This window comes from Rattus rattus, chromosome 14, assembly GCF_011064425.1.
Source record: "Rattus rattus isolate New Zealand chromosome 14, Rrattus_CSIRO_v1, whole genome shotgun sequence".
Classification (NCBI taxonomy): domain Eukaryota; kingdom Metazoa; phylum Chordata; class Mammalia; order Rodentia; family Muridae; genus Rattus; species Rattus rattus.
In genome coordinates, this window is record NC_046167.1 from 45,627,029 (window position 1) to 45,771,207 (window position 144,179).

Here is a 144,179-nt window from a genome sequence, read left to right on the forward strand (position 1 = left end):
TAGAGAGAGATGAGGGAGGGGAAAGAGTAAAAGAAAGAAAAGAGAATTAATCCCTATATGAATATACAAAAGTATATACGATATAGCTCACGAGTAGACTGTATATTGTATCATCTAGGTTCCTGCGTGTATATTCCATAATCTTAACACAGAAATCTACATTACTAAAATATGCACAACCCTTTTTGTGTATGTCTGTTTCAGATATATACATATGCATATACATGACAGATATTTTGTATGGGATATATACACACAATTCATTTTCCTACAGGGACAATTTTGCTTTCTAAATTTTTTCTGTATATGTGTATGTTCTTTATCTTAAAATATCCAAAGTGACAAAAGTTTACAACCCAGGATGTTCACTTGTCTCCTATCATACTACTGGCATGGTCCATACACAGCTCAGATACAAGTCTTTCCATTGATTTTTTTCACACTCCATTGATTCTAGGAGAATGTAAAACAATGATAGAGACGAAGACAATTACAGCCACCTTATTGCTGGAAATAATATCAATAAAATGTGGAGGTCAGTCTGGTTCATCTGTGTTTCTGCCAGAGCAGATGAAACATCAGAAGGAAAGGAAGAAGATTCTGTTCCACTTGTATAGCCATAGCTACAGGGCTTGTTGAGTTTCAAGCAGAGGTGTGTGAAGGCTGGAAGCAGCCTGTAGTCTCTTAATTTGGGTGGCTTTGCCTTCCTACTACTTGTCCATTTTCATGTCAACACCTGCAATTTTAACTATCACTTTCAAGTGATTGTCAGGTGCCCCCCCAACCCCTGTGTTATATGTATATATGTTTGTGCATTTATTAATGTGTATATACTCATTGTTCCAGCTGTTCATGCCTGTGTTTGTGTATAGGCTAGAGTTCTCCATCAAGTGCCTTCCTCTATCACTTTCATTATGTATATGGAGGCTCTCCCCCACCAAGTCTGGAGTTGGGTTAGCTCTAGTGACAGGCTAGTGAGCCTTGGGGATCCACCTGATTTCAGACCCATAGCTCCAGAGTTGCAGATGCTCTGTTATTCTAAGAGTTCATTTATATCCACAGGAAAGGACCTCTGCCAGCACAAGTCAAGATTTTTATTCCTGGCTTAAGGAATGTCTAGAATGAAACTCTGTCCTATATGAAATTCTAAAGTATTATCTGGTATCTTGCATCAAACAGAGTCAATCTTGGAACTTTTTGGTTAGTTTGGTCCTTCGATTTCTTCCACTCTGGGTGTTATGATTTCAGTGCAGGATTTGGCATTACCCACTGCATGGCTTACTTTGTCTACTGCTTCAAAACTGAAATATTCATTCCATCCTAGTATAGTTCCAACTTATTAGTTTTCTCTAAATCATCTTTTCCATGAAATTAAAACGTAAGTGAAATTATTCCTTATTAATATATTTTTATTACCTTTCCCTAATTAGTTTCTTGATATTCTATTGCCAGGTGATGAGAGCAGTATATTCTTGAATTCATCAGGAATCAAACAGAAATAATGAAACAGCTATCCTTCGACACTCACACCTTTGGCATTTAGATGCCATTCCTCAAAAACTTTACAGCTCTTCCCAATTCCTTAGAGACAAATGGTTCTGTAACATGACCTGGCAGTTATTGTTCTAGAAAGGTAGAAGGCATTTAAATAAGGATGGTATTCAAATAGCACCCATACCAGTCTTTTACACAGAGCTTTTGTTCTATGTATTATCTATCTATCTATCTATCTATCTATCTATCTATCTATCTATCTATCTATCTATCTATCATGTATCTTTCTATCATTTATTTATTTATTTATTTATTTGTGTTTGTGTGTGTGTGTGTGTGTGTGTGTGCATATGCATGTGACCACAGATGGTAAGGCATGTTACATATGACATGCATATGATAGAGGAAAATCCAAAAGAACATGTTACCTCCTTCCACCATATGGGAAAAAAGGATAGAAGCCAGGATGTCAGGCTTAGTGGCAAGTGCTTTAACCTGCTGAGACAGCTTTTTGGTTGTCAATATATCTTTCCCTTATTTGTAGTCTTGTAATAACTTTCAAGCTGAAGACTATGTCTTGTTATGGAATGGGAAAATACCTACAAGCTCCGTCTTTTCAGAATAATTTGTAATACTTTGGTGATGTCCTTAGTACCTCCTCTCTGCTCTAAGCAGGAAACACAAGCAACTTTTATTTGCCCTTGGTATTTAGTGTGTTCCTTAAGTATTTTCTTCTAGACATTGATCAGCCTTTCCTGTGCCATTGTGCGCATGTCTGCAATCTCTTTCCAGTCATGGATTCTTCCATACATCACATTCTGGTGAGAAGAAATTTCCCAGTTAATCCAACTAATATTACAATGAGGGTGTGGCTAATTTAAGCTTAAAACTAAACCAGGGCCCTGTTGTTGTTTGCCTTGGAGTTCTCTCTATTTTGATGTTAATTCTGCTCCCAGAAGGATGACTGCCAAGGAGTGCATACTCAGGACTCAGGTGTCCTTATCAGAAACTCCCATTTAATTTGTAAAATAAAGGCAAGAGCGGGAGATTTGGGCAGGGGGAAGACAAGTTGGGAGAGAGGAAGAGGAGGAAAGAGTGGAGTCATCAGAGAAGGAGAAGCTGAGACCTGGCATAGAAAAGGTGCAAGTGATGAGGGAGTTGAGAGCTGGGAATAGCACAGTGTAGTGGCGGATCTGCCTAATCTAGGCGCCAGCTTGTATTCCTATTAATTGAGTTGCGTTTTCTTTGTGCGGGCCGATTCGGGTTGGAGAGGTTACTGCAACATGGCCCTAGATCTTCTTTTTTTCAATTTGATTTTTATGAAATGGACAATTAATATCATTTCCTGAGCACTTGAAACCAATGTAATCAGGACAGAAACAACCTTTTTCTTTGTCCAGTACAACTTACTCCCTAGTAACATTTATTCTGGTTAATGGCACCGCAGTTGAACAACTTGTCCAAGGCAGGAACCCAGGGAGGCTTTGGACTTGCTTTCCCCTAAGGCTCTGCATACAATCACTAGGCAAATCCTGTCAGTTGGATTTCATTGATGCTCAGTTCCATCTCTTCCTCTGTACTCTCACTGCTATGAGATCAGTTCAAGTTTACTGCATTCACTGACTTTGAGAATCAATGTCATTTCCTAAATGTCCTAGTGAATTTCTAATAACTCCATCTTTAACTTCTCTTCCATATTGTAGTTATCCTAATCTGCCAGTATCCTTATACACATGAACCCTCACACTGGTCACAATCTACAAATCGCTTCTCACTGAACTCTGACTATGTCCACATTCTTATCAGAGCCTGCTTGACCTTGTTTTATTCAATTTTAGAACGTCAAAGCTCTCTGTGTTCTGCCACCACATCCCATCCTTTTAAATTTGCTTTAATCCCTATTTGCCTTAGTCTATAACATCCTAGTGCATTCCCCTGTTCTCTTTAGATTGTTTTGGTGATTGTTCATAGTTGAATTAGGTTCTTCTCCATTTGGGCAATAATGGCCCAGGAAGATGTTTTTATCTGACACTTATCAAACTCTAAACTCTATGACAAGTATTTATCTTCTGGGAAAGCTAGCAAATAATTAAAGGTATGTCTACGGTTTGATCATATCTAAATCTGTTCTTCATGTTCTTGTTCCAGAAAATTAGGCAGATCAAAGGTCCGCTCTCATGAAGTTACATCTTAATTCCTACAAAACATGGGTGTATTATTGTTTCAAGCAAAGGGAATTACAGTTCCTGAGGAGGTTAAACTTGTTCATCACTTGATTGGAAGGAAGGGCAGTTTGTGTCATATTATGTGATGTGTACCTATGGTAACCCTAATGTTGTTAATGGTAGAGGTAGGTAGAAGATCAAACTACTGCCATGTAGAAAGAGCTGAGCTTGCCCTTGCTGGCTTAGAACAGGGAAGAAAATTCTAGAAGCCCAAGACAGCAGGTGGGGTCGGACTAGAACTAGATAAATAGAAGACAGACATCTTTCTTCTAGGCTCTCTCTCTCGAGAATGCTCTAGGATGAGTTGTTCTTGCCAGTGAGGCCTGTGTTATATTCTGTCCCTTAGAACTCTGAGGCAAGAAATACAGGTTATTTGAGGTCACTAACTTTGTGGCAGTTTGATAAAGCATCCACACAAAGTGACTAAAACTAGTATATAAACTTTAAGAACAAACAAAATACAGAGTGGCTTGAGTGGGACTTTTAGCCTAACTTGATAATTTTTTTAAGTCCCATAAGGCATACAAATAGACTAATGGCTAAAACAAGTATAAGTAATAAAGCATTCCAACAGTGAATATAACTTTACTTAGTTAAGAAATACCATTTTTTAAGGCAGATAGACTGTGCTCTTATGCAAATGTTGTTTCACACAAACAGCAAATCTGCATTTCAGAGAAAGTCAATTCATTTCATAGGTTTTTTCCAATTCGATCTTTTTCCAATATGGTTTTCAACATGGCTGACAATGGAGTCCCATTCTCTCAATGGGGGGCACTTATTCTAAGAGGAGTTTTAAGTGGGCAAGACATGCCTAAGGTTTCTAGAGAGGAAAGTGTTTGCTTTCCTTGAGGCTAAGGATTTAATTTATCTTTTAGTTTCTCAATAACTTTATGGAACCAAGGCCTGAGGTAGAGAAGAGGAGAAGTGATTGCATCTGGTGAAATGGACAAATAATGATGGAAGTAAGAAATCGCGTTAAAATGGTGGATGTGCTGCCGAAGGCAGGCCTGATATAATTATAGTAAAATACTACTTCTCACATATAGCTCTGAAGTAGAAAGCACAGCAACTTACCTCCCCTTAATTAGCTGTATTTAGTATTTTTTATGGCCACTGAACATAGTACTTGATTACCATATATTAGCATATAATTTGCATATGCTCCTCAAGGTATTTGGTTTTATTGCTATTACCTTTTGTGGACCTATCCCAGTAATGACTCTAATGGAATGCAAAGAGGAGATTTCTGACTCAATTTGCTTATAATCTTGAGAGTTGTACAATGGAAAACTTCTGGATTGAAATATAAAATCCTTCAAAAAACATCCCTTTTCCTTATTAAGGTGCTCAGTTGGCCTAGGTCCTTACTGGGAAGGTCCTAATGAGAATATTTCCTTTCATTCTGGCCTCAATAAAACATTTCGTAAGTTAGGCTTGAGGTATAAATCATTTCATGTTTATTTAAAAGAAAGTTGCACACACAATTTAATGACTCTTAATCAGTCTATCAGCAGCAAAAGGCCCAGAGAAAGAAAACTAACAGCTGCAGCTAAAAAGTTTGGGGAAAGATCAGAGGTCAGTGCCTGCATCTGCATTTGTTCAGAGACAGAGGAAAAGGAAAGGGCCCCCTATGTAGACAGTCAGCACTATTTTAAGATGTGCTGCTATTGGCTTAATTACCAGTGTCCCTTTTGCTCTGGGGTACTACAGTGGACTGTAAATCAATACCTAAGGTCACATGGTTCGAATCACAAGAAAACTCACACCTTGTGGGAGCATTTGGTTTGGTCTGCCCTCCTTTCCATCTTTAGTGTGCAACATCAGAGAGATAGAAGGGTAGAGCCTTTCCAGAGGAACCAGAGCACAACTTGAGTAGAACGCAGATTTTTGGACTCCAGGGAACTCTGCAACAGGGGTCAAAGCTCAAATCTTTGTTTAGATTGTCTGCTGTTTCGTTGATTCATTCTTTAAATTTTTATACTCAGTGCTGAAGTTTAATTACAGAAATATTTTCTTTTTGCCAAATTGAATGATTCAAAAGAAAACTTTTGGCTGCATGTGCAATTACAAACTAATTTCAATCACTAATATTCATTTTTCTGTCAACATGCTTTAAAAGTTTCTCTTTCAAACTTTCTAAAGTAGGGGATGTTGGTTCTGATTCTTATAAATGGTTGCTAGTTTTTATTGGGGACTGGTTTTGTAGACATACAGAGATAATACTTGGAAGAGTTAAAATATAAAATTTGAGAACAGGTATTTCAGAAAAAAATAGGGTTCAACTAGCTTACTTAATGTTTCAAAGAATAAGAAATTATTTCTGGTTTTCTTTTTTATTTCCTGCACAGGGACTGTATAGAAAGTAGTGCTGAGGAGTGGTTTGGAGAGCAGTTTAGCTGGGTCTTCACAGGACAGCTCTATCAACTATGGTTTCCCCAGTTAGTAATTAGGCCTTCATGGGTGTGACTTACCAGACAGCCAGGAGACTGTGGTCTTAAGACAAATTTAATAATTATACTGATTTTTACAGAGGAAAAGTGAACCTCATAATAGAGATAACACCTTTAAGTATTGATGTCTTGAGGCTTGCCCTATGCTCTTAAATTATCTTTCCTGCTTTACTGTCTTATACATATTGAAATAGGTTTTGGAAGAAGGAAGGGCTATAATACATACATGAAAATAGATACACACACACACACACACACACACACACACACATGCACATACACGGAGGCACCATAAATAATTGCTAAAATTCTCTCTTTTTACTTGATTTTTTTCTTTATAGTTAAAAAGTTTTAGGGCTGAGGACATAGTTCAGTCACAGCATTTGTACAAATCTCTGTGACAGGTACAAAACCCTATTTTTATTCCTCAGTAACATAATTAATAATAATAATAATAATAATAATAATAATAATATCATCATCTGACATACTTCAGAGCTCATTCATTCTGTCCAACTTGCTTCACTTCACTTGCTGAGTTTGATTCTTTTAGAAAGTACTTCTCTCTGAAAGTCTGTAGTAGAAGGGTCTTCTTACTATGAATAAATACCACACGATCATTATTCTACACGGCCATATAATTTTGAACATGAACGTCCCTTAATAGTCATCTAGTTTTGTGAGGAATGGGGGAATGGACATAACTATTGCAACAAGAGCTCTGTTGAAAGGACTATGGCAACTTAGTATCCAATTTCTTTGTAGAGAAATTTTCCAATAATTAAGAGACACTGTTCAATATCTTGCTGTAGGGCGGCAAGTATTTATGTACCTAATTATCTCTACAAAGGTTCCCACTGATAGTGCAAATTCTATACCCTTCTCAGACTGGACAGAAGGAGATTTTGCCTGAATGAAGTGCAGCGGACGAGTAGCAGTGGACGTTTTCCTGGACTCCATCAACAGAGAAATGTGAAATTGAATGATGAGATTCTTTGGATGTTCTCTTATCAAAATGGGAAAAGCTTTTTATCCTTTTGCCACAGTGATGAACACACATATTACTGTAGCCATTCAGACGGTAAAGCACAAGTCACAATAGAGAGCAGCGGCTTCCCTCAGAATGGAAGTTAGGCTGCCCTGGCTCCTCATGCTAACCTTGCCCTTGGGGACCCATTGAGCATATGTGCATTCCATCAGCCAGTCTGTCACCACATAATGGCTCTCCGGGGTTTCCACATTACCCAATTTCAAAGCTGAAAAGATGCTCATAATTGGTTATGTTGACCTTAGACAAGAGCAGCTCATGCTTTTGAAGATTCTCTCACATATAGAATTGAAATAGAGGTACATTCCAGAAACAGGATTATACTTGAGGAGTAAAGCCCATTGCTCTTTAATTTGTTTTGCTTCTAGTAGTCTGTTACTCAAAACAAAAATAATTTTAATTATAAAACCTTTCAGCAGAAAGCCTCAAACTTCTTTCTAAACTAATGTTTTTATAAGCCTTCATATCATACAGAATTACTATTTTTATGTTGTTTATAGTAAAATTAATAAATATTAATGTAATGAAGTATAGTGATGTAACAGACTCAGTATTATGAATAGAAAATTTTACTAAGAAGTACAGGTATAAACCTAATGACATGCATTTTGAAAATATCTGTTGAGAATTAGGGGCAAGATCCCTTTTGCTATTATATAGAAATCATTTTAAAAAATTTATGATAAGATCTCTTACCTGTTTTTGCAAAGATGGAAGGAAATACTGTTAACACAGGTTACACAGGTATAATTAAAAAGGAGCAAAAGGACTGACTAGGCTGCATCTGATTTCTAAGTGGCAAAACCAGAGACAATTTGAGATTCTCAAGATTGCATTATAAAGCATGGAAGTTCGCATTTATGCACAGTGTCAAGCAGGTGGCCTGAGAGGACACAAAGATGGAATGGATTGTAATGGGAAGCACACCAAGACCCTAGGGCTTCTGAATGAGAGCTAAATCAGAAATGAATTGAAATTCAAGTGAGTGCTAGTGGGACCATGCACAGTGTCCTCTTTCTTCCAGTACCTGGACAGATGACATCAAAGGAGCAGCTTGCCCAATCAACTGTACATTTTACAAGTTAACAAGCTTGCTGTGTCCTTTCTGAAATAATTTCTATTGCTCTTAAGCTGGATGTTATTTAATAAAAAACCTGAATGGCACAAAAGAAAAGTTGAGTGTCATGATTCTCCTTTTATGGAAATCAATACACAATGCTATGTTTATTTAGTGATGAACTTCTGTTGGTCATTTCATTCCAACTGAAGCATACACATGAAACATAAGTGGTCTAGAAATGGAACACCTTTCCAGGACTTTGTTTGTTTTTAAATTTGTCATCAATTCACCAAGTGACTTTGAGCACTGTGTTCATTCTCTTAATTCAGTTTGACTCAAATGTGTCTAAGCATCCTGCTTCCAAGTTGAAGAAAACTGTTCCTTGTAGCTTTTGTGTTTCCTCTACTTTGGAATCTTGTTTAATATACACTCCATGTTCTTCAAATAAAAATAATAGTGGAAATGGACAAATGTCAAGTCATCCATTTGTTAAGTGCCTTCCAAATCTCTGCTTGGCATCGAACAATAGTAGTAGGGAGAAGATGAATTCATGGTCCAGGCCATGTCTAAGCCCAAAGTAAGGAAATGGATAAAGCCTTCTCACACTCTTAGCACCATGTGTAGTACTTGCATTGAGAATCCAGCAAGCTGTTAAACAAGAGCTTGAACTGCACCCTGATTTCCTCCACCAAACCATCAACTATGTCACTTTGCAAGTCAATGGACAAAACTTAGTCTCATTCCTCAGCAGAACAGAAACCATAGCAGTAGCTAGCTCACAGAACTGTCATAACTTAAGTGACTTAATTTAGATAAAGCATTTAGAGCCAGAGGAGGCAAACAATGTTCAGTACATAAATAGAAAAGAGTATCAGTATAATCAAACTGATGAGTGTAAAACTTTTAGAGATTTATTGAGGGATATATAATGGGTTTTTAATGATAGCATAAAGAAAGTTTATCTTCAGTACTGTTGCAAAAAAGTAAATGTAATGAAATCTTTATTTTCTGAGTTTTGTGCTGGTTCTGCTGCCAAACTCTTGATTTATAGTCTTGATCCCAGAATGTCACAATGTGACTGTATTTGAAGTCAGAGCATTTGGAGAGACATTTGATGTTCAAGCAAGGTTGTTAAGATGAGCAGTAACACAATCCAACTGACAAACATAAACAGGTGACACTTAGAAGCAGGAACATGGATACATAAAGTGAAACACATTAGATATACTGGTACACAGCATCAGCACCAAAAGAAGCTTCGGTTGGAGCATATCATCCTCAAGCTAAAGACAGAGGCCTTATGAAAAATCAAACCTGTCAACTCATTGATCCTAGAATTCTATTCTTAGGAACTGTGAGAAATAAATATCTGTTACAGGAGTCATCTCTCAAATATTTTGTTAGGGAAACTCATGGAGACAAATATAGAATATATATGGTATGCAATAAAAACATTAGTTCTTATAACAGTAGTTTTAAAATGTACGTATTTTATTATCTATATTAGTCATATTTTGTTATTTTTGTGATCAAATACCTGACAAAACAACTTAATGAAGCCAAAGTTGATTTTGGCTTATAATTCAAAGGAGTTTACTTTATCACAGGACTTCTGAGGGTGAGGCAGTTGGTCACTTTGCACACACACAGTTAGGAAACAGAGAAAAAGGAAAACTACCCAGCTCACTTTGCTCCTTTTATTTACTGTAGACCCCTGCTCATGAGGTATTGCTATCTATATCTAAAACAAGTCTTACGCATCAATCTTGAGACCCATCACCGAATATCCAGAGTTTTGTCTTTTAGGGAAATTCTAGATCTTGTCAACTTGACAATCACTATTAAATCTCACAATAACTTACTTTGTCTGATCATATATTTTGTAAAATTAGTTTTGACAATACAGAGAATAGATCACAGAATGAAGAACTTTGAAATAAGTAGAGTGTAATATAAAAAGTTGATTCCCTGTTTTAACTTGTATTGGATATGGATGATAAACCTTATCATCCATGTATTTCTGGGTATAATACACATACCAGGAAAAGGTTTGATCTGATATATCAATAGTCAATAGTTAGTTATCCACCCTCAAATGGAAACAATAACTAAGACGCAAGTTCATTCACGCTTAAAGTACCAAAATAATTCACTTTCTTCCTAGACATCTGACCTAGAATCATCCACATTGAGACTTTCAAACACACAGTATGATTTAACATCGAAATCAGAGCCTCCTATGCTGTACAAGCTCAGCAAATACTCATGAGCTAATTTGATACGCTTGATTAATTATGCCTCAGATAATAAGTTTTATAAGCCCGATACACATGATTTCACTGAATGTAATGAATTCTAATTTTGAGTCAGGTCTATATAGGGACAGTTAGGAAGTGAAATAATATTTATGATGGTTCCAGGCACTGTGCTAAATACTTCTTTATGTCACCTTACTTAGTTCATTTGACACAGATTTATTCCCACACTCAGTACCACATACAAATTTGTATTTAATTCCCACAACTGTGTGACAGAGAATATAAAAATGAGGATTAACTTTACCTGACGAATAAAATCTTTGAGTCCAAAGGTTAATCCATATTAAGCTGTAGTTTTCCTTCATTTCCTGAAGACCTCTGTAGTTCCTTAAATAAGAACTGGTGGAAAACATGGAGACAGCCTCCAATCACAGTACCTGCCGGGAGTGCCTATTCTGTAGTGAGCATGCCCTCTATAAATGGGAATCCTGCTGTCTAACATCATAGTGCTGTCTATTTGGATTCTATATGTTGATTATCTCATTCATACTTTCATCTTTTCCCAGACTCTATGTTGCAATTAATATTAAATCAAAATGGACACCATCCCAAGCTATTGCTGGCTCTGGTGGGGTAGTTTCACCTCAATTAGCAAAAGGTCTTCACCCAACTCATTATGTTTCCAATTCCCAATCCTCCTTGCCACTGGCTACGCTCTAGGCCTTGCAGTGATCTCACCATCTCTCTGGTTCCCAAGGCAGGCCGCTGCCACACCAGTTCCTTACAGAGTTCGCCCATTTCACTGCTCTCTTGCCGCGGATTCTGCTCGCATTCCCAGCATCTACCCCCTGCAGTTATAGTCACAACTTTCAGTATCCCGTTAAAATCAAAACTCAATGGGCTTGTAATTTACTTTTCAGATTTATATCAGTAAATTCTCACTTCACAAAATGTCCGCACAATAAACCCACAACCAATTGATAATGATATAAACTGCCCACCTACATTAGATGAGTTGTCTTGTAATAATCCATTCCTTATAGGATTTTCATAGCTACCTGTGGCCATTTAAGGCCACACAGATCTAGGTTGTCCTTCTCTGCCTCCATCTTGGTTCTTCTCCTTTTTCCTCTCTTTGTCCTCTCTCCAAAATTCTGTGCCAGCTTTACTTTTTCACTGTCCACTCACAGGTCTTGCCTTACCTGCTGCCTGCCTTCATAAGCATATAGACAAGAGTGCACCTCTATTTTGACCCCATACTTTGTTTTGCTCTTGTGTCCTGCCAAGGTTAGTTCACACAGACTCAACTGTACTCACTAGAGTTCCCCGGCTCTTGGGAACCTGATGAACCACCCTCATCTGGACATCCAGTCCCCAGATTCAGTGCTTTTCCCAGTGGTTTCCTAGAATTGTACACTGGTACATATGGTACACAGTGGTTCCTTATTTTTACATGTTATATTTACATGTTTGAAATTCTTATATAACAACAATTTTGATTTACTTAGAAAAAAACTTAGAAGGAATAGAAAATGTTTTATTTTAAACTTTTAATAATTTTAGGTTTTATTAATTTTTTCATACAATATACTCTGATCATAGGTTCCCTCTCCCAACTCTTCCTAAATCTTCTCCACTGCCCCACCTACCCAAATCTACACTCTTTCTTGTTCTCTCTTTTTATAAAACATACAGGCGAAAAAGAAAAACAGTATAAACAAACTAGATTAGGGCACGAAATTAACAAAGAGAGTAAAAAAGGAGCCAATGTAAATGCATAGGAAATATGTGCAAAGGCAGGACAGACATACCACACACACACACACGCACACACACACACACACACACACACACACACACACACACACACACACACACACACACACACACACACACCTCCAAAACACTCTTGAGTTTGTTTTGTGTTAGCCATCTACTAACACAACAAGACATGGGGTCACCAATAAGTGTGGAAATATACCCAGTGAGGCTTTATTATAGAACCGTAAGTTTTACCTTTGTAAGCAAAGTCAGTTAAAGACAGCTTCTTGGTTAGGGCTGGAAACTCATGTCCTCTCTTCCCCATCTCAGCTGTGGGACCTGATCTAGTTTGAACCTATGCAGGTTTTATACAAGTTACCATAGTCTCTTTGAGTCCATACATGTGTCACACCAGTTTTTCCAGAAGACATTTTTTTTTTTCCCTAGTATCATCAATCCTCCTATGGCTCTTAAAATACTTCTATTTTCTCTTCCTCAAAGTTGACTAGGCCCTGAGGGAGGGATTGATATAGCTATAGCATTAAGGACTGAATATTCCAAGGTTCTCACTTTGTGTCCATCTTCCATTTATGGGTCTCTGGATTTGTTATATCTACTGCAGGAGTGTCTTGGTTAGGGTTTTTCTTTTTCTTTTTTTTTTTTTTTTTTTTTTATTAACTTGAGTATTTCTTATATACATTTCCTGAGTGTTATTCTCTTTTCCCAGTTTCCGCAAACATCCCCCTCCCCCTCCCCCTTCCTTCTATGGGTATTCTCCTCCCCATCCTCCCCCCATTACCGCCCTCCCTCCCAACAGTCTACGTTCACTTGGGGTTCAGTCTTGGCAGGACCAAGGGCTTCCCCTTCCACTGGTGCTCTTACTAGGCCATTCATTGCTACCTACGAGGTCAGAGTCCAGGGTCAGTCCATGTATAGTCTTTAGGTAGTGGCTTAGTCCCTGGAAGCTCTGGTTGCTTGGCATTGTTGTACATATGGGGTTTCGAGCCCTTTCAAGCTCTTCCAGTTCTTTCTCTGATTCCTTCAACGGGGGTCCTATTCTCAGTTCAGAGGTTTGCTGCTGGCATTCGCCTCTGTATTTGCTGTATTCTGGCTGTGTCTCTCAGGAGCGATCTACATCTGGCTCCTGTCGGTCTGCACTTCTTTGCTTCATCCATCTTGTCTAATTGGGTGGCTGTTTATGTATGGGCCACATGTGTGGGGCAGGCTCTGAATGGGTGTTCCTTCAGTCTCTGTTTTAATATTTGCCTCTCTCTTCCCCTGCCAAGGGTATTCTTGTTCCCTTTTTTAAAGAAGGAGTGAAGCCTTCACATTTTGATCATCCGCCTTGAGTTTCATTTGTTCTAGGCATCTAGGGTAATTCAAGCATTTGGGCTAATAGCCACTTATCAATGAGTGCATACCATGTATGTCTTTCTGTGATTGGGTTAGCTCACTCAGGATGATATTTTCCAGTTCCAACCATTTGCCTATGAATTTATAAAGTCATTGTTTTTGATAGCTGAGTAATATTCCATTGTGTAGATGTACCACATTTTCTGTATCCATTCCTCTGTTGAAGGGCATCTGGGTTCTTTCCAGCTTCTGGCTATTATAAATAAGGCTGCAAATGAACATAGTGGAGCACGTGTCTTTTTATATGTTGGGGCATCTTTTGGGTATATGCCCAAGAGGTATAGCTGGATCCTCAGGCAGTTCAATGTCCAATTTTCTGAGGAACCTCCAGACTGATTTCCAGAATGGTTGTACCAGTCTGCAACCCCACCAACAATGGAGGAGTGTTCCTCTTTTCTCCACATCCTCGCCAGCATTTGCTGTCACCTGAGTTTTTGATCTTAGCCATTCTCACTGGTGAGGTGAAATCTCAGGGTTGTTTTGATTTGCATTTCCTTTATGACTAAAGATGTTGAACATTTCTTTAGGTGTTTCTCAGCCATTCGCATTCCTCAGCTGTGAATTGTTTGTTTAGCTCTGAACCCCATTTTTTAATAGGGTTATTTGTCTCCCTGCGGTCTAACTTCTTGAGTTCTTTGTATATTTTGGATATAAGGCCTCTATCTGTTGTAGGATTGGTAAAGATCTTTTCCCAATCTTTTGGTTGCTGTTTTGTCCTAACCACAGTGTCCTTTTGCCTTACAGAAGCTTTGCAGTTTTAAGGAGATCCCATTTGTCGATTCTTGATCTTAGAGCATAAGCCATTGGTGTTTTGTTCAGGAAATTTTTTCCAGTGCCCATGTGTTCCAGATGCTTCCTAGTTTTTTCTTCTATTAGTTTGAGTGTGTCTGGTTTGATGTGGAGGTCCTTGATCCACTTGGACTTAAGCTTTGTACAGGGTGATAAGCATGGATCGATCTGCATTCTTCTACATGTTGACCTCCAGTTGAACCAGCACCATTTGCTGAAAATGCTATCTTTTTCCATTGGATGGTTTTGGCTCCTTTGTCAAAAATCAAGTGACCATAGGTGTGTGGGTTCATTTCTGGGTCTTCAATTCTGTTCCATTGGTCTATCTGTCTGTCTCTGTACCAATACCATGCAGTTTTTATCACTATTGCTCTGTAATACTGCTTGAGTTAAGGGATAGTGATTCCCCCTTAAGTGCTTTTATTGTTGAGGATAGTTTTAGCTATCCTGGGTTTTTTGTTATTCCAGATGAATTTGCAAATTGTACTGTCTAACTCTTTGAAGAATTGGATTGGTATTTTGATGGGGATTGCATTGAATTTGTAGATCGCTTTTGGTAAAATGGCCATTTTTACTATATTAATCCTGCCAATCTATGAGCATGGGAGATCTTTCCATCTTCTGAGGTCTTCTTCAATTTCTTTCTTCAGTGTCTTGAAGTTCTTATTGTACAAATCTTTTACTTGCTTGTTTAAAGTCACACCGAGTTACTTTATATTATTTGGGTCTATTATGAAGGGTGTCATTTCCCTAATTTCTTTTCTCGGCTTGTTTTCTTTGTGTAGAGGAAGGCTACTGATTTATTTGAGTTAATTTTATACCCAGCCACTTTGCTGAAGTGTTTATCAGCTTTAGTAGTTCTCTGGTGGAACTTTTGGGATCACTTAAATATACTATCATATCATCTGCAAATAGTGATATTTTGACTTCTTTTCTGATCTGTATCCCTTGACCTCCTTTTTGTTGTCTGATTGCTCTGGCTAGAACTTCAAGAACTATATTGAATAAGTAGGAGAGAGGGGCAGCCTTGTTCAGTCCCTGATTTTAGTGGGATTGCTTCAAGTTTCTCCATTTATTTAATGTTAAGGAGCTGGTTTGCTGTATATGGCTTTTTACTATGTTTAGGTATGGGCCTTGAATTCTATTCTTTCCAGGACTTTTATCATGAAGGGGTGTTGAATTTTGTCAAATGCTTTCTCAGCATCTAATGAAATGATCATGTGGTTTTGTTCTTTTCAGTTTGTTTATATAATGGATCACGTTGATGGTTTCTGATATTAAACCATCCCTGCATGCCTGGGATGAAGCCTACTTGATCATGGTGGATGATTGTTTTGATGTGCTCTTGGATTCGGTTTGCCAGAATTTTATTGAGTATTTTTAAGCATCGATGTCCATAAGGGAAATTGGTCTGAAGTTCTCTTTTCTTTTGTTGGGTCTTTGTGTGGTTTAGGTATAAGAGTAATTGTGGCTTCATAGAAGGAATTCGGTAGTGCTCCATCTGTTTCAATTTTGTGGAATAGTTTGGATAATATTGGTATGAGGTCTTCTATGAAGGTCTGATAGAATTCTGCACTAAACCCGTCTGGACCTGGGCTTTTTTTGCTTGGGAGACCTTTAATGACTGCTTCTATTTCCTTAGGAGTTATGGGGTTGTTTAACTGGTTTATCTGTACCTGATTTAACTTCGGTACCTGGTATCTGTCTAGGAAATTGTCCATTTCCTGTAGATTTTCAAGTTTTGTTGAATATAGGCTTTTATAGTAAGATCTGATGATTTTTTGAATTTCCTCTGAATCTGTAGTTATGTCTCCCTTTTCATTTCTGATTTTGTTAATTTGGACACACTCTCTGTTTCCTCTCGTTAGTCTGGCTAAGGGTTTATCTATCTTGTTGATTTTCTCAAAGAACCAACTTTTGGTTCTGTTGATTTTTTCTATGGTCCTTTTTGTTTCTACTTGGTTGATTTCAGCTCTGAGTTTTATTATTTCCTGTCTTCTACTCCTCCTGGGTGTATTTGCTTCTTTTTGTTCTAGAGCTTTTAGGTGTGCTGTCAAGCTGCTGACATATGCTCGTTCCTGTTTCTTTCTGCAGGCACTCAGCGCTATGAGTTTTCCTCTTAGCACAGCTTTCATTGTGTCCCATAAGTTTGGGTACGTTGTACCTTCATTTTCATTAAATTCTAAAAAGTTTTTAACTTCTTTCTTTATTTCTTCCTTGACCAGGTTATCATTGAGTAGAGCATTGTTCAATTTCCATGTATATGTGGGCATTCTTCCCTTATTGTTATTGAAGACCAGTTTTAGGCCGTGGTGGTCCGATAGCACGCATGGGATTATTTCTATCTTTCTGTACCTGTTGAGGCCCATTTTTTGACCAATTATATGGTCAGTTTTGGAGAAAGTACCATGAGGAGCTGAGAAGAAGGTATATCCTTTTGCTTTAGGATAGAATGTTCTATAAATATCCGTTAAGTCCATTTGGCACATGACTTCTCTTAGTCTGTTTACGCCTCTGTTTAATTTCTGTTTCCATGATCTGTCCATTGATGAGAGTGGGTGTTGAAATCTCCTACTATTATTGTGTGAGGTAATGTGTGTTTTGAGCTTTAGTAAGGTTTCTTTTGATGTATGTAGGTGCCCTTGTATTTGGGGCATAGATATTTAGATTGAGAGTTCATCTTGGTGGATTTTTCCTTCGATGAATATGAAGTGTCCTTCCTTATCTTTTTTTGATGACTTTTAGTTGAAAATTGATTTTATTTGATATTAGAATGGCTACACCAGCTTGCTTCTTCCGACCATATGCTTGGAAAGTTGTTTTCTAGCCTTTCACTCTGAGGTAGTGTCTATCTTTGTCTCTGAGGTGTGTTTCCCGTAGGCAGCAGAATGCAGGGTCCTCGTTGCATATCCAGTCTGTTAATCTATGTCTTTTATTGGGGAGTTGAGGCCATTGATGTTGAGAGATATTAAGAATAGTGATTATTGCTTCCTGTTATATTCATATTTGATGTGAGGTTATGTTTGTGTGCTTTTTTTCTCTTTTGTTTTGTTGCCAAGACGATTAGTTTTTGCTTCTTCTAGGGCATAGCTTGCCTCCTTATGTTGGGCTTTACCATTTATTATCCTTTGTAGTGCTGGATTTGTAGAAAGATATTGTGTAAATTTGGTTTTGTCATGGAATATCTTGGTTTCTCCATCTATGTTAATTGAGAGTTTTGCAGGATATAGTAACCTGGGCTGGCATTTGTGTTCTCTTAGGGTTGTATGACATCAGTCCAGGATCTTCTGGCTTCATAGTTTCTGGGAAAAGTCTGGTGTGATTCTGATAGGTCTGCCTTTATATGTTACTTGACCTTTTTCCCTACTGCTTTTAATATTCTTTTTTCTTTATTTTTTGCTTTTTTGTGTTTTGACTATTATGTGACGGAGGTGTTTCTTTTCTGGTCCAATCTATTTGGAGTTCTGTAGGCTTTTTGTATGCTTATAGGTATCACTTTTTTTAGGTTAGGGAAGTTTTCTTCTATGATTTTGTTGAAGATATTTACTGGTCCTTTGTTCTGGGAGTCTTCATTCTCTTCTATACCTATTATCCTTAGTTTTGATCTTCTCATTGAGTCCTGGATTTCCTGTATGTTTTGGACCAGTAGCTTTTTCTGCTTTACATTATCTTTGACAGTTGAGTCAATGATTTCTATGGAATCTTCTCCTCCTGAGATTCTCTCTTCCATCTCTTGTATTCTGTTGGTGAAGCTTGTATCTACAGCTCCTTGTCTCTTCTTTTGGTTTTCTATATCCAGGGTTGTTTCCATGTGTTCTTTCTTGATTGCTTCTATTTTCATGTTTAATTCCTTCAACTGTTTGATTGTGTTTTCCTGGAATTCTTTCAGGGATTTTTGTGACTCCTCTCTATGGGCTTCTACTTGTTTATTTATGTTTTTTGGAATTCTTTCAGGCATTTTTACATTCCTCTCTGTAGGCTTCTACTTGTTCTCTAAGGAGTTATTCACGCTTTCTTGAAGTCCTCCAGCATCATGATCAAATATGATTTTGAAACTAGATCTTGCTTTTCTGGTGTGTTTGGATATTCCATGTTTGTTTTGATGGGAGAATTGGGTCTCGATGGTGCCATGTAGTCTTGGTTTCTGTTGCTTGGGTTCCTGCGCTTGCCTCTCCCCCCGCCATCAGATTATCTCTAGTGTTACTTTGTTCTGCTATTTCTGACAGTGGCTAGACTGTCCTATAAGCCTGTGTGTCAGGAGTGCTGTAGACCTGTTTTCCTGTTTTCTTTCAGCCTGTTATGGGGACAGAGTGTTCTGCTTTCGGGCGTGTAGTTTTTCCTCTCTACAGGTCTTCAGCTGTTCCTGTGGGCCTGTGTCTTGAGTTCACCGGGCAGGTCACTTGCAGCAGAAAAGTTGGTCTTACCTGTTGTCCCGAGGCTCAAGTTTGCTCGCGGGGTGCTGCCCACGAGCTCTCTGCGACGGCAGCAACCAGGAAGATCTGCACCGCCGTTTCAGGGAGCTTCAGTGCACCAGGGTTCCAGATGGCGTTTGGTGTTTTCCTCTGGAATCAGTAATGTGTGCAGAGTGCAGTCTCTTCTGGTTTCCCCTTGGTTAGGGTTTTATTGCTGTAAAGAGACAGCATGACCAAGAAAAGTCTTATGAAGACAAAGATTTAGTTGGGGTGGCTTATAGTTTAAGAAGTTTGGTCCATTATCATCATGGCAGAAGCTTGACTACATCCAAGGAAGACATGGTACTAGAGGAGCTAAGAGTTCTCCACTTTGATGTTAAAGCAATTATGAAGAGAATCTTCCACACTGGGTAGAGCTTGAGAACTGGGAGACCCCAGAGCCCATTCCCACAGTGACACACTTCCTCCAGCAAGGCATACTTACTCCAATAAGGCCACACCTCCTAACAGTGCCACTCCCTATGGGCCAAGCATTCAAACACATGAATCTAGGGGGACCAAACATTCAAATCACCAAAGGAGAACGTTTCTCTGATACTGGTTGAGAGTAACCTATGAGCACAGCTGTCAGTTAGTAGGAGTCCTTTTATTGCTATAATCTGTTATAAGAACAGGAGTGTTTGATTTTCCAGTATGTCCATGAACTATCTAGTCTCCAGTTCTTGGCTTCCTCAGTAGTACCATACATGGGCTCCATCTCATGAAATGGGCCTTTAGTCCATTCAGATAGTGGTTGATAACTTGCATATTTTTGTTATGATTGCACCAGTGTATCATGCAAACAGGACACCATATTCAGAAGTTTTATAGCTAGATACTGCTTACTGTTTTCTTGTAGTAGCATACAGGATAAATTCTAGTACCATGAACACTAATCAGTAAGGGTGAAGGTTCGAGATAGGCATGAGCTCAGCTTCTCTGTTCAGTGAGTTCTGTAGTCGTTGTCTTCAGCAACAGGATCTTACCATCAGTATGTGGAAAACATCATGTTTTTTACTTTTCCTTGTATAAATAATGTTATTAAAATATACGCAAGTTGAATGCAGTAAAATTTAAGTCCTGTAATTTAGATAATCAATATGATTGGAATATATTTGATTTGAATTAAAATGTCAAAATTAGTGATTTTTCTTGAGTCTAATAAACATATAATACAATTATAATATTAATAAGCTACAAAATGATTTGGTACAGGAAAGAAAAACCTATAATTTTCCTCTGTTCAGTGAATTCTGGGGGCCAAAACAAGAAACATTCTTGGTAGGGCCACCATACTGCACCAATATTATAATATAATAAGCTTTTAGAGTATGTGTCATTTTCTCATTCATCTTTCACCCATGAAACTGTATGAGAATATATAAATATTCCTAGTGTACATTTCAGAAAATAATATTAAAATTCTTTGAGACACCTCTGTGTTATCCAAACACTCTTGGGTATAAAGCCTGTTCTACAGCATGGTGACCTTACCAAGATTTTTATTTACCAATTTGGCCTCCAGAGTTCACTGAACAGAGGAAACTTAAATGTTTTTCTTCCCTGTGGAAAACTATTATGCCGCTCACCAATGAGATGGTGGGGATGACAGGGCTCCTGCTTGCAAATAAGCAGTTTGGTTTTATTGAGTTCTTCAAAGCAAACCCTTACGAGTGTTCCCAGGACTTGTTAGCTACGTGTTTAACTCTCCATTTGGCAAAGTCATGCACAGGTCATTGGACATAGTTGTTCCCAAGAAACTGAGCCTTATAATATTCCATATGATATGGAACACCTTTCTAGGGCACTGTTACCTATCTGTCTTAGATAAGCTGGAAATTTAAAAGGATAAGTCATCCTCTACTAAGGTTTCCTTTAGGAAAAACTACTGCATGAGACATGATTAAAGAGTTTATGTCACTTATTTGAAATTGAAATTTAAGTGGATTTTTTTCCCTTCTAAAACTCTGCCCACTATAAGCTTGAAAATGGTTATTTGAAAGTAAGGATACAAAAAGTCTATTTTAGGTTTACTGGTTCTATTCATCTAGCTTTACATTTTTAAGAGAAACTCCTCCTCTGATTTTGTAACTGGTGTCTTCATTCCCCTTTTCCCTTTCAATCAAGCATACTATCTACTAATGAATCTACTAATGAACTCATTTTCCTGACTGTTTTACTTTGCACATGGCTGAAAGAATAATCTTGTAAAAATTAGTCTTCAAGGAAGTAGACTCTCATCTGCTGAGCCTCTCTTACATCCACACTGATTTTTTCAGCAGCAGTGTCCTTAGGAATGCTTTGATGGCAAAGAAGAGCCCATGACAGAATTGTGCCTATCTGAATGCTCACACAAAAACGTACCTACATATTTGAGGCCCAAAATTCCTTTGTAATAGGTCTTGGAAAGCATGACTTAAAAGGGGGAGCACTTCACATACTAAATACTGACAGCAATAAACTCCCTGGGGAAAATGACAGACAATTGCAGAGACTTTTTAATTTTATTTTAATTGTTCCATGTTTTTGGAATTTTATTCAAGCCTTATGATTTACTGACATTTTAATAAAGTGGATAATAGGATTATCATTGATACTTCAGGCAGAATACTGGAAGGCCTAAAAAGAGGAACCAGATACAAATTAACTTCAAGTTAGAGACCTTTTGAAGACCCTGGGTATATTTTGGGGATTTTTACTTTCTTTATGTTTCTATCCCTGAAAAAATATGAATCTGCTATAAGAAGACATGTGTGATAATATAGAATCATCATGTGCAGTATGTCATTCAGTACTATGGAAAACAGTGCACTACTCATACAAAATTATTTCATAAGATGGCTCAGTAGTTAAGAACATTTATGTTCTTGCAGAGGTCAGGGTTTTAGATCCAGAACTCACATGATGGCTCACAACAGCCTAAAACTCAAGCTTCAGAGCATCCAAAACAGTCTCTGACCTCTGTAGGTTGCTACACACATGAGGTACATATGCATACACTCATGTTTATACATGCATACTCACATGCATATGCATATAAAATTTTAACATACATTCATTTTATGTATTTCTCAAACCCATTTTAATTTTTCAATAAATAAAACCATAAGGACAACAACTTCCTAACTAAAGGTATATAGCTATTTATATTTTCTCATTGCTTTGGTCAATATTCTTCCCCTTTTAAAACAACAGGGCATATACTTGAAGTGGTGGTACACACACTAAATTTCAGTACATGGGAGGCAGAGGTAGGGGATTTCTATCAATTGCAGTTGAACTTGTTCTACATAGAAAGTTTTATGATAGTCAGGGTTATGTAATGAGATCCTGCCTCAAAAAATATATTAAAAATAATTATTTAAAATAACAAGTTGAAATTGAGGGGGCCACCCATGTATTGTTGTTTCTTTCCTATAGTTCTAGACTCCTGGTTTACATACAAAGCTGAAAAGGTAGCAGGCACAACTTGTGTGTGCAAGTTCCAGATCTTGTTTTGCTTCTATTCCCTTCTCTGAAAAGTTGTCTGCTCGTGAGACATCCGCTTACCTATTCCTATATTGATTACTGAGATACTCAATTCAAATGTGTGGATATAACCTGGCAAATAAGGAGTAGATCAACACTACTTACTAGAGGAAGCTTTAAACTGAAAACAGAAGGGAGTAGTGAAGGAGCACCCATGTGATTGTAGAGGCAAAAATATGTCTGAAATAGAAAGCTTACAGCCTAAGAGGAATTTTAAATTAAGTGGTCATTTTAAAATTTCAACATAGTCCCATAGAGCAAGCATATAGACTCAATAATTTAGTATTTAATTCTTATTTCTTTTAAAGTTAATATTAATTGAGAATTTATACAATGTATTTTGAACCTATCCAATCCCCTGAACTTCCCTGCCCAAACATCACCCTTTGAACCTTCCCACTCCTTCCCACCCAACTTTGAGTTTTTCCCCAAACCCTCTTTTCCCATTGAGTCTACTGTGTGTTGCCACGCTAATCTTTTGGTTGAGGATTTCTCTAATGTGTCGTCGGTGTACAAGGTATTACACCATTATAAAAATACTGATTCTCTCTTAGCAGCTATCAAATGATAACAGCTCCTCAGCTTACCGTAGGCTTACATATTCACCTCTCCTCCTCCATTCTGGGATATGGCCTGGCTGACGCTTTCTTGTGCATGATGTCATGATCGCTGTGAGTTTATGTATGCATCTTCTATGTTGTGTCTGCAAAACTGTTTTTTGAAGTTATTTACCACTCTGACACTAAACAATCTTTCTGCCCCATCTTCTGCAATGATTCCTGAACCTTGGGGTGAAAGGTGCCATGTAAATACTCTATTTAGGGTTGGGAACTCCACAACTTTCTATTTACTGTGCATTGAGCAGTTGAGTGTTTCTGTGTTTTCATCTACTGCAATGAAAAGCGTCTCTAATATCACTAATGATAGGTGAGAAATGCTGTGATCTCTATGCATAGCAACAAGTCTTATTTGTATTTCTTCCTATGCTAAGCAAACAGGCTTACCCTCCTCCTCCGCATAACAATTGGAACTCTTCCCTGAATGAAGCAAGGTTTCTAGTTGTGTATTTTACAATGTTGTGCCTCTGTTAGCCAGGGATCAACCAGAGGAACAGCATGGTAAGTGACGTGTGCTAATTAGCTCATGTGATGGGGTTCTGGCTCAACAAGTCTGAAATATATACAGCAAGCCATCAAAAAAGTCTTTTGTGTTTTTAAATTTTTATTTCTTAATTTTATTCTGATTAGTAAATAAAGCGTGCATCCATTTAAGGGACACAGTGTGATGTTTTGATATATGCTTACAATGTGAGATAATTAGATCAGCTTAACTATCGAATTCATTACCTGCTATTTTTACCTTTAACTTTTTTATTATTTGAAATTAAAATACAATTATATCATTTTCCCTTCTTTCACTACTCATACTTCAATTATATACTCCCTCTTCTCTCTCAAATTCCTGGCCTCTTTTTTCTTTAGTTTCCGTACAACCTTCTCAGTGTGAGTGGTGATTAAAGTGTATGACTTCAGGACTGACCACCTGGTATTAGGTAACTAATTGATGGACTCTTTCTTGAGGAAGACTATTTCTCTCCCTCTTACCATTTCTCAGTTACCATTAGTCATTGCTTAGGTTTGGAGCCCTATGAGATTCCCTCCTTGTATCTCGGACTATCTATCCATACCACCACTGTTTACGTAGCCACATTGTTGATACTTCATGGGTGAACCTTCACTCTCATTCTCACAGCAGACGTCTGTTTCTATGGCTCTTACACTGGTTCTGTAAGCCAGGTGCAGAAGGTATGTGATACAGATCTATCAGTTGGGGTTGGGCATCAGATCACATTTTCTCCATGTTTTGATCATATATGCTTTTTTTTTACAATGGTCTCAATCTGTTGCAAAGAGAACTTTCCTTGTTGATAATTGAAAGCTATGCTGACCTGTGAGTATAAGGAAAAGTGTTGAGAATGAATTGAGAATTATGCTCATTTATTAAAGTGTCTGTTGTAGGTTCTGCTCTAAGATCCATGACTGTATGAGCCCTGGAGAGTTAGCTAGATTTCCAGTGTCAAGCATGATTTCCCTCTTGTGGAGCAGGCCTTATACCCAATTAAGGAAGTTTTGGTTCATCCAAGGTATGAGCAACCTTCATGGCAATATCCTATGATAGTTGTTACAATCCACAGGTGTCATAGCTGGGAAGACTCTTGGTTGCTTTTCTCCCTTATAAGCTTTCATAGCAACTTCTGGTAAAATAAAACTCTTGGACCAGAGGCTGTTAGCTGAGATCCAGCTACGATCTTGTATCAATAGTGCATGGTGTCTTCAGCAATAGGGATTTGTTTTCAACCTCTGGGAAACTACAAAGGGCAAGACGAATAGATTCTCATGTTTTGGGAGTCTCTTGGTAACTTCTAACCAACAATTTGTAAAGAGGATTTACTTTCCTGAAATTTTTATTTATTTTTTTCTGTATCTAATAGTCTATGGCTCTTGAGGAAAGCATTGATAGCCTAGACAGTTTTGTTTAACTATTTTGTGTGTGTGTGTATATGGAGAGAGAGGGGGTAGGTACAGCAAATAATTGTAGTTTTAGGAAAATAGTATTCCTGATGACTTTTTAAAAATGTTCTTACTGTTGTATTACATTCCTCCCTCCTCCTTTTGTATTGGCCTCCCTTCCCACTCCCAGTTACCACCCCCATCTTCTCATTTAGACCTCTTAAATTACATTTATCATGCTACCTTCTATTACTCACCCACTTGGTCCCATTTTCTGTTTCTAATTCAGATTATATACTCACATCTGAAGATTAGGAGCCACAGATAATAAAGGACATGCATACAGCATTTGTCTTCCTAGTTAGATCAGTCAATGTGATATTTTCTAGTTGCATCCATTTGGCTAGATACTTCTATATTCTATTTTCTTACTCATGGCGTATATTACTACTTTTCCACTTATTAGTTAAAAACCATTTATGCTCTGTCCATCTCTGAGGTATTATGAATAGCAATGAATATGACTGAGCAGGTGTCTGTGGAGTGAATTGTTCAGTTCTTTGGGCGTATGCTAACGAATAGCATACTAGGTTGGTTTTATGGTCAACTTATTTGGGGTCTTTTCGGGGTTCCCCACACTGATTTCTAGAGTGGTTGCACCAGTTGTCAATACCACCATGAATGAATGAAGTTTTCCTTTTCTCCACCTCCTTCATAGCATTTGTTGTTGGTTACTTTGTAGATCTTCACCATTCTGTCTGGGGTAAAATGAAATCTAAGAGTTGCTTTGATTTGCATTCCCATAATTGCTAGGGATGATGTACACTTTTGAGGTAGTTCTCAGTCATTTTTATTTCATTTTTTGAGAACTCTCTCCTTAGTTCCATAGCCCAGTTTTTGAACATTTAATTTGAAATTTTACTCTGTTTGTATATTCTATTAATTCTAGGTAATAAATTGAATGATATGGAAGTCAACAGAATGGGAGAGACTCGTTGCAAGGTAAGCATCTGACAGAATATTACTGTTTCTTTGCTGGTCCAGAAATTTGGTGCTTTATGAATTAACCACTTATCAATTGTTAGCTTTAATTCTTGGTCAAATAGAGGCCTTTTCAGAAAGCCCGTTTCTATACCTACAGCTCAAAGGGTACTACTACCTATGTTTCATCTGGAAGTTTCCGTATTGCAGGTTTCACATTTAAGTCTTTGTTCCATGGAGTTAGTTTTTTTGCAAAGTGATAAACATTGATCTAATTTTATTCTTCTACATGTGAATGCCCAATTTTCTTTGCATTGATTCATGAAGATGCTTTTGTTTCACATCTTTGTTAAGTATACAATATTGTTACATGCCCTCATGTTTGGGCCTTGCATTTTGCTTCATTGGCGTAAGTGTTTTTTTTTTTTTTTTCTTCAATTTTCTGCTATTTCCTCTACTTTGCTCATATAATATGCCTGGAGGTATGGGATGGTTACTCCTCCAAAATTGCTTTTGCTCTTATTACTGTTTGGGAATACTTTGGCTATATGGGGGTGTTTTGAGGTTCCATATGAATTTGGGGATGTGTATTCTTTTTCATTGAAGAATGAGATAGATAGTTTGATCAGTATTGAATTGAATTCATAAGTGACTTTTGATGAAACGTTCATTTATACAATATTAAATGTTCAAATCCTAGAGCATTCTACATTTTCTAATATTTATCTTTATATTAGAGATTTAAAGTTTTTATGTAGAGGTCTTTCACTCTTACCTCCAAGGTTAGTTTTATGCTTAGATATTTTATTTTCGTTGAAGCTGTTGTAAATTTGTACCTGGCCATCATCATTTTCCCTATGTGTTTATATTTGTTTTATAGAAGAGCTATTGATTTTTGTAAGTTGGTGTTGTATCCTAACTCTTTGATGAAAACGTTGTTTGTTTCTAGGATTTTTCTGATATAATTTATTAGGTATCTCATATACCATACAATCTAGACATATGGATAATTTGACTTCATTTCCTATGCAATTCTCTTTATCTCTCTTTTCTTATGCTTCATGTACAATAATGAGAAAGGGTGTTACTGGACAGCCTATCCTAGTCCCAATTTCAAGGAGATTGCTTCCAGCTTTTCTGCATTTAGAACAATGTTGGTTGTAGATTTTTTATATTCCTTTCATTATATTGAACAATGGCCCCTGTAGACATGTTATTAGGATTTTATTATGAATAAACGTTGGATTTTTCACATCTGTTGAGGTGATCATGTTACTTTTGCCTAAATATTCACTATATGATTTATTATATTTATTGATTTGTGTATGTTGAGCCATCTCTGCAGTAAAGCCAATTTTGTCATAGAAGATTAAATTGGTCATAGAGAATAATCTTTTTTATGTATCTCTATACTTAGTTCGCAAATATTTTATTGAAGATTTTTAAATTTGTACTGATAAGGGATAATGACCAATAGTCTTCATTTTTGTTATAGCTTAACTTGTTTTGGATATTCGGATTATACTGACTTCATGGACAACTTATGAGAGTGCTTATTTTGTTACTTTGTTATTTTTTCCTTTCTTTCTGTTTTCTTTTTCTTTCAATTTTAAAGCAATTAACTGTAGAGCTTCTTTGAAAATCTGGTAGAACTGTGGTAGGCATCCATATGGGCCTAAACTTTGTTTTACTTGGAAGCCCTTTTTATTACTATTTCAATTTCCTCATTTTTTACAGGTATGCTCAGATAATTAATCTTTCCTCGGTTTCATTTTTATTGGTTTGAAGGAACCTAGAAATTTGCTAATTTCTTTTAGTTTTTCAATAGAATAGAGAATGGGTTTTTATGTTATCTTCTTATAATATACTGAATTTCTTTAATGTCTATTGTGATATACCATATTCTTTTCCATTTACCTTTTATATATGTATAGTTTGTTTTACCTACATGTTTACCTGTGCATAACTTGTGCACATAATGCTTTAAAGGCCTGAAAACAGTATCAGATCCCTTAATATTGGAGTTAAAGAGGGTTGTGAGGCACCATGTATATTCTAGGAATTAATCCTTGGTTCACCAGTGCTCTGCTGAGGTATCTGTCTTGTCCTCTTCTTTATCATTTTTTTTGTTGTGTGGTAGAACTTTTAGAATCTAGTATTCCAGCAATTTTTAATCACATGAAGTATCATGATTCATTGCATGATTCTGAACAGCCAGCTACTATTCCTCTGTGTGACTTAAACATTGTCCCTGTGACCCTTACCAACCCATCTTCCATCCATCCCCAGTTCTTGACCCTTGCACACAAATACCCTCTTTTTTAGGAAAGTTTGTTCACTTCTTATCAGACCCACTAGAAAAATCTAGAGTTATCTTTATTATTGACAACCCACTGATTAGGGACACTTAGGTTTTCAAGGAATCTGCACACCAGAGCTCAGATTTGATGTTTAGTTGAATGACTGGACATTGCAACTTCGCAATGATAGCACATAAAAAAGACCATGGAACCACATGCATACCAGGAAATGTTGTGAGAACTTTATATACTTACTCATTTAAACCTCATGAGAAATTCTTCAGGAACTGAAGCATGGGATAACATGATAAACTGAACTTTACACTTAACCTTTAGTCTGGATCCAGGACTAGGCATGCCTCAATCATGACATCACTGATTCTCACTTTTCAGTGAAAGTCTGAAATGTTCCATGTTGATTATACCAAAGGGAAATTTTCTTTTCTTACCACAGTTTCTCAGACTGTAGTATGCTTAGTCTTTTGGTTGGTGTGCTATTTTCCTTTAAGGCTATGATAATCCTGGGAGAGAAATTGTTAATTGCTTCTTAGAATAACTAACAAAAAAAGTACTGGTTTTATATTGTCCCAGTTATCTTTCATTGTCAGCCAGACACAACATAGTGTCACTTGGATTTTGAGTGCAGGATGGTCATCTAGTGGCATTAATTTCATCCCATAGGAAGGGCAAAGAATTTCACAGTCTGGAAAAAGAACACATAAAGAGGAAACAAAGGTATCAGAAAAGTTTAGTGACAGTTGAAGAGAGATGGTCCACTGAGAGAAATAAGTGGCAATCATGTGACTACAAACTCAGATAACTCAAAGGGGTCTTTCCCAGAGAGGGAAAGTAAAAAGATACAAATGGTGTGAGCTGGGACTAGAGAAACATAAATCACAGAGAAAATAAAGAGGGAAAACTGGCAAGCTTTATTAGAATAAATAGTCCCCATCAAGGGGATGGGAAGGGTAGCAGAGGGGAGAGTTCACACATGAGTTCTTGTCAGACTTTGTATAGGTCTCTGAGTATCCTGCTTTCAGACTTTCTCTCCTTCCCCCTGATTGGTCCCACCAGCCAGCAATTAGAAATTTGTAACTTTTAGTGACTGAAATGTCTAAGAGATGAAACATCCTCACAAGGCGACAGAGAACACAACCGCAAAAGCAAAGAGAAGCCCTCCTTAATGAAGTCAACCCTGGTTTTCCAGATGGCCCAAGTTTCACTGACCCTCCTTTACTAGTGTCATTTCAGAAGAAAGCCTAAATTGCCTGAGGCAGGGTATGGGTATGTCTGTAGGGGGATTTTTTTTCAATCTGGGACCAATGTAGGAATATCTACTCTAAACTTGGGAGGCTTTGCCTCATAGGAGGTGGTTATAAGGGCATAAAGAAGCTATCTAATTACCAGCCTGTGAGAAGCCAGCAGGTAGTGGTCCTCCATGTGCTTTTATTTGTTTGTTTTTCTTGTTTTGCTTTGTGTTGTTTTGTTGTTTTTCTTTTTTTTTTTTTTTTTTTTTTTTTTTTTTTGTTCTTTCTTTAAGATTTTCTACCCTAATTTTTTTGAACATTTGGGTTTGACCTGGAACTGTAAGTTAAATAAATCCTTTTTTCCTCTAAGTTCCCTTTAAGTAGAGTGCTTATAACATCTGAAAGAAAACTCACGCCATATGTAGTAAGAACAGATGTTTTATTTCATTGACAGCACCTGTACTTCTAATCTACTTGCAGCTGGGCTTTAGAATGTTCTAGGTGTGGGACAATGGGGATTTTATAATCTAACAGAAGTAGCTGTAGATTAATCCTCCTTCTTAAAGCAATGTTTTGTTTGATACAGATAATGCTTTATCTCAATGATGGGGAATCAAATTGGAGAGAGCAATAGATTAAGATCTGCTTAAAAACAAAATATAAATATAAAAGATCACCAGAATGCAAGCTCATAAAAGTCTGGAAATCATTGAGACACTTAATTATGTTTTACATTTTTTCCCCAAAAGTAATCACAGAGAAGAAACTCTTCTCAGGACTTCTGTGCTCTATAGAAAATGGGGCTTTTGGATAGGAAACCAGGAAGGGGAACAACCTTTGAAACATAAGTAAAGAAATATATAATAAAAAATTAAAAAAAAATGTTAAGGTCAGCCAGACATCTCATTTTTATTTTCCCAATCTGCCTGATGGGTCGCCATGTCTGTATTACAGGTCTTACTGATCATCAGAAACCCAGAAGGAAGGGACCTAGCAGGCAAATGCTGCTATATGTGCTTTCCTACCAAAGGGATCTGTCCTGCACCATGCTAAGTTCACTTCTACTCAAATTGTGCATCTTCCTGCTGTCCTGATCCTGGGGTACACACAGAATGCAGTCGAGTGATTGCAGTGTGTTACCCTCACTTCAAATTGTCCATGGGAACACTTGTATCCCCAGCATTAAATCCTCCCAGAACATCTCATTCTCCAGATTATTACTGCTTTAAGAGTTGGAAGGATAAAATAAAACAGCTCTGTGTAATCCATATAGGATTACTTGCAATATTCCCTCTTCTTACCAGTGTTGACTTACTGATGTTACAGGCATGGACACTATGCCCGGCTGATTTTGCTGGTTTTTAAAATGGACTTTGCAGCAAGCTTTATAATTCTGCTCTTTATTCTTATATTTCAGATCTACCTGGGTGTTGTTTGAATGGATGCTGAGAGGAAGAAATGTTATCTGATCTTTTCCCTAATGAGAAACTTATCAAGCCCTCTCCACTTGTACAATCAGCTACTTGTTTCTAGGAGTGAATAATCCCAGCGGAGAGTCCTAGTCCTTTTTCCAACTGCTCCTTTATCTTACTGGCGTTCTTTCTGTCCATGATGATTGTAACTAGGGCAGCTTTTTAGAAACTCTTGATGTTTTTTCCTTAAGCATTCTGACAAAGAGAGTGCAGCCTAGAATCCTAATTGAAATGGTAGAATTTAAGCCTGAGTTATGAAAGAATTTCCACTGTCATGATAATATATTGCCCTTTTTTGTTTGTTTTTGTTTCTGTTTCTGTATTTTTGTTGTTGTTGTTGTTATTGTTTAAAGGATTTCCAGGTTTCTCTGAGAGTAAACATTAGTATCTTTGTTATGGATATGATTCTATATACTTCTAAATTGTTTTATTTAAAATAATGCTTCCTTGTTCTTGTAGCGACTTTAGATTAAATAGAATCTACAAAGTTGTATGAAGACCTACTATGTCCCACCTCCTGAACAGTAATATTTTGTGTGTCTAGAGAATCATGTGGTCAACAGGAATTTGACACCGACTTATCTGGAGGACTGTAGCCAGGGTCTGAAGATGACTCAGCAGGAAAAGATACCTTCTGCCAAGCCTAGTGATCTGAGTTCAAATTCAAGAACCCAGATGGTAGAAAGGAGAAAATCAACTCCTGCATGTTGTTTCAACCTCCACACGGAAGATGTTATACCCACTACTAATACATAAATCAGTTTTATAAAGGCTATCATTAGATTTTTACATGTTTTTCATGTACTCATTTCAAGTATAAGTGTGGTTACCTCCAGGCAACTCTACTACAGAGCCAAGGAAGTGCCACCTCAGCGAAGAGGAAGTGCTATCTTTTGTCACCAAGAAGATCCTTGAGTAACATATAGGGCTGTACAGCTAACTATTATATCAGCCCCACTAACCACCATATTACTCTGTCACATGATTTTGTCATTTTATGACAGTTACTGATTATTGCATGCGAGTATCTTTGTGTTCTTTTTCCACTCAGCCTAACTTAACTACCTCATGATCTGTATACGTTATTGTGTGCATTGATATGTATTTTTTTATTCTGAATATTATTCCAAAGCAAGGATGTGGTGTCTTTATTTAACCATTCACTCATTGCGGAACAAGTCGATTGCCTCAATTTTGGAACTATTGTGAAAACAGTCATAGGACAGCGTTCTTTGTAAACAAATGTTTCATCAATGAGGGTGAAATCACCCAGAGGTGCAATTGTGTGTCTCATAGTAGAGCAGATATAGTTTTGTAAGAATTGTCATGCTCATTTTTGGAGCTATTGTCCATTTTATATTGAAGTCGGCAAGGCGGAAGAATCCCACTGCTTCCACATCCAGTTTCAGTGCTGGCTATTTTCAGTACTATCATCTTTTCTGTCCATACTGGTGTATCACTATGCAGTTACCTCCCATTTCTCTAATGAAAGGATACTTTTAAAAAAGCAGACAAAGAAGAAAAGGTAAGGAAGATGCACAATGTATCAAGGAAGATTAAATAATTATATAGTGTGTGCAATATACTGTGTGTGCAAGTTATATTTGATGGTGACATGCACATAGGTGATCATGCACATCTGCACATGTGTGTAGATGTCTTAACTTGGCAGTAGGTATCTTCTTCAAGTATTTCTCTACTTTTTTCTATTTCTATTTTATGAGGAATTCATATATGGCCATATTTACATTAGTTCCCTCTATCTGTACCATCCTTAATACAATGTGTTCCTCCAGTTCCTTCTAAAATTTATGACCTATGATTCTTTAATTATTACTTTTATACATATTATAAATTATTGGTAATTATTAAGCATTATTAATTATACATGTATTATTATATTATTAATTATACAAGTGCACAAATACACAAATATTTATAAATATAACTTACTGAGTTCATTTAGTGTTGTTCAGGTGGATGCACATTTTTAGCTGCTTGCTTGGGACTGCATAACCTATTATGAGGCTCGACTATGGAGAACACTGATTCTCCCTCTCTCAGAAATGGCTTGCAACTATTCATCTAGGTGTTCGGCCTTATGAGATCCCTTCCATCCGTGTTGATCTGTCCATTGACGTTGTCATTTTTTCAAATCTTGTTTACAAGCTGGACATTACTCTTGTTTACATTTCTCCTTTGAAAGCTTGCATAGCTCCTTAAGGAATTGTGGGAGCTAGTTCTTACATGTGAACAGAAGTGGTAAGGAAATTGGAATTGAACTTTAAATCCCCTCCTTGAGAATTATGGCTGAAGAAGCAAAAGCAAACTTCTTTATAATGTTTCATAATGCTCAAATAAGGTATGCAAGCTTCAGGAGGAGAAAATATAGATTTTATTTTAGTATTATATTTATTTTATTTTGAGATGGGGTTTCTTACTCAACCTTCAGCTCATTGATTTGACTAGACTATAGGGCCACTAAGATCCAACAGTCTGCTTATCTCAATCCCCTAAACAGGACCTTGGATTTAATTCCCAGCATCTAAAGAAAAAAGTAAGATCTAAAGATATAGTCTTTATGTTAAGATGACTGCCATTAGTAAGGTATACATGTATTCTTTCTATCTCAAGGTGCTGACTGGATATTAACTTGGTCCCTAAATAAAAAGAAAGAGCCAGGTACTTGGATTCTAAATTTTTCTAGATGATACCTCAAACTATCTTTAACTCCTTGCAGAGGACAAAGGGTTACAGCTCATGGAATCACCACATCTATTTTCCACTAACCTAGGAGCACACATTCCCTAATATTTTCTAGATCTACAAGCTTTTTGACTGGTCACTCTCTGAGTTTGAATTAGGGGTGGATAGATATTTGAGCAGTACATTGTAATTTTTATGGCATATTATATAATATTCCTTCATGACAGAGGTAAGAATGTAGGAAATGGGTGTTGTTAGAGTCTGCACAGAGCAGAGAAACAGTAGATGCTAGTTTAGTGCCACATAGAGGTAGAACCTGTTTGCAGGTGGCAATCAGGAAATACAGTTAGTGATATGATTTAGATCTAAATATTTAGATAGTATGTTTAATTAAAGAGTTGTCTAAAATGTATAGATTTCTTTAGTCTGGAATCTTTGAGTGAAGCACAACTAACTCATGCCATCACATCTTTAAGATATTTTGGCATCTTAAATAATTTGATTTTCGCCTACTGTGGAATACTTAGACTATATCTTAGAACATGACTTTCTTTAGACATTTATGACTACTATTTTTTAAATAAATCATTCCATTCATTTGCATCTCAAATTATATACCACTTTCCAGTTATTTTTCTTCAACCCCCATCTCATATCTGCCCTCTCCCCTTCCCCTTTCTCTCTATGGGGTGCTCCTCCCTATCCTCTCCCACTTCACCTCTCTAGCATCCCTTTATGCTACTGTATCTATTTTATCAGTTCAGATGAGTAGGGTCATGATGCACTTGATCTGTTGTCGTATGTTGTGAGTCTCCACAAACTCAAACCTAGCCATTTGCATGAAAACAGCATGGAATGCAATCCCCGGTTCCTCTCCAGCTTTTGTCTCACAACCACATCTAGCAGCATAGCTATTCAAAGCCAGCAATTGAATTCAGTTCTATTTCCCACCAACTCTAGATCCCCTTGATTTTTTCTTTATTGTTTAAAAACATATTGTGTAGATGATTGAGCTGTGGACAGGATTTCCAAAGTTTGTGTATGGGTTTTGTGAAGAGGAAAGTCTAAATGTGTGGTCATTTGTCTACTGCTTATCATTCTCTTTGGAAAACAGTGGGAAACCATTCTTTGAATGATCCTTACAATCTTACCCTCATTTCCTCTTTTATGTTTGGTGAACATACCATGTCATCCAATTTGGGTACATAGGTGATTTTAATTTTACTCATAGTCAGAAACGGCCTCAATAGCAGCTTTGGGAACTGATCAGGTAAATCAAATGCAATATGTAATTCGATGAAGTTTATGTTGTAGATTATCAGTAGCAGTATGCTCCATTTCATTTAGTTCCTTGGTCCTCTCTTTGGCAACATTTACATAGTTTTGCCACCTGGTTTCGTAAAAATCAAGTCCAATGTAGCCCACATAGAAGGAAAACAGCTGAAAATTGTATTTTGATACTTTCTGTCAAATGATACCTGATCTCAGAATGATCACAGTGTGGTTTTTAAATCTGTCTTGCAAGGAGGCTATCATCATGATTGGTTGACCTCATTAAAAGGTCACCTGGATCTGACATACCGGAAAATTATGTCCATTGTATCACATGTTATATCCATAAAAACTATAATTTGAATTTCTTAATACTGTTTTTTTAAATGTTTCTGGTGACAAACTCACAAGAACTTATTTTTATAATCCATGCTGTATAGCACTCAGTTATTCCTACTCCTGTAGGATGCCCTCCACTATTTATCGTACCAAACTTCCACTGAAATTCTAACACTAGCATCCCTTCATTCTAACCTCTTCCTTTTATAATGTCATGTATATAATAGTTAGTACTTTGTTATATATATATCTGTAGTTCCGACTTGTGTGACTTTTCCTGAACCTTAAATGAATAATGTTTGTAGCTTGCCCTTCTACAATAAATAATCTGCCATCAAATAATTTCAAAAATTAGGCCGAGTTAAATTTTGGGAGCAAACACCTGAGCATAAGTACACATAAATAGATACACTGTATAATCTATGTGCAAGAACATAGTAGGAATCTGGAATGTCATAGCTACCATTGGTCTATACATGGCTCTGACATAAGCAATTATAAATATAAGATCATCTTATTCTTAGAACAATACCAAGAGAGCCAAGGCTATTACTATTCCTATTTTATTTAATAAGATTTGGAGTAACCAGATAACCAAGCAATTTGTTCAACATTTCAAAATTTAGGTAAGAAAGGGTGGCATAAGGAAATAGGATTCAAGCTTAGATACCTGTACTCAGAACCCCTGTCGATTAGCTTGTGTTGGAGTCATGACTACAACCAGGGTTGTGCAAAATCAGAGTTTCAAAGACATTCCTTTACCATCCTGATTTCCACAAATTCTATCTACTCACCTCCTACTTGTCCTTACATATACTATATATTCCTGACACAGTGGTGTAACTAGATGGACACCACAGGTACAATGGACCTTCACACATGTACTGCTTCTCACAGTGAATGGAATTCCAGATACTATACATAAATACAAAACTTTTACCAACTGCTTAATTACTATATTACTAAGACTTGTTTTACTTAATGACTATATTACTAAGACTCAATGTCTCTCTCTCATTGTTTAAGACCTACACAGCAATGAGCCAGTAGGAACATGGCATGTGATTCACCAGCCATAACTTGCATGCATTGTTCTGGTGAAGGGAGCTTCTTCCTGCTTAGATCAAATAACCCATCTTCCTTCATTGTATTTGAGAATATAATTATGTTTTGTGCATCTGCAACCATGAGGCGTTCAATGAAAACAAGTTATTTTCCTAGTAACAAGGGGAACTATGACACCGCACTTTCATTCTATTTCTGACTTTAACCAATCAAAAATCATTTAGTGTAGGTGAAGTTGCAATGAGTTAAAATGCAAAAATTATTTGGATACAAAACTAAAGGCTTTTATTTGATCATATTAGGCATGGATTTTACATGCTCCGAAACCTTTTATGGAATGTGTATTGTGGTTTTTCTTCATGATTTTCTTTTCTCAAAAATAGTTTTATTATAAATGTTAGCCCGAGTGAAATCGAAAAAATAATGACTCCTGGTGGTTTATCATATGGGCCTTTCCTCAGTTTTATGTCTCAACATTGAAAAACTTATGATGGATGAGTTTCCTCCCATTGAATATAACACAATCTGAAAGTATGTGAAGTTAGGAGTTTGCTCATAGCCTCCTTCTGCCTAACTTCTCTCCCATAATCTGGCCAGTAATGATGAAATTGCACAGATCTTTGCCTTTAAAACAGAAGACTGACACTATCTTTGATGATGCATTGTACACTATTACATATTTAAGACAAATTAGGCCAGAATCAAAGACTAACAGTGAAGAATGCTTGCTGTTCTTCCAGAGGACCTGGCTTTGGATCCCAACATCCATATTAGAAGACTCACACCTGCCTGTAACTCCCGTTCCAGGGGATCTGACACTCTCTTCAGGACTCTATAGGTACCTGTACCTATGTATGTGTGTGTGTGCAATGCACATGCCCCTGTATATATGTATGCATATATATAAACACAAGCACACACATACATATAAATAAAAATATAACTTACTTTAAATTTCTAAAACAGAAAGTCAATGAAATGTCTCACCAGATAAAAGTAGCTTTCCCAAGAATGACAATTGGGCTTAACTTCAAGACCCATGTGATAGAGAAATATGACTTCAATAAGTTGTCCTTTGATCTTAATACGCATGTGCCTAAATCACAGGCATGCTACACACACACACACACACACACACACACACACACACACACACACACACGGTAATGAAAACTAAAATAAATATATTTATTTTTTTAAATGTCCTACTAAGTCCAAGGGATAATTTAAGACATTATTGTGATCTTGCTAATTTTCATTCTATTTTTACTCATGCATATTCCCTAGATTTTGCTTTTGAAGAAATATGCTAATTGGATATCAAGGTTTATCATTTTTAAATTGCAACACATGAATTTAAAAGAAATTTGCAATGATCCTATTCTCGTATTTTAGTGTGTCAATGATGCTCATAATAAACTTGGTTACACTTTTCAGGGAATATAGTAACATAATAAAGAGCCTAACCACATGCAAATTCTTAGAAAGAGAGTTAGAATGAACTCATTTACTTTGCTGAGACAAATGCCATGGAAAAACATCAACTTGTTCTCAGATAATAAAACTTCATATACTAAAAGCCTAGAAAAATGAAAAGTATGAAGAAGCCTCACATTTGTAAAATAGATGAGAAATATCAGCTAAAGCAAAGAAATTACACTAGACGCCATTGTGAAAGACCAAGTTATTATAGTGGACCCAGAAGCAGTTTGTAATAATTAGATTCAAATATATTTATAGAGACATTTAGCATCTAAAAGACTATGAGGGCATATAAAGACAATATTTCCTCCTGTATGACTCTCTGGTAAATAAATGTCCCAGTATAGGAAGAGCATCAGAAACTAACATTTGAGCAGGGTTGAGGTTTTTCTTTCTTTACACCAAAACAATTTTTTTGCAAGATCCATTTTGAATTATTCTACTGTTTGAAACTGTATCCTGTCTCTAAAAGAACATCTGGTGTCAAATGAGCCTTAATTTAAATGATTATCACAGTATTTTTTCTTTCATCTGTTGTTTTATTTTTCTTTGTTTTGAACCAGATCTCTTTTTAACACAGGTTAAACTTGGACCAGTCACCTTGTTCCCTCCACTATCACACCCCCACCACTATGTGTCAAGATTACAGGTATACAGGGGCTCCTTTTGTGTGTAGATTTTCTGAGAGTTTTCCAAAAGCTAAATATTTATCATTTTATATTGCTGAATAATATTATACTGGGTATGGGTTAAGAATTTTCATTATCGTCCCGTGGGGGAGGGCCCAGGAGTGGCAGGACCTCTGCACCTGAGACACCGCCGAAACCTGAAGGGACAGACCCGATAAACAGTTCTCTGCACCCAAATCCCATGGGAGGGAGAGCTAAAACTTCAGAGAGGCAGACACGCCTGGGAAACCAGAAGAGACTGCACTCTGCACACATCTCTGACGCCAGAGGAAAACACCAAACACCATCTGGAACCCTGGTGCACAGAGGCTCGCGGAAAGGGCGGGGCAGACCTTCCTGGTTGCTGCCACTGCGGAGAGCTCGTAGGCAGCACCCCATGAGCAAACTTGAGCCTCGGGACCACAGGTAAGACCAAATTTCTGCTGCAAGTGACCTGCCTGGTGAACACAAGACACAGGCCCACAGGAACAGCTGAAGACCTGTAGATAGGAAAAACTACACGCCCGAAAGCAGAACACTCTGTTCCCATAACTGGCTGAAAGAAAACAGGAAAACAGGTCTACAGCACTCCTGACACACAGGCTTATAAGGGCAGTCTAGCCACTATCAGAAATAGCAGAACAAAGTAACACCAGAGATAATCTGATGGCGAGAGGCAAGCACAGGAATCCAAGCAACAGAAACCAAGACTACATGGCATCATTGGAGCCCAATTCTCCCACCAAAGCAAACACGGAATATCCAAACACACCAGAAAAGCAAGATCTAGTTTCAAAGTCATACTTGATCATGATGCTAAAGGACTTCAAGAAAGACGTGAAGAACTCCCTTAGAGAACAAGTAGAAGCCTACAGAGAGGAATCGTAAAAATCCCTGAAAGAATTCCAGGAAAACATAAATAAACAAGTAGATGCCCATAGAGAGGAGTCACAAAAATCCCTGAAAGAATTCCAGGAAAACACAATCAAACAGTTGAAGGAATTAAAAATGGAAATAGAAGTAATCAAGAAAGAACACATGGAAACAACCCTGGATATAGAAAACCAAAAGAAGAGACAAGGAGCTCTAGATACGAGCTTCACCAACAGAATACAAGAGATGGAAGAGAGAATCTCAGGAGCAGAAGATTCCATAGAAATCATTGACTCAACTGTCAAAGATAATGTAAAAGCGGAAAAAGCTACTGGTCCAAAACATACAGGAAATCCAGGACTCAATGAGAAGATCAAACCTAAGGATAATAGGTATAGAAGAGAGTGAAGACTCCCAGCTCAAAGGACCAGTAAATATCTTCAACAAAATCATAGAAGAAAACTTCCCTAATCTAAAAAAGAGATACCCATAGGCATACAAGAAACCTACAGAACTCCAAATAGATTGGACCAGAAATAAAACACCTCCCGTCACATAATAGTCAAAACACCAAACGCACAAAATAAAGAAAGAATATTAAAAGCAGTAGGGGAAAAAGGTCAAGTAACGTAGCGACGCGGCCATATCAGCTTTGCATCAGACTTCTCACCAGAGACTATGAAAGCCAGATGATCCTGGACTGATGTCATACAGACCCTAAGAGAAAACAAATGCCAGCCCAGGTTACTGTATCCTGCAAAACTCTCAATTAACATAGATGGAGAAACCAAGATATTCCATGACAAAACCAAATTTACACAATATCTTTCTACAAATCCAGCACTACAAAGGATAATAAATGGTAAAGCCCAACATAAGGAGGCAAGCTATGCCCTAGAAGAAGCAAGAAACTAATCGTCTTGGCAACAAAACAAAGAGAAGAAAAGCACACAAACATAACCTCACACCCAAATATGAATATAACAGGAAGCAATAATCACTATTCCTTAATATCTCTCAACATCAATGGCCTCAACTCCCCAATAAAAAGACATAGATTAACAAACTGGATATGCAACGAGGACCCTGCATTCTGCTGCCTACAGGAAACACACCTCAGAGACAAAGACAGACACTACCTCAGAGTGAAAGGCTGGAAAACAACTTTCCAAGCAAATGGTGGGAAGAAGCAAGCTGGAGTAGCCATTCTAATATCAAATAAAATCAATTTTCAACTAAAAGTCATCAAAAAAGATAAGGAAGGACACTTCATATAAATCAAAGGAAAACTCCACCCAGATGAACTCTCAATCCTAAATATCTATGCCCCAAATACAAGGGCACCTACATACGTAAAAGAAACCTTAGTAAAGCTCAAAACACACATTGCACCTCACACAATAATAGTAGGAGACTTCAACTCCCCACTCTCATCAATGCAGAGATCATGGAAACAGAAATTAAACAGAGACGTAGACAGACTAAGAGAAGTCATGAGCCAAATGGACTTAACAGATATTTATAGAACATTTTATCCTAAAGCAAAAGGTTATACCTTCTTCTCAGCTCCTCATGGTACTTTCTCCAAAATTTACCATATAATTGGTCAAAAAACAGGCCTCAACAGATACAGAAAGATAGAAATAATCCCATGCGTGCTATCGGACCACCACGGCCTAAAACTGGTCTTCAATAACAATAAGGGAAGAATGCCCACATATACGTGGAAACTGAACAATGCTCTACTCAATGATAACCTGGTCAAGGAAGAAATAAAGAAAGAAATTAAAAACTTTTTAGAATTTAATGAAAATGAAGGTACAACATACCCAAACTTATGGGACACAATGAAAGCTGTGCTAAGAGGAAAACTCATAGTGCTGAGTGCCTGCAGAAAGAAACAGGAAAGAGCATATGTCAGCAGCTTGACAGCACACCTAAAATCTCTAGAACAAAAAGAAGCAAATACACCCAGGAGGAGTAGAAGGCAGGAAATAATCAAACTCAGAGCTGAAATCAACCGAGTAGAAACAAAAAGGACCATAGAAAGAATCAACAGAACCAAAAGTTGGTTCTTTGAGAAAATCAACAAGATAGATAAACCCTTAGCCAAACTAACGAGAGGACACAGTGTATCCAAATTAACAAAATCAGAAATGAAAAGGGAGACATAACTACAGATTCAGAGGAAATTCAAAAAATCATCAGATCTTACTATAAAAGCCTACATTCAACAAACCTTGAAAATCTTCAGGAAATGGACAATTTCCTAGACAGATACCAGGTACCGAAGTTAAATCAGGAACAGATAAACCAGTTAAACAACCCCATAACTCCTAAGGAAAAAAAGCAGTCATTAAAGGTCTCCCAACCAAAAAGAGCCCAGGTCCAGACGGGTTTAGTGCAGAATTCTATCAGACCTTCCTAGAAGACCTCATACCAATACTATCCAAACTATTCCACAAAATTGAAACAGATGGAGCACTACCGAAATCCTTCTATGAAGCCACAATTACTCTTATACCTAAACCACACAAAGACCCAATAAAAAAAGAGAACTTCAGACCAATTTTCCTTATGAATATCGACGCAAAAATACTCAATAAAATTCTGGCAAACCGAATCCAAGAGCACATCAAAACAATCATCCACCATGATCAAGTAGGCTTCATCCCAGGCATGCAGGGATGGTTTAATATATGGAAAACCACCAACGTGATCCATCATATAAACAAACTGAAAGAACAAAACCACATGATCATTTCATTAGATGCTGAGAAAGCATTTGACAAAATTCAACACCCCTTCATGATAAAAGTCCTGGAAGGAATAGGAATTCAAGGCCCATACCTAAACATAGTAAAAACCATATACAGCAAACCAGTTGCTAACATTAAACTAAATGGAGAGAAACTTGAAGCAATCCCACTAAAATCAGGGACTAGACAAGGCTGCCCACTCTCTCCCTACTTATTCAATATAGTTCTTGAACTTCTAGCCAGAGCAATCAGACAACAAAAGGAGATAAAAGGGATAAAGATTGGAAGAGGAAGATGTCAAAATATCACTATTTGCAGATGATATCATAGTATATTTAAGTGATCCCAAAAGTTCCACCAGAGAACTACTAAAGCTGATAAACAACTTCAGCAAAGTGGCTGGGTATAAAATTAACTCAAATAAATCAGTAGCCTTCCTCTACACCAAAGAGAAACAAGCCGAGAAAGAAATTAGGGAAACGACACCCTTCATAATAGACCCAAATAATATAAAGTACCTCGGTGTGACTTTAACCAAGCAAGTAAAAGATTTGAAAGATTTGTACAATAAGAACTTCATGACTCTGAAGAAAAAAATTGAAGAAGTCCTCAGAAGATGGAAAGATCTCCCATGCTCATGAATTGGCAGGATTAATATAGTAAAAATGGCCATTTTACCAAAAACGATCTACAGATTCAATGCAATCCCCATCAAAATACCAATCCAATTCTTCATAGAGTTAGACAGAACAATTTGCAAATTCATCTGAAATAACAAAAAACTCAGAATAGCTAAAACTATCCTCAACAATAAAAGGACTTCAGGGGGAATCACTATCCCTGTACTCAAGCAGTATTACAGAGCAATAGTGATAAAAAACTGCATGGTATTGGTACAGAGACAGACAGATAGACCAATGGAACAGAATTGAAGACCCAGAAATGAACCCACACACCTATGGTCACTTGATTTTTGACAAAGGAGCCAAAACCATCAAATGGAAAAAAGATAGCATACTTAGCAAATGGTGTTGGTTCAACTGGAGGTCAACATGTAGAAGAATGCAGATCGGTCCATGGTTATCACCCTGCACAAAGCTTAAGTCCAAGTGGATCAAGGACCTCCACATCAAACCAGATACACTCAAACTAATAGAAGAAAAACTAGGGAAGCATCTGGAACACATGGGCACTGGAAAAAATTTCCTGAACAAAACACCAATGGCTTATGCTCTAAGATCAAGAATTGACAAATGGGATCTCATAAAACTGCAAAGCTTCTGTAAGGCAAAGGACACTGTGGTTAGGACAAAATGGCAACCAACAGACTGGGAAAAGATCTTTACCAATCCTACAACAGATAGAGGCCTTATATCCAAAATATACAAAGAACTCAAGAAGTTAGACCGCAGGGAGAAAAATAACTCTATTAAAAAATGGGGTTCAGAGCTAAACAAAGATTTCACAGCTGAGGAATGCCGAATGGCTGAGAAACACCTAAAGAAATGTTCAACATCTTTAGTCATAAGGAAATGCAAATCAAAACAACCTGAGATTTCACCTCACACCAGTGAGAATGGCTAAGATCAAAAACTCAGGTGACAGCAAATGCTGGCGAGGATGTGGAGAAAGAGGAACACTCCTCCATTGTTGGTGGGGTTGCAGACTGCTACAACCATTCTGGAAATCAGTCTGGAGGATGCTCAGAAAATTGGACATTGAACTGCCTGAGGATCCAGCTATACCTCTCTTGGCATATACCCAAAAGATGCCCCAACATATAAAAAGACACGTGCTCCACTATGTTCATCGCAGCCTTATTTATAATAGCCAGAAGCTGGAAAGAACCCAGATGCCCTTCAACAGAGGAATGGATACAGAAAATGTGGTACATCTACACAATGGAATATTACTCAGCTATCAAAAACAACGACTTTATGAAATTCGTTGAGCAAATGGTTGGACCTGGAAAATATCATCCTGAGTGAGCTAACCCAATCACAGAAAGACATACATGGTATGCACTCACTGATAAGTGGCTATTAGCCCAAATGCTTGAATTACCCTAGTTGCCTAGAACAAATGAAACTCAAGACGGATGATCAAAATGTGAAGGCTTCACTCCTTCTTTAAAAGGGGAACAAGAATACCCTTGGCAGGGAATAGAGAGGCAAAGATTAAAACAGACACAGAAGAACACCCATTCAGAGCCTGCCCCACATGTGGCCCATGCATATACAGCCATCCAATTAGACAAGATGGATGAAGCAAAGAAGTGCAGGCGGACAGGAGCCGGATGTAGATCTCTCCTGAGAGACACAGCCAGAATACAGCAAACACAGAGGCGTATGCCAGCAGCAAACCACTGAATTGAAAATAGGATCCCCGTTGAAGGAATCAGAGAAAGAACAGGAAGAGCTTGAAGGGGCTCAGAGACCCCATATGAACAACAATGCCAAGCAACCAGAGCTTCCAGGGACTAAGCCACTACCTAAAGACTATACATGGACTGACCCTGGACTCTGACCTCATAGGTAGCAATGAATATCCTAGTAAGAGCACCAGTGGAAGGGGAAGCCCTGGGTCCCTAAGACTGAACCCCAGTGAAATAGATTGTTGGGGGGGGGGCGGCAATGGGGGAGGATGGGGAGGGAGCACCTATAAAGAAGGGGAGGGGGGGGGATGTTTGCCCGGAAACCGGAAAAGGGAATAACACTCAAATGTATATAAAATACTGACACCCGGATCCCGGCCCGCAGCAGCTCTCTGCTCCCAGAACCCGTGGGAGACATACCTTACCGCCTGGTCAGGTGGGCACTCCTGAGGCTGCAGAGCGGAAGAGACCACCAACACTGCCCACCCCTGCCCACATCCCTGACCCAAGAGGAAACTCTACAAGGCCTCTAGGTTCCTGTGGGGGAGGGCCCAGGAGCAGCAGGAGCCCTGCCGGAGACACCGCCGGAACCTGAAGGAAACAGACTGGATAAACAGTTCTCTGCACCCAAATCCCGTGGGAGGGAGAGCTAAACCTTCAGAGAGGCAGACACGCCTGCGAAACCAGAAGAGACTGCTCTCTGCACACATTACTGATTCCAGAGGAAAATACCGGAGGCCATCTGGAACCCTGGTGCACGGAGGCCCCCGGAAGAGGCGGCGCAGATCTTCCTGGTTGCTGCCACCGCGGAGAGCCCGTGGGCAGAACCCCTCGAGCGAACTTGAGCCTCGGGACCACAGGTAAGACTAACTTATCTGCTGCAAGTGACCTGCCTGGTGAACTCAAGGCACAGGTCCACAAGAACAGCTGAAAACCTGTAGAAAGGAAAAACTACAGGCCCGAAAGCAGAACACTCTGTCCCCATAACTGACTGAAAGAGAGGAAAACAGGTCTACAGCACTCCTGACACACAGGCCTATAGGACAGTTTAGCCACTGTCAGAAATAGCAGAACAAAGTAACACTAGAGATAATTTGATGGCGAGAGGCAAGCGCAGGAACCCAAGCAACAGAAACCAAGACTACATGGCACCATCGGAGCCCAATTCTCCCATCAAAACAAACATGGAATATCCAAACACACCAGAAAAGCAAGATCTAGATTCAAAATCATATTTGACCATGATGCTGGAGAACTTCAAGAAAGACATGATGAACTACCTTAGAGAACAAGTAGAAGCCTACAGAGAGGAATCGCAAAAATGCCTGAAAGAATTCCAGGAAAACATAAATAAACAAGTAGAAGCCCATAGAGAGGAGACACAAAAATCCCTGAAAGAATTCCAGGAAAACACAATCAAACAGTGGAAGGAATTAAAAATGGAAATAGAAGCAATCAAGAAAGAACACAAGGAAACAACCCTGGATATAGAAAACCAAAAGAAGAGACAAGGAGCTGTAGATACAAGCTTTACCAACAGAATACAAGAGATGGAAGAGAGAATCTCAGGAGCAGAAGATTCCATAGAAATCATTGACTCAACTGTCAAAGATAATGTAAAGCGGAAAAAGCTACTGGTCCAAAACATACAGGAAATCCAGGACTCAATGAGAAGATAAAACCTAAGGATAATAGGTATAGAAGAGAGTGAAGACTCCCAGCTCAAAGGACCAGTAAATATCTTCAACAAAATCATAGAAGAAAAATTCCCTAACCTAAAAAAAGAGATACCCATAGGCATAAAAGAAGCCTACAGAACTCCAAATAGATTGGACCAGAAAAAAAACACCTCCGTCACATAATAGTCAAAACACCAAACGCACAAAATAAAGAAAAAGAATATTAAAAGCAGTAAGGGAAAAAGGTCAAGTAACATATAAAGGCAGACCTATCAGAATCACACCAGACTTTTCGCCAGAAACTATGAAGGCCAGAAGATCCTGGACTGATGTCATACAGACCCTAAGAGAACACAAATGCCAGCCCAGGCTACTGTATCCTGCAAAACTCTCAATAAACATAGATGGAGAAACCAAGATATTCCATGACAAAACCAAATTTACACAATATCTTTCTACAAATCCAGCGCTACAAAGGATAATAAATGGTAAAGCCCAACATAAGGAGGCAAGCTATACCCAAGAAGAGGCAAGAAACTAATCGTCTTGGCAACAAAACAAAGAGAAGAAAAGCACACAAACATAACACATCCAAGTATGAATATAACAGGAAGCAATAATCACTATTCCTTAATATCTCTCAACATCAATGGCCTCAACTCCCCAATAAAAAGACATAGATTAACAAACTGGATACGCAACGAGGACCCTGCATTCTGCTGCCTACAGGAAACACACCTCAGAGACAAAAACAGACACTACCTCAGAGTGAAAGGCTGGAAAACAACTTTCCAGGCAAATGGTCAGAAGAAGCAAGCTGGAGTAGCCATTCTAATATCAAATAAAGTCAATTTTCAACTAAAAGTCATCAAAAAAGATAAGGAAGGACACTTTATATTTATCAAAGGAAAAATCCACCAAGATGAACTCTCAATCCTAAATATCTATGCCCCAAATACAAGGGCACCTACATACGTAAAAGAAACCTTACTAAAGCTCAAAACACATATTGCACCTCACACAATAATAGTAGGAGACTTCAACACCCCACTCTCATCAATGGACAGATCATGGAAACAGAAATTAAACAGAGACGTAGACAGACTAAGAGAAGTCATGAGCCAAATGGACTTAACGGATATTTATAGAACGTTCTACCCTAATGCAAAAGGATATACCTTCTTCTCAGCTCCTCATGGTACTTTCTCCAAAATTGACCATATAATTGGTCAAAAAACGGGCCTCAACAGGTACAGAAAGATAGAAATAATCCCATGCGTGCTATCGGACCACCACGGCCTAAAGCTGGTCTTCAATAACAATAAGGGAAGAATGCCCACATATACGTGGAAATTGAACAATGCTCTACTCAATGATAACCTGGTCAAGGAAGAAATAAAGAAAGAAATTAAAAACTTTTTAGAATTTAATGAAAATGAAGGTACAACATACCCAAACTTATGGGACACGATGAAAGCTGTGCTAAGAGGAAAACTCATAGCGCTGAGTGCCTTCAGAAAGAAACAGGAAAGAGCATATGTCAGCAGCTTGAAAGCACACCTAAAAGCTCTAGAACAAAAAGAAGCAAATACACCCAGGAGGAGTAGAAGGCAGGAAATAATCAAACTCAGAGCTGAAATCAACCAAGTAGAAACAAAAAGGACCATAGAAAGAATCAACAGAACCAAAAGTTGGTTCTTTGAGAAAATCAACAAGATAGATAAACCCTTAGCCAGACTAACGAGAGGACACAGAGAGTGTGTCCAAATTAACAAAATCAGAAATGAAAAGGGAGACATAACTACAGATTCAGAGGAAATTCAAAAAATCATCAGATCTTACTATAAGAGCCTATACTCAACAAAACTTGAAAATCTGCAGGAAATGGACAATTTCCTAGACAGATACCAGGTACCAAAGTTAAATCAGGAACAGATAAACCAGTTAAACAACCCCATAACTCCTAAGGAAATAGAAGCAGTCATTAAAGGTCTCCCAACCAAAAAGAGCCCAGGTCCAGACGGGTTTAGTGCAGAATTCTATCAGACCTTCATAGAAGACCTCGTACCAATATTATCCAAACTATTCCACAAAATTGAACCAGATGGAGCACTACCAACTCCTTCTATGAAGCCACAATTACTCTTATACCTAAACCACACAAAGACCCAAAAAGAAAGAGAACTTCAGACCAATTTCCCTTATGAACATCGACGCCTTAAAATACTCAACAAAATTCTGGCAAACCCGAATCCAAGAGCACATCAAAACAATCATCCACCATGATCAAGTAGGCTTCATCCCAGGCATGCAGGGATGGTTTAATATCTGAAAACCATCAACGTGATCCATTATATAAACAAACTGAAAGAACAAAACCACATGATCATTTCATTAGATGCTGAGAAAGCATTTGACAAAATTCAACACCCCTTCATGATAAAAGTCCTGGAAAGAATAGGAATCCAAGGCCCATACCTAAACATAGTAAAAAGCCATATACAACAAACCAGTGGCTAACATTAAACTAAATGGAGAGAAACTTGAAGCAATCCCACTAAAATCAGGGACTAGACAAGGCTGCCCACTCTCTCCCTACTTATTCAATATAGTTCTTGAAGTTCTAGCCAGAGCAATCAGACAACAAAAAGGAGGTCAAGGGGATACAGATCAAAAAGAAGAAGTCAAAATATCACTATTTGCAGATGATATGATAGTATATTTAAGTGATCCCAAAAGTACCACCAGAGAACTACTAAAGCTGATAAACAACTTCAGCAAAGTGGCTGGGTATAAAATTAACTCAAATAAATCAGTAGCCTTCCTCTACACCAAAGAGAAACAAGCAGAGAAAGAAATTAGGGAAACGACACCCTTCATAATAGACCCAAATAATAGAAAATACCTTGGTGTGACTTTAACCAAGCAAGTAAAAGATCTGTACAATAAGAACTTCAAGACACTGAAGAAAGAAATTGAAGAAGTCCTCAGAAGATGGAAAGATCTCCCATGCTCATGGATTGGCAGGATTAATATAGTAAAAATGGCCATTTTACCAAAAGCGATCTACAGATTCAATGCAATCCCCATCAAAATACCAATCCAATTCTTCAAAGAGTTAGACAGAACAATTTGCAAATTCATCTGAAATAACAAAAAACCCAGGATAGCTAAAACTATGCTCAACAATAAAAGGACTTCTGGGGGAATCGCTATCCCTGAACTCAAGCAGTATTACAGAGCAATTGTGATAAAAACTGCATGGTATTGGTATAGAGACAGACAGATAGACCAATGGAATAGAATTGAAGACCCAGAAATGAACCCACACACCTATGGTCACTTGATTTTTGACAAAGAAGCAAAACCATCCAATGGAAAAAAGATAGCATTTTCAGCAAATGGTGCTGGTTCAACTGGAGGTCAACATGTAGAAGAATGCAGATCGATCCATGCTTATCACCCTGTACAAAGCTTAAGTCCAAGTGGATCAAGGACCTCCACATCAAACCAGACACACTCAAACTAATAGAAGAAAAACTAGGGAAGCATCTGGAACACATGGGCACTGGAAAAAATTTCCTGAACAAAACACCAATGGCTTATGCTCTAAGATCAAGAATCGACAAATGGGATCTCATAAAACTACAAAAGCTTCTGTAAGGCAAAGGACACTGTGGTCAGGACAAACGGCAACCAACAGATTGGGAAAAGATCTTTACCAATCCTACAACAGATAGAGGCCTTATATCCAAAATATACAAAGAACTCAAAAAGTTAGACCACAGGATAACAAATAACCCTATTAAAAAATGGGGTTCAGAGCTAAACAAAAGAATTCACAGCTGAGGAATGCCGAATGGCTGAGAAACACCTAAAGAAATGTTCAACATCTTTAGTCATCAGGAAATGCAAATCAAAACAACCCTGAGATTTCACCTCACACCAGTGAGAATGGCTAAGATCAAAAACTCAGGTGACAGCAAATGCTGGCGAGGATCTTGCGGAGAAAGAGAACACTCCTCCATTTTGGTGGGGTTGCAGACTGGTACAACCATTCTGGAAATCAGTCTGGAGGTTTCTCAGAAAATTGGACATTGAACTGCCTGAGGATCCAGCTATACCTCTCTTGGGCATATACCCAAAAGATGCCCCAACATATAAAAAGACACGTGCTCCACTATGTTCATCGTAGCCTTATTTATAATAGTCAGAAGCTGGAAAGAACCCAGATGCCCTTCAACAGAGGAATGGATACAGAAAATGTGGTACATCTACACAATGGAATATTACTCAGCTATCAAAAACAACAACTTTATGAAATTCGTAGGCAAATGGTTGGACCTGGAAAATATCATCCTGAGTGAGCTAACCCAATCACAGAAAGACATACATGGTATGCACTCACTGATAAGTGGCTATTAGCCCAAATGCTTGAATTACCCTAGTTGCCTAGAACAAATGAAACTCAAGACGGATGATCAAAATGTGAAGGCTTCACTCCTTCTTTAAAAGGGGAACAAGAATACCCTTGGCAGGGAAGAGAGAGGCAAAGATTAAAACAGAGACTGAAGGAACACCCATTCAGAGCCTGCCCCACATGTGGCCCATACATATAGAGCCACCCAATTAGACAAGATGGATGAAGCAAAGAAGTGCAGACCGACAGGAGCCGGATGTAGATCGATCCTGAGAGACACAGCCAGAATACAGCAAATACAGAGGCGAATGCCAGCAGCAAACCACTGAACTGAGAACGGGACCCCCGTTGAAGGAATCAGAGAATGAACTGGAAGAGCTTGAAGGGGCTTGAGACCCCATATGTACAACAATGCCAAGCAACCAGAGCTTCCAGGGACTAAGCCACTACCTAAAGACTATACATGGACTGACCCTGGACTCTGACCTCGTAGGTAGCAATGAATATCCTAGTAAGAGCACCAGTGGAAGGGGAAGCCCTGGGTCCTGCTAAGACTGAACCCCCAGTGAACTAGACTGTCGGGGAGGGCGGCAATGGGGGAGGGTTGGGAGGGAACACCCATAAGGAAGGGGGAGGAAGGGGATGTTTGCCGGAAGCCGGAAAGGGAATAACACTCGAAATGTACATAAGAAATACTCAAGTTAATAAAAAAAAAAAAAAAGAAATACTCAAGTTAATAAATAAAAAAAAAGAATTTTCATTATCCATCGATGCTGGATTGATTGGTTTAATTCTATAACTTAGCTGTTGTCAATAGTTCATCGATGAACATTGTACTGTAACCTCCTTGAAATGTTAGTTAAATTTACTTTGTGTGTAAAGGTTATAGGATTGTTAGATCATATGGTAAGATCTATGTTTACTTTTCCAGAGTAGCTATCTGAAGTTACATTTTCACCCACAGTACTCTAATTCCCTCTACATCTTTGCAAGCATGTGTCTTCGGTGTATTGACGGATAGCCATTTTATTTCATGATAATTTTAATTTGTATTCTCATGACCACATTTGATGTCTGCTGGCTATTTATGTGCTTTTGTCCTGAGAGTGGCAGCTTATGTCCCATGCCTATTCGTTTGGATAATGTAGATTATCAGGACTTTCTGTTGTTTTATGGGAGTTAGCTCTTGAGTTGGTTGAATTTCTCACATGTTTACTTTATGGCCGCCTTTTTTCCATGGCTTTAAAAAATAATCCCCCAATATCTGCTTTGTATCTTCATGCTATTAACTCTTTATTTTACTATGGAGTTTTGACCTGATGAAAACCCAATCTACTTGCATGTCTGTGTGATATGCTTGGTTCCTATCTAAGAATTTAGCACCCAGTGAATGTTACAAGGCACCTTCTTTTCCTATTTTGTTTAGTTTTTTCTAATCACTAAAGCTTTACAATTGAATTTATAATTTTTAAGTCTTTAATACACTTTAATTTTTGATACAGCAACACATTTTGATTAAGTTCTGATCATTTGCATTACAATTAGAGAAATAAAGTCCAGGCATGTTAATGTAAATCTATGATCCTACCTCTTTCCACATGTGCTAACTTGGGTTACTGTAAGAGATGAGCTTTAGTCAGGACAAAAATAAAGTAGGAAGACTCACAAAATCTGCATCCTTTCCTTGCTCAGGTGTGATTTTAGAACTTTTTAATGAAGAATCAATCTTATTTTATTTGGAATGTAGCTTTCTGTATGAATATATGATACATACAATTTGAATGTATATATTTATATAATAAAAACTCAATGTGTGTGTCAGAAAGAATGACTTGTAATATTTTGCTGTTTCTCTTAAAATACTTTCTTATTTTAAAATATGTATGAATACATGTACATGAGTGTAGGTGCCAGTGGCAACCAGAGGTGTTGGATCCCCAAGAGATATAATTACAGATTGTTCAGAGTCATCTGACCTGAGTTCTAGGTATCATTCTTTGAGAGTAACAAGTGCTCTTAATTACTAAGCACTCTCTTCAGCCCTTATTTTTCTTGTTCTGCGATGAATATACACTAACTCATAAAACTACACACCACTGATTATTTTCTTAGGTAAAGTTTCTTCCTCATGGAAAATAAAACTGAAATTCACTGTGAGTTCTTCTTTGCCTTGGTTATGTTGAAACTGATCCATAGGCACACACAAGTGCAAAACATGTCAGGCTATTATGGACACATGCACATTGGAGTGTGTATGCTTTATTGACTACAGGGTTTTGGGCAATAACAAGCTTTGTCCTTCCAAACAGTGGTTTTCCTGCAAAGCAAGCTCCCTTGCAAGTACTAATAAATTCTACATAGAAAAAGGAACCACAAGGTTATCTTATCTGTCCATTAAAACAAAATGAATTCAAGAGATTCCACATAAAATTTAAATTCAAAAAGATATTATTTTCCTTTGGAACCAAAAGAATTGGGAAATTGTTTTTAATTGAAAATATTTATACCAAAAGTCTGCCACTAGAATTCTTCTCGTCTAAGTGACAGAAAGAATGTGACCTGATCTAGGCACTGTAATTCACATATCCAACCCTAGGGAGGCCAAGGCAGCATTGCTGTATGAAGCCAGTAATGACTAAATCATGATCTCTAGGGCAGCTAGAGTTACAAAGTAAGGTGCTGTCTTAGAAAAGAAAACTATATAGTCCAGAGCAGGATACCAAAGCCAGAAAGTGAGAAAGTGTTCATGGGATTGTGAGCCTGAGTCAAGAGACAATAGAGAGAGTGCATACAAGAAAAGGGTATATCCAAGAACTAAGCAGTTAGTCCAAAGGCAGTATCTGTAGAAATGGCCAGACTGAGGACACAACATAGTCACACTACTGCAGGAAACAAAAGAGAACACAGTATATGCATCAGGTCCAGACAAGCATGCTGACCTATGGCTTACCTGAGTGTTGTTTAACCTCACCTCGGGTTAGACTGGATAATATTGAAGCCACAGATCTACTTTGCCCGATGTGGTATAAATATCAGCTGATCATAGTTAAAGTTTCATGTAGGGAAAAATAATTAGATAAATAAAAGCTGACTCTTTATGCGCCCCACATTCATCAATTCAAAATGATAGGTCCAGATAGCAGTGCAAACGAACTTGAATTCTAAGCACTCTCGGAGCAGAATTGGTAGTACCTACTTTTGTTTTAATCATTATTTCTACTATCAAATGTTTTTTCATATATTACAGGGAATGTGTGTTTAATGAATAAATGAGTTTTGTCTTTCCCATTAAAACGTACTTTATAGTTCTATTTATAAGGTATAAACAGATGTACTTAATCACTTTGATGTTCAAATGCTAAAACTGATAAACATATTATATCACAAAGTTCTCACCATCCTTTTAACTTCAAATATGATTTGGTGAACTGCAAACTTACTCTACACGAGTGCGAGGAAGGCAGGGAGATGAGAGGCTGTCTTCTTGAGATTGGTAAGTCATTACCCGAGTACATACACACATAATTCATTCCGCTGAACATTTAAGATCAGAGCATTTGACTCAATGTGAATTACAACTTCAACGAGAATATGTTGTGAGCCAAAGGAAACACATTTTTAAACCATATCTTGGAAATATATGCTTTTATCAGAAAATATATATTATAGAAATCATTTAAATAACCAATTATACCGTGTTGAGGCAGATTACATTTCTGTTTTTTACTGTTTACAAATGAATATGAATGCTCTGTCTTCATGTACATCTACAGAAGAGGTCATCAGCTCACATTATAGACCTTTCTGGGCTACCATGTGGTTGCTGAGAGTTGAATTCTTAACCAAATACTCTCTGCAGGCCAGCAGGTTTCTGAGGTAAGAAGCGGGGACAAGCTTCTTTGGTGGTGACGACTGAACTGCAACCTGCTTAAATACTGATAATAATCAGACGGAATGGTCAGCTGGCTAGAACCACCAATGCATTTTCTCCAAATGTCATCTATTTAATATGAGCTATTATTAAGTTATAATTTATTAGCTATTGCTATAAACAATATAATGATTACTAATATGAACTATATTTACCAGTCTTTCTAAACTTCATTGACATTTACCCAAATCATACCTTCCTTCAATGACAAGGAATAATTTTCAAAAGACTGCTGTGCTTTGATTAGACAGGAAGAGAATGGGGCTTGGTTGATAAAAGACTGTCACTGCCTTTTTTTATTAGCTTTGATATGCAGTTACTTCTTTATTTCCTTCCTTTCTTCCTTCTCTTCCTCTTTCTTTTTATTCCAGGTTTGTGTCCTCTATTTTACTTTTACTTCATTTGTTAGTTACTCAGTGTACTTGAGGTCCACAGAGGAATATGTCAGAAAACTTTGGGGGAAGAGCTCTGGGTGTGTGTGACAGCACCCGGCACACGGTGCTTATCACTACTGCTGCCTTGGGCCCAAGACATCTTTAGCATCCTTCACTGTGGCATGTAGATTGGGAAATGGTTTGTTCAGCATACAAATGAGTCACATCATACCAGCAGCAAAGGAAGTGATCAGATCTTAGTTCACTGGTAAGGCATTAAGAAGAAAAAGTTTAATAAATAAATCTGGATTATTTTTATAATGAATGCGATCTTCTTAAACTAATAACCATAGAAGAGCTATGATTGTTACATGTCTAAAACTCCCAAATGGCAAAATATAATTAAAGTTCAAACTGTTGAACAAATAAACCTGTTAAATACATAATATTATCAGGCAAAATAGCTATGTGTTTATCTCTCTGCCACTGTAATTACATTCGCAGAAACTCTTCATGCATATATTCATATCTTGCTAACATTATAGAGGCCAAAACATAAATTGCAGAGAACTGAGCATGGTTTCATTGAGAGAGTATGTACGAAAAGTGCTTGTTATTAAAAAGTAAAAGTCTTGGCTTTAGGGTAACTACTAATTGCTTGACTGAATCTTCTGTGTGTATACAGATGCCAAAAGAGAGATCATTGTGCATTACCACGTGGTATAGAGGAGAAAAGCCTGGACCTCTTTCTCCACAGGTCTCCAGGACATTAAGAAAAATAAACTGTTCATTTGAGCTGGAAAATGAAAATGCCAGGAAGTGAAAAAATTGAGATTGCTACTCCTATGTAAACAAAAGTCAAATATTTTAAGTATTTTCAGGTAATGATAAAGACAAGTAATCAGTAATTAGTAATTTCATCTACATGGGCTCAAGGAGGTCTGTTGGTTACTAAAAGTCAGTGGATGTCAGAAAATTAATTCCCACAGGCTGAAACTGTACCAAAACAAGCCAGAAATGACTTTGAAATGATTTCTGAAGTCTTGGCAAAATTGGTGCTGAAGATTACATTGGAAATGGAAAAGAAAAGAAAAATAGAAGATTACTCGTATTACTTGAATAGCAAATGAAGAAGATGGTTTGGTATGGAAGAGAGGAAGAAATAAAATCCAGTAGTGAACTAGAATTCCTCAACAGAAACTGTCTGCAGAGGTTGGTGCATTGCAGCTCAGTACTGTGAAGATTTGGTATGTCGCAAGTTTTATCTTATCCTAGGCTAGCTGTAACTCTCAGGGCCAGCCATTCCTTATTCAACTTTTTGTCAGAACTAACATAGATTTAAAAAAAAACTTTAGAAATCTATTAACTTAGGAGACCACTAACTTCCACCAACTCAAAAGCGAAGAATGTTATCTGATACTATCTTTGATCTAAAATAACTCCCCCATCATGCTATAACCACCTCTCTAATACCCACCAATAAATTTTAAATTTGCATTGACTAATGACTTTATTCTTTCTGTACAACTATAAAACCTCATGAAACTATTTCTACGTTAGAATGTTTGGAGTAGCATAAATTTGGGATAACATAAATATGCATTCTGAAGTCACTGAAACTCAAGATGGCCCCAAGATATATTATCTCTCATTCCCTTTAAGATGAGAGCCATGGTTTTGCACCTGCACTATGAAGTCATAGCCTATGAAGCACTTAATGAATCTTTAATAATGAAATACTACTAATAGCATCAAATAATATGAATATGGGGATTGGACATTTTTTTCTAATTGTTACACACCTTCATATATAGCAAGAGAAACAACTAATGCACTTTCTCTAGAAAATCTACTAATTCTAATTGGTTTAATTTTATTCTGACATTCATTAATTTCTACATATAAGTTTTTATCATAGGGAGATCTTAGAAACAAACATAATAGAGAAAACATATGATCTAAAGGGATGTGAGCACTCAGGGATTCCATCCTGACCAGGTTTTATGTTTATGGTAGCCATCTGAGAAGGTGCACTTGAAGTGAAAATAATTGTGTCCTTTCTAATATATTTTTCAAGTTCTATTTTAAAATAAACACCACAAAAGCTTGTCTCTGTACTATCTAACTTTAAAATGTTATCAGACATCCTTAGTGTTACCCATCCCCTGATAGAGAGCGTATTTTACTGATCATTGCTTCAGGATAATGAAGTTTAAGAACATCTTAAATGCAGCCTAAATATAAACACTGAGTTGATTACAGTGGCAGGAGCTTTCATTGGTTAGAGTCAATCTTGATTATCAACTTGGTGGAATTATGACTCATCTACAAGATATAATTCTGGGTATGCTGATAGGCATGTATTTTGAGAGGTTTAAATAAGGAGGGAAGTCTTCCTAAATGTAGGTGACACCATCACTTGGTGTCCCAAACTGACTGAAAAAAAAAAGCCAGTGGAGCACAGACCTTGTCTCACTGCCATCTGGGTCTGAATGTAACACAAGTAACTGCTTGACGGTCCTGGCCCATAGCATTCCCATCATGATGGACGGATCCTCAAAGTGCCAGCCAAAATAGTCCCTGCTCCTTCAGTTGTTGTTACCTAGTTTACACAGCAATGAGACAGTAACTTACTGCATTATAATCCGTAACAAAAATTTGCCTTCTAGTGACTTCTGAGGTATCATGGGTTCAGATAGAAATAGTGCAGCATAGAGGAGGACACAGGAAGTATGTCTCCACAACCATTCTTTAGAATTAATCCCTTAGATGTAACTCCTCATCTCATAAATGTACAGAGAAAACATCTCGTCTGAGTACACTTAACCTAAGGAAAAAGTTTAAAATTTGGCTAAATTAGTCAGGAGACCAGTTTCCAGGGAACAGGTGGATAAAGAGGCAATTCTAGTGCTAGTCAAGATTCCATGCAGTGCTTTCAAATGGAGCAGAAATGAAAGGGAATTCTGCTGAGCTTGGCACATCCCTGTGGAGTATGCCAGGCACACTTACAGGCCAAATATATTCAGAGTCTACTGACCATAAGGAGCTTTTGCTGAGGTAGCCTCTCCGAAAGGTCCTCACTGGGTGAATATGTGATATTGGCCACACACTAGTATTTCTCTGAGATTCCATGACACTTCGCAATTCAGTGTTGGGACTCTTAGTACTGTGAGTACTTAGAGACATTTTCTGAAAAGTCATGCAGAGACAAGAAGTGGATGAACCAGACAGACAAAACAGAATCTCAAAGAGCCTTTTATGCCCCCCTTGTCAGAGAAATATTAATGTAATGAACTAAACCAGAATTCATTTGCTTTTGCTGTACTTTAGACTGTAAACATTTTATTTCCTGACCATACACTTGCCTGGAAATGCAATTAGCATCAGTTCCAGCAGAGGACATTGCTGTAGTAGGTTGTTATATCCAATATTAACATCTCATTAGTTATTTAACAGACAGGAATTATCACCATTCAGACTATAAATGAGAAACATGTGAATGATTTTATCCTCTAATCTTTTATTCCTTAATTAAAATTAATTAAAGTAGACCTGTGTCCTTTTTCTCTCCACACAGTCAAAATACTGGGTTCAAGGAGGAGCAGAAACAATCCCTCATTGACTTGTTTATTTTGGGGGGGCTTAATGTAAAATATTGCAATGGTGTTATACCAGATACAAGGCAGCTAGCTATCTGGAGACTCTGTGTTGGATAAATCTAGCAAATAAATGTATAAATAATATTATTAATGCCCTGGGTCCCTCTGGTACCAGATTTATATAGTAAAAACATCATGTGGAGACAGACAATAACTTTAATATATGTAAATACCTAAATTGTATAATTCAGGCACAAAAATATATTATAAGTTAGCGCTTATTATTTTAAATTTATATTCCATGCATTTGCACTGTACATGTTCATATATTTATTGTTTTCTACCTTTCTACATTTTGAACAAAACCCTTTTTTTGAAATATTGAACAAAGTATCCAGTAGGCACGAGTCCATGAAGATAAAGCATTGTGCTTGTTCACACTAACCACCTGAAAGCAGACCCCTTTTCATGATGTGGTGTTTGGTGGCAGCATTATGGAGTGGCTTTCAATTGGTGTTGACAAGGTTATTCTGAGTCTGCCTTCTCTCAATTGCATGGTGTCTGTGCCTGCACTTGCTGTGGACAACACCATGAGCTTGTGTGCAATTCTTTGAAATTTCCTCTGGTTTGATATCAGTGACCTGAAATGCAGAAAATGTTCCTTAAGCTTGCTGAGGAGGGTGATTGCTGATTTCTTTGGTTGGTGCACTCTATTTTCTCACTTAATGGGCAGGAATGAGGATGGAGCCTCTTTGTTTAGCTCTACAATAGATGATTTCACAGCCCCTTTCATGCATTCTCTTTGGAAGGGCAGGCCTGGAAATCATTTTTTGCTCTATTTATGACTCTTCGTGCATTGTCAGGGCTTTTTATTCAATGCAGCTTTCAAGGTAAAATGTGCAGGCTCACTTCTCATTTTCTTAAAGCAAATATAACAATTTCAATCTTTGGTCACTGAAGAAATTTTTCCTTTAGTCAGGCAACCATCCAGGGGTCAGGTTCATGATCACTGTGGCAAGGTTTTGACTACTAAGAATTATAGAAATGTCTGTTCATAGGGTTGAAGTACCTGTGTGCTGGTCCTGAGACCCACCAGGTCTCAGTTCCCTGGTTTTCCCTATCTCTCTCAGTTTCTTAGGAAGTAATGAACAGTCTCACTATTTTAACACACCTAGAAATTACAGAGGTGATTGTATTTAATGTTGCTCTTACCTCAAAGAAGTCTGTTAAGATGGTGTCTCCCTAAGTATGAAGAAAACATTTAAGAAGTGAAAGTTTTTTTTTTAAGTTTGAGAGAAATTTCCATCAAATCAATTTCCATCTTGTTTCTGATTCTATTGATTTCTTCTTTTTTTTTTCCTTTATTTTCAGCTTTCTCTCTATGTATATTTGTCTTACCTGTCTTCGTGAGACTCTAGTTAGTCGGCAGATGCTGTGGAAATGCTCTCTTTGGCAGAAATGTTATATATATTATATATAGTACTGTGGTTACTCCTGGAGCTGCTTCCACGGAAAATGAATCCCTCGTGGTACAAGAACAAGCAGTCCTAACTGTTACATGAAATGAGGAGCCCTGTGAGAAAGAAAACTGAAGAGAAGGGATAGGGAATGTGCTTACAGTGAAATGCATAAGCAGGAGGACAGGTGAAGAGTAGCAAAGCAGAAACAGTGCTTTGGTTTCTATAACTGTGCTTTGCATTTAATGGAATCAAAATAACAATCAAAATAACAATAATAAATTTCCTTTCCTGAAGTTCACAGTTACAGTCTATCAACTAGATGGGATACTACTTCTGAAGGGTGTTGGGGAGGGGCAGGTGTGAGAAAGGAAAGCAAAAAAGATAGCAAAAGTCAGAATAAGCAGATAAAGGTCATTGAAATCATTGTTAGATTTTCTGAAATATTCCACTGTATTCCATATGATCGAAACACATTTTCCTGGATTTCAGGTTGGATTTAGATCACTCTTGTTTTTTTGCCACTTGTCCTCACATCTTCTTTGTTTATTTCCGTTTCCTCTCTGCTTATTGAGTGCTCTGTGGACTAATTGTGTTTGTGTGAAAAACTGGCACAGATCTACAAGAATCACAGGTAATATGCTTATCACAGGCATGTCAGAATCTGGCAAGTATGACATTCCATGTTTCTTCTCTGTCATGTGAGAAAGACAGACCTCTGATCCAGGGTAGCAAAAGCTTTGTCAATAACCAAGACTCAGGGTAAACCTAGTATATTCATGGAATGGTTGCAGGTTGCAGATTCAACTGGCCAACCCTCAAGACCATGGTTTCTGGACTGCTAACCCATGATGTCTTCCTCCTCCCTCTTCACCTTCTCCCTCCGACTAAAGATTAAGAAGACCTGTGTACAAATCACAAATTTGTAATAAATCCAATGTTGGCATGGCTGTTGTCAAGTAGATCTGTTATGACAGGCACTCAGTTGAAAGTCAACAGATATGCTGTCTATGCCAGACTTGGTGGCATAGACCTGTAATCTTAACACTTTGAGAATGGAACAAAAGATTAGTGACATAGTGAAACCTGTTTGATTATACAGAAAAAAAGAAAAGAAAAGAAAAGAAAAGTCTCCAGACTGGTTGCTGATATCCTCTGGCATCACACCAGTTGAGCTTACACATCTGATATCACCCTCAGTACCATTGTCTTTTATTATTATTTTTTACTAGTATTGCCCCTGCTTAAAAGAATGACATTCTTTTGTAATTTAAAGTCCCAGAGCTCACATTCTGCCAAAAGCAGCATGGTTAGGCCTGCCACAGTAATAATCTGCTACCTAGAATTAAATTCTGTCTTAGTGTTTTATTATTGTGTAGACATATCTTGACCACAGAAACTCAGAAAGAAAAGCATTTCATTGGGGGTTGCTTACAGTTTCAGAAATCTAGTCTTTTCTCATTATAGTGGGGAACATGGCCTCATGGACGTGACTACGTCCATTATGTAGGGAGCAGGAATAGATTCTGGGGATAGAATGAGTTTTTTGGAAACTTATACTCCTCCCTGTGAAACACTCCTCCAATAAAGCCACACTACTCCCTTCAAATAAGGCCCCTCTGTAATCAAATACATGACCATATAGGAGCCAAACCAAACCACCATAGTGTGATCTGCTTTTTTTTTTTTTTTATATTTTTTGTATTAGGAGTGATTAAACTCAGGGTCTTGCACAGGCTACACATTCACAATACCACTGAGTGATATGTTTTCTCTGTGCACATTTTAGAAGTACTGAATTATTTATTTTCTGGAGATTACCTCTCCTTGATATAAAACACTGGAGAGAGAGAGAGAGAGAGAGAGAGAGAGAGAGAGAGAGAGAGAGAGAGAGAGAGAGAGAGAACAAAACAAAAAATCAAAAGCAAACAGCTCCCACAAAGCAACGGATTTCTTCCTGTGTGGGATATTGCCTGCACTTCCCAGCAGTCAGCTTCCTGTAATACTCTCATTTCTTCATGCTCCATTTGTTCTTCTACCACAACTGGGTTTCTACCTCTTTGCTCACCACTGAGCTCATCCAGCTCCTCACGCTGCCTTTATTAACAGATGCTAAATCTGCTTTTCAACCTTTTCAGGCGTGTCTTTCCTGGCGACTTCCTGCTGTATTTGACACATCCTTGGCCCCCTGTCAAAGTAAATTTTCTCTTTCACCAGTTGCCTTATATGATTTTATTCATTTTTTCCTACATTACCTATTTTTCTGACTACTCCTTCTAGAACCCTCATCATCCTTAACTGATATTATTCATACTCAGAGCTCTATTTCATCCTGCCCCTTAACTTCATATGGCAGAGGATCATCCTATCCCTCAACCTTGTGCACTGCCCATCTTCTGCATCCTGCTATAAACATCTCTAAGTCTATAACTGATGCTGATGCCAATGATGTTACACTTTCAGTGAAATTCTATTCTGCCTGAAATATATTCTGGCCACCCTATGGGTTTTCCCTTCACTTTTCAGTTCTCAGCCTGGTAACAATTTCAGGGATTTTTCTGACCTTTGAAAAACCAGGTCCCCTTTTGTAAACTTGCTCCATTATAGCATTTTAAGCCCATTTTATTTTTATTTATGTGGGTGGGACTTTATTCTACTCTTTACATGGTTCTCACTTTGACATTGAAACCTTGTATTATAAAATTTTTAGGATTGAGGGGATGAAGATGAATAAGTAATATTAATGCCACTGGTATTGTCTAGCTAAATGATAATTTGCATTTGAGGCTAGGACATGGTGTCTATTGGGCAACACTATTCTAGACTTTCTTCTAGATACCATTATAAGAATTCAGAGACAATCTTAAGCTGATTGATTGGCCACCAAAGGTAAAGTCCACCAAACTGAATGCATCAGATTTCTCAGTAGCTCACACACCTTCATTAAATGTTGCCTATGGTGTTAAGGCCACAATTTACCCAGTCTCCAAAGGCAGAGCTTGCGGACATTATTTTCCATTGTTACTTTCATAAAAAGGATACATCTTGTTTTGCTTTTATTTTCTGCTCTACTTATCATAGTGTTATTTTAGCTTCAACTCCCACTAAGAATGTTGCATTCTAATATACATAAATAACCATCCTTTATAATCAGATCATAACCCCCTCTCTGTTTTTGACTCACTAACTCATCTATTTAATACAAAGAAAGATGGCTAGCATTATTACGTATACTCCAAAAATTATCTTTATGTCATATCTGTCTCATTTTACTGATAAAGAAACTAAAGTGAAAATATCAAGTAATTTTTTAATGTTCACTACAACTCATTGATGGAGCTTGTTTGAACCTGAACCATCTGATAATGGAGTCTAGCCTCTTGTCCAATGAGCTCTGTTTACTTCCACAAGAATGACAAAATTTCTATTCTCTAAACACATCAATATTTCTCTTACCTTGGTGTCTTTACATGTTTTCCTTTGGCCCTGAACACCTACTGTTTCTTTATCACTGCGTCCATGAGATTAATCGTTTTACATCTTTGCAAACATATTTCTAAAGACACTGGTGTACATTTTTGTGTGTTTGTGTGTGCACAGTCATGTGTAGAGGTCAGACAATAAATTGCGGTATGGATTTCATCTTCCATTTGTTATTAGTTACTTTTCTGTTGCTTTAAAAAAATGCTACAATAACGGTAACATATGGAAGAAATAGTTCATTTTGGCTTATGTTACTTAAAGAAAGTGTATACTATGACAGGGAGAGAGGGCAGCAAGTGGAAAGCATGGGAGTAGAAGAAGGAAGCTGCAATAGCACATCTTCTGCAGACAATAAACAGACAGGAAACTAGAAATGGGATAAGTCTACAGATACGCTAAGACTATCTCTAATGATATACTTCTTTCATCAAAGCCATACCAACATCTCAACCAGTACAAACGAATGGGGAATAAATGTTGTAATACTTGAACCTATGGGAACAATTCTCATTAAAACATCACATAGTATTTTATGGCCCTCATATGGTATATGACCACATCATAATGTAAAATGTATTTACTTAAATCTTAAAAGTCCTTATAGTCTTTTATTGTCTCTACTTTTTTTTTTAAGTCCAATGGCTATTCTGAGTTAAGGCAGTCTCTTAACTGCAATCCACTGTAAAATCAATATGCAACTGATCATTTCATACCTCCAACTTAAAATGGAAATCAGTATTGTCTTAGTCAGGGTCTCTATTCCGGCACAAAACATCATGACCAAGAAGCAAATTGGGGAGGAAAGGGTTTATTCAGCTAACACTTCCACATTGCTCTTCATCACCAAAGGAAGTCAGGACTGGAATTCAAGCAGGTCAGGAAGCAGTAGCCATGGATGAATGTTACTTGCTGGCTTGCTTTCCCTGGCTTGCTCAGCTTGCTTTCTTATAAAACCCAAGACTACCAGACCAGGGACAGCACCACCCCAAGTGGGTCCTCCTCACTTTGATCACTAATTGAGAAAATGCCTTACAGCTGGGTCTCATAGAGGTATTTCCTCAACTGAGGCTTCTTTCTCTGTTGTAACTTCAGCTTGTATCCCATTGACACATAAAACCAGCCAGTACTAGTCTACATTTCCATTCCAAATAAAAGGAATGGGAGCATAGTTAGTAAAAACTGGATCAAAGTATGACTAAAGCTCCAGAAAACAAACACTAAGTCTTGTAACTCTGTGTTTGGTGTCTGGGGTTTCAAGGGATTTAGCTGGTTCTGCCCCTATGACTTCCTCCAATCTCTCCCTCTCCCTCTCCCTCTCCCCTCAGACTGTTTCCTGTGAACATAGCTCCCATTGGTAGATATCCAAAAGTTCTGTCACTACCAACATCTTGAATTCTCCACTCTAGTAAAGGCTGTACACGGTGTGCACTCAAAGTGTTTGCCCTCTAAGGGCTTTCATGAAAGGACTCCTCAGAGGAAAAATTTGTGAAACCTTCACACTTATGAAGCTTCTTGAATCAACCTTCAATGTTCTAAAAACAATACCACATATAAACCACTGCCAAATTCAGCTGTCATTTGGGGTGCTTGGCCTGAACTCTGGCCTCCTTGAATCACATTAGCTGCACATTTTTTAATCTAGCTGCTTTCTAGGAGCAGAAAACACCTTAGGCTCTTTTTCAAAAGTTGAAGGCTTAGCTGGGCAGAGTCTTGGTTTCTAGGCACCTTCCTTATCATTCTAGTGTAAATCAGGACTCTCCTTAATGGCACTAATCTCTTTAATGATCTCAGACCCTCTTTCAGCATGTTACTTGGTTCCAACATTAATCTTCCTAGTGTTCCTTTTCTCTTCACGCGGTTCATTTTGTATATCTTTGTGTCACACTTGCTATTTTTGATTTGTTTAAGTATCATTAGTAACAAGTATGCTACATCTTATGTTTTATTATGTCTAAAATTTTTTTCCTCTAAAAAATTAGTCTGTTACATCTAAATTTATTCTCAGGCAAGTTCTTTTGACATGGCCATAAGGCAGCCAGATTCTTTGACAAAATATAACACAAATGGCCTACAGTCTAAACAATAATACTATGTCCCTGTGAAATCTCTTGTGCTGTGCCTCTGTAGTATGTATTGCTCTCAAATGTATTGTCTTTCAGTGTTATATTAAACCACTCTATGTTCTGCCTAAAATAATTTCATTAGTTTTCTACTTCAAAATTCCAAAATACTGCAAAATCCATAACTTAAAATGAAATAAAATCAGAACAAGAACAGCAAAAAACATGGTCAGTTTATTCACAACCATATGCTGATCTCTGGTACCAAGTTCTATATTTGTCACTTCTTGTTGCTTAAGAAAATTACACCCTTGCCAAGACAACTCACAGAAGAATGACTTGAGTTTGCTTGTAATTTCAGAGAGGTAATAGTCTACCATAGCACTCTGGGAGGCATGGAGGTGATAGCAGGAAAGAGAGTAAGCATATCTTCAAACACAAATGTGAGCCACAGACAACAAATTGGTAACGGGACAAGGCTATGAACTCTCAAAGCCCAGCAACATTAACATGTTTCCGCCAATAAAGCCATACCTCCCCTCGAAATGGTACCAATAAATTGTTCAAATACACGGAGTCTATGACATATTCCTCTATTATTATTGAGCTATAATGTTCAATGTTGTTAGGTGGTTCCTGTGTCCTTCAAAGTTCTTCCCAATATATCTTCTTAGGTTTCCTATGATTGTGGAGTCTTGCAGTCTTGCTCAGTATGTTCTGGAGATTCAAATTCAGGTCCTTGTGCTGACGTGGGAAGACATTTTATCTACCGAGTTATCCCCTTAGTTTTCATGAAATTATCTTTTGACCAATGATAGTAATCTAGCCGACACAGTTTAGTAGCTAAGCAAGTACTTTTGCAAAGCAAATGAAGATGTAATAGGTAACCCATCCACGATGACACTGAAAGTTATTAATAGAGCCTGGAGCTGGTACATAGACACAGAAATAGCAAGATCTCTCTCTCTCTCCCTCTCCCTCCTCCCCCCCTCTCTAACTGAACAAAGGAATTTACATCTCTCAGTACATAGAATTGCTCAGAGGGGAATTCTATACAGTTGTCAATTTCACACTAAACAGTCAATACAAAGGAGCCAGGTTTTAGTAACACTTATACTTCTCAGTGTTTACTACTACCATAATAATAGCAGCCAACATTTTAGAATAACTATATTTTCCATTTTTAAAATAAATTATGCTATGTGTTTTACCACATTTAGCCATACAGCAATCCTATAAAATAAATCACTATTTCTATTTTGCAGTTCAGAATAATGGAGCCCAAAGTAATTTAACAACTCCTTCTAGGCTGCAGGATATTTAAATAGCAGAAGCTACAGTTCTATTCAAAGTAAACTTCACTCTAAAGTTTTGTTTGTAAGTACTAATCCAAGCCATGTGTTTGTAACAGAATACTTACTTGTTGAGAATATTGGAATGCTAGATTAAGGACCTAGAATTTATGTTAGCTCTTTACTAGTCCCTATAGTCTTTCAAAATAAACAGTAAACCATGCTGTTGAAACCTAAGAATCTCTCCTAGAGTGTTCATCTAACTTTTTCATAGTTTTTAACATCACTGCTTTTTCTAGTCTGCGCACTTAACAAATATGGATTGCTGACTCTGCTAAATTCTTCTACAATTTCATATAACCATTAAAGCACAAGCATATGTATATATGTGTGTCCATGTCTAGCCTGAGTATTTCCAATAATACACAGACTCTTGTAGTAACAACATGCCTGTCAAAACATAGTAAAGGACCATATTTTGGATAGAACTGCAGTATTATTACCACTGACATGGGTGCAGTGGATGAATGTCCCATAACTACTGCCTGTCAGAGTCTACTTCTATCTCGTCACCCAAATTAAATGGTACTGAGAATCTGATGTGGACTTGGCCACAAACACATGTTAATGTTGATCTTTGATTCCCCAGATGGTTATTCCTAACCATGGTTCAAAAATAGTAATACAGCATGGGTTGAAAGCATTTCTTTCCACATAGGTTATGGATGTGCAGTTTCTCCGGATTCCCTTCCTCTGTGCAGGATATAACAAAAATGATGGCTCTTAACAAGTCACAAAGACTACAGAATGAAGTTGACAATAATGGCGATCATTAAAATACTTGTCCCTCAGATGTGTTACACATCCTCCCTTTCCTTCATGTTACTACTGAGAAAAAGTATTCATGCCATCTGTGATCTTTATTAAGTATCTTTTACTCTTGACAAACCCTCCAGATGGTCATCATAATGACTTTGTACAAAAAAAGTGAAATAAAGACAAGGTGAATAGCAGTTTTCATGGAACAATAGACCAACAAACTAACAAGCTTCAAGTTCTATGAAAGAACAGAATGGAACCTGATACCATCTATTAGAAAATTTAAATTTCATTTCTCTTGGGGGAATGTGTGTATGTTGTAGATGATATGTGTGAGTGGTAGTGAGCATATGTAAGTTAAAAGGCAACTTTCAGAAGTCAGCTCTCTCCTACATTGTTGAGGAATCTCTCGTTTCTGCTATGCTAAATACTCTAGGCTAGATTGTTTACAAGTCTCCAAACATTTAATATTCTCAATCCTTGCCTTGCCCTAGACCTGTAAAAACTACTATCATATCCAGCTTTTTATCTCTTCTAGGGATCACATTCAAGCTATTGTACTTGCTTAGCAAATGCGTTTACCTGCGTACCCATCTTGTTGACCTAACTCACATTTCTTGCCTAGCCCCTTGCCTATTTCCAAGCAAGAAACTACCAAGAATATTGAAGAAAATCAGATCAGTAGGGCAATGCTTGAAAATACTTCAAGAAGACACCAGAAGACACTCTCCCCTCCAAATAACATCAAAGCAATTCCTATGGACAAGTCTGTTTCCTTATAAGAACCTTTCTCTGAGGTACAATCGCACAGGTGCATATGGCCCCTGTGTCACCTTTGCCCTGGCATACTCTGACTTTTAGGATACTGACCTTCAAACAGAAAATCTCATTACCTTAAAGGAAAGCAATTCTTTGTACAAACCATTCATTCTTTCTTCCCTTTCTCCCCGGTTATGTTTCAATGGCAAACCTGTTGAGGAACCATTCTAAGTGTGAATTGTCCATTTTAATGTTTTTCTCAGGTGTTTTCTCCTCCCAATCTGTTGTTCTGGCAGAGACTTCAGGTCTTATCCTCGTTGCAAGAAGTGTGATGATCACTTAAGTCTGCCATCAAATCATCTGCAAATAGTTGTATTTTGACTTCTCCCTTTCCAATTTGTACCCCTTTGACCATTTTTTTTTGTGGTCTAATTGCTCTGGTTAGAAATTTAAGTACTATATTGAATAGATAGAAAGAAAGTGGGCAGCCTTGTCTACTCCCCAATCTTACGGGCATTGAAGAAAAGGCCATTCAGAGACTGCCCCACCTGGGGTCCATCCCTTATGCAGTCACCAAACCCAGTCACTATGGTTGATACCAAGGAGACCTTACTGACAGGAGCCAGATATGGGTGTCTCCTGAGAGGTTCTGCCAGGGCCATACTGATATAGATGAGGATGGTTGCACCTAACCAGAGAAAAGACTAAAGCAACCCCATAGGAAGAACAGTATCAACCAACCAGATCATCTAGAGCTCCCAGGGATTAAACCACCAACCAAAGAACACACATCGAGAGACCCATGTCTCCAGCTGCACATGTAGCAGAGGATAGCAGTGTCTGGAATCAATAGGAAGAGAAGCCCGTGGTCCTGTGAAGGCTCCTTTCCCCAGTGTAAGGGAATGCTAGCATGTTGAGGTGGGAGTAAGTGGGTGGGAGTGGGAGCATCTTCACAGAAGCAGGGGAAGGGAAGAAGGGGTATGGGAGAGGGGGGAAAGGGGATGACATTTGAAGTGTAAATACATAAAATATCCAAGAAAAATGTGTGATGAGCAGGGGCAGTGAAATAAAGAGCAAAAGAGTTTCACTTCTTTGCATATCTGTCTGCACAGTGAAGGTTCTGCGAGCTCTGGTGGGAAAGGCATGGGCTATCATCCAAAGTGGATAGATAAGGATTAGGTTTAATGCTGGAAAACCTTTAGGAATAGAAAGAAAGGCTGCATTCAAGGCAGAAATAAAAGGAGCCATTCTCTGGCAAAACATAAAACAGCATCTGCTACAACAAGCCCGGGTATGAGCCACTCTGAGCAGCATCTTTTGTTACTCAAGGATGGCAGATTTGCCGAGGCCTTTGAGGACATAAATAATGACAGATAAAGGGTCTGTGCCAAGTGAGAAGCAGGAAAAAAGTCACAATTTGATGTGCAACTTCTTGATCCTCCGCCATGTGAAAATACAGAGAGGCTGACACTTAGAATTAATGAACCACCTCGGTAGCACTGGGTGACTAATTTACTATTTTATGCAGAAGAACACACTACCATATCTGTCTGGTTTCCAAGAAAAGATAAAGCCATACACGTAATATACTCCTAGTGTACCCAAATGGGCTCTCTGCCCTTGGTGTTGGCATTGTAACCCACTCCACTGACATTTTGGCAGGACTCACTAGTTTCTCTGTGTGTGAGGTTCATGATCACAAAGCCCAGAAAATTCCCATTCAACTCACATATTTAGAGCAACAAATCATCTTTGTCAGTGCTTTTAACATGATAATTTCTAAGTATCCAATAGGATAAGTGAAAACATAATGTTGGTCAGGTTTTAGACCAAAAAACTAAATAACTGACATCACTTACATTTGGTAGATTATTAGCAAAGCTTTTAGTGTGTCCAACAGATCATAAATATCATCAAAAACAGGTTGAACATTTTAAGTAATCAAGGGATCATTCTCCTCTCTTTAGCATAGAAAATGAGAAACATGAAGCATATCCATACTTTATTATTTCATATCTATTCTTCAGTGATTCTCTTGCATATCTTATTAAAGGGCTAGTAATGTTTTTCTCAACTTTTGAGGTAACTAATAGATACGAGCTTTACAATGAAAATGAATCTGTGATTTTACAATGATAGTTTATGGCTTTTTCTTTTAATGTGTCAACCATGAAACATGCCAAAAGCTTTTTATCATCTGTTTATAAGTACCTATGTGTATTGTTTTAATGAGTTGCACATTTCTGTTTTTCTTATGAAGCCATCACAGTGCAACATTCATCTTCATGTTAAGATATTCACTTAGGGTCAATCTGTGTTTCCAAAGAAGAAAGGTCAATGATCTCAGTTAAATATCTATTGGGAATATCTGTTGTGTAAGGCTATAGTTTGTCTTGCTCAAAGTAATTGCAAAATGAGGAACATGGATTAATGCAAACCAAGTGTGTGTGTGTGTGTGTGTGTGTGTGTGTGTGTGTGTGTGTTTGGTGTTTTATTTGTCCTGTAGATAAAAGGCTTGAGGTTTCTTTCCACCATTCGTAACTGAGGAATTATAGATGGTTGATGGTTTCTGGGTTAAGAAAGGAAATTTTTAAGGGCTTGACAAGTAGTAGATAAATCAGGCTTCCATGGCTGGCTCTATATCTACATTATATAGTCAGCGCATTAGAGGGATGGATATGAATGTATGCATGTATGTATGCATATATGTATATCAGGATGATGGGACACAGAATAGTCCAGAGTGGATAGATAGTAGGTATATCTAAGGGGAATCAGGGCAGACATAGGGTGTTAAAGTGATCAAAATATGTGGTATGAAATTCTGAATGAAGTAGTAAAAATTTTCGGGAGGAAAATAACTTGTTCTTCATTTAAGAAAAAATTGAATAAATATTAATAAAATGTTAAACAAAAGGAAAATATGCATAATTGTAGAACAAATGCAATCAGAGGAGAAAAATTAATAAACAGTAGGTCTGAAGACCTAGCAGGGCTCTTTGTCTAATTACATATATTAATATTTATTGAATACTTTGTGTCATGTACTTTACAAATTTTATCTTAATTAGTATTCATAGCAATTCTATGAAGTAGACATTATCATGCTAAATGCTAGTGTTAAGTCTCTGTGACTCAAAGAATATACAAAGCTAACCTCAACAGTTATTAAGTAGCACAGAAAGTTTTGAGCTCAAGTATCCCTAATTCCAGGCCCAACATTCACCATAGAGCTGTCTTTCAGCCAAATGAACCACTTCAGCAAATATCCCTGTGCACCTAGCTCAAAATACTGTTTTTTTTTTATTTGAGTTTATTTCCTGGGAATTCACAGCCCTTAGAAGTGTGTGCTGAGAAAGCCGTGAACAAAGTTCCTCTCATATTCTGAACCTCTATCACGCAAGTTCAGAAAACTAAAATATTACTGGGTTAAAATAAGCACCTCCATTGGCTTTCATCTCCAAGTCCCTTCTTTCTCAGTAGTAGGTCTCAGATGATTAGAATCCCAAAACTTAAATGCCATTAAATGTAAAGTGTTTATCAAGGAGTCAAGTCATCTCATTTGTTACATAGGAGGGCAAGTAGAAGACAGAACAAGCAACTTTTCTGCTCCAAGTGACCTGCCTGGTGGACTCAGGACATACAAAGGCAAAATTCCTCTGGGACCAGACACTTCCGGATTCTAGCTGGCGCCAGAACCTCACTGATCCTGGCCCACAGTTCCCTGCTCTCAAACCCTGTGGGAGAGAGAGGTGATCGCCCAGACATGTGGGCAATCCTGAGACTGCAGGGCAGGAGAGAATGCCACTTTTGCCCACCTTTGACAATATCTCTGGCCCAAGAGGAAACTGTATAGGACCTCTGGGCACAGGAATATAGGGGCACTCAAGCTGCAGGAGCCCTGTGGTCCAGACTGTGCCTGGATAAAAACAGATCTCCTCAAACAGCTCCCTGCACCCAAATACCATGGAAGAGAGAGCAGGACCTTCAGAGGGGCAGATACACCTGGGAAACAAGAGGAGACCAAACTACTCTCTGCCCACATTTCTGACTCTAGAGGAAAACGCTTAGCACAATCTGGGCCCCCTGTGCACAGGGACCCAAGAGAAGTAGGGACAGGCCCTTCGGGTTCTTGCCCACAGGGACAGCTGAAAGACAGTGGACAGGAATGACAACACGCCTGAAAGAAGAACACTCTGTTCCCATAACTGGCTGAAAGAAAACAGGGAAATGAGACTACAGCACTCCTGACACTATAGGACGGTCAAGCCATTGTAGAAATATATAATAGCAAAACAAGGTAGCACCAGAGACAATCTGATGGCAAGATGCAGGCCCAGGAACCCAAGCAAAAGAAACCAAGACTACATGGCATCATCAGAGCCCAATTCTCCCACCAAAGCAAACACTGAATATCCAAACACACCAGAAAAGAAAGATCTAGATTTAAAATCACATTTGATCAAGATGATGGAGGACTTTAAGAAAGACAGAAAGAACTCCCTTAGAGAAATGCAGGAAAACACAAGTAAACAAGTAGAAGCCCTTAGAGAGGAAACACAAAAATCCCTGAAAGAATTACAGGAAAACACTATCAAAGAAGTGAAGGAGTTGAAAATGGAAATAGAAACAATAAAGAAAGCACAAAGGGAGACAAACCTGGATATAGAAAACGAAAGGAAGAGACAAGGAGTCGAAGATACAACCATCACCAACAAAATGCAAGAGATAAAAGAGAAAATCTCAGGAGCAGAAGATTCCATAGAAAGCATCGACACAACTCTCAAAGTTAATGTAAAACAGGAAAAGCTACTGGCCCAAAACATACAGGAAATCCAGGACACAATAAGAAGATCAAACCTTAGGATAATAGGTATAGAAGAGAGTGAAGACTCCCAACTCAAAGGACCAGTAAATGTCTTCAACAAATTCAGAGAAGAAAACTTCCTTAACCTAAAGAAAGAGATTCCCATAAACATTCAAGAAGCCTACCTACAGAACTCCAAATAGATTGGACCAGAAAAGAAACTCCTCCTGTCACATAATAGTCAAAACACCAAATGCACAAAACAAAGAAAGAATATTAAAAGCAGTAAGCAAAAAAGGTCAAGTAACATATAAAGGCAGACCTATCAGAATTATACCAGACTTCTCATCACAGACTATGAACACCAGAAGATCCTGGACAGATGTCACACAGACCCTAAGAGAACACAAATGCCTGCCCAGGTTACAGTATCCAGCAATACTCTCAACTATCATAGATGGAGAAACAATGATATTCCACAATTAAACCAAATTTACACAATATCTTTCTACAAATCCAGCCCTACAAAGGATAATAAATGGTAAAGACCAACACAAAGAAGGAAGCTACACCCTAGAAAATTCAAGAAACTAATCGTTTTGCAATAAAACAAAACAAAGAGAAGACAAGCACACAAACATAATCTCACCTCCAAATATGAAGATAACCGGAAGCAACAATCACTATTCCTTAATATCTCTCAACATCAATGGACTCAATTCCCCAATAATAAGACACAGATTAACAAAATGGATATGTAATGAGGACACACATTTTGCTGCCTACAGGAAACAAAAGTCAGAGACAAAGACAGACATTACCTCAGAGTAAAGGCTGGAAAACAACTTTCCAAGCAAATGGTCTGAAGAAGGAAGCTGGAATAGGCATTATAATATAGAATAAAATCAACTTTCAACCAACATTCGTCAAAAAAGATAAGGAAAGAAACTTCATTTTCATCAAAGGAAAAAGTCCACCAAGATGAACTCTCAATCCTAAATATATGTGCTCCAAAAACAAGGGTCCTAGACCCCATATGAACAACAATGCCAAGCAACCAGAGCTTCCAGGGACTAAGCCACTACCAAAAGACTATACATGGACTTACGATCCTGTGCTCCAACCTCATAGGTAGCAATAATAGCCTAGTAAGAGAACCAGTGGAAGGGGAAGCCCTTGGCCCTGCCAAGACTGAACCCCAGTGAACATGACTGTTGGGGGGAGGGTGATAATGGGGGGAGGATGGGGACGGAAGCCCATATAGAAGGGGAGGGGGAGGGGTTAGGGGGATGCTGGCCTGGAAACCGGGAAGGGGAATAATAATCAAAATGTAAATAAGAAATATTCAAGTTAATAAAGATTACAGAAAGAAAGAAAGAAAGAAAGAAAGAAAGAAAGAAAGAAAGAAAGAAAGAAAGAAAGAAAGAAAGAAACCTTACTAAAGCTTACTGCACCTCATACAATAATAGTAGGAGATTTCAACACACCACTCTCATCAATAGACAGATCATGGAAACAGAATTTAAACAGAGACATAAACAGACTAACAGAAGCCATGAACCAAATGGACTTAACAGATACTTATAGAACACTCTATCCTGAAACAAAAGGATAGACGACCTTTTCACCACCTCATGGCACTTTCTAAAAAATTGACAATATAATCGGTCACAAAACAGGCCTCAACAGATACAGAAAGATAGAAACAATCCCATGCGTCTTATCAAACAAGTACGGGCTAAAGCTGGTCTTCAATAACAATAAGTAAGAACTCCCACATATACATGGAAGTTGAACAGTGCTCTACTCAATGATAACCTGGTCAAGGAAGAAATAAAGAAAGAAATTAAAGACTTCTTAGAAATTAAAGAAAATTAAGGTACAACATACACTAACTTATGGGACAGCTGTGCTAAGAACAAAACTCATAGCTCTTAGTGCCTGCAGAAAGAAACAGGAGAGAGCACATATCAGCAGCTCGACAGCATACCTAAAAGCTCTAGAATATAAAGAAGCAAATACACCAAGGAGGAGTAGAAGGCAGGAAATATTCAAACTCAGAGCTGAAATCAACCAAGTAGAAACAAAAAGGACTATACAAAGAATCAACAGAACCAAAAGCTGGTTCTTTGAGAAGATCAACAAGATAGATAAACCCTTAGCCAGACTAACCAGAGGACACAGAGAGTGTGTCCAAATTAACAAAATCAGAAATGAAAAGTGAAACAGAACAAGAGAATCAGAGGAAATTCAAAAAAATCATCAGATCCTACTATGAAAGTCTATATTCAACAAAACTTGAAAATCTGGAGGAAATGGACAATTTCCTAGACAGATACCAGGTACCAAAGTTAAATCAGGAACAGATAAACCCTTTGAACAACCCCATAACTCCTAAAGAAATAGAGTAGTCATTAAAGGTCTCCCAACCAAAAAGAGACCAGGCCCAGATGGGTTCAGTAGAATTCTTTCAGACCTTCATAGAAGACCTCATACCAATACTATCCAAATTATTCCAAAAAAATGAAACAGACAGAGTGCTACCAAATTCCTTTTATGAAGTCATAATTAATCCTATACATAAACCATACAAACCCCCAACAAAAAAAGAGAACTTCAGACAAATTTCCTTATTAATATCGACGCAAAATTATTCAATAAAATTCTTGCAAACCAAAGCCAAAATCACATCAAAAGAATCATCCATCATGACCAAGTAGGCTTCATCCCAGGTACGCAGGGATGGTTTAATATAAGGAAAACCATCAATGTAATCCACTACATAAACAAACTGAAAGATAAAAACCACATGATCATTTCATTAGATGCTGAAAAGGCATTTGACAAAATTCAACACCCCTTCATGAAAAAAGTCCTGGAAAGAACATGAATTCAAGGCACATACCTAAACATAGTAAAAGCCATATACAGCAAACCAGTAGCTAACATTAAACTAAATGGAGAGAAACTTGAAGCAATCCCACTAAAATCAGGGACTAGCAAGTCTGCCTACTCTCTCACTACTTATTTAGTATAGTTCTCAAAGTCCTAGCCAGAGCAATCAGACAACAAAAGGAGATGAAAGGGATACAGGTTGGAAAGGAAGAAGTCAAAATATCACTATTTGCAGATGATATGATAGTATATTTTATTGATCACAAAAGTTCCACGAGAGAAGTCCTAAACCTGATAAACACCTTCAGCAAAGTGACTGGGTATAAAATTAACTAAAATAAATCAGTAGCTTTCCTCTACACAAAAGAGAAACAAGCTGAGACAGAAATTAGGAAAGTGACACACTTCATAGTAGTCCCAAATAATATAAAATACCTCTTTATGACTTTAACCAAACAAGTGAAAGATCTGCATGATAAGAACTTCAAGCCTCTGAAGAAAGAAATTGAAGATCTCAGATAAAAGAAAGATCTCACATGTTCATGGATGGGCAGAATTAATATAGTAAAAATGACCATTTTAACAAAAGCAATGTACAGATTCAATGCAATCCCCATCAAAATTCCAATCCAATTCTTCAGAGAGTTAGACAGAACAATTTGCAAATTCATCTGGAAAACAACAAACCCAGGATAGCTAAAACTATCCTCAACAATAAAAGGACTTCCGGGGGAATCTCTATCCCTGAATTCAGGCAGGATTACAGAGCAATAGTGATAAAAAGTGTAGGGTATTGGTACAGAGATAGGCAGATAGACCAGTGGAATAGAATTGAAGACCCAGAAATGAACCCACACACCTATGGTCACTTGATTTTTGACTAAGGAGCCAAAACCATTCAATGGAAAAAAGATAGCATTTTCAGCAAATGGTGCTGGTTCAACTGGAGGTCAACATGTAGAAGAATGTAGATCGATCCATTCCTATCACCCTGTAAAAAGTTTAAATCCAAGTGGATCAAGGACCACATCAAACCAGATACACTCAAACTAATAGGAGAAAGAGTGTGGAAGAATCTCAAACACATGGGCACTGGAGAAAACTTCCTGAACAAAACATCAATGGCTTATGCTCTAATATCAAGAATCCATAAATGGGATCTCATAAAACTGCAAAGTAAGGCAAAGGGCACTGTTGTTAGGACAAAATAGCAACCAACAGATTGGGAAAAGATCTTTACAAATCCTATAACTGATAGAGGGCTTATATTCAAAATATTCAAAGAACTCACAAAGTGAGACTGCAGGGAGACAAATAACCCTATTAAAAAATTGGGTTCAGAGTTAAACAAAGAATTCACAGCTGAGGAATGCCGAATGGCTGAGAAGCACCTAAAGAAATGTTCAACATCTTTAGTCATAAGGGAAATGCAAATCAAAACAACCCTGAGATTTCACCTCACACCAGTGAGAATGGCTAAGATCAAAAAACTCCAGCGACAGCAGATGCTGGCTAGGATGTGGAGAAAGAGGAACACTCCTCATTGTTGGTGGGATTGCAGACTGGTACAACCATTCTGGATATCAGTGTGGAAGTTCCTCAGAAAATTGGGCATTGCACTTCCTGAGGACCAGCTATACCTCTCTTGGGCATGTACCCTAAAGATGCTACAACATATAACAAGCACACATGCTCCATTATGTTCATAGCAGCCTCATTTATAATAGCCAGAAGCTGGAAAGAACCCAGATGCACTTAACAGAGGAATGGATACAGAAAATGTGGTACATCTACACAATGGAATACTACTCAGCTATCAAAAACAATGATTTTATGTCATTCATAGGCAAATTGATGGAATTGGATAATAACATCCTGAGTGAACTAACCCAATCACAGAAAAACACACATGGTATGCACTCATTGATAAGTGGCTATTAGCCCAAATGCTCAAATTACCCTTAACGCACAAAACACAAGAAGGATGACCAAAATGCGAATGCTTCATTACTTCTTTAAAAGGGGAAGAAGAATATCCTTGGGAGGGAATAAGGAGGCAAAGTTTAGAACAGAGGCTGAAGGAATGCCCATTTAGAGCCTGCCCCACATGTGTCCCATACATATACAGCTACCATACTAGACAAGATGGATGAAGCAAAGAAGTGCAGGCTGACACGAACTGGATGTAGATCTCTCCTGAGAGACACAGCCAGAATATTTCAAATATATAGGCAAATGCCAGCTGCAAACCACTAAACTAAGTATGGGACACCCATTGAAGGAATCAGAGAAAGGACTGAAATAACTGAAGGGGCTTGAGACCCCATATGAACAATGATGCCAACCAACCAGAGTTTCCAGGGACTAAGCCCCTACCCAAAGACTATACAATGACTGACCCTGGACTCCAATTGCATAGGTAACAATGAATAGCCTAGTAAGAGCACCAGTGGAAGGGGAAGCCCTTGGTCCTGCCAAGCCTGAACCCCATTGAATGAGATTCTTGCGGGGAGGGTGGTAATGTGGGGAGGATGGGGAGGGGAACACCCATATAGAAGGGGGAAGGGGTTAGTGAGATGTTAGCCTGGAATCCGGGAAAGGGAATAGCATTTGAAATGTAAATAAGAAATACCCAATTTAATAATGATGGGGGAAAAAGATAGAGCAATGCCACCCCAGAGGACTTCAGCAAGTTATTTCACTGTGTTAAATAAAATATCAAAAAAGTTAGGATTCTAAGAAACATGGAATTGGGTTTTTAATTCATTCAAAAATAGCACTAAGCAAAGCAAATTGCGATTTTATTTTAGAAGAAAGAACCAATTGTTCAAGCTAGCCATGTCCTTACAGTTGATAAGACAAAGAGTGTATTCAAAGTGAATAGACACATTCCCTTTCTCTCACAAAAAGGGGCCATGTCATGGGATGTTTTAGAAAAGTCCACTATACATCTGAAAACAGTGTTCATTCAAGAAGATGGACACTTCAGTGCATAATAAGGTTTTATTTGATATTTTAGGAATTCTAACCATGTATTTGTGTATGTGTCACAACATAAAGCCTTTTTGTATTTGGTGTCTCCTGATCATGGATACCAGTGCTACACCTCTGCGTCTAGGTAAACAGTGCATCCTTTACAGATCTCACTTCTGCATATTTATTTCCCCCAAGAACTGTGCTGGACTCAGAGATTTTGTCAAGTCCTTGAATTTCTCCAGTCCCCGTAGCCAGAGTCCTTTTGAACCACAATTCAAAAGTTGCTGTACTTTAAGCTTCTGGTTCCTGCTTTTGATGAACTGAATCTTTCATGGAACTTTATACCTCTTACTGAGAAGAAAATGAATCTTAAGTATGGGGAGGATTCATACTCTGTGTCCTGGCATCATTTGATCTGAAGGGCCTGATATGCTTAAAAGTGAATTCTTGACATCTTAGCTGACAGCAATGAACTGATAATAAATAACAAGTAAAAGTAAATAGAGGAGCAACCATATGTAAAATAAATGAACATTTTTGGATGGACACTTCTTTTTTGGTCAGTCTGTTACCTTCTGAACACTAAATGGCTCCGTTTTGCTTCAGTGAGAACTGTCCACTATACTGGACAGCTTTGGGAATATTGTCATTCTCCTGCTGAGATTTGATGAGAGTTCCAGTGAGTGTTTGCTTTAAATATTTTTAAACAGTGAATTATCTGTGTATCTCTGAGACATAACATAATGGGATGCTACTTTCCTAGGATTTTTTAGTTCTGGGTCTCAGAGAGAAAGTATTTTTATTAACTTTCAGAGATACCTTCTGAAGATGAAATGTTCAGCTGGAAGTCTAATTCATAATTCCAGTAGTAAAACATTTTTTCAAAGTACTTTCTATGTTAAATTCGATGTAATTGGTGTATCTGTAAACAAGTTTGCAAACTCTGTGCTTGAATTGTCTGACCATCCCAGCTTGACATATCTTAACATGGTTTACTTTGCAGGTGATCTGGTTCTCACTAATTGTGAATGACTGGCTGGAATGAGTGGATCAAGGGTATGCTGTGTCCTCTGGTATTAACAGTATATATAATCATTTGCCTTAATTATATAATGCCACATTTTAGTTATTGATGGAAAGGTAGGTTATTTCCCTGAACCTATAGGTAAAACATACAAACAAACATAAGTCTGATTATAAATTGCTAGGTATCTCAAAATAAGACCATGAAAAGTTATGGAAACAAAGTAACTTCTCAGTGTTTGCAAAGTCATGGTCATTGTAAAGAATCTACAATAACTACTTTGCTAAAGCAACATAATCCCTAATAACTGTCTATTGAAATTTGTCCTTTTATCCACAAGTAAGTGCAGTCCTTACCCTTCACCAAGGAGGTGTCTCTTCACAACAGAGACCATTACAGAAAACCATAATCAATCAAAATGCAGAGTTGTAGTGCCCAGTCCCAATGGATACATCTGCAAAATGCTCCTGAACCAAAGTCCAGGCAACCACATGTCAGAGGTGGCAGAAAATTTTAAGAGCCAGTGGATCAGGGAGTTTGCTATGATATTTATTCTTCTTGTAATATCAGAAGCTACACCCATAAAGTGTTAGCAACATGACAGCCTGGACATGGGTACAACAAGGATGACACTAATAAATATGCCACCCTGGATGGATAAAATCCCACAAGGACACGATGCAACAGGTAACTGAGGAAAGCTAGGAATGGGAAAGGTCGCTTTGCCTGTGGAAGAGCACACCAATTTATTGTGTAGTACTAAATGGTCAGCCCTAAAACATCCATACAAGTAACAGTACAAGGACTTAACAGGTTATATTAAGAAAAAATATATATGTAAATATAAATTATATAAATATATACTCTAACAACAATCTAAAAATTGTTTTTATGCCCACAGATAAGTGTAGTCATTACTCTCAGTCAAGGAAAAACCATATTCTTGCACATACACATACATATCGTATATACAATCTATAACAAGGACAAGAATTTGAAAGAGAGTAAGGAGGGTGATTTAAGAGAGTTGAAGGGAGTATTGTAGTTAAATTATAATCTCAAAAATAAAATATATTTAAATTAAAGAAACATGTTATAACCTAAAAGAATATACCATAAGCACATCTGACCTATTAGAGGAAATAGAATGAAAGATTTTTATTTTATATACGTGGTTTGCTTGTATATTCATTAGTGTATTTAAGACAAGGTCCTAGACTGTTCTAAAACTTCCAATGAAAAAGAGAATCTCTCACCTTTGTAGGATGGAAAATGTTCTACAGCCATTGGAACTAAGAAACAGAACATCCTTCTGTTTGTAGATCTTTAGTGAAATCACCGGTATTGTCTTACTTTTTAACCATCAAGTACTCTGAAACATGCAAAAGAACTCAACCTTGTTTCTTTCCCTATTTGAGAATTTGCCTCATGAAGATAGCTCTTCATTTTCTTAGAAAAGAACAATTTGAATAATTAGGTGAGCATATTATATTTTCTTAACATCAGTAGAATTTGCCTACATACACCTATGTGAGTTCATGTATCTGGTTTTTTTTCCTCTTTGACTAACTACTTACTCTCTTGTAAGAAAACTTTCTTTTCTTGATCTTGAAATAAAGTTACCTGTTATTGCCCATGTTTCACTTTATCGGGTCAGTTTACAAACAACTCACTACTCAGAAGGATTTGCCTTCTTTAAAGTAACACAATTCTTACTTAAAAGGCAAGGTTCTTGACAGATAGAGACATTAGCCTGGAAAGAAATAACTACATCAAAGCTGTATACACAGAAGGCCATTGATAAGCATTTTATAGGAACTGAAAAGCCCCTGTACTTCCTGATCATGAGAAACCTAAACACTTCCATACTCTGCAGGAAAATGTTGAAACTCTGGTTACCTTGGATACATTTTTAAGACACATGCAGTTCATTCATAGCAAAGCAAACCATCTACATTGGCTGCTTCCAGGTAGCTCTGAGCAAAATAATATACAACACACAACTTAAAGGAGGAAAGGCATCTCTTGGCTTGAGGGGATGCAATTCATCACCTCCTGGCTGGTGTAGAATGTGTGGAAGCTCCTTGCTCACATCTTTGCACACCAGAAATCAGAGAGACATATGTTGATGCTCAACCTGCATCCATGATAGCAGCCAATAGAATGGTGTTGCCTACATTTGTAGAGGGCTCCCTCCAGCTCAGTTAATCCTCTCTGAAAACATCCTCAATTACAGACATGACATGTATCTCCCCAATTCTCTAGATATTGTTTAATTCTCTCAGATTGACTATATATATTAACCATCGCACCAGACAATTTACTAGCAACTATCCAATGAATTTAAAAATTGTAACAATTACAAACACCTAATATTTCTAGTGGCTCTTCTAATCTCTGTTTCTTTTTGTTTCATATTACAGGAATAGTATTACAGCCACTGATTTAATCAATAATTTCATGTCTATATATTAAGAAACATAGGTGGATAAGTTAAATAGCAAATTATTAAGTTATCAATCTGTATAGATACCAAAAGTACATTAGTTGTCTTTGTCTGTCTGTTCATCTGTCTGTGTCAGATTATCTGATGTTCCCTACTCCTGTTAGGTAAACTACACACAGTATGGTTACTTCTTATTTGATATACCATTGAAGCTAGTATTTCTCTTCATTCAAAAAAATGTTCCCCTTTATGAACATTTAGAAAATATTTTAAATTATTTTAATATTAATACATTTGTTAATATGTTATGATCAAATTCACTCCCCATTTCTTCTACCCTTATCCCTTTGTTTCCCCTCTCAACTTCAAGCACTCAATCTTATTTGTAATGCTCAAAGACTACCAATGCTTTGAAGTAGTTTCCTTTGCCTCTCATTGTCCAAATCTACAAATTACAGTTCATTTTTAGTAAATATTTTTATTTAGCTTAAAGAAAAAGAGTTGTTTCAGAAGAAGAATATAACATTTGTAAATCAATATTTTGGAGGGCTCTATGAGCAGCAGGAATTAATTTTTGAACCAGTTTCACCCCCTTTTTATTTTTAACAAGACAATGTAGTATCTTGAAATCATAGTTAAAGGATAATTTTAATTGCTAAAGTTCAAATTCAGATAATGTTAAATGAATACAGGCTAATAAACATTAAATAAAAAAATGTCAACTTGGCCCTAGATTAATTCTACACCATTGGCTCTGAAAACATGGTAGAGAACTTTAGAATTCTTTAGATTTGTAAAAGGGTCTATGTGATCAAAAGAATCTTTGTAATAAAGGAAGATAATAATTTTCTTCATAAATTTCCAGAACAATTTTACAGGATTTTTATGGTTTGTGAGATCCTAACAGATTGAATAGAGATGACAATTAAACAATCTAGTTTTCTTGGATTATAATAAATTATTAGGAAATATGTAAAGATATGTAACAATGACATTTGAGCTCCTTTTTTTAAAAAATAGCTTTTCTAAAAATATGCATTATATATGCATTATGTCAGCATATAATTTGTTTATGACATTTGTATTACATTTTGTGTGTGTGTGTGTGTGTGTGTGTGTGTGTGTGTGTGTGTCCAGAATTGATCAAACTCAGGTCCTCAGGCTTAGCAGCAAATGTCTTAACCCAATTAACCATGATCACAAGATGTTATTTTTCTTGTTTTATTTTTAGACCAGGACTGGATATCTATTCCTGGCAGGCTGGAAACGTAGTATATTGATCAGGCTGGTCTAACACTTGCAGAGATCCACCAGTTTCTGCCACCTGAGCACTGTAATTAAATGCATGCGTCACCATATCAGACATAGAATTGCTATGTTTAAATGGATTAGTAGGTAAATATTATAATGTTTTGCTGTATTTCTAATGTAAATATTTAGATACAGAACCCATATCAGCACAAGTTTAGGACAATTTCCAAACCTTTACAGTACATTAGGTACATGAGACTCAAAGTGTTGATAATATTTTTTGAGAGCACCAAACGTTAAATTCATTTTGAAGCCTTGATTTGTAAAGATGTCCAAATCAAGGTTAGAAGAGCAGTTGCTAGACCAGTCCCTGAAATTATTCTTTGAGTATTTGGGAAAATGGATCCCTGTTTCCTTTTACTTCTTTTCTTTTCTTATTCAATTTTATTTTGTTTTATTTGAGACAGCTTGTACTATAATTCCAGATGGCTTCTCCTTTTGTAGTCCAGGGTTACCTTGAACTCCAGATGTTCCTGTCATTAAAGCTAAAGTGCTGGGATTACAGGTGTGTGCCACCACATCAGCTGCCAACATTCATATTTTTAAATTAACATTCATATTTGGCATTAACAAAATATACAAAACAACTTTAAATGTAGTATTTTCAATTACTCTTTTAGTTATTTCATTCCTGTATAATCATTTTCCCAAGATGCAACATATACCAAATTGGAACATATACTGCATTCCAAAAAGTTTTGATGACTCAATTTGAATCAATAGTATTCCCTAATTAGAGTTTATTTATTATTGTTTTATGATTGTAACTTTGCTGGCCAGAATCATTAAAGCAGTCAGAGCCACACCAACAAGAAAAGAATCCTTGGCCCTGTATTTCTTCCTGTGTGAGTTTATGTTCAAGTTCTTTAACATTTTTGCATTATGATGTGCTTAGCTCTAAACTGGGAACGAAGTTATCATCTTCAATTCTGTGGTCAGGCCAATTAAATAGGTTAATATTTGTGAAAAATCTTGTGTATCTGATTGTATGTATGTGTGTACACATGTGAATTCTGGTATGCATGTATGTGTGTACAGGTGTTTGAGGAGACCAGAAGTTATTGACAGGTGTCTTCCTCTGTCATTTTTTACTTTGACACTCTGTCCCTGTCTCTGTTTCTGTCTCTGTTTCTGTCTCTGTCTCTGTCTCTCTCTTAAAGCAAAGTGACCCACTGAACTTCGGGCTCACAAATTCAGACGTTTTGGCCAGTTACTTTTGAGTTCTAGGGATCTGCCTAGTTCTATCTCATCAGTGCTAGGATTACAGCTGTGTGTCTCCATACCAGATTTTTGTGTAAAGACAAGATCTGAACTCATAACCTAATATTATGTGGCAAAAACATTTATTAAGCCATCTTTATATCTTTGCCCAAATCTAATAACTTAGATGAGCTTATCATAAATGCTCGATAAGACCATCATATAAAATAATGTGTTTATTGACTCCTATTCCAAACACGGCCATTGATAGGTGAGATTTGAGTTGCAGAGAAAGTTTGCAGAATTGTGGTACTGTGCATGTGTGTGAAATAGCAATATCTGGAAATCTGCATTTTAGTTCTGTGCTCATTCCCACTGCTTATGTTAAGAATATTAGGTTAAAAAAATCAGAAACAAGTGTAAAAGGAAGGCAGTAAAATCCAGGTTGGGATGAAGACACAAAAGCTTGAGAACACCACAGAGAAACTTGAACATGCTCAGCTCATATAAAGACAATGACTAAAATTGCCAAAGGTAGGAAATTGGATCAAGCCCTACAACTAACTTGAGTTTATTTTTTGCATCATAAAAAACATAATTTTAAAATTATTACTAATATTGCCATTTTTCCTATTTTCTTAAACTCCCTGTGAAGGGTAAATACAGCCTTGAAAGAGTAAGCACAGTATTGTGCAAGGTTATCTAATAAAAAGTTAAGAAAAAAATTCTTCTCATCCTTTTCTGAAATTTCACATGGCATGGTTTTCTGACTTATATTTTCTGAGGTAAGGTTCCCATTCTACTTGCCAGGCACTAAATTCCCACATGAGGACAGAATACAGGAAGGATGAACTAGGCTTGTCAAAGGTACCAGATATGTCAGGCCTCAGCTTAATTAGGACAAACAGCACAACATAACTTCCCATTGATTCTGTTTTATACTTTTCCTTGAAACTTACCTGAATTCCAACAAGTAGATGAAATAAAGTGTATTGCCAGGAAACAGGGCCCTGGTTACTCACCTGTTTATATTTAACCCACGAGAGAAATGAGATCAGCAAAATATAAGCAGGGGAGGGGACTGAAATGGGTGGGCATAACTTAAATAACCAGAAACAGCGAGATTCCCTCTAAATGGATGGCAGAGCTAAGGCTCGTAGATGTTTTTGAAAAACACATTGAGAAGTCTCTGTGTTTAGTGGAAGGAAAGTTGAACCTCATATCACAGAGGGGTTCAAGCAAGAGTGACTTTGTAATGCCTTGATTGTTCATTTGAAGTAATTGATAAGAAAAAAAATCATATTTACCTAGCGATTCTCTAGTAAAGCTTAACCACTGAGGGAAAGAGAAATTCAAACTTTGAAATACATACTTTTTTTTGGAAAAAATTAAGCTCTTTGATTCAGAATGCAAAATACTTTAAATTAACTCTGCTATAAAAATTTAATTTTTTAATCATGTGCCTGTACCTTGTGCAAACCCTTGTGTGAGACTGTACACATGACTGCAAATCCCATAAGGGGCCATAAGACTTCCCCAGATAGATCTCTGGAGGTGCTGTTAGAGATTGTTGTGAGCTACACCATGACCATCTCTCCAGTCTTTGATGGGGTTAAATGACTGCTTAACCCCATCATGTATCCTTTCCCCATAGATTTAAAGCAAATGGACTCCAAGTAAAAAATTCTCTTATTGTCATAAACAATACATATTACTCATTTATCTCATGTGGGAGGGGCTTATTTTAGTTACTTTTTCATTGCTGTGACCAAATATTTAACAAGTAGCAACTTACAGGAACATGGATTTAGTCTGGATCAGTGTCTAAGGAGACAATATGCAACTGGTAATGAAGCATGGTGGTGGCAGAGATGGTAGTAGCTATGATGGCTACTGGTTCACATCTTAAAGGGCCAGGAAGAAGAGACTTGCAGGAAGTGACCTCATTCTTCATCTTCTAAAAAATCTACACCTCAATAAACAAAGCTACTAGCAAGAAACGTAATGTTTAAAGACTTGAATCTATAGTCATTTCACAAACAAATCTTAATAGAGCAGAGTACCACTTAGTTTGGGTTGAGATTGTGCTGCGCTGTGACATATAGGGTAATATAGGCCATAGTCATTTGTGGGGTAGCAGAAGGGCATTGAATGGAGAAGTAGCTCAACCTTCTGGTACTACCTGTATCCTTAAAGCCAGACGAAAATAAACCTGCACATTCTCTACATTTTTTCCTGTTGGCCCAGACTAGAAAAGAGCCTTGATCAAAAATGAGCAAGAATGAAAGAAAACTCTTAATTTCTGAGGAGGAAAACAGCTGTCTAATCAACCAACAATGAGAAAATGAAAGGAAAAGGTATCTGAATATGCAAGAATGTAAACAAAACCATGGTATTGAATGACAAACCAAACCACTGAAGTGTAAGAATACAGACATGAATGAACCAAGATCATTTTGAAAAAGATGTAAAATGTTCTCTTACTTCAATTAAATGCTAGAGTGAGATCCATCAGTTAAAGAAGTATTTGCCACTCTGCACTCATGATTCCACTGTAGAGAGACAAGTCTTCCCAGCCAATCATTTCCAGACTGGGTAGTTATGTCAAAAGAGATATTTCTTAAAAAAATAGTTTAAGAATTGTGTCAGAAGTTCCTGGGCTCATTAGAAATGGCATTTTGTGTCATGATTAATTCACACCATGACAACCCTCCAGCTCTAACAGTGAGAGGGATTACAGCATATTTAGTAATGGGTAGGGGAAACCACCCTTGACTCAAGAAATCTTTCCAAAGTGCTTAACCCTTCAACTGCTCAGCACAGAACAAAAGAAGAATGAACACAATGGGGAAGGCAGTTTCCCAAACCCAAGTCACCATTTCTGCCCACTCAGAAAGAAAAGTTCGCTAATTTCTGTTATTGTTCCAAAGGAGCAACATAAATCTAAACAACTAATTTATTTTAAACTCCATTAAATGTTTCATAAATTTATACCTGACATCACAATTATTTTGTTACAATATTTATGATACTTCCAAGGTAAAAGAGTGGAAACTACTCTTGAGGCAGTCATAGGGGATTTGTGACGACTGTCAAGACAGTCATAGTGGGGACATTATTGTTTTATTACAATTTTTGAGAACTTGATACATGAATATTTATATATTTTTATCCAGTCCCCTTCAGTTTCTCTCACATTGTCCCCTACTTCCTCTCATGTACTTTTCTTTAAGTATTCATAACACACACACACACACACATACACACACACACATGCACATGCATGCACACAGACACACATACACACATAGAAACAGACACACACGTACACATAGAAACACACACACGTACACATAGTATTTTTTAATATATAACATAGTATATTTCCCTATGGCTGTTCATCTTTAGTGTTCATTATTCTTCCTTCCCTTTCCATCTCTATAACAGCCCTCCTCAGATGTCCACCCCCATGATTTTCTGATTTTTTTCTTCTATTACTCTGTAGGGCTCCTTCTTTCCACCTTCGTCCCCTTTTATTTTCAAGATTTGTGCAGTTACTACAGGTAATATACTCACAGCTAAAGATTAACAACTGGGTTGTATGCATAAGAAAGAACATTTAGTACTTATATTTCTCATCCTACCAAAGGAGTTTACATACTCAATAGAAGCTTAAAATGTCCTTGTGACATACTTAACAGGAATAGAAAACTATGTCCTCAATTTCATATGGGACCACAGAAGACCCTGGAAAACAAAACAAAACAAAAGCCTATGCAAAAAACAGTGCTGTGGAGATTATGATACCAGATTTCAAGCTATAAAGAGCAAAACCAGTGTGTGTTTAGTACAAAAAACAGACAGGTAGATCAATAGAATGAAATAGAAGATCCAAACATGGGTACATATGACCGCAGCCATCGTATATTCAACAGAAATGTCCAAAAATTACACCACTGAGATAAAACACCATCTTCAACAAACAGTCCCAGAAAAACTGTGGAGAGATGAAATTCTGCCCTGATCTACAACCCTGTGCAAAATCCACTCCAAATGGATCAAAGATCTTTATGTGAAACCTAAAATACTAAAACTGCTAAGAGGAAAAATAAAATAGAGCCCTATAAGACAAAAATATAGGAAAGGACTTTCTAAATAGGATTCTACTATCTCAAGAATTAGGGCCAACAATTGACAAGTAAGAACTCATAAAACTACAATCCATCAAAGGACTCAATTAACCGTGTGAAATGGAAGCTCACAGAAGGGTAGATAATTTTAGTGGATTATATTTTTACTAAAGGATAATTTTCATAGTGTATATAGAACTCAAAAACAAAAACAGGAAACAGGAGTAAATAAACAAACACATCAAAGTTTAAAAATGAGCCATTACTCCAAATTTCGATTGTTATTCCCTCTCCCAGTTTCCAGGCCAACATCCCCCTAATCCCTCACCCTTCCCTTCTATATGGGCTTCCCCTCCCCATCCTCCCTCCCATTACCACCCTCCCCCCAACAATCACGTTCACTGGGGGTTCAGTCTTGGCAGGACCAAGGGCTTCCCTTCCACTGGTGGTCTTACTAGGCTATTCATTGCTACCTATGCAGTTGGAGCCCAGGGTCAGTCCATGCATAGTCTTTGGGTAGTGGCTTAGTCCCTGGAAGCTCTGCTTGGTTGGCATTGTTGTTCATATGGGGTATCAAGCCCCTTCAAGCTCTTTCAGTCCTTTCTAAGATTCCTTCAACGGGGGTCCCGATCTCAGTTCAGTGGTTTAATGATGGCATTCGCCTATGTATTTGCTATATTCTGGCTGTGTCTCTCAGGAGAGATCTACATCCGGTTCCTCTCGGCCTGCACTTTTTGCTTCATCCATCTTACCTAGTTTGGTGGCTGTATATGTATGGGCCACATGTGGGGCAGGCTCTGAATGGGTGTTCCTTCTGCCTACATTCATCATTTTTAACAATTAGGGAAGTGGAAATTAGGAATAGTTGGACATTTCATCTTACCCTTGTCAGAATGACTAAGATGAAGAAAACAAATTACTACAAATGCTGGGGAAAGTGGAGCAAGGAAAACCTTTGTGCAAATCTGATGGCACTACAACCTGATACACTAACTCGGAAAATTATAAAACTAAATCTATATCTTATCACTCCTTGGCATTTATCAAAAGGACATAACATCGACTCTTCAGAACTTGCTTAAACAAATTCACTCCATTTTACTCACATTAACTAGTAAATAGAAACAATGGTTTCCCCCTTTTTTTCTTGGATATTTTTTTAAATTTACATTTCAAATGTTATTCCCTTTCCCAGTTTTCTGGCCATAAGCCCCCTATCCCATCCTCCTCCCCTTCTATGAGGGTGTTTCCCCTCCCCAAAAATCCCCCTTCCCATGCCTCTGTCATTCCCCTGCACTGGGGCGGGGGTGGCCAGCCTTGGCAGCAACAAGGCCTTCTCCTCCCATAGGTGCCCAACAAGGTCATCCTCTGCTACATATGCAGCTGAAGCCACAGGTCTGTCCATGTGTACTTCTTGGTAGTGCTTTAGTCACTGGGATCTCTAGTTGGTTGGTATTGTTGTTCTTATGGGGTTGCAAGCCCCTTCAGCTCCTTCAATACTTTCTCTATTTCCTACAACTGGGACCCTGTTCTCAGTTCAATGGTTTGATGCTAGCATTCACCTCTGTGTTTGATATGCTTCTGGCTGAGCCTCTCAGAAGACAGCTATATAAGGCTCCTGTCAGCATGTATTTATTGGCTTCATCAATATTATCTTGTTTTGGTAGCTGTCTATAAATGGGCTGTATATACAGGTGGAGCAGACTTTGAATGGCCATTCCTGGACTTCAAACTTTGTCTCCATATCACTCCTATGGATATTTTTGTTCCCCCTGTTAAGAAGTGAAACATCAGCACTTTCAATGACCTTCTTCTTGAGCTTCATGTGATGTGTGGATTTTATCTTGGGTAATTCGACCTTTTGGGCTAATATCCACTTATCAGTGAGGGCACACCATGTGTTTGTAGGTTTTTTGTTTGTTTGTTTGTTTGTTTGTTTGTGATTGGGTTACCACACTCAGGATGATATTTTCTAGTTCCATCCATTTGCTCATGAATTTCATGAAGTCATTGCTTTTGATAGCTGAGTAGTACTACATTGTATACACGTGCACGTTATATGTTAGAGCACCATTGGGGTATATTCCCAGGAGAGATATAAATGGGTCCACATTACCATGCCATGTCCAATTTTCTGAGGAAACTCCAGACTGATTTCCAGAGTGGTTGTACCAGTTTGCAATCCCAACAACAACAGAGGAGTGTTCCTCTTTCTCCACATCCCAAAAGCATCTATTTTCACCAGAGATTTTGATCTTAGCCATTCTGACTGGTATGAGGTGGAATCTCAGAGTTGTTTTGATTTACATTTCCCTGATAACTAAGGATCTTGAACATTTTTTAGGTGCTTCTCGGTCATTTGATATTCCTCAGCTGAGAATTGTTTGATTAGCACTGTATCCCATTTTTCTATAAGGTTATTTGGCTCTCTAGAGTCGAACTTCTTGAGTTCTTTGTATATTTTGGATATTAGTCGTCTATTGGATGCAGTATTGGTAAAGATCTTTTCCCAATCTGTTGGTTATGGTTTGTCCTAATGACAGTGTCCTTTGCCTTACAGAAGCTTTGTAGTTTATGAAGTCCCATTTGTTAATTCTTGATCTTAGAGCATAAGCCATTGGTGTTTTGTTCAGGAAAATTTCCCCAGTGCCCTTGTGTTCAAGGCTCTTCTTCACTTTTTCTCCTATTAGTTTGAGTGTATCTGGTTTTATATGGAGGTCCTTGATCCACTTTGACTTATGCTTTGTACAGGGTGATAAGAATGGGTCGATTTGCATTCTTCTACATGCTGACCTCCAGTTGAACCAGCACCATTTGTTACAAAAAGCTATCTTTTATGTGCTGGATGGTTTTAGCTCCTTTGTCAAAGACCAAGTGACCATAGGTGTGGTTTCATTTCTGTGTCTTCAAATCTATGTCTCCATACCAACACAAAACAGTTTTTATCATTATTTATATGTAACACTTCTTGAGGTCAGGAATGATGATTGCCGCAGAAGTTGTTTTATTGTTGTGTATAGTTTTTGCTATCTTGGATTTTTTGTTACTTCAAATGAATTTGCAAGTTGCTCTGTTTACCTCTATGAAGAATTGAGTTGGAAATTTGATGAGGATTGCATTTCCTCTGTAGATTGCTTTTGGCAAAATGGCCATTTTTACTATATTAATCCTGCCAATCCATTAGCATGGGAGGTCTTTCCATCTTCTGAGATCTTCTTCAATTTCTTTCTTCAGAGACTTGAAGTTCTTGTCATACAGATCTTTCATTTGCTTAGTTAAAGTCAATGTTTTTTAAAGTGATGGATAGATAATGAAGATGTGATACATTTACACAATGGAAATAATTAAGTTATGATGGAAAAGGAAGTCATGAAACTTCATAGTAAATAAGTGACATAGATTTTCAAGAATTTTATTTGTTACGAGATAATTTGATATTAGGGACATACAGTGAGTTTAGTTGGCTGATAAACATGAAGAAATATAGAATAGTAATTGATAAAACTAACATTCACTATTGTATCTTGAATCCTTGAATGATCAATTTAATTGGTGAAAAGTGTCTTTTTTTATAATGCCTGCATGTTATGTTTCATTTCATACATGACTATGTTGAAATACATTAAAAGTGTTTTATCATTTAAAATAAAACATCAAATTGTATAAATAAATTATTCCAGATGGCTAGAGCAATAAATTGTAAATTAAGGGTTATATTTAGGTTACGTTTATTAATTTTGTGTTCTGGTTTAGATCTTAAAATGTCAACAAAGGTCTATGTGTCAAAGGCTTAGGCCCAGGTGGTGCTATTGGGAGCTAGTAGATCATTTGGGAACTACAGTCTAGTTAAAGCTTGACTCTTTGTTACTCTGTTTATTTCTTGTTCTCCATTTTCTTTCCCTCTTCCATTTTTTCCCTTCCCTTTTCCCTCCCCGTTCCTGCCTTCCTTCACTCCACCTCTACCTCCCCCTTTTCTTCAGGCCACACCAGTACAGATTTCTTTACTGAGTACCATAGCACCACTAGGCCCAATTTAGTTGGACCTTATGAATATAGACTGAAAGATCTGAGTATGCGAATAAAATAAATCTAATTCTTATTATAAGTTGATATTTCTCAGAAAATATCTCAATGAAACCTAATCTGATTAACATATATGGCTACAGAAACATTGGTACTGCATCCTAAGTTAAATTTAAAGAGTAATATTTTTTCATGGATTGGCAGGATTAATATAGTAAAGATGGACATTTTGCCGAAAGCAATCTACAGATTCAGTGCAATCTCCATCAAAACTCCTACTCAATTCTTTAGAGAGACCAAAAGAGCAATTTGCAAATTCATTTGGAATAACAAAATACCCAGAATAGAGAAACTATACTAAACAGTAAAAGAACTTCTGGGGGAATCATCATCTTTGACTTCAAGCAGTATTACAGAGCAGTAGTCATTAAAACTGTATGGTATTGGTACAGAGACAGGCAGATAGATAAACAGAACAGAATTGAAGAACCAGAAATGAACCCACACACCTATGGTCACTTGATCTTTGGCAAAGGAGCTAAAACCATCCAATGGAAGAAAGATAGCATTTTCAACAAATGGTGCTGGTTCAACTGGAGGTCAGCATGTAGAAGAATGCAGATTGATCCATTCTTATCACCCTGTACAAAGCTTAAGTCCAACTGGATCAGGGACTTCCACCTCAAACCAGATACACTCAAAGTAATAGAAGAAAGTGTGGGGAAGAGTCTCGAACACATGGGCACTGGGGAAAATTTCCTGAAAAATTCCTTGATCTCTAAGATCAAGAATCGACAAGTGGGACCTCATGAAACTGCAAAGCTTCTGAAAGACACTGTCATTAGGACAAAAGGGCAACCAATACACTGGGGAAAGATCTTTACTAATCTTAAATATGATAGAGGGCTAATATCCAAAATATACAAAGAACTCAAGAAGTTAGACTCCAGAGAGCCAAATAACCATATTAAAATTGGGGTACAGAGCTAAACAAAGCATTCTTAGCTGAGGATTATCGAATGACCAAGAAGCACCTAAAAAAATGTTCAACATCCTTAGTCATCAGGGAAAGGCAAATCAAAACAACCCTGAGATTCTATCTCACACCAGTCAGAATGACTAAGATAAAAAACAAAACAAAAAACAAAACAAACAAACAAACAAAAAACCTCAGGTGACAGCAGATGCTGGCAAGGATGTGGAGAAAGAACAGTCCTCTGTTGCTGTTGGGATTGCAAACTGGTACAACCACTCCGGAAATCAGTCTGGAGGTTCCTCAGAAAATTGGACATTGAACTACCTGAGGACCCAGCTATACCTCTCCTGGGCATATACCCAAAGGATGCTCCAAGATACAACAAAGACACATACTCCACTATGTTCATAGCAGCCCTATTATAGCCAAATGCTGGAAAGAACCCAGGTGCCCTTCAACAGAAGAATGAATTAAAAAAATGTGGTACATCTACACAATGGAGTACTACTTAACTATCAAAAACAATGACTTATTGAAATTCATATAGAAAATATCCTCCTGAGTGAGGTAACCCAACACAGAAAAACATACTTGTAACGCGCTCAGTGATAAGTGGATATTAGTCTCAAAGCTAGAATTACCCAAGATGCAATCTACACACCACAGGAATCTCAAGGATGACCAAAATGCGGATGCTCCTACTCCTTCTTAAAAGAGGGAAAAAAAATCCATAGAAGGGGATATGAAAGAAAAGTTTAGAGCAGCCACTGAAGGAATGGCCATTCAGGGCCTGCCCCACATGTGGCCCATATATATATATCAACCAAAACTAGATAAGATTGATGAACCTAAAAAATGCATGGGGAAAGGGACCTGATATAGATCTCTCCTAAGAGACACATCCAGATCACGTGCAGTACAGAGGTCAACACTAGCAGCAAACCACTGTACTGAGAACAAGAACCCCTTGTGGGGAATTAGAAGAATGATTAAAAGAGTTGAAGGAGCTTGCAACCCTATAAGAACAACAATGCCAACCAACCAGAGCTTCCAGGGAATAAACCACTACTGAAAGACTATACATGGACTGACCCAGGGCTTCAACTGCATATGTAGCAGAGAAAAGCCTTGTTGGAGCACCAGTGGAAGGGAAAGCCCTTGGTCCTCCCAAGGTTGGACCCCCCAGTGCAGGGGAATATGGGGGTGGGGGAAGTAAGGGGGATAGATAGGGGGAATACCAGTATGGCGGAGGAGGAAGGAATGGGATCTTATGGACAGGAAACCAGGAAAGGCAATAACATTTGAAATGTAAGTAGAGAAATATATCTAATAAAAGATATAAAGTTATAATAAATAAAGTGTGCATGGCAGCATATCATGGACTATTCAAGATTCCTTTTACTCTTTCTTCATATATAACAATGCATAATCTTTATACTATATAATTTTCCCTTTAATAATGGGGGGCAATAATAGGGATGTATAGGGGAAATACCCATATTGGGGAGGGAGAGGGGAGGGTATGGGGGCTTATGGACAGGAAACCAGAAAGGAGAATAATGTTTAAACTGTAAGTAAAGAAATATATCTAATAAAAAATTAAAAAATATAGTAGAGGGTTTTTCTCAAATTATAAATCCTGCTTCTGGTTTCCCTTCTCTCTTCGTCTCCCAGTCTTCCCTCCGCCACTTGCACTCTGAAAACAAACAAATTTCTAAGGGATGATAATAAAATAAGATAAAATATAACAAGATGAACTAATTCATCAAAGAAAAATGTGAAAAATAATGTGTTCATATGTGAATAAAAAGAGTTTTAATATATGAGTATATACACTTACCAAGGGTATTACTATCTGGGGTAGAAAGTCAGATGCATTTCCTTATTCTCTATGCTGCAAAGTAAACATATGAGAATAAATCAAATCTTAAAATACAAGTAAACTTCATTATCACAGATTTGCGTTGCTTTTTTGAAGTTTATCAGTGATTACAACTGCGGATCTAGTGTAACTATTATACTTTGCCACAACTGAGACTTTAGCTGACACGTTGACCACATCTCTGACTAACAAGAGCTCAGTCAGAAGCTTTTCCACTAATAAGTAAAGCACCTTGATGAGACTCATGCCTATGTCTTCCATGCTCAAATCCAGACTGTTCATAATACACATGTATCTGAATTCTGCATCTAAATAGGTGGTCAGATACTGCTGTATCCGTCAACACCATGCTTTGATTTCACGACATGCTTTAAACAATGCTTAGTACTAAATACAAGGTTTTATGAAATTCATCTAGAATGAGAAAAATCATGTTTTCTTATTCAGAATGACCATCTTTTCTTCTGCTATTTCTTTTTAAACTATTCCTATTACGAATGAACAGAAGAGATAAAGGATAAATAATATTTCCAAATGTCTTTTTGGCTAGAGAAGTCCATGCCAACTTTATCATTTAAACTACTTAATATTCAATAATTTTCATATTATTTTTACTTGGTCAGATATGAATGGAAAATAATAATAACTAGAATATGTACCAAGCCAGAGAAGAATGCATAAAAACAATATTCAGTATTCTATCTAAAATAAACAGGATATATTCTTTGTGGAACAGAGTTTGTAGAGTGGACATACCATTTGAGTATCAGTTTGGGATTTTTATTTATGGATTTCCTTGACAATTATTCACCCTTTATCTTTTAAAACACAGAAATGCATTATTAAATAAATCACATCTCAAGAACAGCATGAGTCCTGAAGTCCTGAAATTCTGAGGTTCTGAGATGGTGGCATGGCAGTCCATAAAAATGTGTGATTCTACATAAATTGTTGTATGGCTAAGAAGCACCTAAAGAAATGTTCAACATCTTTAGTCATAAGGAAAATGCAAATCAAAACAACCCTGAGATTCCACCTCACACCAGTCAGAATGGCTAAAATCAAAAACTCTGGTGACAGCAGATGCTGGGAAGGATGTGGAGAAAGAGGAACACTCCTCCATTGTTGGTGGGATTGCAGACTGGTACAACCATTCTGGAAATCAGTCTGGAGGTTCCTCAGAAAATTGGACATTGCACTACCTGAGGACCCAGCTATACCTCTCTTGGGCATATACCCAAAAGATGTTCTAACAAATAACAAAGACACATGCTCCACTATGTTCATAGCAGCCTTATTTATAATAGCCAGAAGCTGGAAAGAACCCAGATGCCCTTCAACAGAGAATGGATACAGAAAATGTGGTACATCTACACAATGGAATACTTCTCCACTGTCAAAACAATGACTTCATGAAATTCATAGGCAAATGGATGGAACTGGAAAATATCTTCCTGAGTGAGGTAACCCAATCACAGAAAAACACACATGGTATGCACTCACTGATAAATGGATATTAGCCCAAATGCTCGAATTACCCTAGATGCACAGAACACATGAAACTCAAGAAGGATGACCAAAATGCGAATGCTTCATTCCTTCTTTAAAGGGGGAACAAGAATACCCTTGGGAGGGAATAGGGAGGCAAAGTTTAGAACAGAGGCAGAAGGAACACCCATTCAGAGCCTGCCCCATATGTGGCCCATACATATTTAGCCACCAAACTAGATAAGATAGCTGAAGCAAAAAAGTGCAGGCTGACAGGAACCGGATATAGATCTCTCCTGAGAGACACAGCCAGAATACAGCAAATACAGAGGCAAATGCCAGCAGCAAACCACTGAACTGAGATCGGGACCCCCGTTGAAAGAATCAGAGATAGGACTGGAAGAGCTTGAAGGGGCTTGAGACCCCATATGAACAACAATGCCAACCAACCAGAGCTTCCAGGGACTAAGCTACTACCTAAAGACTATACATGGACTGACCCTGTGCTCCAACTGCATAGGTAGCAATGAATAGCCTAGTAAGAGCACCAGTGGAAGGGGAAGCCCTTGGTCCTTCCAAGACTGAACCCCCAGTGAACAGGATTGTTAGGGGAAGGGCGGTAATGGGAGGAGGATGGGGAGGGGAACACCAATATAGAAGGGGAAGGGGAGGGGCTAAGGGGATGTTTGCCTGGAAACGAGGAAAGGTAATAACAATTGAAGTGTAAATAAGAAATACGCAAGTTAATAAAGATGGAGGGAAAAAAAAAAAAGAACAGCACTCTCTCTTGCCGTGTGTCCCTCAGCTTTCCACTAGCTTTTCACTGTTCTCTTTGTCATTATGTCCTATTTTGAAGGTGGAAACCTTCCTGTTTTGCAGTACACAATACTAAAGCTCATGACTGCCTGTGTACCACTGTTTGTAGAAAAGATTACCAATGAACGCCCAATACTTCCCTGTCCTGCTTTCATGAAGAAGAATAAAAGTCACCTGCTATAATCCCTACAGAAATTGATGTTTGAAAGTGCATGTTTCAAAACAAAAGACATGAAGAAGACAGAATGATATGTACATGGAGGCAAAAGGCTTGGGGTAGGGAACTATTTTTAAGATGTATTTCATTATATGTTTTTAAATTAAGTATATATCTGTATGTCTATGTTTGGGTATGTTCATGTGAATGCTCATGACATTTGAATAGGCCAGAAGCATTTAAACTGATGTCACAAGTTGAGGTAATTTACAATGACCAAAGGGCAGAACTTATTTTTTTTTACCACTTTATAGTTGTTTAGTCATATTTTTAGTAGAAAAAATAAATATCTACCTTGCCAAACCAGTTGTTATTCATAGGTCTCATACTTTTGCTGTACTAATGTACCTAGGAGACTCATGCTCTACCTGGCAGAGGAGGGTCACTCCCACAACCCTTTCAAATGTGTCATTTCACAGAGACTATCTCTCTATAAAGCTTTAACATTGGCGGCAAATCAGATTTGTAACCAAGTTGTATTGGTTATTTTTCTTTACAAAGGAATTTGTCTCATGCTATCCAATATTAATGAGTAAAGAGAGAAAATTGTGAGTAGAAGATATTCAACAATGATAAAGACAATGGTACCTCCCTCCATTATGTCTTTTAATCAAAACACTGGCAAGATTTCCACATTTACTCTTGAGGAAAATGGGCTTCTGTAAAAGTTTAGATAAAATAAAGTTGTAAAATAGCTCCGTAATTTAAATTTTTCATTGTATGCATATTTAATTATTTAATGATATAATTCATATTAACAAATAAGACCAGATGATTGGCACTTCATCTAGAAATTAGATGTAAGAACAGTTTCCTATTTCCAACCTTTATATCTGTGGTAATATCACCATAATTTTTAAACTAATGATGCCAAACATATTTGCTTATTTTTAATTCATATGAAAAGATCAAGACAAGATTTATAGATGACTAACATTTTCATATACCCATGAAAAATTAAAATATTATAATAAAAATTATTCCATACTTACTATATCACTGTCTTCAATTAAACTTTGAAGACAATTTGAAGCTTTATGTCACACAATTTACTATGTTAGCATATGACAATTGTAAATAAGTCATTTTTCTCTTTAAGAACTTTCTAGTAGAACTGGATATATATACACACTTATAACCTCTCCCAAAATTAAAATAACATCAACTAACACAACTCCTTTTGTTGTATATAGAGCCAGATATGGGAAATAATTTTATGTTTACTTCAATCTTATTGAGATTTGAAGGATATAACGAAATCAATCACATTGAAAAATAGGTAATAATCAAGAACTTGAGAATCAAAGATTGGGGTTATTTGTTAAACTCATGTCCTTGAGAAGGAGAAAGATCTTAAAATACAATGATTACGTTTATATTCCAGAGGGAGTTGTGCACAAAAGAGAGTTAAAACCCTAACACGAACCACATTGTCACAACTGTTCAACTGCTAATAACTCTGAAAAAATACTTTAACACCTGTGAGTGGCTCTTAGCCTATAGAAAAGAAGCTGTCCTTCAATGGCCTTAGATTGAAATGTCCACTTCTCTTTAGGTGAGCTGTTGAGTCTACACCATGCTGAATCTAGGGTGTGAAAGCACTTGAATACAGTAACAGTGTACATCTTCTCTAAAGAGAGGGGTCAGCTCCATTTGTTCTGAAGTATAAGAATGAGGAGAAAAGAAAGTAAGCAAGCAGGTCATGCTACTACAGGGGAAGCACAATGATGACACAATTACAATCATCTATGACACTTGGAAACAGATTTACCCCCTTGTGACACAGTGGTTCTGGATGGAATTTAAGAACCTGGTCTACATATTTCTTGGTGTGCTCAGTAAGAGAAGAATAATGGATGGCACTATAGGAGAGACAGTCCCTCAAATATAAGTGGGTTGTTTATTCTCCATGTTTTATTCAACATCCATTTGAATAAAGATAGGATGACTTTATAAAAGAGAGGAATCAAAACCCCAGATACATTAAAAATCAATCCAACCAGGTTGTCTTTCAGGCAGGTGAAGGAGACATAGACATGTAAGGAAGGCATACTTGGTGGCTGATTTCCCTTTCCCTACATGTACCATGTTATTAAATGACAAGAAAATGAAATAAATATTCTCCTCATAATAGATTTGGCAACCTATTTGGAACAACATAGGTGTATATAATTTGGAAGTAATATAAGAAGTTCTACCAAATCACATTATCTGTCAGTGCATTGTCAGCAGCTAGTCATAAAACAAACTGGACAATATATATACCTTGCCCTCCAAACACAGAACATCATATGACTACTAAACAAATTCTGGCATTTTACTTTTTCCTTTTCAGAAATATCACCTCTCATTTCATAATGGTCCTTTTCTGTAATTTTTTTTATTTCTGTAGGCCTTTTCCAGCTTATGAGTCATCATAGAAGAAATCATGAAAACAACTGAGAAGGATAGAAAGATAAACAATTTATCAGTCTCATTCTTTTCCAAATGCTTAATATTCATTAAGAACTCATACTGCTCTAGGAGTTGGACATATATATATTTTCTATCTGCCAGCAGCCGCCTTACTTTTTCAATCTACCTTTTTATGATTTGAAAGTGACAGCTGGCCAAACTTTCATCATCATGTAATTCACAGCTTGAGATAGGATTCCAGAATTGAACAGACAACAAGTCAATGTGTTTATAAATGTGTTTAGTGATCACTTGTCATCACTGTGTAGAAAAATACAAAAAAGCCATCTCTCAGCCTGAGAGAGAGGCCAAGATGGAAAGAATCAAGCTTGTCACCTTCTGGACTTGTAGGTAGTGTGATAGAATCACATTTCTCTTAACTTAGGATTTTTCCTACAAAAGATGTTGCTACAAAGCTATTTATGGTTGTTCAATACATTTAGCAACCTTCCTTCCCCAAACTTCTATGGCCCATTTATAACAAGACACATTTGGGAAAGTGGAATGACTAATGATCTGGGAGCTATAGGGTTTGCTTTCTTGTCAGATTCTTCAATAACATGTCCTAAAATGTTACTCATCACTTAATGAAGAAACATCTAATACTTGTTGATGTCCTAATAATATCAATATATGCAATATTGATCCAAAGTGTAAAGGTGATGAGATGGGGTCTATGTGGAAATGGAATCCCAGTAAGGGCTGAAAGATAAATCACCAGTTTCTCTCAGCCTTAAACAGTTGGGTTCCACCAATTCTGAAGCAATTAAGGAATAGAATAGAAGAACTAGGAGCTGCACACCTCCTAACATGAATTGCTAGCACTAAACACTGCCTAAAGTCCAGGTAGCACAAACAGTGAGTCTCCACTTCTACTCACCTGGAATGTAGCAATTTAATATTTCAAAATGGGGGAACAGTATTTTCAATTTTATAGCACCTCTGATATTCAAGAAGCTTCTTAAATGCTACATGGTATTTCTGGGGTCCCCATGGTATGTGCCCATCAGATGATATTTATCTGAATTTATGAGCTTTCTATTTATTTTTATTTTTTAATGTTGCAAATGAAATCTCATTTGTGGTAACATGAGAGTATCCACAGGACATCACATTAAATGAAATAAGTCAGGCATGAAAAGACAAACTCTACATGATCTCCCTCATAGATGGAATCTTAAAGAGTATACCTCAAAAAAATTCAAAGTGGTAAGAAGGGTTCTCTGAGGCTGAGGAAAGAGGAGAGAGGAGCCAAAGAGAGGGTATTCCAGATGCAAAGCCTTAGTTCTGTAGAAGGACCCATTCTGGCAAATAGTGTGAGAAATATTACTACACTGAGAAGTCTCATTAAATTTACAGATTGAACAACACACAGTTGTCCTTGGGACAGGTGCTAGGAAAATGGTTTTCAAAGTTCACTTTCCTAAATACTTGGGAGGCATTTTTGAAAGGAGAATTTGAAAGAAGAGAATAGAATCAGTAAGATAAAAAGGAGGACTACACAATTCCTCCGGGCTTACCAAATCAGTCCACCTTAGTCACATTGTTTTATTCAGAGATTTTTTTTTTGCAATGGATATTTTACTCATACTATCAGGTGACTATAATACACTCTAGAGTATGGTGTTAGAAGAATACATGTATTAATAAGTTTATTCTCAGGAAATAAAATTTTATATCTAATGCGAGTCATGTGAAAAGCCTTTTAACTACCTTAGTGTGCAGAGGTGATCAGAGAAAAAATATCATCCTAGAGGCAATGCAGCCAGTTGCAGAGAAGCAGAAGTCATGGAGGAATAGAGAAGACATCTCTTCAAGTGTCCAGATGTCCATCCTGTTCACTATTTTGGTAACAGTGGATGTTTGGTATGACTTAATAACCCTTTTATGTAAGCATCTAACAAATAGTACATTCAGAAATTCTCTTAATGGATTAAATGTCACTATCTTAAAAGAGTTAATTTGGAAGGTTATGGACAGTCAGAAACAACATGCAAATTGACAGCATTGACATTTTGGGTCATTTCAATTCAGCAGCACTTATATTACCATGAAAAAGAGGATGCTCACTTCATACAAAATCATTTCTCTTCACAAAGGGACAGCTTGGATTTTTTTTTCTTTATGACAATTCAAGGAAAGGCCAGATGTGGTCTAAATGAGAGAATAGAGCAAATAGTAAATTGGGTGTCAAGGCTGCCAAGGGCCAACTAGAGAAAAGTTCAGAGAAGTTACTCCGGGCTTCCAGCCCATAGCTACACATTGGGGCTTTATCAGAACAGAGTCTTGGAGATCTGTCTGTCACTAGACAATACTAAACACACTGTTTCTAAAGGAAATCTTTGTTCTAATTCCCTTCTGGCAGGAAAAGCTTCTGGGTTCACTCAACCTCATCTTCATCCTTTACAAAGAAAACTATAGAGAGAACAGTTAGATTCGCAGGGGCTCTCCTTATTTAACTAGCTCTGTCTAACCAGAAAACCACCTACCACTCCCACCCCTCACTCACTACAGCACACAGCAAAAGGATTGCTTTTATTTTCTTTCCTTTGGGGTTCCTCAAAGTAGAAGTGTCCCAGAAAGGAATCCTTTGTAACTGGGTCACCTAAGGGATTGATAAAGGGGCAGAAACATTCCAAAGATAGAGTAGCTGAATCTCCTTCTCCTCCACAGGACAATAGTGCAGAATGTCTGACCCAGATTCAACTCACGGGAAGGAAGAATCACAAAACTGGTAATAATAATTAAAAAAGAAATGACAGCATTCCTCTCACTGTCTCTTTCAGATGAGAGCTTCTGGCATATATTACACAAGTGAGTAGATGGTGACGACCTGCTCTGAAAGCAGGGTTGCATCGACATTATTTTACAACAGTGAACATTTGCCTAATTTTTAGAAAGTCCAAGAAACACGTTCATTCTCAAAACTCACAACCCTACCATTTCTGTTTTGCAGTGGTCTACAGTGGAATTTTTGGGAACTTTATCTCCAATTTTGTGTTTACTGCCAGGGTTATTGTTATTTCAGGAACAGCAAAACTGGAGAAAATTCCCCAAGAGTATTTCTGAGTTTGGAATGAAAATGATTCCCTTCTAGTCTAATGATCATAACATTATTAGCTCATATATATGAAGTAGGAACACTTGCTGTGGGCAACTAGAAGTGCCTCTGGCTCATTTCAAGAGAAATATATTTACTCAAAAAGTAATTAGGCTTATTGCCTCCGCAGGAAGATGGAGAATTAGACTTTGGGAATAAGAGCTTCTTGGAAACAAAACAAAATAAGACAATTGTCTTTGAATAAAATGTCTAGCTGAGAATAAATGACCAACCCTCCTGAACACTGAGCCCTTACCTTCAGATCGAAGTATACATCATTGGTTTCTCTTCCTTTTTATTTGACTAGTGTCATGAACAATATGAAAACTTGCCACATCTTTATGGGCTCAGTTGTGCCTATATGCAGGAATCCATCATGATCAGGCTGTGGAGTATTGGTTTTCCCTTACAGAAGGAGGATTTGAGAAGTGTCCTGAGGCATTCACCTGAGTGTCCACCAATTTTTCCCTCAGTGGCATGTATAAAATCTAGCTACATGCTATAATACACAACCTGGGAAGGTTAACTGAATGGGGCTCCATGTGTGGGTCAATGAGGTAATCATCTTCTTCCCTGGGTGCAGTGTTCCCAGTGTTACTGCTTTAATGTCATTCATAATCCTGCCCTTAAGATCTCACCCATGCTCTGGAAATACACATAGTGAACTGAAAGCTTTGACAGAATAGTGTTTTGCTTTGTCCTTGAGACCTCATGGGGAGAGGTAGATCTTGTTTATATTTCTCCCAAAAAGAAAAAATAAAAGCTTTTCATAACAATTACTGGCTCCAGATGAAAATTCCCAGGCCCAAACACCAGTTGGCCTGGGTGAGCTCATACTCTGGTTGTCTGCATATTTTCATGCAAACACTCCCTGTAAGTCAGTTATCATCAGGATAATATGCCTTATAAGATTATCTTGAGAAGAAAAGGCTGGAACTCCCACAGAGGTCTGTGACTACACATAATGTTTGCATATAGCTGCAGAATAAAGATACATTCCCTGTAGCCAAAGAAACATAAGATGGCCACTGGCCACGGCATGCCTTTCTTCTTTAACAGGGTTGGAGTGTTTTGATTGTTTGTTTGTTTGTTTTTTTGCCACCCAAATCTCTAGGTTACTTACCAGAACCAATAAAGATGCATGGGGTTTTCTATTCTAAATGGGTGTTTTTGGTTTTGTTTCTGTACTGATTACAGGATAAAAGTGGCTGAGGAGTAGGTGACTGCTTCCGTCACCTGTATTCCTGGATAATGAAAGCGGAGTTGGGCCTTACAAGATCTATTCCAACCTGGCAGTGGCTCAGACATTCCAAAATAACTTTTGTGTGTTTGTTTCTTGTAGTTTTCAGAAACTTCAAAATGTTTCTCAGCTTTGATTTTTCTCACAGCTCACATAAGTTGTGCAGAGAGATTCTTACTTGAGAAGGAAAGGAAAACAAAACAAAACAAACAACAAAAACAAACAAAGCACAGGTAGGACTGCTTATAATATGGTTTTGTTTTCACAAGAGTGAAAACCACCATGGGAATATACACAAAATGAAAACATGAAAAACATGTAAGCTGTATTTTAAGCAAAGGACACTGTGTCTCCAGCCCTAATTATTGCATACTCTGGCAAGAGTGAGTAGAATACTTTTTCAATGTTCTAAGCTACAATGTAGTTTGTATCTGAAAAAAATATTGTTTTATACTTCTTTTCCCTTAGAACCTGAATAACAGAGGTGGGAGATGCCTAATGTTCACAGGTTATGGAAACAACATCATTTGGGGGGAGTTATTTTAATTATAATATCCTACCATGTAGATTCACATGGCTTTTGGAGGACAGACTGGAACCAAAAGCAAAGTGTTTAAAAGCCAACGTAACCACAGGACTATGAGGGACATATGTGACCTGAAGCAATTAGGCCAATTACCACTAAAGAAAAATAGTTCTCTTTATAGAATTTTAGAGCACTTAGAAACTGAATGTTATAGTCAAAATACTTACATGTGAGCACAGTAGTTCTATCAACCTTGAAATGTATTAATTTGAAAAAGGAATACAGAAGGCTTAATTGCTGCTATGGAGATGACATAGATTTTTGGAATTATTTGATATTAATTTTAGTTATAAACCTTCTCCAGTAAAACAAAATGATAGAAATATGTTTGGGGGGGGATGAAATGGTAGCAAAAGAAGATAGAAAGCAGTAAATGGAAAAATACTAAAATAATATATTTCTTAGTTATTACATCAAATTGATAGCAAAATGATTGGGACAGAAAGAAGAGTCCGAAAGTTGGAAACCCAAGAAAATTCCATTTGTTTCATATAATAATCATCATCAGGAACTGACCAGAGAGTGATAAAAACAGTTCTACTATATGAGTTATCAGGCTCCCCGGAAAATGAGTGGTACCAAATCAACTTTACTCTTTGCCCCACCTACTGTGAGAATGAAGACCATTCTCAGTAACCAGACTGTCGACATTCCAGAAAACGTTGACATCACTCTGAAGGGGCACGCAATCATTGTGAAAGACCCCAGGGGAACTTTGTAGAGGGACATCAATCATGTCAATGTAGAACTGAGTCTTCTTGGAAAGAAAAAAAATAAAAGAATCTCTGTTGACAGATGGTGGGGTAACAGAAAGGAACTGGCCACTGTCAGAACTGTCTGCAGTCATGTTCAGAACATGATTAAGGGTGTTACACTGGGCTTCCCTTAGAAGATGAGTTCTGTGTACTCCCTTCCCTATCAAAGTCTTTATTCAGGGGAATGGGTCTTTGGTTGACATCTAAAATTTCTTGGGTGAAAAGTACATCCGCAGGGTTTGGATAAGGACAGGTGTTGCTTGTTCTGTCTTTGAAGCCCAGAAGGATGAATTAATCCTTAAGGGAAATGATATTGAACTTGTTTCGAATTTAACAGCTATGATTCAGCAAGCCACAACAATTAAAATCAAGGATATCAGAAAGTTTTTGGCTATCAACTATGTGTCTGAGAAGGGAACCATGGAGCAGGCTGACAAGTGAGATTTCAGTTTCCTAGCTTCAGAAAAAAGATCCTGATCACAAGTACAATTTGGGCTCTGGGACAGTAAAAGATTTATATATTTAAAAAAGTAAAATCAACTTTATTTAAATTTATCAAGTTTGCTATAGAATTCGCTGCTGAAGATTGTGTATAAACCCTGGGTCAAGGGGCCAAATAAAAGTACAGAAAATAAGTCATGGTATCTAATTAAGGGTTTTATTGCTGTGAACTGACACCATGACCAAGGCAACTCTTATAAAGATAACATTTGATTGGGGCTGGCTTACAGGTTCAGAGGTTCAGTCCATTATCATCAAGGAAGGAGCATAACAGCATCCAGGCAGGCATTAAGGAGGAGAAGCTGAGAGTTCTATATCTTCATCTGAAGATTGCTAGAAGACTACTGACTTCCAGGCAGCTAGGAGGAGGGTCTTAAAGCCCACACCCACAGTGACACACCTACTCTAATAAAACCACACCCATTCCAAGGCCACACCTATCTCCAAATAGTGCCACTCCCTAGGCCAATCATACAACCCATCAAATTCCACTCTCTGGCCCCCATATGCTTGTTCAAACACACAAGACTATGGGGGTCACACCTAAACATACCATAACAAAACATACATTTAGTCCAACTTCAAAATTCCCCACAGTCTATAGCAGTCTCAGCAATATTAAGAGTCCAAAATTTCTCCTGAGTTTCATCCAATGACTTAACTGTAATCTCCAAAGCAAAACAGGAAACCAGCTTGGCCGACTCCACATTTGTATGTCTGGTGTCAAAGCGGTTTTCAGATCTCCAAGCTTTTTCTTCTTTGTTGATTGCAACAAATTTCTTTCTCCTGGGCTGGTGCCAATTCCTGTTAGCAGCTTTCCTCAGGAGATAGATATCCTATGGCTTTGGCATTTCAAAAAGCTTAAGGTCTCCAAAACAGCTGCAGTGTTACAGCTCATATTTTTTTCAATATCTGGGTTCCACACATGATCTTCTGTGCTCCTCCAAAGCGCTGGCATCACTTCTCCAGTTCTGCCCTTTGTAGCGCTCTAATCTCAGGTTGATCCACTCCACTGCTGCTATTCTTGGTGATCATCCCATAGTACTGGCATTCAAATACACAGGGGTCTTCTGCTGCAACTAGGCTTCACCATGGCCTCTCATAGGCTCTCTTTATGGTGCCAAGCCTCAACTACTTTGCATAACCACTTCAGTCCTGGGCCATCAACTACAACTGAGGCTGCCATTTGATCAATGGCTTTCCATGGTCTCTCATAGCACCAAGTTTCAGCTGATCTGCATGACCCCTTCATGCCTGGTTGACTCTTAACACATTACAAAGTGTAGCTGCAGCACAAGGTACAACCTTGGCTATCCCTAGAATAGAGCTTCTTTGTGATCTCAGAAAATACTTCCCAGAAGAGATTTAAGCTAAGTGATGCTTTCTTTCTTTTCTTTTTTTTAGAAGTATAGTATGCATATTCATTTTTTTCTTTTTTTCCATCTTTACCAAATTGGGTATTTCTTATTTACATTTCAAATGTAATTCCCTTTCCCAGTTTCCAGGCCAACATCCACCGAACCCCTCCCCTTTATTTTCTATATGGGTGTTCCCCTCCCAATTTTTCCCCCATTACGGCCCTCCCCCCAACAACCCCGTTCACTGGGGTCCACCCTTGGCAGGACCAAGGGCTTCCCCTTCCACTGGTGCCTTTACTAGGCTATTTGTTGCTACTTATGCAGTTGGAGCCCAGGGTGAGTCCATGTATAGTCTTTGGGTAGTGGCTTAGTCCCAGGAAGCTCTGGTTGGTTGGCATTGTTGTTCATATGGGGTATCAAGCCCCTTCAGCTCTTTCAGTCCTTTCTCTGATTCCTTCAACGGGGGTCCCGTTCTCAGTTCAGTGGTTTGCTGCTGGTATTCGTCTATGTATTTGCTGTATTCAGGCTGTGTCTCTCAGGAGAGATCTACATCCGGTTCCTGTCAGCCTGCACTTCTTTGCTTCATCCATCTTATCTAGTTTGGTGGCTGTATATGTATGGGCCACATGAGGGGCAGGCTCTGAGTGGGCGTTCCTTCAGTCTCTGTTCTAACTTTGCCTCCCTATCCCTTCCTAAGGGTATTCTTGTTCCCTTTTTAAAGAAGGAGTGAAGCATCCACATTTTGGTCATCCTTCTTGAGTTTCATGAGTTCTGTGCATTTTGGGTAATTCAAGCATTTGGGCAACTATCCACTTATCAATGAGTGCATACCATGTATGTTTTTCTGTGATTAGGTTACCTCACTCATGATGATATTTTCCAGTTCCATCCATTTGCCTATGAATTTCATTGCATAAAAGTCATTGTTTTTGATACCTGAGTAGTATTGCATTGTGTAGATGTACCACATTTTCTGTATCCATTCCTCTGTTGAAGGGCATCTGGGTTCTTTCCAGCTTCTGGCTATTATAAATAAGGCTGCTATGAACATAGTGGAGCATGTGTCTTTCTTATATGTTGGAGCATCTTTTGGGTATATGCCCAAGGGAGGTATATTTGGATCCTCAGGTAGCACAATGTCCAATTTTCTGAGAAACCTCCAGACTGATTTCCAGAATGGTTATATCAGTCTGCAATCCCACTAACAATGGAGGAGTATTCCTCTATTTTCACATCCTGGCAGCATTTGCTGTCCCTGGAGCTTTTGATCTTAGCCATTCTGACTGGTGTGAGGTGGAATCTCAGGGTTGTTTTGATTTGCATTTCCCTTATGACTAAAGATGTTGAACATTTCTTTAGATGTATCTCAGACATTCAATATTCCTCAGTTGTGAACTCTTTGTTTAGCTCTGAACCCCATTTTTAATAGGGTTGTTTGTCTCCCTGCAGTCTGACTTTGTGAATTTTTGTATATTTTGGATATAAGCCCTCTACCTGTTATAGGATTTGTAAAGATCTTTTCCCAATCTGTTGGTTGCTGTTTTGTTCTAACAACAGTGTCCTTTGCCTTACAGAAGCTTTGCAATTTTAGGAGATCCCATTTGTCAATTCTTGATCTTAGAGGATAAACCATTGGTGTTTTGTTCAGAAAGTTTTCTCCAGTGCCCATGTGCTTGAGATTCTTCCCCAATTTTTCTTCTATTAGTTTGAGTGTATCTAGTTTGATGTAGAGGCCCTTGATCCACTTAGACTTAAGCTTTTTACAGGGTGATAGGAATGGATCGATCTGCATTCTTCTACATGCTGACCTCCAGTTGAACCATTTGCTGAAAATGCTATCGTTTTTCCATTGGATGGTTTTTGTTCCTTTGTCAAAAATCAAGTGACCATAGGTGTGTGGGTTCATTTCTAGGTCTTCAATTCTGTTCCATTGGTCTATCTGCCTGTCTCTGTACCAATACCATACAGCTTTTATCACTATTGCTCTGTAATACTGCTTGCATTCAGGGATAGTGATTCCCCTGGAAGTCCTTTTATTGTTGAAGATAGTTTTAGCTATTCTGGATTTTTTGTTATTCCAAGTGAATTTGAAAATTGTTCTAACTCTCTGAAGAATTGGATGGGTATTTTGATGGGCATTGCATTGAATCTGTAGATCGATTTTGATAAAATGGCCATTTTTACTATATTAATCCTGCCAATCCAGGAGCATGGGAGAGCTTTCCATCTTCTGAGATCTTCTTCAACTTCTTTCTTCAGAGGCTTGAAGTTCTTATCATACAGACCTTTCCCTTGCTTGGTTAAAGTCACACCGAGGTATTTTATATTATTTGGGACCATTATGAAGGGTGTCGTTTCCCTAATTTCTTTCTTGGCTTATTTCTCTTTTGTGTAGAGGAAGGCTACTGATTTATTTGAGTTAATTTTATACACAGCCACTTTGCTGAAGTTGTTTATCAGGTTTAGTAGTTCTCTAGTGGAACATTTGGGATCACTTAAATATACTATCATACATTCTGCATATAGTGATATTTTGACTTCTTCCTTTCTGATCTGCATCCCTTTGATATCCTTTTGTTGTCTGACTCTTTGGCTAGGACTTCAAGAACTAACTATATTGAATAAGTAAGGAGAGAGTGGGCAGCCTTGTCTGTTCACTGATTTTAGAGGGATTGCTTGACATTTCTCTCTATTTAGTTTAATGTTAGCTACTGGTTTGCTGTATGTAGCTTTTACTATGTTTAGGTATGGGCCTTGAATTCGTGTTCTTTACAGGACTTTTATCATGAAGGGGTGTTGAATTTTGTCAAATGCTTTCTCAGCATCTAATGAAATGATCATGTGGTTTTTATCTTTCAGTTTGTTTATATAATGGATCACGTTGATGGTTTTCCATATATTAAACCATCCCTGCATACCTGGGATGAAGCCTACTTGATCATGATGGATAATTGTTTTGGTGTGTTCTTGGATTCAGTTTCCAACAATTTATTGAGTATTTTTGCATTGATATTCATAATGGAAATTGGTCTGAAATTCTCTTTCTTTGTTGGGTCGTTGTGAGGTTTAAGAGTAATTATGGCTTCATAGAAGGAATTTGGTAGTGCTCCATCTGTTTCAATTTTGTGGAGTAGTTTGGATAGTAATGGTATGAGGTCTTCTGTGAAGGTCTGATAGAATTCTGCCCTGAAGCAAACTGGACCTGGGCTCTTTTTTGGGAGTTTGGGAGACTTTTAATGAATGCTTTTATTTCTTTTGGAGTTATGGGGTTGTTTAAATGGTTTGTCTGTTCCTGATTTAACTTCGGTATATGGTATCTGTCTAGGAAACTGTCCATTTCCTCCAGATTTTCAAGTTTTTTTTTTAATATAGGCTTTTGTAGTAGGTTCTGATGATTTTTTGAATTTCCTCTGATTCTGTTGTTATGTCTCCCTTTTCATTTCTGATTTTGTTAATTTGGACACACTCTCTGTGTCCTCTGGTTAGTCTGGCTAAGGATTTATCTATCTTGTTGATTTTCTCAAAGAATAAGTTTTTGGTTCTGTTGATTCTTTGTATAGTTCTTCTTAATCACCACTAATTTCTTAGCTCAAGCTAAACAGCATCAATTATCCCTGTAGTCTTCTTTCTCCTCTTAACTATTATGCCGAAACCAAATGACCAAGCTGCTGAGCTCTGCTGTTTCCTAGGGCTGGAATATGGCCCCCTTGTATGATCACATTATCATCACAATCTACATAGTGATTATGAGGCCAACCTGTTATATATCAAGTCCTATCTAATAAGTGAAAAAGGAAAGGAAAAGGAAAGAAAGTCAAAGAATGTGTCCTGAAATGCATACATTTCCAAATTAGTCATTAGTTTTTGGAGACATCGATAAAAATAAATAATGGGAAGAGAGTTTCATGCTATAAACATTTAATCATTCTGTGATAATTTATTTCATTTAATAATTTAGTAAATGCTTATTGTCTACTTCTTAGTTTGTAGCTTTGAACATATGGCAGCCCATAACTTATTTAGTCTTTGGCCACTGAGTTTGGATATTTGAATAACATGATCATCCTGGGAATCATAATAGTTCCATATTGTTATTTCCTATAGTATCTTGTTATTGCGAATCTAATTTTTACCAAAGTATAGAGGCTACATAAGGAGAATATCAGGGCCAGTTTTGTGTTCTGGTTCTTTGCTTTGCTTTGTTTTGTTTTGCTTTGATTTGTTTGTATTTATTACAGTCCAGATTTTATTCCCCTCCTGGTCCACCCTCCAACTCTTCCATATTCCATACCTCCTCCCTGCCCTCTGCCCCCATATCCATGAGGATGACCCCATCACCACCCCTCCAGACTTCTAAACTCCCTGGGGCTTCCAGTCTCTTAAGGGTTAGGTGCATCTTCTCTGTCTGAACCCAGACCTGGCAGTCGTCTGTTGTATGTGTTGGAGCCCTCATCTCAGCTGGTGTATACTGCCTCATTGGTGATCCAGTGTCTAAGAGATCTTAGGGGCCTCAGATTAAATTGAGACTTCTGGTCCTCCTACATCTGCACCCTCCTCCTAAACTTCTTTCTTCTTTTCTCTAATGCAACCACTGGGGTCAACAGCTTCTGTTTATTTGTTGTGTGCAAATTTGTCTGTGTCTGATTCTGCAGCTTGTTGTGTTTTGGAGGGCAGTCATGATAGGTCTCTTTTTGTGAGTGCTCCATACCTTCCTTTCCTCAGGCTCTTCTCCATTTCCATCCCTGCAGTTCTTTCAGACAGGAATAATTATGGGTCAGAGCTTTGACTGTGGGATAGCAACCCTAATCTTCCCTTGATGCCCTGTCTTTCTACTGGGGATGGGCTCTACAAGTTCCCTCTCCCAGTGTAGGGCAGTTCATCTAAGGTTCCTCCTATTGAGTCTTGAGAGTCTCTCACCTTTTAGGAACATGATCTGGTATTGGGAGAAAAGAACTGAAGCCATGAGAGCCGGCAGGAAGAATGAGAACAGGCAACCCTAGGAGGTAGTAGGTTGGGAGGAACCTCCAGAGTGTCCTAGTTTTTAAGTTTTAATGCTAGCTAGTTTTTATGTCAACTTGGCCTAAGATAAAATCGTTTTGCAAGAGGAAACTTCAATAGAGAAAATCCTCCCCATCATAGTGGCCCTGTCAGTGGTTCATTTTATTGATTGGTGATTGACATGGGTAGACCCATCCCACAGTGGATGACATAGCCCCTGGATGAGTGGTCCTGAATTGCATAAGAGAGCAGACTGAGCAAGCCTTGGGAAGCAAGCAAGTAAGCAGTGTTCTTCCTTGGCTACTACTCTACTTTTAAGTCCAGGTGCCTTTCCTGACTCTCAGGGACAATGGATTTATATCATATAAGGAGAAATAAATCCTTTCCTCTCCAAGTTGTTTTTGGTCATGGTGATTTATCACAGTAATAGAAACCCTAAGATATCAACTAAGTAATTTTAACATAGCAATGTGAATTAAATATGTAAACTCCAGCTAATTGAGCATGATACTCACTGTGCATATTTTGCTTAGAATTATTTTGCAAATTTCTTAAGTATGAATACATTAGATCTACAAAAAGGCTGAAAGCTCCACACTGAATACAGTCTTCTCTCTTAAAGCTGATTTTGACCATCCTGCTTCAAATTAGTAATTATGCCTTTTATCTTCTGAAGCAATGTTTTACCTTTAAGGGCTTGAATCACCTGATTAGCACAGTTTGGCTTTTCCCAGGTGGTTTATTGAATGCAACAATTAACATCATCTCTGAAAAATGAAGGCAATTGTTCAAGAGAAATTCATTTTGTTTATCTGTTTATGTATCATTTTGGTCTAGTATCAAAAGTTTACCAGGAACTTACCAGGACATGGATTTGGATACAGTTTACTCCAGTTCTGTGAAGGCTAATACAGGTGAGTTAGTAAATAGTCATTTTTTCCATCAACTGGGCCAGATTTAGAACCATCATGGAACTGTACTTTTGGGTGTATTGGGTATATTTGTAAATGTATTACCATAAAATTTTACCTGAGGTCGAATGACCCACCCCGTGGGTGGCACCATCCTCTGGATGTAGGCTTAGCCTGGGGAGAAAGACAGAAAACAAACCCATACTTTCTCAGGATGAGTCCTAGCAGATGTTTTCTTATAGCAACAATAGTTTACCTCCAGAAAATAGATAGGACTTCAAGTGGAGGGACAGTTTTACCAACTCCCAGTAAAAATATCTGACATAGAACTGTCACTGTCTAAAATAACTGCAGGGACAAAAATGAAGAAGAGACTGAAGGCAAAACTGTTCAATGACTGACCCAACTTGGGATCCATCTCGTGGAGGAGGGGGCACCAAGGCCTCACACTATTACTGAGGCTATGATGAGCCTACAGGCAAGAGCCTAGCATGCTTGTCTTCTGAGAGTCTCTACCAGCAGCTGACTGAGATAGACGATGCACATATTTTCACTCAATTATGGACTGAAGTTGGGGGCCACTGTGGTTGAATTAGGAGAAGAAATGAAAAAGCGGAAGGAGAGGGCAACCCATTGGAAGACCAACGGTCTCAACTAACCCAGACCCCTGGGAGTTCCCAGAGACTGAGCCACCAACCAGGTTCCCAGAGACTGAGCAAAACACAAGCTGGTTCAAGGCCTCTGGCTCATATGTAGCAGAGGATTCCCTGATCTGGCCTCAGAGAGACTTGAGAGACTTAGGCCTCAGGGAAGGGTGATACCTGATGAGAATGGAGGGTGGTGGTAGTAGGCGAAGACCCCTCTCTGGGAGGTGAGGCAAGACCTGCGATGTAAATAAATAAAAATAATTTTTAAAAAGAAAGAAAGAAAAAGAGTAAAAGAAAGAATGAAAAGTAAGTAATGTTTCAGGCTTCTCATTCTACCTCTAGCTATCCTAGAACTCTCTATGAAGCCCAGACTGACTCCAAACTCAAGACAGTCCAAATGTAGCAAGACATCAAGTATGGGGTGTGATTTTCAGGCTTAAGCAACGGGAAAAGAGTTTATACTGGTAGCAATACTTGGTTTCCTCAGTCAGTTTTACCTCCTCTGTTGGGTTCCTTTCTATTCCTCGCTTTTCAGCACACCCCTCATTTATTTACCTTATCATGCATGCAGTTTCTCAGAACATTTTCACTTGGGATAAGTATATATGTGTGCTTGCCTCACAGACAACACTAGGTATGTGTCTTGTAAATTTGTTATCTGGATAAATGTTTTTTTCTCCTTTTTAAAAATGTCTTTCAGATTGTAATCTAATTCCATCATTCCCCACTCTCTTCCCTTTCTCCATACTCTCCCATATACCCATCTTCACGGAGAAATTAAACAGACACTGAGATAATACCCCCATCTCAATTCCCTCATACTCAATAGGAAGCATGCGCTCACGTGAATCCAAGAATGTGACCAGCCCTCACTTTGTATAAACACATCAAGCTAATTAAAGCTGTTGGAAACTGCAAAAATAATCTTATTGGAATCAAGAATCATAACCTCTCAGTTTGTTTTGGGGCATTTTTTTTCTAACATTGCTTAAATAGCTATCATTTTTTAACATCTGTATTCTGCCCAACCCCTGAGGGAGGATAGTACCATTGTAATTATGGCACATTCTTCTGAGATTCATAATGAGGTATTATTTTGCTAATGGAATATTCAAATAGTCTGTAGTAATTTATCAAATAGTCCTAAGTCCCATTTTCTCAGTATGAATCTTTTTATTCTCAGGTACATTGATGTGTGTGTATAAGGGGGGTTATCAAGGCTTTATTGTAATTCAAATTATTATCCATTCCACCACTATATATATATATATATGGAACTATATATATATATATGTGGAACCATATATATATACATATATGGTTTAGGAGAGTTTATAGAATTAAAATTATACAGGCTTCATGTCAGAGGCAATTTCTACATTTTAATGTGTTTTTCCATTTGAAACCTAATTTTGAAATTTTACTAAATTGCAGGTGGAAGAAGGCAAAATGTAATACAACTTTCTCCGCACTGATCTGCTAGTGCCAATTTGAACTATCAGCAGAGTACTCCAGCACACTAGAGATCCAGAAATGGAAAACTTCTCAGCTCAAACTCTATTTGCTTTCATCTTTCAAAGCCAGAAATTTAAGGGAGGGGATGTAGCTCAGATTCATGCCTATATTGCTAGTATTTTTGAGGCCAAGACAGAAGGATTAGCATAAGTTTCGGTGGGATCAGAGCTACATATGGGGGGAAAGGAGGAAGAAGAGGAGGAAGAGGAAGGAAAGAAGGGAGGGTGAGGGAGGATAGAAGGAAAGAAAGAAGGAAAGAGGAAGAAAGGGAGAAAAGAAAGAAAGAAAGGAGGGAAGGAGGGAGGGAGGGAGGGAAGAAGGAAGAGCTAGTGACACGATTCAATCCAGAAGAGCTGCCACCACGACTGACAATCCAAGTTCAATTCCCAGTACAACCATAGCAGAAGGGGAGAAGAGACTCTAGCAACTTCTCTGTGAATTCCTTGAGTCCACCATGGTGCAATCTTGTGGACCAGTGTGCACACACAGACACAACATATAAGTAAATAACTAATAATAATTTTTTAATCTGCAAATTAAAGCTAACAAAATTTTTATAAAATGGACAGCATATTTTGTCACAAGAGTCTTAGGTGTACATGTATTCTAGTCAATATAATATCAGGCAAAAATTGCAAACCAAACAGTCTCTCTTTTTGTGGGTAGCATATTATAGATTGGATATTTCTTATTTAAAACATTTGGAACCAGAACTATTCACATTTCTCCTCTCCCCCCAGATATTGGCATAGATGTATGAATTTAATGAAAAGTCTTAGAATGTTTAAAGAAAATAACAATTTACATTTTACATATTCTTTACACCTATCTTCCCAAATGTCCTTTTACACAATAGTTTTAGTGCACCAGTGTCTTGAGGGAGACCTCACAGGTCAGGAGTGGGTGTAGGTTGTCAACTGGTGATGCCACACTGGTGGTCAAAACAGTCAGATTTTACAGTATTTGGATTTTGAAATAAAAACCCTGCTCCTGTCTCACAGACACTAGCCAGATGGCAGAGAGAAACTAGAGAAGCAGGAAATACCTGCCTGGCTGGCGATCATCAGAAATGGTTAATATTTTTTCTTGTAGTAGAGAACAGTTTTTTTTTCTCCATCTTTATTAAATTGGGTATTTATTATGTACATTTCAATTGTTATTCCCTTTCCCGGTTTCCAAGCCAACATTCCCTTAACCCCTTCCACTCCCCGTCTATATGGTTGTTCCCCTCCCCATCCTCCCCCCATTACCGCCCTTCCCCCAAAAATCCCTTTCACTGGAGGTTCAGTCTTGGCAGAACCAAGGGTTATCCCTTCCACTGGTGCCCTTACTAGGCTATTCATTGCTACCTATGCAGTTGTACCCCAGGTTTTATAGGCAAATTTTATGATGTTTTGTTGTTTGTTTATTTATTTATTTATTTATTTTTCAAAGTCAAAATTTTATTCCTCTCCCAGGCCACTTTCCTACCCATCCCACTCCTCCTCAACATCACCACTGTTTGCACTTGGTGTCCCCACCCCACCCAGCCCATCAGGATTCTAAACACCATGGGGCCTCCAGTCATTTTTTTCCATCTTTATTAAATTGGGTATTTCTTATTTACATTTCAAATGTTATTCCCTTTCCCGGTTTCCAGGACAATATCTCCCCTAACCCCTACCCATCCCATTCTCTATAGGTGTTCCCCTCCCCGTCCTCCCCCCATTACCGCCCTCCACCCAACAATCCTGCTCACTGGGGTTCAGTCTTGGCAGGACCAAGGGCTTCCCCTTCCACTGGTGCCTTTACTAAGCTATTCAATGCTACCTATGCAGATGGAGCCCAGGATCAGTCCATGTATAGTCTTTTGGTAGTGACTTAGTCCCTGGAAGCTCTGGTTGGTAGGCATTGTTTTTCATATGGGGTCTCAAGCCCCTTCAGCTCTTTCAGTCCTGTCTCTGATTCCTTCAACTGGGGTCCCGTTCTCAATTCAGTGGATTGCTGCTGGCATTCACCTATGTATTTGCCATATTCTGGCCCTGTCTCTCAGGAGAGATCTACATCTGGTTCCTGTCAGTGTGCACTTTTTTGCTTCATCCATCTTATCTAATTGGGTGGCTGTATATGTATGGGCCACATGTGGGGCAGGCTTCTGCCTCTGTTCTAAACTTTGCCTCCCTATTCCCTAGCAAGGGTATTCTTGTTCCCTTTTTAAAGAAGGAGAAGCATTCATTTTGGTCATCCTTCTTGAGTTTCATGTATTCTGTGCATTAAGGGTAATTCGAGCATTTGGGCTACTATCCACTTATCAATGAGTGCATACTATGTGTGTTTTCTGTGATTAGGTTACCTCACTCATGATGATATTTTACAGTTCCATCCATTTGCCTAGAAATTTCATAAAGTCATTGTTTCTGATAGCTGAGTTGTATTACATTGTGTAGATGTACCACATTTTCTGTATCCATTCCTCTGTTGAAGGGCATCTGGGTTCTTTCCAGCTTATGACTTTAATAAGGCTGCTATGAACACAGTGGAGTCTGTGTCCTTGCTGTATGTTGGGGCATCTTTTGGGTATATGTCCAAGAGAGGTATAGCTGGGTCCTCAGGTAGTGCAATGTCCAATTTTCTGAGAAACCTCCAGACTGATTTCCAGAATGGTTGTACCAGTCTGCAATCCCAACAACAATGGAGGAGTATTCCTCTTTCTCCACATCCTGGCCAGCATCTGCTGTCGCCAGAGTTTTGATCTTAGCCATTCTGATTTGTGTGAGGTGGCATCTCAGGGTCGTTTTGATTTTCATTTCCCTTATGACGAAAGATGTTGAAAAATTCTTTAGGTGCTTCTCAGACATTCGATATTCCTCAGCTGTGAGTTCTTTGTTTACCTCTGAACCCCATTTTTAATAGGATTATTTGTCTTTCTACAGTTTAACTTCATGAGTTTTTGTATATTTTGGATATAAGCCCTCTATCAGTTGTAGGATTTGTAAAGATCTTTTCCCAATCTGTTGGTGGCTGTTTTGTACAAACAACAGTGTCCTTTGCCTTCCAGAAGTTTTATAGCTTTATGAGATCCCTTTTGTCAATTCTTGATCTTAGAGCATAAGCCATTGGTGTTTTGTTCAGGAAATTTTCTCCAGGGCCCATGTGTTTCAGATTCATCCCCAATTTTTCTTCTATTAGTTTGAGTGTATCTGGTTTGATGTGGAGGTCCGTGATCCACTTGGACTTAAGCTTTGTACGGGGTGATAAGAATGGATGATCTGCAATCTTCTACATGCTCCAGTTAAACCAGCACCATTTGCTGAAAATGCTATCTTTTTTTTCCATTGGATGGTTTTGGTTCCTTTGTCAAAATTAAGTGACCATAGGTGTGTGGGTTCATTTCTGGGTCTTCAATTCTATTCCACTGTTCTATCTGCCTATCTTTGTACCAACACCATACAGTTTTTATCACTATTGCTCTGTAATACTGCTTGCGTTCAGGGATAGTGATTCCCCCCAGAAGTCCTTTTATTGTTGAGGATAGTTTTAGCTATCCTGGGTTTGTTGTTTTCCAGATGAATTTGAAAATTGTTCTGTCGAACTCTCTGAAGAATTGGATGGGTATTTTGGTGGAGATTGCAATGAATCTGAAGACCGCTTTTGGTAAAATGGCCATTTTTACTATATTAATCCTGCCAATCCATGAGCATGGGAGATCTTTCCATCTTCTGAGATCTTCTTCAATTTCTTTCTTCAGAGACTTGAAGATCTTACCTTACAGATCTTTCACATGTAGGTGCTTGAAACTGTATTTAAAAATTCAAGAAACTAGATTTGTAAGATCTAGAAACCATTCACCGATTAATATAACAATCAATAACTCATTGCAATCAACATTTGCATGTAAATCTACTTGGGCATAAAAAGCCATGGCTTCCATGGTGAGTTTTGTTTGTTTGTTTGTTTGTCTGTTTGTTTTGCTTTGCTTTCTTTAGGGGAGGGGATGGAAGGGCAGAAAATAGACATGGAGGTACAGGGTGCTGAGTGGAAGTGGGGAACACGATGTGAAATTATAATATTAGGCTTAGTAACATTTCAAATTAAAATGGCACTCATCTAGAAGCTTTATCCCTGCAGGATAGCATTAAAATGCTATGCACAATTCTCAAGGAGAAAATTAACCATCAGTCTCGTCCACTAGTGAGCCCTGTGAGCCACAATAATGACTGGCGTGGCATGATATACCCACTGTTTCCATAGTGTCATGCATGCTATGATTTTTGGGTCTAGTTTATGATTGGATCTAAGACCTGATTCTGAGATGGATCCTGCACCAGCACTGTTAACTGGGCACAGAACATGGAACTAGATTGTTTGTAAGTCTTAGGGGAAAACAATATTATTTTTCAGCCAATTGGATATCGTATTTAAATTACTCCTAAACTTATTGTCCAACCTATCCCACCTTTTCTCAAGGCTCTGGACAGAAAATTTTTACAGTACATGGCAATAGACACATAGACTTTAACTAGCCAATATACTGAGTTTTAGATAATGGGCATTATCAGTCCTAACTAGGATGCACATATCACTCTCCTCTCCTTAAGCATCAGACATCTTAGTGAAGGAAGAGTGAAAATACTGTAACAGCAGAGGTGGAAGATGACTACAACGTAATAGGGCAGTTGAGCATATAACCTCATATTAAATGTGATAGCATGCACAAACCCACACAAACTCAACCAGGCAAAAGCCCACCTGCAGGAAGGGAGTTAAGCACAAAGTTCCACTTCTAGCAGCTGAGTGTCATTAACATTTGAAGGTTGATATGAGAGAGAGAGAGAGAGAGAGAGAGAGAGAGAGAGAGAGAGAGAGAGAGAGAGAGATCTAGGGCAGGCCCAAGACCCAAGAGTGGTACAACACGGACTGGACACAATAAGAAAGAATAAGACAATTCAAAGTTAAGTAGGTATCCACTTAAGGCTGGATTTGAGAGGAATTGGAGAGAGCTGAATATGTTCATATAATTCTGAAAGAAGTAATAAAAGTATTATTTTAAATGGTTCATTTCAAGTGATTTTTGGCCTAATTTTAGCAGTGTCGGCTAGGCTGCTAATGCGAAGAAAGAAGCTAAACCCACCAGAGACCAAAGGCAGCATGAGGATAGACGCAGCAGCCGAGTAGTTGGCAGACAACAGTGCTAAAGCAGCTAGGTGGCCTGAAGCTTGACAGCTGAAGAAAGCAGCTGACTCATTTGAAAGAGCAGCCCAGGAAGAAACACTGATGGACAGTGGACTTCAAGTGCTTGAAGAAATGGGCTGAAGATGGAAAGAAGCTCTGAAGAGCCAGAGAAGAAATTATCAGCCCTGGTAGGTGGAAGGGTTTTATCGTGCTGTAACGACTTTAAGACAATGGCACTGTCAAGAGATGAGGATCCTGTTACCTCAGCCTGCCTGGAATCGTCAATGTAAAGTGACTAAACCTTTGAGGCCTGTTCTTGGTGCCAATCAATTTTCTTGCCTCAACTCCTAAAATTCTGTCAGGTATCAGGTTGCTATACTGCTGACCCAAACATAAATACATGAACTTTGAAGAAGACACAATATTCAAACCTATACAATCAACCTGGTATTTATTATGTCAACTTGGCCCAAAACTTAGGAGGATGAGAGTCACTTTTACACATTTCATTTTCCTCATATGGCTCTCTGGAAACTTCACCAACATGAAAAGTCCCCAGATGAGTGCTAAAGAAAAAATATTATTTTTAGCCATACAATAGAGCTGCTTTTCAGGTTATTTTTCTTTCCTTTTCCTATATTATTTTATGAACAGGAAATACTTATCTTCACATTCTCAAAGTGGGGCTTTTTAATAGTTCCAGATATTGTGTAAATGTTTATCCTCAAAACTAAAGTTTGCCTACTGTCCTTACATCATAATAGATGGGGCTATCCTCCAATTCCTCTATGCCAGACCAACATTCAGCAGGCCTAATTTCCAACTTTCTTATTGCCCCAGGATTTTTCAATAATGCAAAAATACATATGACATTGGAGAGATTAAATCCCCTTCAAAATATACCCATACAATCATTCCATAACTTAATCCTCTTTGGAATGTATTACAGTGCAATTTTCCTCTGGCTACAGGTGTTGAACTTCATATTAACATCTACACTTTAGGATAGACCTAGAAAGAGAAACAACACAGGATCCATTGCTTGAGCTGGCCTCATTTCAGACTCCCAGAGAAAGGAATTGTGGAACTGATTCAAGACAGACACTCCTTAATTTTGTCACAAAGCCTTTTCTGCCTTGCAGCCTTCAATATCAATATGTCACACTGAATTATTTCATTAAGTATTTCATTGCCTATGTAATCTGTTTGTCTTTGAAGACAAACTTTAGATCTACCTGAATGTGTCTGCAAGCTTTCCCTCAAAGGTCACCTGCTGCCTCTTAAGCAGGAAGCTGTATGCTTTCTTTTCCTCTCCCCCTCATAAATATATATTGCAATTGCCACTGTTATTAAAGAAAAATTATCCTTTGGTCCTTAGTGATCCACCATGCTCTGCCCACCCTTCAGTCTTACACTGACCTTGCTCCCACAGAAAGACAAGAAGACAACCTTAAGTGACAAGGAGACAAATTTCATTTTGTTGGGAACTGCCTTTTCAATTATTTCTCTCTTCTCGAATTCTCCTTCCTGACCTGGTCCAAGCTGTTGCTTTGACAGGGGTTTCTAACCTCTAAATTAAAATATGTAAATTGTTTTGCTTCCTGCATCAGGACCAATAGAGTCTAGGCATTATACTTGCAAAAGATCATTCCATTCTCTTTTATACTGGGAAAATATCATCGCCTACTGCTGCCACTTCCTATTATGAAAAAAAAATTGATGCCCTGAAGACTGCTTTAGTACTAGAAATATATTTCTGCATCATATATTTCTATTTTAGAAATGAAAGATTATTAGTTCCTGTGGCCTATCTTGTGTCACAAGGAAAATTATACAGTTACAACCACATACTCCCAAAGACTTGTGGATACATTTTAAATGTCGAAAACTTGAGAAGGAGCTTATCTAATTTGAAATATAACTACCTTTTGATTCACTTAGCTTTTACTTGACAGCACATTTAGAACAAATCCTAGTCTCTGTGCTGTCTTTCTGTCCCTCCTTGATTTAATTCTCAGGACTAAGACATATCTTTCCCAGCCACCTAGCTTGGTCTGTACTGTTTCAAGCAAAAACAAGTTATCTTTAAGATCATCCTAAGTATTTTATCCCCTGTGTGGATACAATATTTTCCCCATCAACTCAGAAAGTTCTCCTCCCTCACCCCATAAAAACATAGCTGTATAAACATCCACTGAAATGACAAATAAACCGCCAGAGGCTTATCTCTGATGCTGTGATAGTTCTCAGAGATCACTGAATGATTATGAGTTGTCCAGATTCCAAATTCTGTGTGGAAGCTCTTTTTATGGGATTCATCTGTCAATGAGAGAGATGGAAATGACAAAGAAAACTGTTGTTAAAATCAATGTTTGCTGCTTTGGGATACATTTCCTATTCTCTATTTTTGTCAAAATCTAGATGCTTTAGACAACTCTTTATTAATCTCTCTCTCTCTCTCTCTCTCTCTGGATGTGTCTCTGTGTGTGTATGTGTGCGTGTGTGTGTGTACATGTATATGTGTACATATCTGTAGAGAGCAAAAGATAACTTCATGTGTTATTCCTTCTCAGGTGCCATCCACCATTAGAATTTTTGTTTTTGTTTGTTTGTTTATTTTTCCTTATTGAGGTATCTCAGTGGCCTGAAGCTTACATACAGGGCTAGTCAAGCTGACTGGGGGGGGAGCACTAGAGATCCACTTGCCTCTCTTTCCTGAGCACTGGGATTATAAGAGTATGCGACCCTGTCTGGATCTTTATGTTAATTCTGGGAATTAAATTTAGGTTGCTGTTAAGATATGGCAAGTACTTTACCAACTGAGCTACTTCACCAATCCCAGTAGTAAACTTTTAAACCCTCTTCAAAGTGTAAGCATAAGGATGGAATTGCATTAAGGAAACATTGTGAGTTTAAATTTTTACATTGTATAAACCATGGGCATAGATATAAGAGCTACATATCGAACTCATATAAAATACACCAAGGCTTACATCATGAGCAGACTATACACAAACTATGTAACTAATCTATCTAGATTTTACTATGTACATACATAAAATTGCATATTGCAAGTCAATGGATTTTAGGACTGACATGAGACTTGTGGTCAGTCATTTTCATTTAAGCATGTCAAAAGAAGACTGACAATTATCACTTACAAAAGCAGTGATCCATTAAGGAAGATACAGGATAAGAATACTGTATCCATGATATGGAATGAAATAGTGGGAGAAGCCATTTAAAGGCTGAAGGAAGAATACCAGGAAGCAATGATGAAACAAACGGCTGCTGCATGCCTGGAGGTCGATGCCCACTAATCTTTGAGTGTTGAGAAGAATCTCTGAGAGTGTTGAGAGGCTGAGACGCTTTTCTCTCATTGATTTGCCATTTCCTCAGAGTTATAAAATGAATGGCTTAGTTACAGTGTTCCATAAGACAGAACTTGGCTTTAAGATAACATTAAGACTCATCGTCATCTTTATTTATGTACATGTATATGTCTGTATATGTGTGGATGTCACATGCGTGGAGGTGAATGCAGATTCCAGTCAAGACTATTTGATCCCCCAGATCTGGGACTACAAGTGGTTATGAGTTGCCAAAAAAGAAGCAGAAATTAAAACACCCTATTTTACTTGCTTTACTTGTTTTCTCTTCCTTTTCCCTATCCTTGGGTATAAGTGTCTGACATGATAAGTCTCAGTCATCTCTCTATAGTTCCTTCCTCCATGAAAGTATGTTACCACAGGTTCATGCTAGAGGAAGATAACAAGGGGAGCAGAAAAAGGAAGTAGAACCAAAAGACTGAGGACAAACTCAATTCATTCAGTGTGACTGTGGAGTATATGAGCATACACGTGTGCTGATTATGTGAAGCACTGAAGCTTGTTTATGAATTACTAAAAGCAACAAAGCAGTGAGCAAATCAATCATAGAATGTAATGGAGTGGATTAATGCAGAGTAAGATACATGAATTTTTGCTGAATAAAACAGTTACAAAAGGTACAACAGGACAGAGGGGCAAACTGTCACCACATGTGGTGTTTCATACAAGGAACAACAAACGGTGAGCCCACTGGAGTGCACACCATGCAGAAAAACTCATCTTTGTGGACAGGTGTGTGGCCTATGCTGAAACATTAAAATCTATTCTGGTCGCTTATGTTCAGAATTGCATAGTAATGCTATTTGCTCTGTGCTAATCGCACATGCATGCCAATGACTGGATTTTTCTAAACCTTGTGTAAATGGGGTTAAGAAAAACAGCGAAAATGTAAAGAATAAAAGTGTGGGACAGGGAGATACTGTGATGCCTTTGAAGAAGAGTTTCTGTGCTTGGAAAGTGCCGATGTAAAGCATTCTTCCTTGACAGTTCATGCTGGCTGAGGAACATTTGAAAAGGAGAGTTCTGTCAATACAAAGTGTCCTTTGTGACTGTAAGTCTCTACACTTATAAAACAGTTTCTCTAAAGGAAAAATAGTTTTATTTTCTCATTGAGTTATGTCATTTATTGATTTTTTTTAACTTATAAAATGCCTCTTTAACAACAGGAGTAAATCTTTTATCGCTAGGAATGAACAACATTTTAACTCTAGTTTATGGTGTAATAATATGAGCATACAGGATTACAACCTCACAGATCCCTTTATTTGGGGAAAGAGTGTTAGCCAATCAAAGGAAAGTCAATAGCGAAAAACATCTATGGAGAAAAAGTTAGGTTTGAAGATTGTAAAAGTCATCACTTTTAGAGTATCTGCAAAATAACATCATTACTATTAAATAACCTGTCTTATAGAATTGATTTATTCGTTTCTGTCGCATATGCTGAGATGCATATGTGAAGGTTAAATTATAACTTCCAGGAGTCGGTTTTCTCCTTTTACTCTTGGTCCAAAGATTGAACTCAGGTCGTCATGCTTAACAGCCAGCACCATTACCCGTGGAAACATTCTGGACTCCTTTCCTCCTTACTAAATGCAGACATTGTTATAAGCGGTTCTGAAATTTATAGCAGCATGGATATTAGTGGGAAGAGGGTTTCACTGAAAAAGCAAGGGGGAGGCGTGCCATGCAAAGGCAGCATGGAGGGGCACTGCTGATAATACCAGCATGGTTGGGATTCAGTGACATTCTAAAAACAATTTGCCAGCAGGATAGATGAGCACAGACTTGGAATTTATATGTTCTAATATTTTCCCATAAGAAAAATGAAGGCTATAAAAACTTTTTAAAATGTAATTTTACTTTTAGTGTTATATCCGTCAAGAGAGGCTATATTGTTTAATGAACAGGCTAAGTTGTGATAACTGAGATATCCAATGCAAGGCTTTAATAGGATTGGGGTTTATTTCTCTATGACACATCGCCTGTAGGGAACTGGATCTAAGATGAAAGCTTTAACACAGAGAAAATGGGAAGTCAGGCCAAGGTCTCAGACCTTTCTGAAGCCATTGAGCTCTTCAGGCCTTTAAAAGAATCAACTCATAGGGCACCTAAATTACAGGATGAGTCAGAAAATACATATAATTCCCATCCTTTGGAAAAGAAAACTAAGAAATTTGCCTAAGTGTGAAAAGAAGGGAATTACTAGAGACAGCCAGCACTTCCTACAATTTAACATCTGGGATTGCTAACCTTGGTTGTTAGCTTGACTGCATCTATCCAGAAGCTAACAGGATAGGCGTTCTTGTGAAAAGTTTTCATAGATTATTTGAAGGACAATGCACCCTAAATCTGGGCCATACCTTCTAGTGGAAGTCTAAGGGAAAGGACATGGAAGAATGGAAAAGCTCTTTGACTGCTCAGTCACATTCTCACTGGCAATTCTATCCTGGGGCTGTACCCGAATGAATTTCCAATTTTTCAGGATTTCAACCCTCATTCAAGACCAGTAGCTTGCCAGGAATCCTTTGAATCTCCAATACCGGATTGGGACTGCTAAGATATCCAGCCTCATAGGCTAAACAAATACAAGGTTCTTAGCCTTTCTGTTGTAAGACATCCATGCTTGTACTGGGACAGCAAATTTATTAGCCAGTCTAATAAACCCTCTTTTAATAATATATATGCATATATATATGCATGCGTACATACATACATACATACATACATACATACATGCAGTGTGTCATTTCTGTTTCTTTAAATAATCCTGAATAATATACCATCCAACTGCCTGTTTAAATTTACGCAGGGAAAATTATATTTACTTATATAATTCATGATGTTTTTATATAAGTACACAATGTACAAAAACTGAATTAAGCCATTCTACATAGCAACTAATTTTCATGGAAGGAATAGCTACCATTTAGATGACGTTTATTTAAAATACAAGAAAATATGATTGGTTATATTTCAAGCTAAATTAAGGTTTTTTTAAAAAAATAGTGTATGTACTTGTTTTTAAAACTGTGTGTGAGCGAGATGGGTAGTATGCTGAGTTTATGTGTAAGTGCAGTCTTTTGAGGACAATCTATGGATGTCCTCAGGACAACTTCAGTGACCTCAGTGTGGGCAGCCTTATTTCTTGTTTGAAACAGGTCAACTTTGCTCACTGATTTTTATAAATGATTAGCTGGCCTTTGAGCCACGCCCCCCCATATCACAATAGGAGCATTGGCTATGTGCTCCAATGCCTAGAGATACGTGGGTTCTGGAGATCTGTATAGAGGTCTACATTTGTGTGGCAAGCTCTTTCCTGTTAATTCATCCTTCCACTTTTTTGTACTTTTAATGTTTTTTTTTACTAAGAATCATTTTAATATTCACATTTTTTGCTACTCATGAAGGAAATGTATTGTTAGTTGGGAGGAGAGAAAACATTTGTGTTGTAAGAAGGAGGAAGTAAAAAAAAGCAAACAAAAGTTTACCAGGTGTTTGAAATAACTCCATATGCATAGCCAATCAAATGTATAATGATGGAGAAATCCAGCAATAGTCAGTCACCTGCTAGTAGCCATAGAGAGTCTCTTGGAATTTCTTTCTGCCTTTTTCAAGCTAACTGCCTTGCTCTTGCTGGGAGTACTTGACATGTGGTTGCTTTCCTGGCAGTTTAACTAGATTGTCAACCTCTGGCACTGTACCACATCACTGTTGATATTCCTAAGTATCTAGTAAAGTTAAAGCTACTTAATTAATTCAGAAAAAGGTAATAATAATTAAATATCACAATCCATTTTAAGATGGGTAGCAGTAAATGATTTTTCCTCTCTATCAGAGGGGAAATTAACTATGTTCTTTTTCTCATTTGTCAGCTAACCTGAACTGAGAATTCTGTTCACTAAATTTTAGTCATTACATAAACATGCACCATCCTGCCACAGGCTTATATGCTTATTTATATGCAGCCTTTGGGCTTCCCAAAACTATTATAGACGTAAAATGACCAAGGGATGCCCAGGTTTTCTCTGAGGGATGGAGATTTCTGCCTCATCTAAGTAATATTAGGGCAACAATTTATTAAGTTTTGATATTGAAAAGCTAATATAATTGCACATAAGCTATTAATATCAAAATCGAAATACAGACAATCTAAGAAAATAATAAAGACCTGATATAAAATAAATCAAAACTCCATCAGAAATGCCTTACATAACTTCAATTAGCTTATTTTTCTAGTGCTTATTTTTTGAAATCATTCACGGCTACCACTGATGTGTCTTAGCAACACAATACACTTCTCACATCTCGTTTTGTTTAACGGTATGTTCAATCCATCCCTTTGAAGTAATTAACATAATCACTAACATTATAAGATCGTTTTCCTCACTCCAAATAAATGACCATCCAACTGGTGCCTATTCTCTACATTCGCACATATGTAAGTAGTTCATTATCACATAGGCTACTAGTGGGAAATCCTGTGCACGAGAAGAAAGAAATAGACTCCACCACACCACACCATGAAGAAGAAATTTAAGAATTAATTCCCTCTAAAATATCTGCATGTCAAGAAGCCTGTGGAATGTACTGAAAATACAGTCAAATGCAATAGGAAGTCTGAAGGTCTTAGACAACCTTAGACTCGCTTAGAGAGTCTTCTCTAAACAATAAAAATTTGGTATTGACTTCAGTGAGTTTTAAAAATATGAACATGGCTTATATTTTGCTTATAAATTGTTTTAAGTAATGGTTTATAGTACACCTTATTAAAATAGTATATATGCTATAAGCTTCCATATATAAAATCATGTTATTTATCAAAAGTCATGAAATACAATACACACATAAACATTAGAGACATTTTTAATTTTAGTGAGGCTAAGTTTTAATTAAGTCTGATTATAGCTTTCGTTCTCAATAAACAACAACTTCAAAATAGCTCTCAATTTAAATATCCACTTAATAAAATATTCATATATGCATATATTTATTATTTATTTACTTTAGGTTCTGATCTCAGCTCCCCCCCGCCTCAGTCTTACCCTCTTCACTCTCCTCCCTCCATCCACTGCTCTTCCCCTTTTCCTGAGAAAAGGGAGGCCTCACATGGTGGTCAATTAGCCTTGGCATATCAAGTTGCAAACTAGACATAACTTCTTCTATTGAAGCTAGAGAAGACAGTCCAGTTAGGAGAAAAGGGTCTAAAGGCAGGCAATGTAGTCAAAGACATCCTCTGCTCCCATATAGGAGTCCCAGATAAAGACCCAGTGCATAAATGTTATATTCATTCACTGGCCTAGGTGTATTGCATGTATGTTCTCTGCTTGGCGATTCAGACTCTATGAGTTTGTATAGGCCCAGATTAATAGATTCTGTAGGTTTTCTTTTGGTGTCCTTGACCCATCTCCTTCCTTCAATTTTTCCTCTGCCTTTTCCACAGGATTCCTCAAGTTCCACTTAATTTTAGCTGTGTGTCTCTGCATCAGTTTCCCTCAGTTGCTGGATGAAGCCTCTCTGGTGACAGTTATACTAGTTTCCCACCTGCAAGTATAGCAGAAGAAAATGAATAGTGTCATAGGTGGGATCCTTCTTATGGCATGGATCTCAAGATGGGGCAGTCATTGGTTGGTCCTTCCCTCAAATTTTGCTCCAATTTTACCCCTGTAGGAAACATTGTGGGTTTAAATTTTTGTTGCTGGGTTGGTGTCCCAATCCCTACATTGGAAGTCTTGCCTGGTAACAAGAGATGGTCAGTAAATCTCCACTTAGAAAACATAAGCTACAGCCATCCTCACAGATTCATTGTGCTAAGTTTCTCGCAGGTTCCAGAGACCCCCCACATTCAGTTGTCTCCCAAGTACTCTCTCCCTTCCCTCTGTCCTTCCCCTCCTACTCTTCATCCTTCTTGTTCCCATATCCAATTTCTCACATCCAATCAATTCCCACCATCCACCTTCTATGTCTAATTTTGCTTCTTAGTGAGATTCAAGTGTCCCCCTATGAACCTTCCTTGTTACTTAGCTTCTTTAGGTCTGTGTTTTATAGTGTGGTTATTCTGTATTTTTTGACTAATATCCACATATGCTATGTTTGTCATAATGTGTCTCGGTTATCTTGCTCAGGATGATCTATTTTTATTCTATTTATCTGCCTGAAAATTTCATGGTATTGTTTTTAATGGTTGAGTAATACTCCATTGTGTATATGTACTGCATTTGCATTATACAATGTGTGGTTGAGGAACATCAAGGTTGTTTCTAGATTCTGGCTATTGTGAATATAGCTGCAATGGATGCAGTTGTGCAAGTGTTTTTTGTGGTATGGTAGATTACTTTTTGATATGTGCCCAGGATCCGTATAAAAGGATCTTGAGGTAGGACTATTGCAAATTTTCTAAGAAACTACTGAATTGATTTCCAAAGTGGTTGTACAGATTTGAACTCTTAACAGAAATAAAGGAGTGTTCCTCTTACCACAAAACCTTACCAGCCTAAGCCATCATTTGAGATTTTGATTGTAATCATTCTAATCGTTGTAAGATGGAATCTTCAAATTGTTTTGATCTGCATTTCTCTGATGGCTCAGGTTGCTGAATGTCTTTGAGTGCTTCCTCTCTTGGGAATTCTGTTTAGATCTGTATTACATGTTTTAATTGGGTTATTTGGTTTGTTGATGTCTAGTTTCTTGAGATATATATATATATATATATATATATATGTATTGGATGTCAGTCCTCTGACAGTTGTATAGCTGGTAAAAATCTTTTTCCATTCTGTAGACTGCCATTTTGTCCTTTTAACAGTGTCCTTTGCCTTACAGAAGCTTTTCAGTTTCATGAGGCCTCCTTTATTAATTGTTGATCTTAGTTTTCTGAGCTGTTGGTGATCTTTTCAAGAAGTTTTCTCTTGTACCAATGCACTCAAAGCTATTCCTCACTTATTCTTCTATCAGATTTAGTGTACGCAGTTTTATATTGAGGTATTTGATCCACTTGGACTTGAGTTTTCTGAAGAATGATGGGTATGAATCTATTTGCATTCTTCTCCATGTTGGCATTCAGCTAGATCTGTACCGTTTGTTGAAAATGATATCTTTTATCCACTGTATACTTTTTGGTCCTTTTTCAAATTTCAAGTGTCTGTGGGTGTGTAGATTTACTTCTGGGCATTCCATTCCATTCCATCATTCAACCGCTCTGTTTTTATGCAACAGCTACGAGGTTTTTATTAGTGTTTCCTGTAGTGAAGCTTAAAATCAGGGATGATGATACCTCCAAAAATTCTTTTATTGTACATGACCGTTTTAACTGTCTTGTGAATTTTTTCAAATTCCATATAATGTTGAGTATTATTCTTTCAAGGTCTGTAAAGAATTGCATTAGAACTTGAAGGAATTGTGTTGAATCTGCAATTGTATTAGTCAGGATGGCCATTTATTTTCTTTTTTATTGGATTTTTTATTTACATTTCAAATATTATTTTCTATCCTGGTTTCATGTTCATAAGCCCCCATCCCATTCCTTTTCCCTCTTCTTCTATGACAGTGTTCCCCCTCCCCAACCATCCTCCCCTTCCAGCCTCCCCACCCTGACATTCCGCTATACAGGGGGGTTCCAACCTTGGGCTTCTCCTCCCATTGGTGCCCAACAAGGCCATCCTCTGCTACATACGATGGGTCTGTTCATGTGTTCCCTTTGGATAGTGGTTTAGTCGCTTGGAACTCTGGTTGGTTGGTATTGTTGTTCTTATGGGATTGCAAGCCCCTTCAGCTCCTTCAAACCTTTCTCTAACTCCTCCAATGGGGACTCCATTCTCAGTTCAATGGTTTTCTGCTAGCATTTGCTTTTGTACTTGTCATGCTCTGGCTGAGAATGGCCATTTTTCCTATGCTATTGCTTCTAATCTATGAGCAAGGGTGACCTTTCCATCTTCTGATATCTTCCTCAATTTCTTTCTCCAAATATTTGAAGTTCATGTCATACAGAACTGACACTTGCTTTATTAGGGTTTCACCAAGATATTTTACATTATTTGTGGCTGTTGTAAAAGGTGTTGTTTCCCTAATTTCCTTCTCAGCCCTTTTATTGATATCTATCTATCTATCTATCTATCTATCTATCTATCTATCTATCTATCTGAGGTAATTTTGTTTCCAGTTACTTTGGTGACTCTAAGGTTTCCCTGGTAGAAGATTTGGTGCCATATATATATACTATCATATCATCTATGAAGTGATATATTGACTTCTTACTTACCAATTTCTTGCTAAAACTTTAAATACTACATTGAACGGATAAGGAGAGAGTGGACACCCTTGTTCTGTTCTTAATTTTAGTGTAATTGCTTAAAATATCTCTCTATTTAATTTGATATTGATTATCAGGTTGCTGTATATTGACTTTATTGTGTTTAAATAAGTGCCTTGTATCCTAATTTCTCCAATACTTCTATCCTTTACAATATTGGATTTGGTTAAAATTGTTTTCAGTATATAGTGAGTTTTTTTTTATTTCATACTGTTTATATGGTGGATTACATTGATGGAATTTCATATGTTGACCCATCCCTGCATCTTTGAAATGAAGCCAACTTGATAACAGTAGATGGTATTTTGGATGTGTTCTTGTATTTGTTTTGGGAGTAAATTATTGAGTATTTTTGCATCGATGTTCATAAGAAAAATTAGTTTGAAATTCTCTTTCTTGTTTGAGTCTTCATGTGGTTTAAGTATCAGGTAGCTAGGAACTCACTATTAATTTGACATTATCCCTTCCCTTTTTATTTTGTAGAATAATTTGAGAAATATTAGTATTAGCTCTTCTTTAAATGTCTGTTAGAACTCTGCACTAAACACTGTAAACACTGTCTGACACATGGCTTTTTCTTGATTGGAAGTTTTTGTTTTGTTTTGTTTTTGTTCTTTGTTGTTGTTGTTGTTGTTGTTGTTGTTGTTGTTGCTGTTGTTGTTTTGGGTTTTTTTTTTTTATCTTTATTAACTTGGGTATGTAGAGAGCTGCGACGTGCCACGCCTCAAAGATGGCGCTGGTTTCTGCCTTCCACCCTCCCAACGGTGAGCGCTCCTTGCAGTAAACAAGTCCTTATTTGGCTATGTCTGCTTGGCCCGCTAGCTTCCGCATAGTGACAGCCTATCTACATGACCCACGTGGCTTGCTAGGATTGGCCAGTGCTAGCTATTTAAGTATGGTGCAGGGCATTCCCCGGGGAGAGAGAGCCAGAAGAGAGAGAGCATCAGAAGGTTGTATCAAGGTTCCTGAGTAAAACTGCTTGAAGAAGATCTCCTGTGGTCATGTCTTCCTTGCTGGTCGAGGTTGGGCGCGGCATGGGTATTTCTTATTTACATTTCCATTGTTATTCCCTCTCCTGGTTTCCAGGACAACATCCCCAGCCCTCCTCCCCTTCTATATGGTGTTCCCCCATCCTCCCCCATTACTGCCCTCCCCCAACAATCATGTTCACTAGGGGTTCAGTTTTGGCAAGACAAAGGGCTTCCTCTCCCACTGGTGCTAGGCTATTCATTGCTACCTATGAGGTTGGAGCCCAGGGTCAGTCCATGTATAGTCTTTGGGTAGTGGCTTAGTCCCTGAAAGATCTTGTTGCTTGGCATTGTTGTTCATATGGGATCTCAAGCCCCTTCAAGCTCTTTCAGTCCTTTCTCTGATTCCTTCAAAGGGGGTCCCATTCTCAGCTCAGTGGTTTAATGATGGCATTAGCCTATGTATTTGCTGTATTCTGGCTGTGTCTCTCAGGAGAGATCTACATCCCATTCCTGTCTGCCTGCACTTGTTTGCTTCATCCATCTTATCTAGTTTGGTGGCTGAATATGTATGGGCCACATGTGGGGCAGGCTCTGAATGGGTGTTCTTTCTGCCTCTGTTCTAAACTTTACCTCCCTATTCCTTCCCAAGGGTATTCTTTTTCCCCTTTTAAAGAAGGAATGAAGCATTCGCATTTTGGTCATCCTTCTTGAGTTTCATGTGTTCTGTGCATCTAGGGTAATTCAAGCATTTGGGCTAATATCCACTTATCAATGAGTGCATATCATGTGTGCTTTTCTGTGATTGGATTACCTCACTCAGGATGATACTTTCCAGTTCTATCCATTTGCCTATGAATTTCATAAAGTCATTGTTTTTGATAGCTGAGGAATATTCCATTGTGTAGATGTACCACATTTTCTGTATCCATTTCTATGTTGAAGGGCATCGGGGTCCTTTCAAGCTTATGGCTATTATAAATAAGGATGCTATGCACAGAGTGGAGCATGTGTCTTTGTTATATGTTGGGGCATCTTTTGGGTGTATGCCCAAAAGAGGTGTAGCTGTTCAGGTAGTTCAATGTCCAATTTTCTGAGAAACCTCCAGACTGATTTCCAAAATGGTTGTACCAGTCTGCAATCCCACCACATCCTAGCCAGCATCTGCTGTCACCTGAGTTTTTGATCTTAGGCATTCTGACTTGTGTGAGGTGGAATCTCAGGGTTGTTTTGATTTGCATTTCCCTTATGACTAAAGATGTTGAACTTTTCTTTAGGTGTTTTTCAGGTTGGAAGTTTTTTAATGAGTGACTTCAATTCTTAAATGTTACAGGTCTATTTAGAAAGCTTAACTTACCTTCATTTATCTTTGGTGTGTAGTATTTATTTAAAAAATTATTTTTAAATAATTATTTTTATCTAATTTTGTGGAATGAGGATTTTGGTTTATTGTTTGTTTGTTGATTTGTTTTTCAGTAAGACCTAATGATTCTTTGAATTTCCTTGGGGTCTGTTTTTATTCCACCCCGCTTTTTTTTCTGATTTTGTTAATTAGAATGTTATCTCTCTGCTTTTTAGTCAGTTTGGCTAAGGGTTTGTTTATCTTGTTGATTTTTCAAAGAACCAGCTCTTGGTTTCACTGATTCTTTGCATTGTTCTCTTTGTTTCTGTTTTATTGATTTTAGCCCTGAATTAGATTATTTCCTGATAGCTACTCCTCTTGGGTGTGCTTTATTTATTTATTTACTTTTTTGTTTTTGGTTTTGTTGTTCTAGAGCTTTCAGGTGTGCTGTAAAGTTGAGTATGAGATCTCAGTAATAACTTTATGAAGGGAATTAGCAATATAAACTATCCTCTTAGCAGTGCTTTTGTTATGTCCTAGAAGTTACGTTATGCTTTCATTGAACTTTAGAAAGTCTTTTTCTTTCTTCCTTCCTTTCTTTCTTTCTTTCTTTCATCCATTCTTCCTTTCTTTTTTCTTTGACCGAGTGGTCATTGAGTAGAGTTGTTAAATTTCCATCGAGTTTTTAGGTTCTCTGGTTTTTCTGTTGTTGAAGTCCAACTTTAATCCGTGGTGGTCTGATAAGATACAGGCAGTTATTTAATTTTCTTGTATTTACTGAGACTTGCTTTTTGACTGAGTATATTATTTAACCTTTCTTATTTCATGAAATTAAATGAATATAAAACATTTTATGAATATTCCTTCAGTTGTCTTAAAATCTCTTGTCAGGATGTGGCTTTATTGATATTCAATTATGAAGGTATATTATGTGTGGTGAATTATATAAAATGAAAACATATTTGCAGTTTTAAAGATATAAGTAAATTTGCATACCAGAAAAACAATTTATGGGTTATTGCATCGAGGTTTGGTAATGGCAAATAAAAATAGAATTTATATTTTCAACTCTTTGAACACAAGAATAAGAAAAACTATGCAAGTGTGAGGACTCCTCTTTATGTTCCACTTGACCATGAAGGTTTTAGAATCACTTAGAACACATTAATTTGGACTTACCTTAACTTTCTAGAGATGTTTAATGGGGGTAAGAAAATCTATTCTGAATGTGGATGGCACCGTTCCATGGAAAAAGAGGAATGTAAACCAAGGGCTAGCATTCCTCTCTCTTTTTGATTGGCCCATACATGTGCAAGATTTCAGTCATATGGGGCAATGACTCCTGACACTCTTCCTTCCCAGTCATGATGGATGGTAGTGCCTCAAACCATGAGACAAAATGCATTTGTCCTCTCTCAAGTTGCTTCTTTTTAGGTATTTGATCACAGCAATGAGTGAAGTAACAAATGCAGAAAGTATTTCTTCATAGTATATTTGTTTTATATGTATGTGCATCTTTTTTTGTATGAAGTACCTACTGTCTCCATGTTGTGCCTAGTACCTTGGTTTGCTGAACTGATACGTACTGATTTACATTTCATTAATGGTTGACAACTATACAATTCATCCATTCCTACATTATATGTGACTTAAAATATTAAAAATCACACACAGTATACATGCTCAGAGCCAAGTTTTTCTCTTTTGAGAGATAATTTTATCAGAGATAACTAAGGGTTGTCTACCCCACTTCAAATTATTATAACGTGTCCTGCTTCACTTGGCCAACACACATTTCTTAGGTGATTTTTAACACACTTTTGAAATTTCTATTCCTATATTTTATTAGGACATTAACTCATTAAATCATTGACCACCTAGAGGTGTTGCCATGTACCATCAAGGTAGAGTTTACCCAAAAGCTTATTATGACAATTTTCTTTGTACGAGACTCAGAAAAACCTTGAGCTCTTGATAAATGGAGCACTTTTTTTTCTAGTCTGCCTGCTTGTTTACTCTGATTACTTGCAAGGTAAGCCTTGAATGTCGTTTTTGAAATCAAAATCATCCAGATCACAAGTCGTAATTCATATTCAGCAATTGAAATATATTACCCACAGATGACTGTCATCCAGGAAAACAGAACACAAAGTCATTAGTTTAAATTAGCAAACATCACTATTTCATGGACCATGCATGAGGCAATATAATTGATATAGCACTTCATATAAACAAACATTATGGACAGAAATACTATACAAATGAGTGAAAATGAATACTTCTTACTGCCCATTCATTCCACAAAGCACAGTAATGACCATGCTTAGTACTAAGAGAAAATTTGTTAATTCAAGAGGCTATTTAATAACATTCAGTGGTAGTGCCTGGCTGAGTTTCAAACCATACAAGCATTTGTCCACTTACCAGCATAGCTGTCTGATGGATACATAAACTATCTTTATGTCTAAAGTCATTTACACATTTGTTTCTTACAGATGGTGGGAATTAGAGAAATTTACAGTATTTTGAACATACCAATATAAAGTTTAAAGATGTTAAAAACTTGTACCAATCATGTTTGTCTTATAATGTTATAGACAAACCAAGTAAACAATTTAGGAAGCAAGGTCGGATTCACAGGTACGTTTCTACACCAAGTGTTAGTGAGAAACAGAATTCAATTTTTCATATTTATTTTTGGATATTTCTTCCTTTGTTTCCTTTTTCTTTTTACTGTATTGCAAGTTATTGCTGTAATGACGAGAGCAAAGCTGCTTCCCCAAGGAAGCCAGCCTTCAAGCTGACTACAGGAAAGACAGCCAGGCTATGAGCATATATGTAATAGATGGAGGTGAGTAGGAGTGGCAGAGAGATCATTATCTTCGACCTTCTCAGCCACCATGGCTGACTTTGAGTTTGTTTAAACTAAACAGGGAAGACATTTGCTGAACTTTAGACAAAGTGAAGAAAACTCATATTATTAAAATACCATCACTAGGTGATGCAATATTCCTTTTGTGGGTTCTTGGTCTTGTAGGTAGAAGAATTTAAAAACAAAGTACAGAAGAAAACCATGGAACAACTTTATTGGATTTAGAAAGGGAAAGATGAAGATAAAAATTGACATTTTCTATGTGATAAGTATGAGATTCAGCAACTGATGTCTAGTAACAGCTACATGGTTTGAGAGTCTTCAGCAAGACAGAGAGAATAAATGGAGAGTCATGGATGATGTGTGTATGGCTTTAGATTGTGTCTGGAAAAGGGAGCTAGAAGGAGCAGAAAGAGAAAAATGTAATTTTTTTTGGTTAGAACTCAGATGGCAGTCCGGCTCAGCAGTGATGGTTTGTAGGAATCTGACTTAAGGGAAGAGATACTGTGGCATAGGAACATACATCTCCCTGATGAGCAGATGTTCTTCCCATCACAGTTTAGGCTTCCACCGCTGGCTCTAGATTCATTTCCACAGGTTATGAAATAGGATTCTATTCTTGTGTGTCCAAGAAAAGTGCCTGCTGTCTTCACTGAAAGAGTATTGTCAGCCACTTGAACAGGCTGCAAAGGAGATAGCGACCATCACAACACTGTATCAGAAGATGCCAATACATTGATGCAAATATGTCTCTTTTTATGCAGTATTTTTTATTGGATTTTTTTATTTATATATCAAATGTTATCCCTTTTCCCAGTTTCTCTTCTATAAACCCCAGAACCCATCCCTCCCCCTTCTTCTATGAGAGTGTTCCCCCACACATCCACCCACCCCTTCCCGCCTCCCTGTCCTGCATTCCCTTACACTGGGGGATGGAACCTTCAAAGGACTAAGAACTTCTCCTCCCATTAGGGCCCAACAGTTCATCCTCTGCTACATATGCAGTTGGAGCCATAAGCCTGTCCATGTGTACTCTTTGGATGGTGGTTTAGCTCCTGGAAGCTTTGGTTGGTTGGTACTGTTGTTTTCATGGAGTTACAAACTCCTTCAGCTCCTTCAATCCTTTTTGTAACTCCTCCTATGTGGACCCCATTCTCAGTTCAATGGTTAGCTATGAGAATTCACCTCTGTATTTGTTATGCTCTGACAGAGTCTCACATGAAAATACTATATCAGGTACCTGTCACCATGCACTTCTTGGCATCAGCAATCAATATTGTCTGGGTTTGGTGGCTGTATATATCTGGATACCCAGGTGGGGCATTCCTTCCATTTCTGCCCCAAACTTTGTCTCTATATTTCCTCCTATTAAATATTTTTGTTCCCCCTTCTAAGAAGGACTGCACTTTCATCATCATTTTTCTTGAGCTTTATGTGATCTGAGGATGGTATGATTGGCTAATCAGAGCATTTGGGTTAATATCTCCTTAGCCATGAGTGCATGCCATGAGAGGTTTTTTTATGGTTGGGTTATCTCACTCCAGATGATATTTTTTAGTTCGATCCATTTGACTATTAACTTCATAAAGTCATTATTTTTAATAGCTGAGAAGCAATCCATTGTGTAAATGTACCACATTTTCTGTATCCATTCCTCTGTTAAGTGATATCTGGGTCTTTCCAGCTTCAGGCTATTATAAATAAGGCTGCTATGAACATTGTGGAGCATGTGTCCTTGTTATTTGTTGGAGCATCTTTTGGGTACATGCCCAGGAGTGGCATAGCTGGTTCTTCATGTAGTATTATGTATAATTTTCTGAGGAACCTTCAGACTGATTTCCAGAGTTGTTGTACCACCTTGCAATCCCAAAATTGGAGGAATGTTCCTCTTTCTCCACATCCTCACCAGCATCTACTATCACCTGAGTTTTTGATCTTAGCCATTCTGACCTGTATGAGGTGGAATCTCAGGGTTGTTTGAGTTGCATTTCTCTGATGACTAAGGATGTTGAACATTCCTTTAGGAACTTCTCAGCCATTTGATATTCCTCAGCTGAGAATTCTTTCTTTAGCTTTGTACCCCATTTTTAATAGGGTTATTTGATTCTCTGGAGTCTAACTTCTTGAGTTCTTTGTATATATTGCATATTAGCCCATGATTGGATGTAAGATTAGTAAAGATCTTTTCCTAATCTGCTGGTTGCCATTTTGTCCTAATGACAGTGTCTTCTACCTTACAGAAGCTTTACAATTTTATGAGGTCCCATTTGTCAGTTCTTTATCTTAGAGCATAAGCCATTGGTGTTTTGTTCAGGAAATTTTCCCCAGTGCCCATGTGTTCAAAGATCTTCCCCACTTTTTCTTCTATTAGTGTGAGTGTATCTGGGTTTATATGGAGGTCCACTTGGACTTGAGTTTTGTACAGGGTGATGAGAATGGATCAATTTGTATTCTTCTCCATGCTGACCTCCAGTTGAACCAGTACCATTTGTTGAAAATGCTTTTCCCCACTTGATGGTTTTAACTCCTTTACCAAATATCAAGTCACCATAGGTGTGTGGGCTCATTTCTGGTCTTCAATTTTATTGCATGATCTACCTCCTTGGTTAGAGTCACACCAAGATATTTTATATTATTTCTGGCTATTGTGAAGAGTATCCTTTTTCTAATTTCTTTCTCAGCCTGATAACCTTTGAGTAGAGGAAGGTTAATGTTCTGTTTGAGTTAATTTTATATCCAGCCACTTTGCTGGAGTTGTTTATCAGCTTTAGGAGTTATCTGATGGAATTTTGGGGGTCACTCAAATATACTATCAGATCTTTTGCAAATAGTGATATTTTGAATTCTTCCTTTCCAATTTGTATCTCTTTGACCTCTTCTTGTTGTCTGATTGCTCTGGCTAGGACTTCGAGTACTATATTGAATAAGTAGGGTGAGAGTAGGCAGCATTTTCTAGACCCTGATTTTAGTGGGATTGCTTCAAGTTTCTCTCCATTTAGTTTGATGTTGGCTATTGGTTTGCTGTATACTGCTTTTACTATGTTTAGGTATGGGCTTTGAATTCCTGATTTTTCCAAGACTTTTAACATGAAGGGGTGTTGAATTTTGTCAAATGCTTTCTCAGCATCTAATGAGATGATCATGTCATTTTTTTTCTTTTAGTTTGTTTATGTACTGGATTATGTTGATAGATTTCCATATATTGAACCATCCCTGCATCCCTGGGATGAAGCCTACTTGATCATGATAGATGATCATTTTGATATATTTCTGGATTCAGTTGGTGAGAATTTTATTGAGTATTTTTGCATCGATATTTATAAGGGAAATTAATCTGAAGTTCTCTTTCTTTGTTGAGTCGTTGTGTTGTTTAGGTATAAGTGTATTTGTGGCTTCATAGAAGGAATTGGGTGGTATTCCTTCTGCTTCTATTTTGTGGAATAATTTGGACAGTATTAGTATTAAGTCTACAAAGACAGACACTACTTCAGTGAAAAAGGCTGGAAAGCAATTTCCAAGCCAATGCTCCCAAGAAACAAGCTGGAGTAGCTATTCTAATATGCAATAAAATCGACCTTCAACCAAAAGTTATTAAAAAAGATAAGGAAGGACACTTGATATACATCAAAGGAAAAATTCACCAAGATGAACTCTCAATCCTGAACATCTATGCCCCAAATGCAAGGGCACCTACATTCATAAAAGAAACTTTATTAAAGCTCAAAGCACACATTGCACATCACACAAAAATAGGGGGATATTTCAACACCCCACTCTCATCAATTGGCAGGCCATAGAAACAAACTAAACAGAGACACAAAGAAACTAACAGATGTTATGAACCAAAAGGATTTAACAGATATCTATAGAACATTTTATTCTAAAGGAAATGAATATTCATTCTTCTCAGCACCTCATGGTACCTTTTAAAGCTGACCATATATTCAGTCACAAAACAGGCCTCAACAGATACAAGATGATTGAAATAATCCCACAAGTCCTATCAGATCACCATGGACTAAGGCTGATCTTCAATAATAACAAAAATGACAGAAAGCCCACATACATATGTCAATGAACAACGCTCTACTCAATGATACCTTGGTCAAAGAAGAAAGGTAGAAAGAAATTAAAGGCTTCCTAGAACTTAATGAAAATGAATGCACAACATACACAAACATGGCACACAATGAAAGCAGTGCTATGAACAAAACCCATAGCTCTAAGTGCCTCTAAAAAGAAACTGGAGAGAGAATACACTAGCAGCTAGACAACACACCTAAAAGCTCTAGAACAACAACAACAAAAAAAAGCAAATACACCCAACAGCAGTAGAAATCAGGAAATAATCAACCTCAAGGCTCAAATCAACCGAGTAGAAACAAAAAGAACTATACAAAGAATCAATAAAACCAGGAGCTGGTTCTTTGAGAAAATCAACAAGATCGATAAACCCTTAGCCAGACTAACCAGAAGGCACCGAGAGAGAGTATCCAAATTCAAAAAAAAAATCAGAAAAGGAAGACATAACAACAGAATCTGAGAAATTCAAAAAATCATCAGATACTACTACAAAAGCCTATACTCAACAAAACTGGAAAATTTGGATGAAATGGACAATTTTCTAGACATACCAGATACCAAAGTTAAATCAAGATCAGGTAAACCATTTAAACATTCCCATAATTCCTAATGAAATAAAATCAATTATTAAAAGTCCCCCAACCAAAAAAAAAAGCCAGAACCAGATGGTTTAATGCAGAATTCTATCAAACCTTCAAATATGTCTCTTACTGTACATAAAAGAAAGAATGTTATTGACAACGGGTTATGTCCTTGTACCAAAGGAGGCAAGTATAGATGCACATGTGTCATAAATGTGCCAAGAAGGTACAAGGCTACAACTTTCATTCCAGTTTTTTTTAATGTCACCTATGAAGAATACCCTGGCACATTTTGATAAGTGTCCTTCCACTTGAAAGATTTTAAAGGATTTTAATGTGAGATCCCCAATGAGTATACCTTAGAATAGTAATGTATATCCCCTGTCCTTCTCTTTTCAAAGACAGTTAATTTCTTGATAGCGTAGTATTAATAGTGCCATGATTACATTAGTAAAAGTCTAAGCAATGTTATTTCAAGGTGGTTTAATGAGAAATTTAATTGTAAAGAAATAGAATCCAATTTAATGTTACCTCTAAAAGATACAGAAAACTATTTCACTTGCCAGAAATAATTACCCATATGTATCAGAATGGGGGTCAGTTGTTTGCTTCCTTTAGGACTTATTTCTAGCTGAAAAGAGAAGGGACTTCTGGGGTATGCTTGCTAGGTGTTGTTAAATTACCATCTTTCTTCCTCTTGAGATTCATAGATAATTTATTTTCTCTGTTCATCCAGGTTACCTCCTGTGAATGAACCTTCCTACACTGTCAGATCTCTCATTACAGATTTCAGATTTTCTCTCCATTCATTTGAAAGCGTGAACTTCTTCT